At 47.6% G+C, this 141062-nt stretch overlaps 5 protein-coding genes across 7 annotated transcripts; 1 reads left to right on the forward strand and 4 right to left on the reverse strand.

Annotated features, from left to right (window-relative positions):
* Window positions 1-2545: 2545 nt before the first annotated feature.
* On the reverse strand, window positions 2546-11425 carry LOC132780350 (uncharacterized). The gene is made up of 9 exons (XM_067460649.1): window positions 11187-11425; window positions 6908-6975; window positions 6668-6730; window positions 6517-6584; window positions 6254-6364; window positions 5895-6060; window positions 5600-5718; window positions 5383-5478; window positions 2546-3019 (listed from the first exon to the last, which is right to left on the reverse strand). The coding sequence occupies exons 2-9, from the start codon at window positions 6942-6944 to the stop codon at window positions 2762-2764; spliced, it is 918 nt and encodes a 305-aa protein (XP_067316750.1). The 5' UTR covers window positions 6945-6975; window positions 11187-11425; the 3' UTR covers window positions 2546-2761.
* Window positions 11426-11504: 79 nt separating this feature from the next.
* SF3A3 (splicing factor 3a subunit 3) lies at window positions 11505-24617 on the reverse strand. The gene is made up of 17 exons (XM_067460648.1): window positions 24459-24617; window positions 24286-24333; window positions 20041-20093; window positions 19684-19789; window positions 19044-19116; window positions 18747-18838; window positions 17828-17910; window positions 17546-17684; window positions 17335-17403; window positions 17095-17162; window positions 16027-16134; window positions 15808-15877; window positions 15542-15706; window positions 15330-15440; window positions 14629-14719; window positions 14255-14310; window positions 11505-11760 (listed from the first exon to the last, which is right to left on the reverse strand). Exons 1-17 carry the CDS (start codon window positions 24552-24554, stop codon window positions 11683-11685), a joined length of 1506 nt encoding a protein of 501 aa, XP_067316749.1. The 5' UTR covers window positions 24555-24617; the 3' UTR covers window positions 11505-11682.
* A 6398-nt stretch (window positions 24618-31015) lies between these two features.
* Window positions 31016-47669, reverse strand: FHL3 (four and a half LIM domains 3). 3 transcript variants are annotated; one of them, XM_060784000.2, is made up of 6 exons: window positions 47513-47669; window positions 33392-33560; window positions 32288-32462; window positions 31994-32163; window positions 31675-31861; window positions 31016-31553 (listed from the first exon to the last, which is right to left on the reverse strand). In XM_060784000.2, the coding sequence occupies exons 2-6, from the start codon at window positions 33545-33547 to the stop codon at window positions 31402-31404; spliced, it is 840 nt and encodes a 279-aa protein (XP_060639983.1). In that variant the 5' UTR covers window positions 33548-33560; window positions 47513-47669; the 3' UTR covers window positions 31016-31401. The 3 variants fall into 3 exon arrangements, with proteins under 3 accessions (XP_060639983.1, XP_060639985.1, XP_060639984.1); XM_060784002.2 differs by lacking the exon at window positions 47513-47669 and adding an exon at window positions 44710-44769; XM_060784001.2 differs by lacking the exon at window positions 47513-47669 and adding an exon at window positions 36877-37096.
* A 7166-nt stretch (window positions 47670-54835) lies between these two features.
* Window positions 54836-67626, forward strand: UTP11 (UTP11 small subunit processome component). Its single transcript, XM_060783999.2, has 8 exons — window positions 54836-54956; window positions 55078-55139; window positions 58082-58184; window positions 58686-58799; window positions 59913-60006; window positions 61655-61785; window positions 66120-66230; window positions 67446-67626. The coding sequence occupies exons 1-8, from the start codon at window positions 54894-54896 to the stop codon at window positions 67527-67529; spliced, it is 762 nt and encodes a 253-aa protein (XP_060639982.2). The 5' UTR covers window positions 54836-54893; the 3' UTR covers window positions 67530-67626.
* An 8023-nt stretch (window positions 67627-75649) lies between these two features.
* Window positions 75650-77224, reverse strand: POU3F1 (POU class 3 homeobox 1). Its single transcript, XM_060783998.2, has one exon. It carries the CDS (start codon window positions 77094-77096, stop codon window positions 75750-75752), a length of 1347 nt encoding a protein of 448 aa, XP_060639981.2. The 5' UTR covers window positions 77097-77224; the 3' UTR covers window positions 75650-75749.
* Window positions 77225-141062: the final 63838 nt, after the last annotated feature.

The following is a 141062-nucleotide window of genomic DNA, read 5'->3' on the forward strand; positions in this document are numbered from 1 at the left end:
TGGACCGGAACCGTAAAGGGTTGTAGTGTTGTAGTGTAATGTTTACTGTTGTAGTGTTAGAGTTTTTTTTTTAAACTGGTAGCCAGATTGTAATATTATTTGTAATATACAAATATAATTATAATATCATGTTATTAAAATTAGCATTATATTGGCACAGTGGGTTAAAGCCCTGTGCCAGCAGGACTGAAGACCAACAGGTCGCAGGTTCGAATCCAGGGAGAGGTGGATGAGCTCTCTCTATCAGCTCCAGCTCCTCATGCGGGGACATGAGAGAAGCCTCCCACAAGGATGATAAAAACATCAAATCATCTAGCCGTCCCCTGGGCAATGTCCTTGCAGACGGCCAATTCTCTCACACCAGGAGTCACTCCTGACATGACAAAATATATATATAATATTGTAAATATTATATGTATATATATTATATTAAATTATACTAGCCATCCCCTGCTACACGTTGCCGTGACCCTCATGGGGGTTCTGTGTGGGAGGTTTGGCCCAATTCTAACGTTGGTGGGGTTCAGAATGCTTTTCGATTGTAGGTGAACTATAAATCCCAGAACTACAACTCCCAAATGTCAAGATTCTATTTTCCCCAAACTCCACCAGTGTTCACATTTGGGCATATTGAGTAATTGTGCCAAGTTTGGGCCAGATCCATCATTGTTTGAGTCCACAGTGCTCTCTGGATGTAGGTGAACTACAACTCCAAAACCAAAGGACACTGCCCACTAAACCCTTCCAGTATTTTTTGTTGGTCATGGGAGTCCTGTGTGCCAAGTTTGGTTCAATTCCATTGTTGGTGGAGTTCAGAATGCTTTTTGATTGTAGGTGAACTATAAATCCCAGCAACTACAACTCCCAAATGACAAAATCTTATTTTTTTGAGTGATGGTCACTCCTTGTGTTGTGAGACATTTTGTTGCCAAATTTGGTGTGATTTCGTTCTTTGGTTCTTTTGTTTTTAAGGCAGTCATTATGCACAGAGCATTTATATATTATATTATATTATATTATATTATATTATATTATATTATATTATATTACTAGCATAGCACAGGAGACAAGATGGAATTGTCTTCTGGCCCCTTCTCTCTTCACTCTGGCCCACAGCAGCATTTGATGGCATTTGATGGCCTGACAGTTTCAAGATCCTGTTTCTAACTGCCTGGGGGGATCCTTTGTTGGGAGGTGATTAGCTGTCCCTGATTGTTTCTTGCCTGGAGTTCCCCTGTGTTTAAGTTCTGTTCTTTATTTACTGTTATAATTTTAGAGTTTTTTAGTACTGGTAGCCAGATTTTGTTCATTTTCATGGTTTCCTCCTTTCTATTAAAATGGTCCACACACTTGTGGATTTCAATGGCTTCTCTGTGTAGTCTGACATGGTGGTTGTTTTAGTGGTCCAGCATTTCTGTGTTCTCAAATAATATGCTGTGTCCAGGCTGGTTCATCAGGTGCTCTGCTATGGCTGACTTCTCTGGTTGAAGTAATCTGCAGTGCCTTTCATGTTCCTTGATTTGTGTTTGGGCAATGCTGCGTTTGGTGATCCCTGTTACAGTAAGTTATAAAAAGGACCAACACCAAGTGTGTGTGTTAAAGAAAACCTTATGCTGTTAAGTATTATGTGCAGCTGCTAATCTAGGTCAGCTAGTAAGTTTGAACCACAACCGGTGGGGTATAATTGTATGTGGTTTAGAATACAGTTCAGTCTCCAGGAGGCCTCTGCCTCCCTCTCTTGCTCGTCCAACCTCCATAACAATCCCTGCAAGCCCTGGGGCCACAGAGAGGGTCCCCAGAAACCTCTTCCCTTAGACCAGTCCTCCCTTCGGGGCCCTTCCACTCCTTTCAAACACAACAGAAGCTAGGTTCTTGTGGGTTTTTTCGGGCTATATGGTCATGTTCTAGAGGCATTTCCACAGATATATAAACCCATTTTCCTAACTCCAACAGACCTCATTACCTCTGAGGATGCTTGCCATAGATGCAGGCGAAACGTCAGGAGAAAATGCCTCTAGAACATGGCCATATAGCCCGAAAAAACCCACAAGAACCGAGTGATTCCAGCCATTAAAGCCTTCAACAATACATCAGAAGCTACCACTTCTTTCAAACACATCAGTTACCTAACAGATGCCATAAGGTAAAGATAAAGGTTTTCCTCTTGACATTAAGTCCAGTCGTGTCCGACTCTGGGGGTTGGTGCTCATCTCCATTTCTAAGCCAAAGAGCCAGCGTTGTCCATAGACACCTCCAAAGTCATGTGGCCAACATTACTTCATGGAGCACTGTTACCTTCCCGCTGGAGCGGTACCTATTGATCTACTCACATTTGCATGTTTTCAAACTGCTAGGTTGGCAGAAGCTGAGGCTAACGGCTGGAGCTCATGCCACTCCCTGGATTCAAACCTGTGACCTTTCGGTCAGCAAGTTCAGCAGCTCAGCGCTTTAACTCACTGCACCACCGGGGGCTCCTAACAGATTCCATAGTTTATTGAATAAAGGACCCATACAGGAGTTAATAAGTGACTAATATTTTAGCATTTTAATTCATCGTATATATCTATTACTCAGTACATTCAGTAACAACTTAAAATCCAACCTGTCCCAAAACATTTCAAGGAGTTATACTGGAGCAACTGGAGGCCTGGCCCAACACTCATTGAGTGCAGGCAGGCAGGGTGGGTGGGGCTGCTTTGTGGACATCTTCCCATAGAGAGCGGATAGTTAGGGGCAAGAGCCTTCCTTGGCCAGTGCTGCCTCAGTTGTTCACAGGGAGAGAGGGAGAGAGGGCAAAGGTCAGGCTGAGGAGGGCCAGGAGTGGGGGTAGGACTCCTATGCCCAGTTGTCCGGCCCCATTGAGGTGAACCTTGCCATCCAGCCGCAGGCAGCTGACTCTGGGTTTGGCTGGGCAGCACTCCTGGTAGCAAGGGCCCTTGGACCCCGCAGTGCAGGCTGCACCCGTCCCCTGGCAAACTCTGCTGCAGCCGGCCACAAAGGTGGCCCCGGATTTCTTCATCTGGAAGGAGGAGAGGAAAGAGGGGTTGGGTGCCAGAAATATTAAAAACCAACTAGGTATTTTTAATTACAAAAAAATGTGAGTAAATGTTTTTGGGCTATATGGCCATGTTCTAGAGGCATTCTCTCCTGACGTTTCACCTGCATCTATGGCAAGCATCCTCAGGGGTTGTGAGGTGATGCAGTGGATGCAATGACACCTCACTACCTCTGAGGATGCTTGCCATAGATCCAGGCGAAACGTCAGGAGAGAATGCCTCTAGAACATGACCATATAGCCCAAAAAACACCTACAACAACCCAGTGATTCTGGCCATGAAAGCCTTCGACAATGTGAGTAAAGTACTGAAAGGGTTAAATGGATGCAATGACTCAGCAAAAGCTGAAGTTCTATATAAGTAGGTGTGCCTGTAGCTTAGTAGCCTTCAGTCTGAGGTAAACTTCAGTGGGAGAAAGGTCTCAGACTATGAAAAGGCCTCACAGTGTGAGGTAGGCCTTAATTTGTGAGAGAAGGCCTCACAGTGTGAAGTAGGGTTTAGTCTGTCAGAGAAACCTCTGTGTGAGGTAGGCCTCACAGTGTGAGGTAGGCCTTAGTAAATGAGAAAGCCGAGTGAGAGAAGCTTCAGTGAAAGAAACCCCAGGTTAAAGGTCTAGTGTGTAAAGCTGTGTGTAAAGCTACTCTGTGAAGCTCCTGTGTAATCTCGGTGTGAGAGGAGGCTCTGTGACAACGCAGCTGTTTATCTGCATGAGGAAGAAGCCCAGCATGGAAGCAAAGAAGGAAATATAAATGACTTTGTGTTGTGGAAAACCTTGTTATTGCAAATAGTGCAACTATATTAGTTCACTGTAAAGAAAAGCTGCCTATGGAAGAGATAACATTGGTTTTTGTTCTTTTTATCATTTTGGGCTACTGGTGCTGGGTCACGCTGCTGCTAGTAAGCAACATTGGGGCCCCCTTTGTGCCCCAAAAGAGAAAGGGCCAGGGCTTGGTCCAAGGGATGCTGGTGGGGAGGGAGGGAGTCAGCCCCCATTTGCAAGGCAGGGCAGAATGGGGTCACGGAGCGGGATCCATAGGCTTCGCTTCAGAGGAAGAAGGGCCGACCTCTCTCCCAGTCCAGAATGCTGCCCCAAATCCTTTGACTGGGAAAGAGGGTTAGTACGTGAAGCCACAGGGGCCTCCAGAAACCCAGGATGCAAGGGGCCCCTGTGCCCCAAGCATGTGGGGTGGGTGAGGGAGAGTGAGGGAATCCCAAGAAGAAGAATCCAGGCAAAGTACCCCACTGTTCAGCACAGAGTGGAGTCGGCATGGAGGCCTCAGAAGTGTTGGGTTTCATCCCTGACTGAACAAGTCTCCAGACCTCAATGAGTAGTTAGCCTGGTAGATTAGAATGAGGGATTGCTTCCCCCTATTGCTCAATCATGCTTATCTTAAGAAGGGGCTTAGGAGGATGTTGTCTTACTCACCCTGCATGCCACTACTTCCTCCCCCTTTGAATACTTAGCAATGTGATCTCTTCAGAGAAAACTGAACTTCCTATTTATAGATATTTTTATTGCCCTGGTGAGGCCATGTGGTTAATTCCCCATTTTGGTCTCTCTTCTTTGTTCTTCTAGAATGAGGAGGCATCTTGCCATTATCCAGGCAACATGTAGTAGATATAGCTATTTTTGTTATTTTTCCTTTTTCCTTTCCTTATAAGATAGCTGAGTGAAGCTAGATAGCTCCAATAACGTTTTCTATCCAGAATTGATTTCTTTTGACTTTAATAAACATATTATTTTTGATCCTATAAAGTTGTGGATCTGCAGTCATGTTCCATCCTGCTGAATGGAAACCAATCCTTGCTCTTTACATGTAAGCTTCTGCTGGTTATGAACTGTGCTTCTGGCACTCTGCTATATTTTTGTGGAATCACCCAAATGAGGGTTATTTTGAGCGCAACATCTCCTGATTCTCAACAAGAAGGAACACTGGGTATAGCTTCTTTGTCCTGTGGTCCCAGCCACCCTGGCCTCCTTACTGAGGCCCAAAAGGGGAGAAGATGTATTTGGAGCAGGGCATTATCTTGCACATTTGGCCCACCCTTGGTAATTGATTTTATTATGTTATTTTGCATTGTCTATTTTATTTTGTTACACTATGTATTTTGTTAAGTTTAAGTTTCTGTTGTTTTGTATATTATTTTGTTGTACTATTTTTGGACTCTGCCTCATGTTAGCTGCCCCGAGTCCCCATTGGGGAGATGGTGGCAGGGTATAAATAAAGATGATGCTGATGATGATAATGATGAAGATGGTGATTATTATTATTATGACAATCCCAGCCAGGGTCAAAGGATGGTTTGGTGGCAAATATTTCATTACCTCACAGAAGTCGTAGCTGATATGACAGTTCATGGAGGATCTCTGGCTTCGGTAGCAGCCTTCTCCATGGCAGGTGAAGTGGCCACACACTTTGCCCTAGGAAACCAAAGAGAGGGACACAGGAATCGTTGGTGGCAATGCTTGTGATTCCTACTGTGGCAGCCATTCGGGCCATTGTGGAGCCCACCTCTCTCCTCCCCAGGAAAGAAACACCTACATTTTGGGGGGCTGATGTGGTGGTGGTGGTGGTAGAGGTAGTGGTGGTGGTAGCGGTGGTGGTGGTGGTAGTGGTGGTGGTTGTGAGAACCGGGGTGGTGGTGATGGGTGGTGGGTCACCTAGAAGTGAAGAGAGAGAAAGAGTCTAGCTGAAGCCTTGGAGGGCTGTGGGTGCCCTTGGATCATCAGGGGACTGGTGCAAGGGGCCACAGTGCATAGAATGGGAGAGGCCTTTCCCCCACCAAAACAACACCCAGAAGGGGAGGAGGGCTGTGCCCACTTGGCAACTATAGTACCGTATGCCGTAGCATTGAGGTGCAGGCAGTTTGGAGTGCTGCAGCACTCCATGGTGCAGGGCTCCATGCTCACGCTGCTGTTGGCTCCACACATCGGGGTGGCGCTGCCGTTCCCACACTCACTGCTGCACCCGGCTGCGTAACTGGTACTGTTCACACGGAGCAACTGGTGTGGGGCAGGGCATAGAAGTATTAATGGAAGATCAACCAGTAGCCCTCCATTTTAAAGACAGGGTGCAGAGAGCTGTATGTGTCCCTTCATGGCCCACCTCTGATTCCAGGGTGCAGTTCAGGGATGTATGGGGAGCCCCCCGGCAAAAAAGACCTATCCCCCAAAAGGTGAAGGCCCAGGCTCTTACCTCACAGTGGGAGGCATTGTGGCAGGACTCCCAAGAGCCATTCCTATGGACCTCTGCTGCTGCCTCTTGGTAGCATCTCTCCCCAAAACACTGGAAGTATTGGCAGGTCAGCTGGAAGGAGAGCAGGAGAAGCTGGCCTTCCATCTGGTCTTTTCAGGCCAAGAGTGACTGACCTGCCAAGCCACTGAGCCCTGACTCAAAGCCTCACCCCCTTTGACAGAGCCCCTTCCCTCCCCCCTTTGTTCAGGGTTGGTATTCCTTACAGGCACCACAGGGTCTGAGCCGTTCCCAGAGCTGCTGGAGAGAAGAGGGGTGATGTTGGTGAAGGGCTCTGAAAGAGAAGGGGGTGAGTTGGGGGCAGAAGGAAGAGACCTTCCCCACTCCACCCCCTGTTCACCCCCCTCCTCTCCTCACCCGCAGAGGCATTGGGGCTCCAAGAGTCCGACCGCAGCACAAGGCAGAGCAGGAGGAGAAGGCCTGAAGAAGGAAGAGGCCGGAAGGACTTGTCTCGGGATGGGGATCCTAGCAGGTAGCCACTCTGCCAGGAAAAGGTGGGGCAGGGGGATTCTCTCTGAACCCTAGACCTGAGCCCCAAAGGGATGGTCTTTCTTGCCCTCCCTCCCTCTCTGATATGTTAAAAAGAGTGTCTCTTACCTTGCGCTGGAAGGATCCAAGACATTGGCCGCACCATCGTGAACCAGGAGAACTCTTCCTCTCAGGCCCTGCAGAGAGGGCCGGCGGGGTGGGGGGCAAACACACAGAGCGAGCACTTTATAGCCTCTCCTTTCTGGGGAAGGCAACTTGAGAAACTGTAAGTCTGAGAGAATTGTAGTGTGAGAGAATTGGGTGTCTGCAAGGATGTTGCCCAGGGGATGCCCAGATGTTTTGATGTTTTACCACCCTTGTGGGAGGCTTCTCTCATGTCCCCGCATGGGAAGCTAGAGCTGAGACAGGAGCTCACCCTGCTCCTCAAATTTGAACCACCATCCTGTCAGTCAGCAGTCCTGCTGGCACAAAAGCTTAACCCATTGAGCCACCAGGCCAAAGCCCCACAAGGCTTAGGCTGTGAGGGAGCTTTCCAAGGTGCTGAAGCCATCTGAGGTCATCTCAAACGTGGCTTCCCCTTATTTATTTATTTATTTATTTACTACATTTATATGCCACCCTTCTCACCCCGAAGCGGATTCAGAGCGGCTTACAAGTTATATGTACATACAATATATTATATTATTAGAACAGCACAATATTAATATTATATTACTATATTGTACTATACCACTATACTGTAATATTATTAGTAATACTAGCTGTCCCCTGTCACGCATTGCTGTGGCCCAATGTGGTGATCTGGAAAATAAAGTAATGAGAAAGATTTGGTTTCTAATATATGTAATTTCTTTAGCCTTGTAGGTAAACAGTATTTCTTGCTGTTTCTTTGTCAGTGTTGATGTGGAGATTGCTTGGTTGCCTACTCTGAAACATGCAACATGTAGTTGTAGTTCTTTAGGGGTCCCTTTCAAATCTAAGATACTATATCTCTCTGTGTGTAAATCATATATATCTATCTATATCTATGGCTGGATGGCTCTTTGTCAGGAGGGCTTTGGTTACGTTTTCTTGCCCTGGTGAAGGGATTTGGACTGGATGGCCTTAAGTATTTTCTGTTGGTCATGGGGGTTCTGTGTGGGAAGTTTGCCCCAATTCTGTTGTTTGTGTGGTTCAGGTGTACTATAAATCCCAGTAACTACAACTCCCAAATGTCAAGGTCTATTTCCCCCAAACTCCATGTGTGTTCATATTTGGGCATATGAAATATTTGTGCCAAGTTTGGTCCAGATACATTGTTGTTTGAGTCCACAATGCTCTCTGGATGTAGGTGAACTACAACTCCCAACGCCCACCAAACCCTTCCAATATTTTCTGTTGGTCATGGGAGTTCTGTGTAGGTGAACTATAAATCCCAGCAACTACAACTCCCAAATGACAAAATCATAATTTTTTGAGTGATTGTCACTCCTTGTGTTGTGAGATGTTTTGTTGCCAAATTTGGTGTGATTTTGTTCATTAGTTCTTTTGTTTTTAAGGTACTCATCATGCACAGATCATTTTTATAAATATAGATTACATGTTATATGAAATATAAAATTATTATATTGTATTATTAGTATTATATTATATTATTATCAATATTATATGTGTATACAATATATTATATTATTAGCATAGTACAATGTAAGTATAATATATTACTGTATTGTACTATATCACAATACTGTAATATTATTAATATTACATGTAATATAAAATATAGAACTATTTTATTGTATTATTAGTGTTATATTGTATTACATTATAACATTATCAATATTATATGTGTATACAATATATTATGTTAGCACAGCACAATATTAGTATTATATATTACTATATTATACTACCACTATACTGTATTTTATTAGTAATATTATATGTAATATAACATATATAATTATTATATTGTATTATTATTAGTATTATTATATATTGTATTACATATAACAATATCAATATTATATGTGTATACAATATATTATAATATTAGCACAGCACAATATTATTATTATATATTACTATATTGTTGCTGGGGGGAGGGGCTCCCAACTGATGACCCTTGACTTGCCGGGATGGAAGAGTGGCATATGCCAGATGGCTAGCAAGAGTACCTTGCTTCAATACTATTGTTATCTCCCAACCTGCCTTAGTTATGGGCCAAACTTTGAAAGCACATAAAACACAGAAGCATTTCTCCTTTGAAGGAGTAATGTTTTTTTAATTATATTTTATGTTGTTAGGGGCATTGATTGCTGACTGTAAACCACCTTGAGTCACCTTCGGGCTGAGAAAGACGTTATATAAATATGGTAAATAAATAATAGAAGGCTCTCTTCTTTGGGAAGCCCTCCATGGAAGACTATTGCTCAATCGGCTTTCTCACAATTACTTTATGATCTCATTAATAGGATACTTAACGTTAACAGCTTACATCCGCCTTCCCTGTTTATCGTTCCCTCTTAAAGATTTGTAGACAGGCCATCTGTGTTTTTGTTCTTGGATGGCTGCCTCAATTAAAAAAATGTTTTCATTATGAAACAATTAAAAAGGGAAGCACAAAACAGGGCCACTAATTACAGCCATGCTATAAAATTTAACAAGCAGAGACAGTTATTTATAAGCCTGCCAAGGTAAGGTTGTATTTCAGACCACAATAGTGCTTTCACAGCAAGGCCACGGCTGCTGCTTCCCATCCCCAGAAATGGCAAGGGGTGCAGAGGGCAGGAGGAGAGGCTTCAGCAGATAGGTTGGCAGACGGACCAATTCAGGAAGGCTGCCAGTGGGTCCCAGGCTCCCTCACAAGACCCCATGGGACTAGTGGCTGTCATGGAGCCTGGAAAGTGATAAGCCAGTGGCGCAGAGCAGTTCCCTCAAGGACTCCAGTGTTGGCCCAGCAACAGTGCATTTGGTGGAGACTCCAGGGAAAGCCGGAGCAGCCTCCTTCCTGCCTCTTGGCAACTCCGGACCAACAAAGCCTTCTGCAGCTTTCATCAGCAAGGGGTCCTCCCGCTCAGCATTCGCCCTTCCCCTGCATCAGCCACTGCTTTTAAGATATGGGGAAAGACAAGGCAAGCCACATGCTGAAAAGAGATGCCCAAGAAGCCTCTGATTCTTCCAGGTGCAACTCCTTCAAGGGCACTCACTGCTCAAGTCAGGATCAAACCTGAGAGAGGACTGGATTCAAGTATAGCCAGGCACAGAATATACATACACACCCGACTGAGAGAAAGGGAGGAAGGAAATAAAGACAAGGAGGGTGTATTTTTTAATTTTAATTGTGTTTTTAGTTTTTAATGGATTGTTTTGATGTTCTGTGGATATTTTGTCCCATTTGTAAGCTGCCCCATGTCCCTTCGGAAAGAAGAAGGAGGGGTATAAAAATAAAGTTGTTGTTATTATTAGTATTATTACGCAACAAGATTTTGTTATTCATTCGTTCAGTCGTTTCTGACTCTTCGTGACCTCATGGACCAGCACCGCAAACAAGATCACTATGCTGGCTTTTTTATTTGACCACATGTCAGACACTTCCCAAAAGTCTAGGACTATGTGATGTGTCGGCGAATAATGGGTGCAGAGCCGAGTAGGGTGGCCTTTTGCAGCTGACAGATGGTAATTTTGTCAGCACTGATTGTTTTGAAGTGCAGGCCAAAGTCTTTAGGCATTATTTGAAACACAAGATGAGTCCACAGCAGACACTGCTGGCTGTTGTAGTGGATCACACGTCAAACACTTCCTAAGTGTCTAGGACTGTGTGATGTATCGGTGAATAGTGCATGCAGGCATTATTATTATTATTATTATTATTATTATTATTTTATTATTATTATTATTCAGTGAAGGCCAAACACAGTGAGCACTACGTTGCTGTAAGTTTTTCGGGCTGTATAGCCATGCTCCAGAAGCATTCTCTCCTGACGTTTCACCTGCATCTATGGCAGGCATCCTCAGAGGTTCTGAGGTCTGTTGGAAACTAGGAAATGTCAGGAGAGAATGCTTCTGGAACATGGCCATACAGCCCAAATAATTTACAGCAACCCAGATTCTGGCCATGAAAGCCTTTGACAATAAAGTGAGCATTTTCTCAAAAAAATCCTCCTTGCAAAAAGCAGAAACTGGGGGGTCTTTATGGCTCATCTTCACATCCAAAGGCAGCCACCCCCCAAGTAAGGAATGTTCAGGAGGCAAAAAGGGCTGGGACTGAGCCCTTTGGGTTGTTCATGGTTCATGCCTGAGGTTTCCCACTGCAGCCTGACCTGACCACCCGCTCCATGCTGGGCCTCTCCCTCTCCCCATTTCCTCAGTCTGTTCCCCAAAAGACCCTCACTCCCTGGGTACTTACCTGGCTTGCTTCTCACTTGCAAGGAGCCCTGGATGCCTGAGCAACACCAGCCTTCAGCACTGGCACAGAGGATGCCTCCCGCCCAGGAAGAGGTGGCACCAACTAGAAGATACAGCTGAAGGCAGGTGAGGAGGCAGAGGAGGAGCCTACTTCCTTGGTTCTCTGGGCAGCAAGTCTCTCCCTTTCTACCGCCTCCCCAATTCACCAATGCCCTGCATTTCACCCATCTGTGCATACAACAGACCTGAAGAGAGGAGGAGGTCCTCAACTGCACCGATCACTGCCTGATGGAACACAAACCATGCTGAAGACACTTCCTTTCTGCCTTTAAAACAAGTGTTTATTTCTATGAATTTGTTACATACAAAGAAATGTCTGAGACCCCGCCCTGCTCTCTGGATGGCTGACAGCTCAGCTCAGGTGGATGCAGGAAAGCCAGGACAGAAAGGGGAGGAATGAGGAAGGGGGAGGGGCGCCCACAATTGCCCACCCTTTTTCAGAGCAGGCCTTGGCGCTTCAGGTCTTCGTAGGTCTTCTTGTTGACCACATTCCCGCTGGAATCTTCATATTCCTCCTGCGGAGAAAAAAGTGTCAGGATCACCGTATCAGCTGGGACTGGCTGCTTCGGCTCTCTGCCATAAAGAAGGGAGGCTGGGTACAGGCGGGGAAAGTAGTGTAGATAAGAAATTGAAACTGCAGTTAACAGATTGAGTGTTTGGCCACTAGTGGGCAGATGGGAGTTGGGGCTGATATATACAGGAGGTTTGAGCAGGAAAACTTTAGAATTGTCTTTTTAGGACTTTGGAAAAAAGGAATAAACTTCTTGTCTCCAGCGTTTTGTTGTTGTAAGCTTGATTTTAACTCCAAGGTCTTCCAGAGTCTGACAGAGTGAGGGAAAGAAGGAAGGAGAGATCTATTGAATGTCTGTGCATGGAAATCATTGAGGGTGGGAGAAGGATTCCCAGGTAGGGCAGCAGGGATGGATCACGCCAAGACTCACACGGCCAAAGAGCAATCAGATGTCCCCAGCAAACCTACTGGGAGAGCCCCCAACAGCCATCCCTTTGCTTCCGGGGGACCCTGAGGCTTGTCCTCAGAGCCATCCTTCAGCTACTGCTTCAGATTGTCAGGCACATGTGCTAATCCTGCCTCCCACTGGAGGACCTTCATGCCATGACAAGGGACTGACAGACACCCCATTTATAGAGGGTTCATCAGATTCTCCCAGCTGTGATTGTTGGAAATGGCAACCTTCCAAGCCTTCGCTATTTGTTTGTTAATGTATATATTTGCTAACTTAAATCAAGAAATAGTTTTCTAAGATCTACAGAGGCACTCACTGGAACACCCCAGCAATCAAGAGTCCAAAAGTGGCAGACTCAAACCCAGAACCTCAATCAATGGCTGATACTAAATGAGAGACTCCCTCCTGGGCACACAGAAAACTGGGTGACTTGGCAGGCGCTGAACAGACTGCGCTCTGGCACCATGAGATGTAGAGCCAACCTTAAGAAACGGAGCTACAATTGAGTTCACAACATGCGAGGGAGGAGAAGAGCAAACCACAGACCACCTATTTCAATGCAGTCGGAGCCCTGCCACATGCACAATGGAGGACCTTCTTATAGCAACATCAGAATCAGAGGCACTCCAAGTGGCCAGCTACTGTCAAAAGGCATTTAATAGAATGCCAAGTTTTCAAACTTTGTGGGGTTTTTTTGTTTTTTGTTTTAAATACGTACAATATAACTCTTTTGTTCACTCCTGATACGATAAATCAATACCTGTTATGTAGATATTGATTTGCCAGTATGACTGACCTCTTTGGTGTGGGAGGGGCTATAGGCATGTGATTGTACTGATTATGTACAGACTCAAGACTCCATTTTGTTCTTCAGTATGCTTTTGGACTTCAATGTTAGCAGTTTGCATCAGACCTCAGTGGAGGTGGATGCATAGATGTATGTGTTTGGTCTTCAATGAAAGTGGTTGCTGTTTAGAGACTTCAATAGAGAACTATGACTTATGGACTTCAGTGAGTACAGCTATACTTAAAGACTATGGACAATGATAAAGAATGGTATCTTGTGTAAACACACAGAGAAACCTACATCCTATCTACTACTGAACTTTAATAAGAAATGTGCCTGTATGGTGAATCAATACAAGATAGTTATGATTAAACAAGATATGTCATTTTTCAAAGACTTTTTTATATCTGAGTGCATATTTTATTTTATTTATTTTATTTTTATTTATTATTTATTAATCAATTTTGTATACCGCCACTCCCCGAAGGCTTGGAGCGGTTCACAATATACACATGTAATACATAACATTTAAAATCAAGGAAGAATCAATCAGCAAGGTTCAAATGCCAGCCTGAATAAATAAGTTTTACAAGCTCTACGAAAAGATAGTAAATTTCGGAGAGCTCGTGTCCCAGCTGGCAAGGCATTCCACAAGTAAGGAGCCACCACCGTAAATGCTCTACGCCTAGTAGACATCAGGTGAAAGGTCCTAAAATTGGGAACTTCAAGTAAATTCTGGTCGTCTGAACAGAGTGATCTCTGGGGTTTGTAGGGGATGAGGCAATCCCTCAGGTATTCTGGCCCCAGGCCATATAAGGCCTTGAAGGTATTTTAACTAAGAGGTTTCAAGAGAGGGTATACCTTTTGGGCAACTGCAATTTCAACTTCAAAGAATCAACCATCTGCTAACCAAATATATTTTTGTAATGATATGTCTTTATCCTTGGTAGTTTAAAGACAGGGTTCTTCAGTTTAACAGCTGAGTGACCTGTGTGCCAGGACATGAATGCTTACGAATATCACTTGTTCAAAGCATTGACTTCTAACAAAGTCATGCCTTCTCTTGACTACATGGAGATTCACATTTGCCAAACGGACGTGACATCATTTTTACCTTTTCAATAAGGTTATGGTGCAGTTATTCCCAATAAGTTATGGAATTTCCAATAGTGATGACCTCAGGGGATTTTGGGATACAGGGGCGCAGGCACTCCTACACCCCACCCACTCACAATCACCATCCCTGCCCCAACTGACCTCTGTATCTGGCTGCCACCGCTCTGAAGCCTTCTGCTGTTTCAGCTTTGACCAGACTGCAAGAGACACAGGCAGAGGGTCAGGGCCACTGCTCCCCGACATAAACGCAGCTGCCTCCATCACTAGCAGAAGAAGGGCCGTGTGCCCCCCTACCACCACCACATCCCAATCATGGCTCCTGTCTTGTCCAGATGATTGACCCAAACTACCCCCACCCCAATGGCACCTGGGGATCAAGAGAAGCCAGATACACAGTGGTTGACCTCAGAGAATCTCTCATAGCTGCTGCAATTGAATACAGGCATATGGCAGTGATGGCAGCATTCTGCCCCTGGACTCCCAAGCAGCTAGAAGAGGGGGGCGCTTGCACTTACGGGAGACAGCATCCTCAATCTGTGTGACGTTGGCAAAGTGAGCCGTGTTGGGGATGCCCAGGCACCGCATCCCGTGAGCATGGCGCCACTCCTGCAGAGCAGAGAAAGGCATAAAAGAGAGGGTCAGGAAGGAAGGGCGCACCCAGGCTGCTTCCAGGTAGCCACAAGGGGCACAGAGGGCCTGAGGAAGAGCGGCCCCACACTCCTCTCTTCTGCATGGCATCCAAGCCCACAATCCAGGCCCACAGACAATATGGCAAGGACAATATGGAAAGACCCCCGAGCTCCTGAGATGCATCTCCCCCACCCCACACTGCTTTGGCCCAACCCCTTGGCCCTGCATCCATTGTAAACAGAGCTCCCCTGACTCTTCTGGCCCATAGACAATATGGCAAGGACAATATGGAAAGACCCCCGAGCTCCTGAGATGCATCTCCCCCACCCCACACTGCTTTGGCCCAACCCCTTGGCCCTGCATCCATTGTAAACAGAGCTCCCCTGACTCTTCTGGCCCATAGACAATATGGCAAGGACAATATGGAAAGACCCCCGAGCTCCTGAGATGCATCTCCCCCACCCCACACTGCTTTGGCCCAACCCCTTGGCCCTGCATCCATCATAAACAGAGCTCCCCTGACTCTTCTGGTTCCCCTTGGGCCTCTTCTCAACCCAACACAATGCCTCTCCCGGCTGCCACTCACTGCAAAGTGCCGCTGGAAGGCCTTGGGACCCCGGTACGTGTAGTTCCCACAGATCTCACAGTTATAGTTGATGTTCAGGCCGTGGAGCTTGTACAGCCAGTAGGGGATGGGCTGCAAGAGGGCAAAGAGAAAGGAAATTACTCTGTGCTGCCCCCAGAGAGACCCACTCAGCCCCTCCCCAAAATCCCTTCAATGACCAGCAGGGGACGCACCTTGCCATCCCATCCCAGGGGCAGGTTCTTGGGGTTGTAGATGATCTCGTTCTCCTCATCCTCGCTCTCACTCTCGCTGATCTGCTCCTCCTCCTCCTCCTCCCGCTCCTCCCCAGTCCGGGCCTGTTTGCGCTGGACGTTCTCGTGGGTCAGCTGCCGTTGCTCCTACAAAAGAGGACAAAGGCTGCAGGCATCAGCAAGGCAGTCCTGTCCCAGCCATGAGGCCCCAAACAGGGTGGGGGCTGAGGGAAGGGAGGGGCACTCACTCCCAGGGTCTCCACGTATTCATAGATCTGAGCTTCCAGAAAAGCCAGGTCCCTGTTGCGCTCTGTGTCCCTGCAAAGACAACAGCACTGTGATGTATGGACCTGCTCTGGCAAGGTGCCAGGGCTGCCCCCCCCCCCCCAAGAGCCCAGGAAGAGCTGGTCACAGCCATTATGGGCAGTTAGGAATGTGATCAGCAAAAGGCCATGGAGCCTACTCACCGCTTGCTTCCCTTTGTCTTGGGGTTCTTGGCAAAGAGGGAAGGGTCAAGGGCCTCCAGAGACTTCCCCTTGGTGCTGAACAGCCTCTGGGCACGTTCCTCTAAAGTCCTGCTCAGGAGGGAAAGACAAGGTAAGACCACAGAGCTAAGTCTCTGTTCTTTCCCGGGGGGGGGGGGGTGCACTCTAGTATTTACAGCATTTATATCCTGCCCTTCTCACCCCAAAGGGGACTCAGGGCGGCTTACATAATTGGCATTATTCCATGCCCAAATAACAACAACAATTAAAAGCAATTAAACAGCAATTTAAAACAACATTAAAACAACATATGTAAACCTAAGACGACTATTGTGCATAGATCCAAAGCCAATAGTCAAATAATCATATTTATCAATCCAGGGTCAATTCCAACTGTATTGCACAGATAATTATGCTGAGCCAAATGCTTGCTCCCAAAGTCAAGTTTTCACTTGTTTGCAAAATGACAGGAGGGACGGGGCCAATCGAATCCCACTACGGGGGGAGTTCCACAGCCAAGGAGCCACCACTGAGAAGGCCCTGTCTCTCATCCCTATCAGCCGTGCCTGCAAAGGTGGTTGGACCAAAAGCAGGGCCTCCCCAGAAGATCTTAACCTACATGATGGTTCATAGAGGGAGATACATTCGGACAAGGAAGTTGGGACGGGGTCATTCAGGGCTTTATAGGCCAAAGTCAGCACTATGAATTGTGCTCTGTAGCAAACCAGCAACCAGTGGAGCTGACACAACAGGGGGTTGTGTGATCCCTATACGCCACTTCCATTAGTAATCTGGCTGCCACACATTGGACTAGTTGAAGCTTACAACAGTCTTCAAAGCCAACCCCACGTAGAGCGTGTTACCGTAGTCTATACGAGATGTAACCAGCCCATGGATCACCATGGCCAAACCTGACTTCCCAAGGTATGGGTGAAACTGGCACTTAAGTTTTAATTGTGCAAAAGCCCTTACCCAGCCACTTCCCTAAAGCCCAGCTAAACTGTCCCAAAGCCTCCCATTGGGCTGATGGAAATCCAGCCGCTAACTTACCCCCCACACTTCAGACCCAACGCCAACAGGGCAGACTTCAGCCGATCCAATCCAAGGGAAGCCAGTTCCTGAGACATAAAAGCTCAGTTAGTGGGAGTCAGACTGGTGCATAGCACCTCCTCTGCAGGGCAGCCATGTCCTCAGCAGAACCAAGGGATGGGGGGAAAGGGGAGACTGCAGGACTATCGCTGCCACCCTGCCCCGCTCTGTGACAAGAAAAACTCAAGGATGCAAACCCACCTCCCAGGAAGAGAAGGCCGAGAGATCCAGGTGGGCCCCTGCGTGGGTGAGGGCGCTGCTGGTCTCTTTCTGTCAAAACAACACAAGAGACAACGGTTACTGTCCAAAGGCCTTTGGTACACCTTGGCCCAGCAAGCACCAAACAAGCCTGGAAAAGGGTCTGCCCCAAGCCTAAATGGCCAAAATGGCCCCTCTGTCCATCTCTGCTCACCGGCCACCCAGGGAATGTGCCATTATCCCATTTCTTCTCAAACTCTAATTGGATTTTGCCAAAGAGCTCATTCTGGTCTAGTAGCGGCTTCACCCGGTCTGTGTAATCCTGAAGGTATTCCAGAAGCATCTCCAAGTACCTGTAATGGGAAAACATAAAGCATGGTGACTCACAGAAAGACAAGCAAAGCTCCTGGCAGCACCAGAGGGGCCACATAAACCAAAGGCCAAGGCCACTTCTGCGCTTTTCCTCTCATTCCTCAAAATGCCCGATTACACTCACCTTCTGTATTCTGCATTTTTTCTATCCTTGGGAATGTCAAAGAGTTGGTCAAAAGTAGACAAGTATGTGATGTAGTCCAGTTTCTGCAAAACAGATCATGGGTAAAGTTCAAGATTTCCCCTGACATTAAGTCTAGTCGTGTCTGACTCTGGGGGTTGGTGCTCATCTCCATTTCTAAGTCGAAGAGGCGGCGTTGTCCATAGACACCTCCAAGGTCATGTGGCTGGCATGACTGCATGGAGTGCCGTTACCTTCCCGCCAGAGCAGTACCTATCGATCTACTCACATTTGCAAGTTTTCGAACTGCTAGGTTGGCAGAAGCTGGGGCTAACAGCAGAAGCTCACCCCACTCCCCGGGTTCGAACTGTCAACCTTTTGGTCAGCAAGTTCAGCAGCTCAGCGGTTTAACCCGCTGTGCCACCAGGTGGCCCTCACCACTATTACTACTACACTAGTGTCTCGCTTATCCAACCTTCACTCATCCAACAGTCTGTCTCCCGCCCAAATCCACAACTTTTTCAATACATTGCAATGTTTTGGTGCTAAATTTGTAAATACAGTAATTACTATATAATGTTGCTGTGTTTTCAACTGCTTTTTGTGTCGATTTGTTGTATAACATGATGTTTTGGTGATTAATTTGTAAAATCATAATGTAATTTGATGTTTAATAAGCTTTTTCTTAATCCTTCCTTATTATCCAATGTTCTGCCAGCGCGCTTATTTTGGATAAGCGAGACTCTACTGTAGCATAATTACTATTACTACTATAATAATAATAATTATTGACAAGGCAGAAATTCTTTGTCTTTCTATACAGCACTAGACTGTTAGTTGAAGGTGAGGGATAGTGTAGGGTCCAGAAAGAAAATAATAACAACCAAGAAATGCCCTGCTCCCTGCAGGCATCTTATCTCACCTCTGAGGCCTTAAGGTTAATGTACTTGAGATAACAGTCGTGCAGGTCCAAATAGCGGCCGTATCCTTCTTCATCGGTAAACTCTACAAGGTCTGCCAAAAACAAAGAAATGCATCTGGAAAACTGCCAATGAAGGGAGTGCCCCTTCTTTCCACTCTGTCTGCACTTTCTTGGGTTTGCTGCACCCCCAAAATATGCAGCCCATCCGCTCCAGCTTCTCTTGAGAAGAGAGGTAGGCATCAGGGCACGGAGGGAAACCAAGGGGTGATTCCAAAGGCTTTCAGGTCTCAAACATACTCTGGGCTTCTTCACTGGGGTTCTCCCGGGCCTTGAGGAACTCCTCAAACTCCACTGACATTGGCACACAGATCTATAAAAGAGCACAAAAAACATTATTGTTGTACCCCTTGGAAGAATTAGGGGCAACTGGGAGCAGCCAGGTTTTTGTTGTTTCCTAGATTCCTGGCCGACCTCTCTGAGCCCTGGCACAAGAATGAGAACTGCTACATCACCACACAGTTGGTCCCAAACCACTCAGAGAACACTCCCAAATGTAACAAAAAATAAATAAAAATGGCTCTGATTTTACTATGTAACAAAATTTGATTTTTTTTCTGTTCCTGGCTTGAAAGCGTTATTTCCTGTTTGGTCCTTACTTTGAAAGAAGTTGTTCAACTCCAAAAACAACTTTGTTTTTGCGGCTGCTACAAACGAGGTTGAATTGGTTGAGACTTGATGAGATATTCATTGAAAAACTAGAGCAAAATGTGCTACTGCCGTTTAATAAACTTTTTCCATATTTTTATGATGGAACCAATTAGGAAATGACATTTATAACCCAGGAACAAAAATCGTGTTGCACAATGTTTTGTTTCAGGCCATTATCAGGTGCCTTTTGGTGGAGCCATAAGCAGCTACCCGCCCTGCAGGCCCTCACCTCATTGGGATGCTTCCGGTGGAACTCCTTGATCTGTTTGAGGCGGTTGTAAAATTCGGCAAACTCGTTGGGTCCCGAGATGGCGCTGAGCTCCTCCTTCCGCAGCCTGAGGGGCCACAAGAAGGTGAAGAAATTGAATGGGTTGTCTACTGAGCAGACAGAAGAGAGTCGACTTGCCTGCTCAATAGCACATTCAAGGATTGTGGGTGGGGGGAGCCCTCCCAGGTGCCCCTGGAGAGCATCAAGAAGTGGCAAAGGCTCAGGGGGAACTCCAAGGAGCCGCCTCTCCCTCCCTCCCTCCAAAGGCCACAATGCCCCTGCCCCCCTGGAACTGGCAGTCAACCCCTCCCTTCTCACCCGTCTTTATCGTCGTATAAGTCACGAAGATTGCCGCTCACTTCCATGTAGCGCTGCAAGAGAAGGAAGGCTCCGCCATCAGTGGGGCACAAGTTGGGGCTGTGTGGGGTCAAAAGCCCACCTTTCCCATAAAACTGGTTCTCAAAATATTTGTGGTATTCTCTAAATCTGGTGCTTGGGCCACATTTATGTATTTATTTATTAACTTATGACATTAATATGCCGCCCTTCTCACCCCGAAGAAGACTCAGAGCAGCTTACAAGATACATATACATACAATATATATTATTAGCATAGTACAATATCAGTACTAAATATTATTATATTGTACTATACTGTTATTTATTTATTTAAAACATTTACATTCCGCCCTTCTCACTCCGCAGGGGACTCAGGGCGGAGCACAACATATATACGGCAAACCTTCAATGCCGGGACATAAAACCATAAATATATACAAACATTAAAATAACTTATATTCAGATTAAAAGTTGCTTAAAAACCATCTCAGGACACCATTTTGCCTCACTGCACTGCCCCAAAGGCTTGGTCCCACAGCCAGGTCTTCACCATCTTTCTGAAGGACAGGTGGGAGGGGGCTAATCTAATATTGCCAGGAAGGGAGTTCCATAACTGGGGGGCAATCACTGAGAAGGCCCTATCTCTTGACCCCGCCAAACGGGCCTGTGATGGGTGGCAGGGCAGAGAGCAGGGCCTCCCCAGAAGATCTCAGTTTCCGCAGTGGTTCATAAAGGGAGATGCATTCAGACAGGTAAACTGGGCCGGGGCCATTTAGGGCTTTATAGGCCAAAGCCAGCACTTTGAATTGTGCTTGGTACTGTAATGCACTCTACGTAAGGCTGCCCTTGAAGACGGTTCAGAAACTACAGCTGGTGCAAAGATTGGTGGCCAGATTGTTAACTGGAGCAAGTTACAGAGAGCGGTCAACCCCCCCTGTTTAAACAGCTCCACTGGCTGCCGATAACGGTTCAGGACCTGCCTATCTGCGTGACCGCCTCCTCCCTTACGAGCCCACACGGTCCTTAAGATCTTCCGGGGATGACCTTCTCTCGCTCCCGTCTCAGGCACGGTTAGTGGGGACGAGAGAGAGGTGGCCCCCCGTCTCTGGAACTCCCTCCCCAGGGAGATTAGGCTGGCACCCTTCCTAGCCACATTCCGTAAGGAATTAAAGATATGGATGTTTCGTCATGCTTTTGATTGACAACTCCTATGACAAATGGCCTGTATCATGACTTGAATTGTCATTCAATTTGATGTCCTATATTATATTAACTGATCCTGTTAATTTGCTCTGTTTCCATGATTTTTCCTATGCCATTATACATTGTCATCTACCTTACTAAATCACTTTATCCTTTGACTAGTTCACGTAATGATTTTGCTTCCCCCCCCCCTTCCAAAATTAGTCTGCTGTTATTGTTGTTGCTAGCTATTTTTGTTATGTTGTTTTATGCTGTTTTAATTGTTATTGCTTTATTTTAATTGTATCTGCCTGGGCTTGGGCCCCGTGTAAGCCGCCCCGAGTCCCTTCGGGGAGATGGAGGCGGGGTAGAAAAATAAAGTTCTTCTTCTTCTTCTTGGTAGCAAACAGGCAGCTACTCATTATATTAGTAATATTACATGTAATATGAATATATTATTATACTACAGAGAAGGCCCTGTCCCTCGTCCCCACCAAACGCACTTCCGACGCAGGTGGGATCGTGAGCAGGGCCTCTCCAGATGACCGAAGGGAACGCGTGGGTTCGTATATGGAGATGCGGTCACGCAGGTAGGCGGGTCCCAAACCGTTTAGGGCTTTGTAGGTGAGCACCTGCACCTTGAATTGGGACCGGAAGATGAACGGCAGCCAATGGTGCTCCTTAAACAGGAGGGTTGACCTCTCCCTGTAAGGAGCACCAGTTAACAGCCTGGCCGCCGCCCGTTGGACCAATTGGAATTTCCGAGCCGTTTTCAAGGGCAGCCCCATGTAGAGCGCATTACAGTAGTCCAATCTAGAGGTGACCAAGGCATGGACCACCCTGGCCAGATCAGCCTTTACGAGGTATGGTCGCAGTTGGTGAACGAGTCTCAATTGTGCAAAAGCCCTCCCGGCCACCGCCAACGCCTGAGCCTCAAGTGTAAGTGATGAGTCCAGGAGGACACCCAAACTGCGGACCTGTGACTTCAGGTCATATTATTACTAGTAGTAGTATATTGCATTACATTATAATATTATAACTATTATATGCATATACAATACTAGCAGTCCCCTGCCACGCGTTGCTGTGGCCCAGTCTGGTGATATGGAAAATAAAGTAATTAGAAAGTGCTGGCTTCTGATATATGTAATTTCTTTATGCTTGCGGGTAAACAGTATTTCTTGATGTTTCTTTGACAGTGTTGACGTAGAGATTGTCTGGTTTGCCTACTCTGGAACATGCAACATATAATTGTCCATCTTTAGGAGTCCCTTTCAAATCTACTTTATCTCTGTGTGTGTGAATCATATATATCTATATGGCTGGATGGCTCTCTGTCAGGAGGGCTTTGATTACGTTTTCTTGCCCTGGTGAAGGGAGTTGAACTAGAGGGCCTTAAGTATTTTCTGTTGGTCATGGGGGTTCTGTGTGGGAAGTTTGTCCCAGTTCTGTCATTCATGGGGTTCATTCAGAATAGAATTGTAGGTGACTATAAATCCCAGTAACTACAACTCCCAAATGCCAAGGTCTATTTTCCCCAAACTCCATCTGTGTTCATATTTTGGGCATATGGAATATTTGTGCCAAGTTTGGTCCAGATCCATCATTGTTTGAGTCCACAGTGCTCTCTGGATGTAGGTGAATGACAACTCCCAAACACAAGGTCAATGCTCACCAAACCCTTCTAGTGTTTTCTGTTTGTCATGGGAGTCCTGTGTCCCAAGTTCGGTTCAATTTCATCGTTGGTGGAGTTCAGAATGCTCTTTGATTGTAGGTGAACTATAAATCCCAGCAACTACAACTCCCAAATGAAAAATTAAATTTTTTGAGTGATGGTCACTCCTTGTGTAGTGAGATGTTTTGTTGCCAAATTTGGTGTGATTTCGCTCATTGGTTCTTTTGTTTTTAAGGTACTCATTATGCACAGAGCCTTTTTATATATATAGATACTAGCGGTCCCCTGCCACGCGTTGCTGTGGCCCAGTCTGGTGATCTGGAAAATAAATTAATGATAAAGTGTTGGTTTCTAATATATGTAATGTCTTTCTGCTTGTGGGTAAACAGTATTTCTTGCTGTTTCTTTGCCAGTGTTGATGTGGAGATTGTCTGGTTTGCCTACTCTGGAACATGCAACATATCATTGCCCTTCTTTAGGGGTCCCTTTCAAATCTTTGATACTGCATCTGTCATATACATATATGTGTGTGTGTGTGTGTGTGTGTGTGTGAATGGCTGGATGGGCCTTTGTCAGGAGGGCTTTGATTATGTTTTCTTTCCCTGGTGAAGGAAGTTGGACTGGATGGCCTTAAGGCAGCATTTCTCAACCTGGGGTTTGAGACCCCTGGGAGGGAGTTGCGAGGAGGTGTCAGAAGGGTTGCCAAAGACCACCAGAAAACACAGTATTTTCTGTTGGTCATGAGGGTTCTGTGTGGGAAGTTTGGCCCAATTCTGTCATTGGTGGGGTTGAGAATGCTCCTTGATTGTAGGGTAACTATAAATCCCAGTAACTACAGTTCCAAAATGTCAAGGTCTATTTCTCCCAAACTCCATCTGTGTTTCTATTTGGGTGTATTGAGTATCCGTGCCAAGTTTGGTCCAGATCCATCATTGTTTGAGTCCACAGTGCTCTCTAGATGTTGGTGAACTACAACTCCAAAACTCAAGGTCAATGCCCACCAAACCCTTCCAGGGTTTTCTGTTGGTCAGGGGAGTCCTGTGTGCCAAGTTTGGTTCAATTCCATCGTTGGTGGAATCCAGAATGCTCTTTGATTATAGGTGAACTATAAATCCCACCAACTACATCTCCCAAATGACAAAATCATAATTTTTTGAGTGATGGTCACTCCTTGTGTTGTGAGACGTTTTGTTGCCAAATTTGGTGTGATTTCGTTCATTGGTTCTTTTGTTTTTAAGGTAATCATTACGCACAGAGCATTTATATATATATAGATTACATTATATTATTAGAATCGTATCTTCCTGCTTGGCAGAAAGGAAGAAAGGAGGAAGGGAGGGGGCTGGGCTGGCGGCGCCTCCACTCACGTCCTGCATGGCGCGGGTCCGGTGGTCCGAGTTGATTTGGTCCCGAAGCTGCAAAAGGGGAGAAGAAGAGAAGACAGAGGAGGAAGGGAGTGAGGGCGCGGGAGGAGGAGAAGGCGGGAGCGGGGAGTGGGCCTCCCCCGCCAAAGCCCCCTCCGCTCGGCCCCTCCTCGCACCGTGGTTTTCCGGGTCAGCATCTCCTTCACCATGACGTCCATCAGCCGCTCCCGCTCTTCGTGGTAGCGCCGCTGCTGCTCCAGGATGGTCTCCATGGTGGAGGTGGCGGCCAAAGGAAAGAGAAGCCCGGCCGGAAGTTGCGCGCGCGCACGCCCGGAAGGAACACCCCTTCTTTCTTTCCGGCTGAGGTCCGACTGTAAGCGCTTCCTCCCGCCCCTGGAGCCCAAGAAGAAAGGTTCCGCTGCCTCTTCCTTCCGCCGGGACCCGTCTTTAAGACGGCACGTTTCTCGAAGGCCCCTCCAACACTCAGCCCCGCTTCCCAGCATTTGTTGTTCAGCCTTGATACTGTTTTATGATGTTGTCTGCTTCTGTGGGCCAGAGTGACGAGAGAGAGGACCAGAAAGATATTTCCACCTTGTCTCCTGTGCTATGCTAATAATATAATATAATATAATATAATATAATATAATATAATATAATATAATATAATATAATATAATATAATATAATATAACATATAATATAATATATATAATATATAATATAATATGATATGATATGATATAATGGAGCCCCCAGTTGCGCAGTGGGTTAAAGCACTGAGCTGCTGAGCTTATTGATCGAAAGGTCGCAGGTTCGATTCCGGGGAGCGGCGTGAGCTTCCGCTGTCAGCCCTAGCTTCTGCCAACCTAGCAGTTCGAAAACATGCAAATGTGAGTAGATCAGTGGTTCTCAACCTTGGGTCCCCAGATGTTTTTGGCCTACAACTCCCAGAAATCCCAGCCAGTTTACCAGCTGTTAGGATTTCTGAGAATTGTAGGCCAAAAACATCTAGGGACCCCAGGTTGAGAACCACTGGAATAGATCAATAGGTACCGCTCCAGCGGGAAGGTAACGGCGCTCCATGCAGTCATGCCGGCCACATGACCTTGGAGGTGTCTACAGACAACACTGGCTCTTCGGCTTAGAAATTGAGATGAGCACCACACCCCAGAGTCGGACATGACTGGACTTAATGTCAGGGGACTACCTTTACCTAACATAATATAATATAATATAATATAATATAATATAATATAATATATATTGTGTGTATATATATCAATAGACTCTCCAATCCCTGCATCTGCTATTAAGAAAAGAGCAGATTTCCTGAAAGGAGAACCAGGAAAATAAGATTCTGACTATAAATAGAAGGTCGGCTGCTGTCTTCACCTTGTTGCCTTGTTTTTTACTCGTGTTCTATTTTGAAATGGTCATATGACTGATCAAATAAATAATAATAATAATTATTATTATTATTATTATTATATATGCTGTCACACGCTGGGCCTGTGCATAAGACTGTAGACAGGACATAAATTCTGTGTGCCCAACAGGACGCCGGGGCTGCCTCATGTTAAAGGCCCTTGGATTTCCTTAAAACAGTGTCTTTAGATTGCTTAAAGCAGGAGTCCTCAAACTTTTTAAACAGAGGGCCAGGTCACAGTCCCTCAAACTGTTGGAGGGCCGGATTATAATTGGAAAAAAAACATGAATGAATTCCTATGCACACTGCACATATATTATTTGTAGTGCAAAAAACACTTAAAAACAATACAATAATTAAAATGAAGAACAATTTCAACAAAAATAAAATTATTAGTATTTCAATGGGAAAGTGTGGGTCTACTTTTGGCTGATGAGAGGATTGTTGTTATTGTTGTGTGCTTTCAAGTCATTTCAGACTTAGGTTGACCCTGAGTGAGGGCCGGGTAAATGACCTTGGAGGGCCACATCCGGCCCCCGGGCCTTAGTTTGAGGACCCCTGGCTTAAAGGTTCAACAATGTTCTTTATTGATGAAAACAAACAGGTACTTTAAAACTTTCTTAACAGTCTATTGGCTCTCTCAATCTTGTCCACAGGGAACAGGCACTATCTTCATAAACTGTATTTTAACTAATGGGGAAATCCTTAACCTCTAATCTGGACAGTCTGTCTTTGCCCCAGTTGGTGTGGAGCCCCACCAACTGCTTCTGGCTTCCGCGAGTGACCCTTACCAAGGAGAGCTTTGTAGACTTCTAGGGAAAAAGGAGTTCAGGTTTCAGTGATGGCTGACTGAAGGAGCTGTAAGGCTGTATATTTTCCGGCCAAGCTGTGGGGCTGTATAACCCCGGCCAAGCCATAGAAGACGAAGCTTTCTACAGGAGCTCTTGGTATTATGTCCTGCATGAAAAGCTTGGACTGTGTGGACTGAACCCAAAACTGGCTCCTATTCCCTCCCAAAAACCCAAAAAGGTGGCAGGACCAGGGAACCTAACTATAATTGACAGGTGGCTTGCCCTATGATTGCAGCCAAAAGAAGCCACCTATCTGCAGAGTCCCTGAAACTTAGGACTATAAAAACATTCAAAGCAAACAAAATTGGAGCTTCTGGTACAGCTGTACCTCCACTATATATATATATATATATATATATATATATAATTTATAATATTACTAGCCGTCCCCTGCCCGCGTTGCTGTGGCTCAGTCTGTGTATATGTGTTTTGTGTGTATATATATGTGTGTATATATTTGTGCATATACACAAATATATTTGTGTTTGCCTATATATGTGTGTTTTTTTTACATGTGTTGTATTTTTTTGCGGGGGGGGGGGGTTGGCTTTTAAGTCTCTTTTGCTGTGTTTTTCCATGTTTTTATGAGTGATGGTCACTCATTGGGTTCTTAGGCATATTCTGTCCAAATTTGGTGTCAATTCGTCCAGTGGTTTTTTAGTTATGTTAATCCCACAAACGAACATTACATTTTTATTTATATAGATAATGTAATACAATATAAAACTATAATAATAATAATACAATAATTAAATATTTATATTACATGTAATAATATTACAATATAATGGTATAGTACAATATAGTAATATATAATACTGATATTGTACTATGCTTTTCTTCCTCTTCCTCTTCTTCTTTTTTTGGTTGTGTCAGGAGCGACTTGAGAAACTGCAAGTCGCTTTTGTTGTGAGATAATTGGCCGTCTGCAAGGAGGATGCCCAGAAAACGCCCAGATGTTTTTGATGTGTTTTTGATCCTTGTGGGAGGCTTCTCTCATGTCCCTGCATGAGGAGCTGAAACTGATAGAGGGAGCTCATCCACGCTCTCCCCGGATTTGAACCTGTGACCTGTTAGTCTTCAGTCCTGCCGCCACAAGGGTTTAACCCACTGCCCCCAGTGGCGCAGTGGGTTAAACCCCTGTGCCGGCAGGACTGAAGACCGACAGGTTGCAGGTTCGAATCTGGGGAGAGGCAGATGAGCTCCCTCTATCAGCTCCAGCTCCTCATGCGGGGACATGAGAGAAGCCTCCCACAAGGATGATAAAACATCAAAAAATCATCCGTGCGTCCCCTGGGCAACGTCCTTGCAGATGGCCAATTCTCTCACACCAGAAGCGACTTGAAGTTTCTCAGGTCACTCCTGACACACACACAAAAAAAAAAAACACCTGGGGCTCCCAGTGCTATGCTAATAATATAATATATTGTATGTATATATATATATATATATATATATATATATATATATATATATATATATATATATATATTGTAATCTGCTCCGGGTCCCCTTTGGGGTGAGAAAGGCAGCATATAAATGCCGTAAATAGTCTGATTATGGTGTTTTATTGATTTTTGTTGTTGACTGTATTTTCTGTGCTTGTTATTAATCTGTATTCCTTGGGCTTGTCCCTTTATAAGCTGTCCTGAGTCCCTTTGGGGAGATGGAGGCAACATATATAAAAAAGTTATTTTTATTATTGCCCTTCCTGGGCTGCAAGAGGATCCAGTGATGTCAAACCGCATCCATAATGCAGTGTAGGGCCCCCTAGTGGCGCAGCGGGTTAAACCAATGAGCTGCTGAACTTGCTGGTGCTTCAAATCCAGGGAGCAGGGTGAGCTCCCGCTGTTAGACCCAGCTCCAGCGAACTTAGCAGTTTGAAAACATGCAAATGTGAGTAGATCAGTAAGTACTGCTTATGTGGGAAAGTAACAGCGCCCCATACAGTCATGCTGGCCACATCACCTAGAAGGTGTCTGCAGATAATGCTGGCTCTTCAGCTTAGAAATGGAGATGAGCACCACCACCCCTCCAGAGTCAGACACGACTGTACTTAATGTTAAGGGGAAACTTTTACTTTAGTGCAGTGTAGGCACAGCCCGTCCAAGGCCCTGGGTCTAAAGGGGCCCTGATCCAAAGTTTGGGGGTGCCCTCCTCTTGGTGGCCCCTTTGCAAGAGACTGTGCTTGTGGCTAGCTTCCTTCCTGGTTCAGATGGCCCCAAGATGAACCTGTCATGGCTTTCTTGGCAAGAGTGGCGTTTGCCTCCCTCTGAGGCTGAGAGGATGCGACTTAAGGGCACCCAGTGGGATTCAGATTCTGTTCCACAGCCCAGTTCTCAAACCACTCTGGTCTGGGACTCATTGGGTCCTTGGGGAAAAATACGGAGGTTGCCTGACTGAGCCCACCTTCAGCACCGAGTGAGTGGCGTCCACCCCATAAATACCAGGATATAGGGAAGGGGGGCCAAAGGGTGTGCATCGCAGCCTTTGCAGGAGCAGCACAAGGGAGATGACAAGTTATTAGAATATGTATAAATGGCCAAGCTGTCTAATGATCTTGAAGGTAAAAATAAAAAGGAAGGCAAAAGTGGATTTTTAGGGAAGCTGCAAGGGGAATGATTTAAGGAACTTACAAGGGTAGGTATTATAGGGCATAGGTATCACAGTGCAGGGCGACAGAAGCCCTAGGTGGTGTGGGGAAGGAGGAAAAGTTCTAGGTTGCCGTGAGTTTTCTGGGCTGTATGGCCATGTTCCAGAAGCATTCTCTCTTGACATTTCACCCACATCTATGGCAGGCATCCTCAGAGATTGTGAGGTTTGTCAGAGACTAGGCAAGTGAGGTTATATATCTGTGAAGGGATAGTCCTGTTTCTTGTGTTTGTCACAGTCATTGTTGTATTTTGTTTTCTTCGTTTGTTACTGTTTTTATATTGAAGTAGAATTTTGCGTATCCAACCTTCACTCATCCAACGTTCTGTATTATCCAACACAGTCTGCCTTCTGCCTGAATCCACAGCTATTTCAATACATTGCAATGTTTTGGTGCTAAATTCGTAAATATAGTAATTACTACATAACATTACCATATGCTGAACTGATTTTTCTGTCAATTTGTTGTAAAACATGAAGTTCTAGTGCTTAGTTTTTAAAATCATAATGCAATTTGATGTTTAATAGGCATTCCCTTAATCCCTCATTATCCAACATTTTTGCTTATCCAACAGTTTGTTGGATAAGCGAGACTCTACTGTAGTTGTAATTGTTATATCATTTTAAAATAATTTTTCAAAAATAATTTTAATAATAATAAAAAAAGAAAAGGTAACAAGGGACAATTTCCTCCTTGTGCCTCCCATGAACATGTTTGGGGAGTGAATGAAATGGTGTCCAAGCGCTTGGCTGTCACTTATGGGGACAGAGAAACCACTCTCACAGGGCTGCTGGAAGCCAAGCCCATAGGTAACTGCAGCATCCTTGGCCTCTCCCATCCCTGCACTCCCGCTTCTCCCCTCCCAAACCATTTTTGAATCAGAGCTCGAGGACCTCCTCTCCTCTGCATGCTTACATACAGATCCCCTCCCACGTGCACACATGCACACACGGGCGCACACACACATACACACACAACATAGGCCTCCCAGCCGTGCAACATTACCTCACAGCCCTCCCCTTCCTCCCAGGCAGCAGAGTAAGTCACAGCCCACTCATGTTGGGATGGGATCCAGATGTTGGCCAGCTGCCACGGGGCCATTTTTCCCTTTTTTGGAGAAGAACTCCACTGATGGCAGGGGAGGGAAGGAGAGGGCAGCCTCCCAGAGGCACCAAGGGTTTGGGAAATGGGGAGGGAGAAAGCGGGGGGGGGGGGGGGGATGTTTCAGCAAAAAAAAAAAACCCTCCCAGAACCCAGACAAACCCATAAATCTTCTCTTCCTTCCCTTGCAATTTTGCGACAGTGTGAACCAATCCACTGGAAATAAAGAGAACACCTCCCACCACCAACAGCAGAGAAACGGTTCATTGGTCAAACAGGCAAAAAAAGCTGCTGTGCAAGTGGGGGGCCCCTTCACAGCACCAAGGAAAATGGTCATTAGAAGGGAGCCCTTTGCAGGAGATTCAAGCTTTCCTCTCTACATCTCTGCCTCTGGGAGGCAGAGAAGCTGAAGCCCCAGAGCACAACAGTGGTGTGTTGTCTACAAAAGGCATGTCCTGCTTTTCTGGGCCCATCCTCCCACTTTGAACCAGGGAAGAGAAACACAAATGTCTGTTCACTTACTATGGAGAAAAGCCCACAAGCAGGCAAAAGTGTCAGAAGCCCTATTGGGCTCAGAAAGGCACAAGTGGGGTGAAATGGAAAAGACTGGTCTTTGGGGTACAGCTTTTCAGAGGGTAACTTGCAGGCTCCAGGTGATGCGGAGAACCCCATGTCCAACTTGAAAAGTGAAGAATCACAGTGGGTCATTAATGTTGTTTATTATACAAAGCCAGAAAGGACACACACACACTTTTCTTCTTGCTTTCTCTCTCGCTCCTTCACGCATACACAGACTGCACAGAAGCATATAAAAGGGGGAGGAGAAAAAAGAGAGAGGCGGAGAGAGACTCCCCCATGTATAGGTTTCGCAAGAAGCCACATGCATAACATTCTGCCCAGGAAGAAAGGCTGCTGTGAACATCCAGGGCAAAGAGACAGGACCTGGAGCAGGAAAGGCACAGGTGGCCCTGGGGCAAAGGGGCCCCTCCCACTTGTGGAGGAGAGACCCAGCTCCGAGGGACGGGTGGGAGGGGGCTGCTGCTCCAGGAGGGCTTTGGCACACTGAGGGGCGGCTCAGCCGGGGCCTTTCAGAGGCTGGTGGCACAGTCGCGGCACAGGACCTGGTCGTTCTCGGGGATGAAGCCCTTGCCCACCAGGGAGGTGGCACAGCGGGAGCAGCTGAAGCAGTGCTGGTGCCAGTGGCGCTCCTCAAAGGAGACGTACTTGCCCCCACCGAAGCCTGGAAGGAGAGCAACAGAGAAAGGATGAGGATGCAGTTCCCTCTGCACAAGAGAGCTGACCCACTCTCTGTCCCAAGGACCCCCTGGGCTTTGGTTGCCCAGCCTTCTCCTGCCGCTCACCAGTAATGGGCTTGGTGCATCCGCTGCACTTCTTGGCATAGAGGCTTCCGAAGCATTTGAGGCAGTAGGGCTGCTCTTCCTGGGAGGTGAACTGCTGCCCGGCCAGAGGGGCCCGGCAACCGGTGCACACAAAGCACTCCTTGTGCCAGGGCTCATCCCGGTAGGTCACCCCGCCCTTGGTCAGCGACTGTGGGAATGGGAGAAAGGTTAGAGATGCTACTGCCAGCAGGGCCTCCCCTTCCCTTTGCCTGAAGGGCTAAGAAGCCTTCGTCTCCTTGCCCCTTTCTCCTCTGCCCCCCCCCCCCAAAGGATACCTCACCTTCTTACAGCTCGTGCAGCGGGGAGCAAACTTGCTCTCATAGCAGGGGACGCAGTAGTAGTCCTTCTGGTCAGGGATGAAAGACCGGGACCCGATGGGTTGCTGACAGCTACTGCAGAGGAAGCAGTGCTCGTGCCATGTCTGACCGCCGTACTCCAGCTTCCGAGAGCCTGTAGGATGGAGGGAGACCATGAAGGGGGTGGGTGGGCAAGGCCCACTGGGGTCTTTCCTCTTCCAAACACTGTGAGGTGGGCATGAGTCCACTTGCATTGGGGGGAGTGAGTGGGGTCCCACCTGGCATGACCACCTGCTGGCAGGCAACACACTGGGAGGAGAACTCGCGGCAGTAGCAGGCATTGCAGAGCAGCTCCTCAGCCTGGCAGGTGAAGGGCTCCTCGGCCAGGGAGCAGCCGCACCGGAAGCACCGGAAGCAGCCCTCGTGGTAGTGCCGGTCCTCATAGTACAGCTCCTGGGGGGAGAGCATCAGGGGAGGGAGGGAGGGAGGCACGGCGGGAGGTCAGGGACTGGCTGCTGCTACCCTCTCCCCGCCCCACACTTTGGAACCATCAGCCTGGTTTGCAGCACCAGTTGATGCACACTGAGAGACAACAGGAGCAGAGGACTGTGGTCCTGACGCAGTGTCTTGAGGGAAGGGAGCTCAGAGAGAAAAGGGACTTTGCTGTGCAGCCTGGCACATGCCTCCACTTAGCCACAACCAGCAGGAGCCCTGCAGGGTGAGCAATGCTTTTGGGGGCAGGGGCTTTTGGGGCCGGCCAGCCAGCCAGCCAGAGGGCCACAGTCCTCCCCACCCCCCGGAGCAGTGGTTCCCAACCTTTTTTTTGACCAGGCACCACATGACAAGGGACCACTTTACTAGGGACCACTCTCCAACATTAGTTCCAAAAGGATTATGAATCAGTTTTACATAAACTTTAGATTCAGTTTGGTTATTTGGGGTGCTGATTCAGAAAATTGCATTGGATAGACCACATCAGCTCTAGTTTCTGAAACAGAACATTTGCCATCCAGTAATCGCCATCTGCTTGCCCACAGAAAACCATATTTAATAATCTAGAGTTGATGTGGTAGTTGTAATCTTTTGTGAGTAGTCAGCCTCTCCCCTCCCAACATCTCCATTGCCTAGGCACTATAAGAGGGTTTCACGAGACCAGTTGCTCTAGTTGCCACGTGGTTTTGAGGCAACAGTACAGTAATTGTAAGGCCGCGGACCATATTTTGATTCTTGCAGACCACTGGTGATCCATGGGTTGGGAACCACTGCCCTGGAGGGAGAGTTGGGCTACGCATCTACCATGCAGGGGAAAGAGGACAGCATTTCCCATCCCACCCTCCCCATCCATATATATGTGTATGTATGTGTGTCCCCGCCTGCCTCACCCGGCTGTCATGGCCAATGAGCTCCTTGCACTCATCGCAGGTGTTGGCGAAGTGGGCGTCGTAGCAGGGGATGCAGAAGGGGCCCTCCTCCGCCTGGATGTACTTGCGCCCGTAAAGGGACTCCTTGCAGCCGGCGCAGTCAAAGCCCTCTGTCATCCTGGCGTCTTCTCTGGAAGGAAAGAAAGGAAGAACGGGGGAACTCAGTGTCATGGACTCATGGGCAGGATCAGTCTCAGCTTCCAGCCAAAGGGACACACATGCACCCATGCACACAAGGCGCTGGGAGTGACTGCAGGGAAAGAGGGCATTGTTTCCAGAGGCCCACTAAACAAAGTTTTGTTTTGTTTTTTTCATGTCAGGAGCGACTTGAGAAACTGCAAGTCGCTTCTGGTGTGAGAGAATTGGCTGTCTGCAAGGACGTTGCCCAGGGGACGTCTGGATGTTTTGATGTTTTACCATCCTTGTGGGAGGCTTCTCTCATGTCCCCGTATGGAGAGTTGGAACTGACAGAAGGAGCTCATCCACGCTCTCCCTGGATTTGAACCTGCGACCTGTTGGTCTTTTATCCTGCTGGCACAAGGGTTTAACCCACTGCGCCATTCCAGTGAAATTGTATAACTGTGAATGTTCTAAGACTGAATTTTTGAGAAGGTTAAAAAGGAAGAGAGAAGCTCACTCTGCCAGCCTCTGCTAGACAAAACAGAGCACAGCAGGAGCCTTAGATAGGCAACTGAAAAAGGTGAAAGTAGGTAAAAGGGTTCAAAGGGGCTTTATGACCTGAAGAGAAGGGAGGGGGAGAGCAGGAAGAGAGGGGGAAGTTGTTGTGGTTAAGAGGCTGTGAAGCCAAGAGAAGTGTGAATGAGGAAAAGGCTTACACACACATGTTTTCGAAAGTTTAAGAAACCTCTTAAAGTTAAAAGGGCTAAGTTGCAGTTCAGCCCTGTGGCACATTTTTTTTCTTTGCTGGTCATGCTCAGTTTTGCTCTGGCCAGAAATAAAGCTGTAGTTTGGATCTCCTGTCTCTAGTGTCACTCTAGGGACTTACCAAGCCCCAGCACCATCCCACAGCCCTCCTTAGGTTCAGGGACTGGGACCTATGTCTCATGGTCTCCCCTTGCAAGGGCAGCATACCATGCCTGCGGGGAGGGGGAAGAGGGCCTCCTACACTCCTTTGCAATCAGAGGATGAGGGGGCGGGGTGGTTTCAGGCTCAGTGAGGGGGGCCCTTCAACTCTGGGCAGATGAGCAACAAAGGGGCCAAAGCCCAGCGCAGCAGCCCCCCTCCCTCTCTTTTCCCTTCCTCTTCCCTTCCTGCAGCTGTGGCAAGACCGGACCCGCCGTCCTGGGGTGGACTGGAGACGCAAGGGAGCTGCCTCTGCCCTCGTGATGCCTTCCAGGAAATTCCAACCTTTCAAGCCTTTCTGAAGGGCGGTGGGTTGGTGTGAGGGGAGAGGCATGCAAGGCTTCTACACAGGGAAGGGGCCTGTGTCTGTCTTGCCCCCATCACTCCCCCCTCCCAACTGGAGGTCTGAAGGGGGGAAACCCTCCTGGACTGGGAGCCCTGGAGACCCCTTTCCGGGGTAATTGGGGGAAGAGGGAGCCACGGAGACATCCAGACTCGTGCCCAGTTTGTGGGAGGCTCCCCAAATCAGGGAAAGAGGTGCTTTGGGACCCCTTCGGGCTTCTCCTCCTCCAAATCCGGAGCGGCACCAGATGGCACTCACAAAAAAACCATCCCAGTCTTGTCCCTGTGGCATTCAAGCAGTAACTATAGCAGTGCAATACTTGAGATCTCTTAAAGTGACGGACAAATGGACTGATTCTGGACCACAATTTTGAACTTGCGTGATTTCAATTGCTGTTTTAACCATTTATGTCTTACTAGCCAGCCCTGCCACGCGTTGCTGTGGCCCAGTCTGTGCATATGTGTTTTGTGTGTGTATATATATTTGTGTATATGTGTATTTATGTGGTTATGTGCATACATTGTAATGCATTTTTTTTATTTTTAGGGGTTTTAAAGTCTCTTCTTCTCTGTTTTAGTGCTTTATGAGTGATGATCACTTGTTGGTCTGTTAGGGGTATAGTGTCCAAATTTGGTGTCAGTTCGCCCAGTGGTTTTTGAGTTATGTTAATCCCACAAACGAACATTACATATTTATTTATATAGATTGCTCGTTTTAATTGTAATTGTTATCATTTGCAATCTGTTTGTTTTTTGGGCATCGAATTGTTGCCGGTTGTGAGGCCACCCTGAGTCCCCTTCATGGTGAAAAGAGCAGGGTGCAAGTATGGGGAATAAATCAATAAACAATAAATGGAGGGACAAACGGATAGATGGATGGGCCATGCAATGGCTCACTGACCCTGCCCCCCCCCCTTTCTCCCTCTGTTCCTCTCCCAAGGGCTGCTCTGTGGCAAGGAGGGGGACTTGAAGCCCTTTTTCAGCCCCTTCCCCATTGAACCAGAGTACAAAGTCAGATTCTCCTCCTTCTGCACAGCTGTCCAGATGAGCAAGAACTTTTGGGAAGGGGGCCTCCTCGCTCATCTGGGTCCAATCGCAGCCCCTCCCTAGCCCTGTTGCAACTACACCTCCCACCCCACTTTGGGACCTGCTGACAGCCCTTGTGAAAGCACCTGGGCCCCAGGCCAGGCTGCGGGTGGCATTCTCAGGGCAGCACAAGAAGTAAAGGACTGTTCCTGGGAGGAATGTCCCTGGCGCAGGCGGCCATGGCCTCTGGAGCTACTACACATATCCCTCCCTGTTCCCTCCATCCTGGGCTGGGTCCAAAGGGTGTCACACTGAACGGCAGCTGTGGAGTGAGAAGAAAAAGGTAGAGACAGCCCCTGAGGGACACAATGATTTTGCATGCTCAATCCGAAGCCATGGGAGGCAGGGAGCCTTCGCCAGCAGGCCTGGGATCTTTCTTTGCTGCCACAGGAAATGGGGAGAGGGTGGGTTGCAGGGAGCTCCTGCAGCAAGAGGCCAAGGGCCTGGAAAGGGCTGAGGGGCTTTAGAGCAGGCATGGGCAAACTTTGGCCCTCTCTCCAGGTGTTTTGGACTTCCTAACAGCCTCAGGCCCTTTCCTTTCCCCCCTCAGCCACTTAAGCAGCTGAGGGGGGAAAGGAAGGGGCCTGAGGATATTAGGAATTGTGGGAATTGAAGTCCAAAACATCTGGAGGGAGGGCCAAAGTTTGCCCGTGCCTGCACAAGAAACTGAATTTAGGCTTTGGCTTATGCTCCAGAAACCCAGTGAACCCAGCAGAATTGGGGAATCAGACACACGGACGGCGAGCCTTCTTCCCCAGGACCCGAGAGGAGCACAAACAACACCCACAGATGCACAGTGGCTTCCTTGAAACTCTCAGTTTGCACCAACCACAACACAAACACACACAGAAAGGTATCAAGATCTCCTCTGCTGTGCACAGGATCTGAAAGCCAAGGTTTATAAACTGCCGGCACGCTTTCTGCAGAAACCCTACCTCTCCTTCAGCCATAGCAGGGAGGACAGGGGGCCCTATGCAGCCCAGAGAAGGGAGGGAGACCATTGAGCCTCATGGCTGCAAAGGAGAGGTTCTTCCCTCTTTGGCTCCATGATTCCATGAAGCAGGGAAGGAGACACAGCCAGGCTCTCCAATGGTCCAGATTTCTCTGCTCAACGACAACAACGTCCGAAGGCATGCCGGTCTCCTGCCTTTTGAGCCTCCTGCTGGAAATCCCTGAGCCTCCAAGCTCCCACACAAGGCTCTTGGGCCAATCCCAATGGGCTGGCGTGCCTGGGATTCAACAGGGTCAAACCCGGATCAGTCCCATGTTTGGGCAGTTGGTGAGTCAAGCCCAGTCCCATCCCCAGAGGCCCTGGGATTGAGCAAGAGGGGCCTCTGGGGGAATCGCCTGGCCTCCCTCTGCTCTGTCTCTTGCTGCTGCTGCGGTTCAAGGAGAGAGACACCAGCAATTCCTTCCAGACCATTTCCTGCGCCACGGAGCATTTTTGCAGGATGAGATCAACCTCCCTGGGGCTGCCAGGCGGCTCACCGCAAGAGGAGCAGCAGAGTAGGGGGAGGGCAGGCCATGGCCCCAGCAGCAGAAACAGCACCTCCACTGCAAGCAACTCCCCAGCCCCAAATTCTGAAAGGGACGCCGGAAGGAAGGGACAAACTGTACTGTATGGAGTATAACACCCCCTCCCCCAATCCTGCACTCTTGTTTCTGCAAGCAAAAAGAAGTGTATTGGAGGAACATGGCACACAACGGCACATTCCTGCCTGCACAAGGGTCATTTTTTTTCCATGGCGTAACCTTTACAAAGGCAGGCTGAGCAATGCACCCAGTCACCAGCATCCATGTGGCTTTCCCCACAGAAAAGAACACTCAGCTGCACCTCACTCTGATTCCCTTAGGCCAGTGGTTCTCAACCTTCCTAATGCCGCGACCCCTTAATACAGTTCCTCATGTTGTGGTGACCCCCAACCATAAAATTATTTTCGTTGCTACTTCACAATTGTCATTTTGCTACTGTAATGAATCGTAATGTAAATATCTGATATGCAGGATGCATTTTCATTCACTGGACCAAATTTGGCACAAATACCCCATACACCCAAATCTGAATAACGGTGGGGTTGGGGTGGGTTGATTTTGTCATTTCAGAGTTGTAGTTGCTGGGATTTATAGTTCACCTACAATCAAAGAGCATTCTGAACTCCACCAATGATGGAATTGAACCAAACTTGGCACACAGAACTCCCACGACCAACAGAAACTACTGGAAGGGTTTGGTGGGCTTTGACTTTGAATCTGGGAGTTGTAGTTCACCTACATCCAGAAAGCACTGTGGACTCAAACAATGGTGCATCTGGACCAAACCTGGCACGAAACCTCAATATGCCCAAATGTGAACACTGGTGGAGTTTGGAGAAAATAGACCTTGACATTTGGGAGTTGTAGTTACTGGGATTTATAAAGGTAAAGGTTTCCCCTGACATTAAGTACAGTGGTGTCCTACTCTAGGGGGGGGGGGGGGTGTTCGTCTCCATTTCTAAGCAGAAGAGCCAGTGTAGTTTGTAAATGCCTCCAAGGTCATGTGGCCAACGTGACTGCATGGAGCGCTGTTACCTTCCCGCTGGAGCAGGATTTATAGTTCATCTACAATCAAATAGCATTCTGAACCACACCAATGAGAGAATTGAGCCAAACTTCACACACAGAATCCCTATGAACAACAGAAAATACTAAAAATCCCAGGTTGATAAACACTGCCTTAGGCACATTTTTCCCCCTGAAACTCCTGGTCCACAACACAAAAAGGGTTAGAGGAGTGGGCAAGGCAGCGGCAGCAGCAAGAGGGGAGGGCAGTGACCCCCCAGAAAGTCAGGAAGGGAGGCAGCCACAGCCAAGTGGGTCTGGTGATGGAGGGCAGGGAAGACCCCATTTATGCGAAACCTCTCCCCACTCCTTCATTTCCAAGTTTTGCTCCCTCTTCCTCCTCTTCCTCCAGATACTGCTGCTCTGAAGTGAAGTGGCACCGAGGTCCGGGTTGCAAAGGCTGAAGGCCAAGCAAAGGAAGAGGAATCATAATCCCCCCCCCCCCCCCATACACACACTCACACACCCTGCAGACCTATTTTGGTCCCTGCACAATCCAAGCCCAAAAATGAACAGGACGATGGCATCCCACCAAGACAATGAGAGGGAAAGGGCAGCCAAGCACTTGCATGGCACAGCGCCTGGAGGGAGAAGTTGGGGGCAGTAGGCCAGCTGCCTGGGACATTATCTAGAAACCCCACCCCCCACCCCAAATGACAGACACAGCACACCAGGGGGACCCCCGGCTGAGGAGCCTCTAATCCGGGAGAGTATTTTTAGGCCAGAAATGCCACACATTCATCGGGGTCCCAGTGAGCTCCCAGCAGCTGCTGCTGCCCTTTACCAAAGAGGGACACAGACAAGGAGGGGGGAGGTTCATTGCCCCCCAGAGGCAGCAGGGACAGCGCTGTCAACAGGGAAGGGGCCCTTTGCCCTCCTCCTCCTCCCTGCCGCCTGCATTACTTTGACACCAAGAACCCTCTCCTCCCTTCAAGCTGGATTTGGGTGGGTGGGTGGCCCGCCTTGAACTAATTGACACAGTCATGAAGATCCTGGACTGCAATTCCCAGCCACCCCAGGCACTGGTGAGGAATGTTGGAAGGTGCAACCCAACCACATATGGAAGACCACAAGACAGGCATCCATCTGCAACCCCTTGCAAAGGAAAGAGGTGGAGATGCAATAATATAATATATTGTATATACATATAATATTGAGGATATTATAATGCAATACAATATAATACTAAGAATACAACATAATAATTGTATATTATATATTACATGTAGTATTACAAATAATATTGTGGTGTAGTACAAAATAATAATATATAATACTAATATTGTGCTATGCTAATTATATATTGTATGTACATATAACTTGTAAGCCACTCTGAGTCATAAATAAATAAACAAATAAGAAAGAAACCCATGCTCAGCAACCATGCGGTGAACTGCTGAGAACCCATGGCATTTAGGAAAAATGGGAGCAAGGGGTCTACAGAGGAAGGAAAATCCCCAGAACAGGGCCTGGCCTTTCTCCTTTACCCCCCCCCCCCCCAAAGTGGCCAAGCTCCCTGGGTGTTTATGGGGTTGTGAAAGAGCCTTCTGTGGTCAGGAAGTCCTGCAGCAGGTCGGAGGGCAAGGGACTGAGCTCAAGGCCAGACAGTGCAAGCAAGGCAAAGCAAATGACGCTCTCAAAAGAAAGTGAAGCAGGCTCTAGCTGCAAACTTCACACACACACACCTAAAGACCCCAGTACGGCCCCTTTGGAGGCTCCCGGCCACGTCAGGATCAGAAAGAGGCCCCTAGTGACATTTAACACTCAGGCGATTGGGGGATGTCCCTGGAATGCACGTCATCAGAAGAAACCTTTGATTTTAAGTCATGTCCCACATGTTCCTCAGAGCCTCTCCACCAACTGCAAAATTTCTCCCCCTGCTTTCAGGCTGAGCCCTTGCACTGAACACAAGCCAAAGGCTCGGACCCCAGCATTGGGTGGGGGTGACACATAGGCTTCCAGTCCCTTTGAGAGTGGAGCCAGAAGACTGTGCCACCCATCTGCTGCACTGCTTCTCGGCCTCCAGAGCCATTCCAGCTCAGTTATCGTTGTGATCTTTATTAGTTCCTGTTTGCTTTGGCTTGGCACTTATACCAAGAGGAAAAATTGGACTGATCAGGAAGGAAGGCAAGCCGGATGGCATCTGTTCTCAGTGTGAGAGAAGGGGGGAAACAGCTGCTCACTTGGCTCTGGGGCTCTGCCAACCCTGCAAAGGCCGTGCATGACAGGGACGGGTGCCAGGCTCGTTCCACAGGTCTCCTTTCCAGGGGTTTGCATGGCTCCCCTGATCCCTGAGGCAAAGGGGGAGCCAAAGCTTGGAGAATCTTTGGTGGAGTGGTGCCCAAGGGGGCCCTTGGCCTTTGAAAGGGTTTGGCCCCACAGGAGGAGAAGCGGAGGAGGAGGAAAGCAAGAGGCTGAGCTCAGTGATCCCAGGCATACCTTGCAGGGATCCTGGGGTCTGGGTGGGAGGCATCCAGAGAAGAGAGGAGGGTCCTTGCAAAGGTCAATAAGGCCACAGCTCAGTCCTCTGTGATGGCAAAGCCCACCTGTGCCCCCCCCCCCCTTGCCTTGGCAAAAAGAACTTTATCTAGACATCCTCAAAGGTGGAGGTTGTGGACCTTCACGCTTGGCTTCTCCACCACGCATTCTGCCCGCTTTGCTAGGGTGAACTCTAGTGCCCCCCACTGAGTGCCCACACAGCCCCTGCCCGAAATGAATGGCCCTGAAGGCTCACGTACTCCTCCAGTGAGGCACCTTCATTCTCTTTCCCATATTTGGGGGAAGACCAGGCAAAGACTTATTATAGTAAGTATTATACTACATTATACTATGTAACAAAAGTTGAAAATATTCTGTTCCTGGTTTGAAAGTGTTATTTCCTGTTTTAACTGTGAGGTCCTTATTTCAAAAGTAGTTGTTCTACTCCAGAAACTTCGTTTTTGTGGCTGCCACAAACTAGGTTGAATTGGTTGAGACTATTGAAAAGCTAGAGCAAAATATGCTGCAGGATGTCCCACAAAAACAAAGTTTTTGCAGTGTAATAAACTTTGCCCGTGTTTTTATGATAGAACCAATTAGGAAATGACATTTATTAGAATCCAGGAACAAAAACTTGTGTTGCATAGTGCTATTAGCAGGGGAAAAGCCCCCCATAAGCACACACAGCCTCCAGACTCCCTCCTTTGCCTCTGAGGAAGCCTTGCAAGCCGCAGCCCCAAATATGCCGCCCAAGGCAGCAAAGCGTGGCTTTGGCAGCGAGATGAGCATCAGCCACCGGGCACAGAGCCAGGCCGGCACCTTCGCCGAAAGAGGGAGAGGCTGGCACTGTTCCAAAGAGATCAGTCGGGCAGGATGCCGTCCGTCTGGGTAAGACAACGGGTGCCAAAGCAAAGGGAGGCAGCCGTAACAAGGGGAACCACAGAGGACAGGCTCCAGCAAGGAATCCCTGGGTTTGCAAGGCCCCAGTGCTTCCGGACGGGTCTGAGGAGCTCTTGGGAACACCAGGACTCACTGGGGAGGAAGAGGAAGAGGCAAAGCAGAGGGGCCAGGTCTGGCCCTTGCCCCTTTGCAGTGCCAAGGAGGCTTCCTTCCTCTGTTGACTTGACATTATGTCTCAGAGTAAGCCCCGGGGTCACCAAGACTTCCTCTCTGTGGGGATGCAGAACAAAATAGGTGGCAGTGATAGATAAGAAACCAGGACAGAGGGAAGGAGGTGCTATAGAGAGAGAAAGGAGCAGAGAAAAGGGGTGAAAGAAGCTTCCAGTGTGCAATGGGGTGATAGGAGAACTAGAGGGAGACATCCAGCCAGTGTCAAGAGAAAATGCTGCAAAGGGTACTAGGAAAAAGGAGGCCATTTCCACACCGACAGTTGATACCCCGGTGGTGCAATGGGTTAAACCCTTGTGCTGGCAGGACTGCTGACCAAAAGGTTCGAATCCAGGTAGGGGGTGAGCTCCTGTCTGTCAGCTCCAGCTTCTTGTGAAGAGACATGAGAGAAGCCTCCTACAGGATGATAAAACATCCAGGCATCCCCTGGGCAACATCCTTGCAGACAGCCAATTCTCTCACACCAGAAGTGACTTGCAGTTTCTTAAGTCACTCCTGACATGAAAAAAAAGCACCAAAAGCGCTGAGATGTGCTGAAATAAATACCCCGAGGATCCAATCGGATTTTGGGCATGAGGCAGGGTCAGGGCTGTCAGGACCTGGCTGGGAGGCCCTGGCAAAACCGCCTCCAGGTCTTCCTCACCCTACAAGAAACCCTACAAAATCCATGGGATGACTTGAAGGGAAACAAGGAAGCATGGCCAGGACTACCACCACCCCACCCCCTCTCAGGGCCAAGGCCTGTTGTTATGAACCCCAAGAGGTTCATAACACTCTGCACAAAAGAACAGGAACCTCTTGGGGTTCATAACACTGTTCTTAGCAGGATCTTGAAGACTATGAAAGCCATCCACTGTATAACTATCAGTCCCCTCTCAGTAGACTCAAATCAAGGAAAAGCCTCATGAGAACCACCACTCCTCTTAATGTTCCCCCAGCAACAGCAAGGGTATCCCTCTGGGCAGCTAAACCAGGAAATCTCAAATGGATGGCCCCCCACGAGGGTCTTCCTCCAGGCAAACCAAGAATGGGCATCTTGGAAGTCCTTGAACAGACTCAGAAGTGGAGTGGGCAGATCAAAAGACAACCTGGCAAAATGGCACTACCTAAAAGAATCCTCCACCTTGTGTGACTGTGGCGCAGAACAGACAACTCCACATCTGTATGCTTGTCCACAATGTCCTGGCTCATGTACCGAGAAAGAATTGTTTAAAGTGACAGACAATGTGGTCACTGTTGCCCGTTTTGGGTCAAAAAATGTTTAGCCGCTTCTGTTTTGATCAGTTTTATACTGATTTATGCAATGCTTTTGATACAAAATAAATAAATAAGCAGGAGGAAAGCGGTACTAGGAAACCCCTGGCCACAGGAGCAAAGAAGGACTGCTCTGGCAAACGCTGCCCTGCCCTTTCCAAATAGGGAAAAGGCTTTGGCTCGAAACTCTTACTCGTGTGAAAACCATCTCTAGGCCTAGCCAACTTCCCCTTGAAGCAGTGTTTCTCAACCTGGGGGTCTGGACCCCTGGAGGGTTGCGAGGGAGTGCCAGAGGGCTCGCCAAAGACCATCAAGAAACAGTATTTTCTATTGGTCCAGGGGGTTCTGTGTGGGAAGTTAGGCCCAGTTCTCTCGTTGGTGGGGTTCAGAATGCTTTTTGATAGTTGGTGAACTATAAATCACAGTAACTACAACTCCCAAATGTCAAGGTCTATTTCCCCCTATTTCCATTAGTGTTCACATTTGGGCATATTGAGTATTCATGCCAAATCTGGTCCAAATCCATAATTATTTTAGTCCACAGTGCTCCATGTTTGTAGGTGAATTACAACTCCAGAATTCAATGCCAATGCCCACCAAACCTTTCCAGTATTTTCTGTTAGTTATGGGAGTTCTGTGTGCTAAGTTTGGGTCAATTCAATTGCTGGTGGAGTTCAGAATGCTCTTTGATTGTAGGTGAACTATAAATCCCAGCAACTACAACTCCCAAATGGCAAGGTCCATTTTCCCCAAACTCCACCAGTGTTCACACTTGGCCATATTGAGCATTCATGCCAAGTTTGGTCCAGATCCATCATTGTTTGAGTCCACGGTCCTCTCTGGATGTGGGTGAACTACAACTCCAGAATTCAAGGTCAATGCCCATCAAACCTTTCTAGTCTTTTCCGTTGGTCAAGTTTGGTTCAATTCCATCATTGGTGGAGTTCTGAATGCTCTTTTGATTGCAGGTGAACTATAAATCCCAGTAACTACAACTCCCAAATGACAAAATCAAGCCACCCCCACCTGTATTCAAATTTGGGCATGTGGGATATTTGTGCCAAATTTGGATGAATGAAAATACATCCTGCATATCAGATATTTACATTACAATTCATAACAGTAGCAAAATTACAGTTATGGAGTAGCAACGAAAATAATGTTATGGTTGGGGGTCACCACAACATAAAGAACTGTATTAAGGGGTTGCAGCATTAGGAAGGTTGAGAAGCACTGCCTTTAAGAGAAAGTAAGGGTGCCCCCCCCCCCCAAAATCCTTGCTGACTCAGGAGGAGGATGGTATTGCTCACCTTTGGCCTGAGCTGCCTCTCCACTGAGTCACCGGGACAGACGGAGGCGAAGGCAGACAAAGGAAGGAAGGAAAAGGGGAAGGAAGAAAAAAAAGGAAGGGAGAAAGGAAGGGTCTGCTTCAGTCAGCTGCCTCCTCCCTTCTAGACATCTGGAAACTTGGGTGGTGGAGGGGGGAGAGGCCCTCCTTGTAAGAGCCCCTCTGGACTAAAGGCCCAGCCATTGTGGGGAGGGATGTGGGGAAGTGGGACAGGAGCCCCCCCCCCCTTTCACCCCCTAGTCTCCTGTTTCATTGCAAGCCAGAGTCATTCCCCGGCACCCACCCCGCCCTGGGTTTAGCACTGCTTTGTGCCTGGGCTGCATCCCATTCGGGGAGGACAGATAGCCTAGGGCAGTGGTTCTCAATTTTCCTAATGCCATGACCCCTTAATATAGTTCCTGATGTTGTGGTGACCGCCCAACCATAAAATTATTTGTGTTGCGACTTCATAACTGTAATTTTGCTACTGTTATGAATCGTCATGTAAATATCTGATATTAAGGATGTATTTTCATTCACTGGACCAAATTTGGCACAAATATCTGATATATCCAAATTTGAATACTGGTGGGGTTGCAGGCAGGCCCGTAGCCAGGATTTCGTTTCGGGGGGGGCTGAATTTTTTTTTCAGGGGGGGTTTCGGGGGGGGCTGAGTTTCGGGGGGGGGGGGGGCTGAGTCTGAGTGAAAGAGGGGCTAGCCTAGCAAACCTTTTGTATCGTTACCCCAATACCCCCATGCATATGGGATATATTGATTATGGTGATCAGATCATGATATGAATAAACATAACAGTTTAAATAATGCACCATTAAGGCCTTTTCGCGAACCACCATGAAAATTTCGGGGGGGGCTGAAGCCCCCCAAGCCCCCCCCCTGGCTACATGCCTGGTTGCAGGGGGATTGATTTTGTCATTTTGGAGTTATAGTTGCTGAGATTTATAGTTCACCTACCATCAAATAGTATTCTGAAGTCCACGAACGATGGAATTGAACCAATCTTGGCCCACATAACTCCCATGAACAACAGAAAATACTGGAAGGGTTTGATGGGCATCGACCTTGAGTTTTGGAGTTGTAGTTCACCTACGTCCAGAGAGCACTATGGACTCAAGCAAGGATGCATCTGGACCCAACTTGGCACAAATGCTCAATATACCCAAATGTGAACACTGGTGGAGTTTGGAGAAAATAGACCTTGACATTTGGGAGTTGTAGTTGCTGGGATTTATAGTTCACCTACAATCAGAGAGCATTCTGAACTCCACCAAGAATGGAATTGAACCAATCTTGGTACACAGAACCTCCATGACCTAGAGAAAATACTGGAAGGGTTTGGTGGCCATCGACCTTGAGTTTTGGAGTTGTAGTTCACCTCCATCCAGAGAGCACTGCGGACTCCAGCAAGGATGGATCTGGACCAAACTTGGCACAAGTGTTCGATATGCCCAAATGTGAATACTGGTGGAGTTTGGGGGAAATGGACCTTGACTTTTGGGAGTTGCAGTTGCTGATATGTATAGTTCACCTACAATCAAAGAGCATTCTGAACTCCGCCAATGATGAAATTGAACCAATCTTACACAGAACTCCCATGAACAACAGAAAATACTGGAAGGGTTTGGTGGGCACTGACCTTGAGTTTTGGAGTTGTAGTTCACCTCCATCCAGAGAGCACTGTGGACTCCAGCAAGGATGGATCTGGACCAAACTTGGCACAAGTGTTCGATATGCCCAAATGTGAACACTGGTAGAGTTTGGGGAAAATAGACCTTGACATTTGGGAGTTGCAGTTGCTGGGATTTATAGTTCACCTACAATCAAAGCATGGATATGGACCAAAGTTGGCACAAAAACTCAATATGCCCAAACGTGAACACTGGCGGAGTTTGCGGAAAATAGACCTTGACGTTTGGGAGTTGCAGTTGCTGGGATTTATAGTTCACCTACAATCAAAGCATGGATATGGACCAAAGTTGGCACGAAAACTCAATATGCCCAAACGTGACCACTGGCGGAGTTTGGGGAAAATAGACCTTGACATTTGGGAGCTGTAGTTGCTGGGATTGATAGTTCACCTACAATCAAAGCATGGATATGGACCAAAGTTGGCACGAAAACTCAATATGCCCAAACGTGAACACTGGCGGAGTTTGGGGAAGATAGACCTTGACGTTTGGGAGCTGTAGTTGCTGGGATTTACAGTTCAACAACAATCAAGGTGCATTCTGAACCTCACCAATGAGAGAATTGGGCCAAACTTTCGACCCAGAACCCCCGGGCCAACAAATACAAATACTGTGTTTCTTGATGGTCTTGGGCGACCCATCTGACACCCCCCTCACGACCCTCCCCGCAGGGGTCCCAACCCTCAGATTGAGAAAGGCTGGCCTTGGGACACCCTAGTCCTGTTGGGAGCCCCTCAGCCTCACAAGGGAAGTAGAGTTCATTATTATGATTAGGGGTGATGTTGATTTTTCTCCCTGGACGACTTCCTGAGGGGATGGGGGGGGGGGGCAAGGGCATTACGACCCCCAATGAAGCACCACATGCCTCTTTTAAAGGAAGGAAGGAAGGAAGGAAGGAAGGAAGGAAGGGAAAAGGAAAAGGAGGGAGGGAGCTGGCCCGCTCTCCCTCCGCCTGTTTCTCAATGAATGTCCTTTGTGGGGCGCTGGACTGAGACCCCCACCCACCCAGGACAAAGAGCCTCCCTTCCTCAAGGCTCCCCCCTTCCTGGACCCCTCTTCTTTCCCTCGCTTGGCCTCACCTGCTCCTCCTTCGGGGCTCCTTCTTCCCTTCCTTCTTTCGCTGCCTTCCTCCTCCCGTCCAGCGCCGGAGGACCGGGCCCGTCCTGCCCGCGCCTCTCCCTCCGTCCCTCCAAGGTGGAGCTCTTCCCCGCCCGGCTGGAAGGGAGGAGGTGGGAGGGGCGGAACCCCCAACTGAGCCCCGCCCACTCCTCTGCGGCCCCGCCCCCTTGAAGTCCCCGCCCCTCTCCTTCCCTCACCATCCCCTCTGTGTACAAGCCCCCAAATGAAGAGTTCTGCTTCTCCTCCCCCGAGAATTTCGATAGGCACCAAAGGGCGGTAGTAATTGGTGACTTCAACAGCCATAGCCACGTATGGGGCTATGCCCAAGAGGACAGAAATGGAGAGGCTGTCCTCTCCTGGTCTGAACTGCACAAACTATCACTCATCCATGATAGCAAGCTCCCCCCATCCTACAATAGCGGGAGATGGCACCGAGGCTATAACCCAGACCCAGAGGCAGCCCTAGGTAATTTTCAACGGTAAGCAAACAGTATTTTGGCGCCCCCCCCCACCCCCAACCAATCATTGATATATATTTTCTGTTTGTCGTGGGAGTTCTGTGTGCCATATTTGGTTCAATTCCATCATTGGTGGAGTTCAGAATGCTCTTTGATTGTAAGTGAACTATACATCCCAGTAACTACACTTGCCACACTCGCTCCCTTGCCTGGCCTGCTTTGGGTCCGGAGGCGTGCCTGAAGACCCCGGCGTGTGCACCAAAAGTCACCTCTTCTCCTGACTTTCTTCTCAGCCATTGGGACCGAGAGAGAGAGAGAGAGAGAGAGGTGGAGATGCCCACCTTTCCTGAAGGTAGGCGCAAAAACAAAGGAGGGAGCGGAGGTGGGAGATACTTCCAGCCAGAGGGGCTCTCTCTCTCTCTCTTGGTCCCAATGGCTGAAGAGAAAGTCAGGAGAAGAGGCGACTTTTGGTGCGCACGCTGGGGTCTTCAGACACCCCTCCGGACCCGAAGCGGGCCAGGTGCAGTGGCTCCGCCCCTTGGCCCACCCATGGATTGGGGAGAGGAGGCGGGTGGAGCGCCGGGGGATCAGGAAAGGGAGCTGGTCATGGGGAAGGGATCAAACGCGGAGAATGACTGAGTGCTGGCTCTGCTTGCGCACCCGGTGGCCGGGTGGAGCAGGAACGAGAGGGGCTAGGCAAGGCTCAAGGGCACGGCCCCTTTGGGAAGAGGATCGCCCGACAGCGAGGCAAGAAAGACGAGGCTCCCCCTGGACTGCTAGGGCTGTTGTGAGCTGAGGGGGCGCTCCTCAAGTGGCGGTCGAGGGGCATTTACAGAGGCACCTCTGCACCCCTGGCAAAAAAAGAGTGTTCTGCGACCGCTTACTTCGCGTAATGGACGAGCCGCCCCTGCCCAGACCTCTTATTTGTGAGCGACAGCATTGTACAGCACTGCACTAAATCAGTGGGACCACCAATTCCAAACACACAGCACCGACCAATAATATGCCAACTGTTCCCAACAATAAGGCCTCAGGAAGTTCGATTTAAACAAAGATACAACTTCAGAAAGGCAGATTGGACTAAATTCTCAGACATGTTAGATGACATGATCACATCGGCCGCGCCAATCCCTGAGGAATACGAGCATTTTATTGAAATCGGGAAAACCTGCTCACGGGCCTCGATACCGAGAGGCTGCAGAACCAACTACCTTCAGGCATTACTCCTGAAACAGCTGCCTTGTTGGAAAACTATTACAGACTCCACTTCGAAGGCCCATTTAGTGAGCAGACTCTTCAGGCAGTGCAGAACATTGTGTCCTCCATCTCTGAAGCCAAGAAAGAACATTGGATCAATCTGATCACAGAGGTCGACATGGGCAGGAGCAGCCAGAAGGCGTGGAGGTTGCTAAGATGGCTGAGCAACGACCCCTCACAAACTAATACCCATGCCAACATAAAGGCAGATCAGATAGCACACCAACTCTTGAAGAACGGGAAACCCAACCTTGCCACCAAAGTAGGAAAGAAACCAATAGCCAGACAACAAGAGATTGAGAACAACAACCTTCACGAACCCTTTACATCTACTGAATTGGACATGGCTCTCAATAAATGTAAGAATGGCAAAGCAGCTGGCTTGGATGATCTACAAATGGAACAAATCAAGAACTTTGGCCCAAAAGCAAAGTGCTGGTTACTGGAGCTGATGAACAACTGCACTGCATCCTGTCAGATCCCCAAAATCTGGAGGAAAGCAAGAGTCATTGCCATCCTGAAGCCAGGCAAAGACCGTAATGATCCAAAAAGCTACAGACCAAACTCCCTGCTGTGCCACCTCTACAAAGTTCTGGAGAGACTTATTCTGCATAGAATTATGGAAAAAATAGACCCCTGTCTGATCCCACAGCAAGCTGGCTTCAGGAAAGGCAAAAGCTGCACATCGCAAGTGCTGAACCTGACTCGGCACATAGAAGATGGCTTGGAAAAGCAGCAGACCACAGGAGCTGTCTTCATAGACCTGTCAGCGGCTTATGATACTGTGAACCACCGCCTCCTCCTGAGAAAAATGTATAATATCACAAAGGACTACCACCTCACCCGCCTCATAGGAAACCTGCTACAAAACAGGAGCTTTTTTGTTGAGTTCCAGGGCCAGAGAAGCAGATGGCGGAAACAGAAGAACGGCCTGCCTCAGGGGAGCGTGCTCGCTCCATCCATGTTCAACATCTACACAAATGACCAGCCACTGCCAGAAGGGACAGAGAATTTCATCTATGATGATGATCGTGCCATCACCGCCCATGCAGTGCGCTTTGAAATGGGAGTGTGCTTGCTCCATCAATGTTTAACATTGACACAAATGTCCAGCCTCTGACAGAAGGGACAGGGAGTTTCATCTATGCTGATGATTGTGCCATCACCGCCCAAGCAGGGAGCTTTGTAATGGGAGTGTGCTTCCTCCATCAATGTTTAACATTTACACAAATGAGGAGCCCCCGGTGGTGCAGTGGATTAAACCCCTGTGCCAGCAGGACTGAAGACCAACAGATCGCAGGTTTGAATCCAGGGAGAGCGTGGATGAGCTCCCTCTATCAGCTCCAGCTCCTCATGCAGAGACATAAGAAAAGCCTCCCACAAGTATGGTAAAAACATCACAATATCCGGGCGTCCCCTGGGCAACGTCCTTACAGACGGCCAATTCTCTCACACTAGAAGTGACTTGCAGTTTCTCAAATCACTCCTGACACGACAAAAAAAATTACACAAATGTCCAGCCTCTTCCAGAAGGGACAGCGAGTTTCATCTATGCTGATGATCGTGCCATCACTGCCCAAGCAGGGAGCTTTGAAATGGGAGTGTGCTTACTCCATCAATGTTTAACATTGACACAAATGATCAGCCATTGCCAGAATGGACAGTTAGTTTCATCTACATTGTCAGCAGCTTGTGACACTGTAAATCATCGTCTTCTCCTGAGAAAAACTTACACTATCACAAAGGACTACCACCTCACCCGCTTCATAGGAAATCTGCTACAAAACATGAACTTTTTTCTTGAATTCCAGGGCCAGAGAAGCAGATGGCGAAAACAGAAGAACGGCCTGCCTCAGGGAAGCGTGCTCACTCCATCAATGTTTAACATTGACACAAATGATCAGTCATTGCCAGAAGGGACAGAGAGTTTCATCTATGCTGACAATCATGCCATCACCACCCAAGCAGGGAGCTTGGAAATGCTTGAACAGAAGCTCTCTGAAGCTTTAGGTGCTCTTACTGCCTATTACAGGGGGAAATGGCTGATTCCTAATCCATCTAAAACACAGACATGTGCTTTTCACCTTAAGAACAGACAAGCATCTTGAATTCTGAGGATGATCTGGGAAGGAATCCCACTGGAGCATTGCAGCACACCAAAATACCTGGGAGTTACCCCGGATCGTTTCCCGACCTACAAGAAGCACTGCTTAAATATGAGGGTTAGATGCCTCCATCTTCATAATTCCTCAACAGATGGCAGTACTGGTATGTGGCAGGTCCTGGCTTGTTCAGTAGACTCTCCTCCACAGTTCCATTTTGGCGGGAAGCCTTAGCATTGAACGTTTGTGTTGTTAAAGTGCAAAGTATGGAACCCTGCACAGATGATTGGTCAATGCAACTTAAGCAACGTGCAGTCATTGAATTCTTGACAGCAGAAGATGTCACCCCAAAGGAGATTCATCAGAGAATGCAAGCTGTTCATGGTGATTGTGTTGATGTGAGTACTGTGTGTCATTGGGCGAGTAAGTTTAAAGATGTTGAGAGGAACATCTGACTTGCGTGACAAAGAGCTGGACGTCCTGTGACAGCAACCACCGAGTTTCCCAAGCAAAAGGTTGACAGATTGATTCAGGACGATTCACTCAGAGAGAAATTTCAAGCATAATCGACATTTCACAAGAATGTGTGGGTCACATTATTGCTTTGCTTGGCTATCGGAAGATCTGTGCACGATGGGTACCCAGGATGACAGAACTGTGAGACACTGGTTCCGAAAACAGAGTGTCGACTTCTTCTGTGATGGCTTCAGAAAACTTGTTCATCGTTGGCAGAAATGTATCCAATTGTTTGGTGATTATGTGGAAACTGAATAGTGGGAGTTAAAGAGCACATTCTAAGGATTATTTCTGTGTTTATTAAAATATTCTCATCCAAACCCAAGTAACGAAGGTGAAGGTATTACTTTTCATTCAACCCTCGTACCAAGCAAAAAGTGGGTGCTAAAAATTATATATGAAAGCTGACAGGCAAAACCTGGCGATCACAACCAGACAGTGAAGATATCTGCCCTTGCACTTTGCTACTCTGCTGCTGAATATGCCTACCCACTGTGGAATACCTCTCCGGGTATTCCAGGGATGTGTTATTGCCCCAACTTTATTCTCCATCTCCATTGCTATGATACTTCACCTTGTTGATGGGAAGCTTCCCACCGGAGTGGAAATCATCTATCGGACAGATGGCAAGCTGTTTAACCTCAGCAGACTGAAAGCCAAAACCGAGGTTACAACAACATCTGTTATAGAACTCCAGTATGCTGATGACAATGTTGTCTCTGCGCATTCAGAAGAAGATCTAAAAGCCACTCTAAACACCTTCGCAGAAGAATACACGAAGCTTGGCCTGTCACTGAACATCGAGAAAACCAAAGTGCTGTTCCAGCAGACACCAGCCATCCCCTCCCCAAAGCCAGAGATACAGCTTAATGGTGTAACATTAGAAAATGTTGACCATTTCCGCTACCTTGGCAGCCACCTCTCCACCAAAGTCAACATCGACACCAAAATACAACACCGCCTGAGCTCTGCGAGTGCAGCATTTTCCCGAATGAAGCAGAGAGTGTTTGAGGACCAGGACATCCGTAGGGATACCAAGGTGCTTGTCTATAAAGCTATTGTCCTCCCAACCCTGCTCTATGCCTGCGAAACATGGACTGTCTACAGACGTGACATGCAACTCCTGGAACGATTCCATCAGCGCTGCCTCCGGAAAATCCTGAAAATCTCCTGGGAAAACAAGCGGACAAACGTCAGTGTGCTGGAAGAAGCAAAGACCACCAGCATTGAAGTGATGGTCCTCTGCCATCAACTCCGCTGGGCCGGCCACGTTGTCCGGATGCCTGACCACCGTCTCCCAAAGCAGCTGCTCTACTCTGAACTTAAGAACGGAAAACAGAACGTTGGTGGACAGGAAAAGAGATTTAAAGATGGCCTCAAAGCCAACCTTAAAAACTCTGGCATAGACACTGAGAACTGGGAAGCCCTGGCCCTTGACCGCTCCAGCTGGAGGTCAGCTGTGACCAGCAGTGCTACAGAATTCGAGGAGGCACGAGTGGAGGGCGAAAGAGAGAAACATGCCAGGAGGAAGGCGCGTCAAGCCAACCGCGACCGGGACGCCTTCCACCTGGAAACCAATGCAGAGGGAGGGAGCGAGGGAGGGAGGGGTCTTCTTCCACCAGGGAAGCACCCGCCAAGACCTCTACTGGGCAACAACCCCCTCCCTTCACACACACACACAGACATCATCTGGGTTGTAGATTTTGGGCTGTATGGCTGTGTTCCAGAAGCATTATCTCCTGATGTTCTCTCTTTGGTTCCATCCTTCCTTGTCTCTTTCCTTCCTCCCCTCCCTCTTTCTCTTTTTCGTTCCCTCTTCTTCTTTCCCTCTTTCACTTTTTTATTTCCTTCTCTCCTTCCTTCTCTACCTTTCTTTCTTTCCTTTTCTCCTCCCCTCCTTCTTTCGCTCTTTCTCTCCCTCCTTCTCTCCTTCCTTCCTTCCGTCTCTACCCTTCTTTCTTTCCTTCTTTCTTTCTTTCCTTCTTTCTCTCCTTCCCTCCTTTCCCCCTTCTTCTTTCCCTTTCTTTCTCTCTTTCTCTCCCTCCTTCTCTCCTTCCTTCCTTCTCTACCCTTCTTTCTTTCCTTCTTTCTCCCCTTCCCTCCTTCTTTCCCTTCTTCTTTCCGTCTTTCTTTCTCTCTTTCCCTCCTTCTCTCCTTCCTTCATTCTCTACCCTTCTTTCTTCCCTTCCCTTCTTCTTTCCCTTTCTTTCTCTCCTTCCTTCCTTCTCTACCCTTCTTTCTTTCCTTCCCCCTTCTTTCTTTTCCTCTTTCCCTTTTTCTTTCTCTCTTTCTCTCCCCCTTCTCTCCTTCCTTCATTCTCTACCCTTCTTTTTTTCCTTCCCTCCTTCTTTCCCTCTTTATTTCTCTCCTTCCTTCCTTCCTTCTCTACCCTTCTTTCTTTCCTTCTTTCTCTCCTTCCCTCCTTCTCTCTTTCCTTCCTTCTTTCCCCCTTTCTGTGTATGCGTTTTGTGTCTGTATACATAGATGTGTGTGTTTGTGTATATATGTGTGTGTGGTTTTGCGCATGCATTGTAATGTATTTGGGGGGGGGTTGCTTTTTAAGTCTCTTCCACTGTGTTTTTCAGTGTTTTTATGAGTGATGGTCACTCGTTGGCCTGATAGATATACAGGGTTAGTCAAAATGCATAGGCCAATAAGCCATTCAATTGAATGGCTTATTGGCCTATGCATTTTGACTAACCCTGTATTTTGTCCAAATTTGGTGTCAATTCGTCCAGTGGTTTTTGAGTTATGTTAATCCCACAAACGAACATGACATTTTTATTTATATAGATTTTCCAAATTAGAATCCGGCCCTCCAACAGTTTGAGGGACTGTGACCCGGCCCTCTGTTTAAAAAGTTTGAGGACCCCTGCTATAAATAAAAATACCAGGAGACTCTGCGGGGGCGGGGCTTCCTCGCCAGTGACGTCACGTAAGGGGCGGGTCCATCCCAGGACCGGAAGAGAGGAGGCGCCGGAAGTCGTGAGTTTCTGCCCGGTCCCAGCATGGCGGCAGCGTTCAGGAAGGCGGCCAAAGCCGGGCAGCGGGAGCACCGCGAGCGGAGCCAGGTGGGTCCAGGTGGGGGTGCGGGAGGGAAGTTGTGTCGTTGTCGGGGAAGAGGAGGGCTGTTGCAAAAGGGTTCCGTTCCTCGCTTCCGGCGTCTGACGCTGCCCTCATGTTCCCTCACAGCTCTCTTCCCGGAAGCAGCTGGGTCTCCTCGAGAAGAAGAAGGACTACAAGCTCCGTGCAGAGTGAGTCCAGGCCACGCCCCCTCCCTATTGGCTCCCCAGGAGGCCTCTCTTGTCTCTCTCTCTCCCTCCTATAGGTGTATCTGTATAGATCTGGCATGTGGCCTCTTCTAACTCTATGATTCTATGACAGGCATGGGCAAACTTATTTATTGTTAGAAATCATGCTACCCCTCTATTCTGCCTTGGTTAGACCACACCTGGAATATTGTGTCCAGTTCTGGGCACCACAATTGAAGAGAGATATTGACAAGCTGGAATGTGTCCAGAGGAGGGCAACTAAAATGATCAAGGGTCTGGAGAACAAGCCCTATGAGGAGCGGCTTAAGGAGCTGGGCATGTTTAGCCTGAAGAAGAGAAGGCTGAGAGGAGACATGATAACCATGTATACATATGTGAGAGGAAGTCATAGGGAGGAGGGAGCAAGCTTGTTTTCCGCTGCCCTGGAGACAAGGATGTGGAACAATGGCTTCAAGCTACAAGAAACATCTGAACATTAGGAAGAACTTCCTGACTGTGAGAGCTGTTCATTAGTGGAACTCTCTGCCCTGGAGTGTGGTGGAGTCTCCTCCTTTGGAAGCTTTGAAACAGAGGCTGGGATGGCCATCTGTATTTGTAATCAAACCCCAGGTTTCAGCGGTGACCAGGGGAGCATTCGCACAGTTAAAACTAGTGCGCCAGCTGCGCCCGTACCTTGGGAAGTCTGACTTGGCCACGGTAGTCCATGCTCTAGTCACATCCCGCTTAGACTACTGCAACGCTCTCTACGTGGGGTTGCCTCTGAGGACTGCTCGGAAGCTTCAAATGGTCCAACGATCGGCAGCCAGGATGCTAACAGGAGCGGCACTCAGGGAGCATACCACTCCTCTGCTGCGCCAGCTCCACTGGCTGCCAATTTGCTACCAGGCACAATTCAAAGTGCTGGCTTTAGCCTTTAAAGCCCTAAACTGTTCTGGCCCGACCTACCTGTCTGAACGCATCTCCTCCTATGAACCAGTTAGGACATTAAGATCGTCTGGGGAGGCCCTGCTCTCGATCCCGCCAGCTTCACAAGCATGCCTGGCGGGGACGAGAGACAGGGCCTTCTCAGTGGTGGCCCCTCGGCTGTGGAACGCCCTTCCTGCAGATATTAGATCGACCCCCTCCTTGCTGGCATTCTGGAGGAATGTAAAGACCTGGCTGTTTGAACAGGCATTCGACTAAGCAGTGTGATTGATTGACTGATTATCGGAACACGGAATAATGGATAACGAGTTTGGATTTTGATTTCATTGATGAGACCTGATGGATTTGTTATATTGATGTAGTGATGTATTGATGCTGATGTTTAATGACTTGTGATGCTATTGCTTTTAAATGCCTAATAATTTTGTATTGTGTATACCTAAACTGTTGTAAACCGCTCTGAGTCGCCTAAAGGCTGAGAAGAGCGGTATACAAATAAAGTAAATAAATAAATAAAAAATAAATAATTATCGGTTAGTCTGCCCGTTGTATGGTGACCCAAGGAAAAGACACCTGAAACCCTTACTGACACAAGACAAAGGGAACTCTATTGCAGAAACAGTGCAGTTTCTGCTGAGCGACACAAATGACTATGTAACTTACAAAGTTGCCCTTTTTGCTCTTTTTGCAAAAAGAATAAAAAAGACAGTTAGATAAAATTGCTATCAACTGCCAAGGAGACGCTAAGGGTTAACTGGACCCTCTCCCAAAGTGTACTTGAATTATTATTAACCTGCATTGTTTTTGCTGTGGGAGCAGATTATGGTCTCTGATCAGCATCTGTGGTACCTATTACTCCGAGGGTACTATTGTGCGCATGTGGTGCTTTTTGTCATGGCCTTGGGCCCGTACAATGAACTATTTTGATGTTGATGATATCCCATCCTTCTCAACCTCACAAGGGGGACTCAGGGCGGCTTACAACTGGCAGCCATTAGATCCCAACAACAAACAGTCACAATACAAAGCAAATTAACATTAAATGGACAATGAATTATAAATATACATTAAAATATCAGAACTTTAAAATATTAAAACATAGTCAAGCCGTATCTCAAAACCAAGTCAGAGTCAAAAGTTCCAGTCTGAGGTCTATCTATTATTTATTTCCATGAGTCATTGCAGTTACTGTTCAGTCAGCTGCCCAAATGCTTGGTCCCAAAGCCATGACTTGACCTTTTTTCTAAAGGAAATGAGAGAGGGTGTCGCCTTGATTTCACTGGGGAGTGTGTTCCATAGATGGGGGTCACCACCAAGAAGGCCCTGTCTCTCTTTGAGTGTGGCAGGATTGAGGGCAGGGCCTCCCCTGATGATCGTAAACTCCGAGGTGAATCGTAGAGGGAGATACATTTGGACAAATAAACTGGGCCAGAACTGTATACGGCTTTATAGGTCATGACCAACACTTTGAATTGTGCTCAGAAATGGACCAGCAGCTGGTGGGGGGTTGTGTGCTCCCTGTATATCTCTCCAGTGAGTAATCTGGATGCTGATCATTGGACTAGTTGGAGTTTCCGAATAGTCTTCAAAGGCAATCCCATGTAGAGTGGGTTGCAGTAATCTATTCGAGATGTAACAAGAGCATGTGGCCAGATCAGACTTCCCAAGGTACAGATGCAGCTGGTGCACACGGTACGGGCGCAGATACACAGCTGGCGCACAAGGTACAGATGTGGCTGAGGGGGGGAAAGGAAAGTGCCTGAGGCTGTTAGGAATTGTGAGAATTGAAGTCCAAAACACCTGGAGGGTCCAAGTTTGCCCAGGCCTGGTATAGTTATATATGTGTATGCATATGTGTCTCTGTAGGTGTCCCATTCACTGAATGCAGGCAGGCTTGAGCCTTTGCTGGGTTATGGCCTGAACCTCCCAGCCCTCTTCGCATGGGGCCTCTGTGGTTGTGCTCAGGCCAGAAGCCAGAATGGCTTTGCCTTTCCTTTCAGGGACTACCACAAAAAGCAGAATGCCCTCCGCGCCCTCCGACGCAAAGCCCAGGAGAGGAACCCAGATGAGTTCTACCACCGGATGACCCGGGTACAGTTGCAGGTGAGAGTGGCCCTAGAACCTGGCCTTCCTTTTGGGGTAGAGGCTCTGTGCTGGGATTGTGTGTGTGTGTGTGTCAGGAGCGACTTAAGAAACTGCAAGTCGCTTCTGGTGTGAGAGAATTGGCCATCTGCAAGGATGTTGCCCAGGAGATGCCTGCATGTTTTGATGTTTTACCATCCTTGTGGGATGCTTCTCCCATGTCCCCACATGGGAAGCTGGAGCTGACAGAGGGAGCTCATCCACGCTTTCTCCAGATTCAAACCTCTGACCTGTCGGTCTTCAGTCCTGCCAGCACAAGGGCTTAACCCACTGCGCCACCATGGAGCAGGATGGAGGAGGGGAGAATGAGTGATCCCTTCCAGGACCCGAGGATATTTTCCATCAGGGCTCTCAGCCCTCTTCTTGCCTGGCAGTGGCCCTTCCAGGCTTTCTCTAGAGAAGCTCCCTTTCCTTCCTTCCTTCCCTCCCTGCACTCACTCATTGCCTCCCCTCTGCTGCCAGGATGGCGTCCATCTAGAAAAGCCACAGGAAGAGGAATGCTCCTTGGAGCAGCAGAAACTGATCAAGACCCAGGACCTGAAGTACATCGAAATGAAGCGAGTGGCGGAAGTCAAGGTAGGAAGTCTCCAGAGGGGCAATGGCTGAGTAATGGTTTGTCAGGTCTCCATTCTCTGTGTCCAGAGGAAGCCCCCTCAGCTGGCTGTGCAGGCAGTGTGTCCCCAATTGGCTTCCAGGGAACGGAGAGATGGGGAGGGGAGGCTTCTTTGCTGCTGGATTTTCCCCTGCTGGAGGGGAACACCCATGAGTCCCCCTCCGCAAATAACCTGCTTCCCCTTTATCTCACCTGAGTTTTTTTAAATCAGTTTTTAATTAGTTTTTTCTTTTAATCATTACATGTAGCCTGCCCATTGTCACTGTGATTGTGTTTACTGTAATTTTATATTCTTACGCATTAATATGTTTTACGTAATTACAATGTTGTTTACTGTTTTCGTTTTCAGTTTTATTTTGCTGTAATTTGTTATTTGGGCTTGGCCTCATGTAAGCCGCCCTGAGTCCCCATTGGGGAGATGGTGGCGGGGTATAAATAAAGATTATTATTATTATTATTATTATTATTATTATTATTCTAAAAGTAAAGGTAAAGGTTTCCCCTGACATTAAGTCTAGTCATGTCTAACCCTCTAACTGAGGGTATGTGCTCATTTCCATTTCTAATCTGAAGAGCTGGCATTGTCTGTAGACGCCTCCAAGGTCATGTGGCCAGCATGACTGCATGGAGTGCCATTACCTTTCCACCGAAGCAGTACCTATTGATCTACTCACATTTTCATGTTTTTGAACTGCTAGTTTGGCAGGAGCTGGGGCTAACAGTGGGAGCTCACCCCACTCCCCAGATTCAACTGCCAACCTTTCAGTCAGCAAGTTTTGCAGTTTAACCGGCTGTGCCACCAGGGGGGCTGAGGTCCCTTCTACACTGCCCTATATCCCAGGATGTCATCCCAGATTATCTGCTTTGAACTGGATTGTATGAGTCTACACTGACAGATAATCTGGGATAAGCAAATAATCTGGGATCCTGGGAATGTAGAAGAGGACTTAGAATGTTGTGCATCCAAAGGTGGGCAACCCACCATTACTCCTCCAGCCCCATTCTCTGCTATTCAAAGGTTCCCAGCAAAGGCTTGGTGCTGAGGGTTTCTTCTTTCAATCTCTCTCTGGTCCTAGAAAATCGAAAGGCTGAAGTCAGAGCTCCACCTGCTGGAGGCGGAAGGAAAGCAGCCCAATAAGCACACCTTCTTCTTCGACACCAAGAGAGAAGGTAAGGCCGTGCACAGGAGGCCCTTTGAGGGAGACCTCTGGAGCTGCTCATTACCTGGGAATGGGGAGGAGGAAAGGGCCCCTCCACCTTGGTCACAGCTGCATATGTCTGGCTGCATTACCTTATTGTGCCTGTTCGTTACACTATGTGGAGCCCCCGGTGGTGCAGTGGGTTGACGGGACTGCTGACCAAAAGGTTTGTAGTTAAAATCCGGGGAGCAGGGTGAGCTCCAGCCTGTCAGCTCCAGCTTCTCATGTGGGGACATGCGATAAGCCTCCCACAGGATGGTAAAACATCCGGGCGCCCCCTGGGCAACATCCCTGCAATTCTCTCACACCAGAGGCGACTTGCAGTTTCTCAAGTGTGAGGAGTTCACACGAAAAAAAAATCACTATGTAGCACAGTTTTTGTTCCTGGGTTATATGTGTCATTTTCTAATTGGTATTATTATTTTTTAAAAATGAGAAAAGTTTATTAAACTGCCAAAATTTTATTTCTGCGTCCTGCACAACAGGTTAAAAATGGCACGTCGAAAGGTTAAAAATGGCAGCCACAGATTATGGATTCTGATTTTAACAGACGTGTTTTAATTCACTGTTTAATTACTCTTTAATTCACTGTTTAACCGGTGGCGCTGTGCGTTAAACCCCTGAGCCGGCAGGACTGAAGACCGACAGGTCACAGGTTCAAATCCGGGGAGAGGCGGATGAGCTCCCTCTATCAGCTCCAGCTCCTCATGCGGGGACATGAGAGAAGCCTCCCACAAGGATGATAAAACATCAAAAATCATCCAGGCGTCCCCTGGGCAACGTCCTTGCAGACGGCCAATTCTCTCACAACAGGAACGGTTGCTCCTGACACGACAAAAAAAATAAAATATTGTTTTTAATATTTTTAATGTATTGCTGATTTTTTTTATGATGCCGGCATCCGATAATGCTTTTGTGAGGCTGCCATGAGCCCCCCCCTACGGGGGTGAGGACGAGGTAAAAGTATAAAAAATAAATAAATAGGGTTTTTTTGTTTTTGTTTTTTTGTCCTGTCAAGAGTGACTTGAGAAACTTCAAGTTGCTTTTGGTGTGAAAGAATTGGCCGTCTGCAAGGACGTTGCCCAGGGGATGCCCGGATGATTTGGTGTTTTTTATCATCCTTGTGGGAGGCTTCTCTCATGTCCCCGCATGAGGAGCTGGAGTTGATAGAGGGAGCTTATCGCCTCTCCCTGGATTCGAACCTGCGACCTGTCGGACTTCAGTCCTGCCGGCACAGGGGTTTAACCCACTGAGCCACCGGGGGCTCCTAATAAATAGTTAAGAAACAAAATTTCTGGAATAGAACAACTCCTTTCCAAGTCAGTACTGCACAACTAAACAGGAAATAACACTTTCAAACCAGGAACAGATTTTTTTCCCCCAAATTATGTTACATAGTGTTATTCCCCTTGATTAAGGCAGCCTTAGTCAAAAGGAGATCCTGGAGGAGTTTTAAAAGTGTTACACACAAAGGAAGAGGCAACTTGGATGCTACTCTGGATTGGCAGCAGAACTCAGTGGTGTTGAGGGGTAGGCTTTTGTCCCTCTGTCACTGATGTTTTTGTGAAAGAAGAAACCTGGAACGTCTTTACCAAATAAGACTTTTCTTTTTGGTCCAGTGCAAGAGTTTGACGTTGCCGCCCATCTGAACACGCCGCCTGAGCTGCTGGGCCGAGTCTACAACCGGCCGACCCTCGAAATGCTGAAGACAGAGCCCATTCGGGGGGCGACTCTTCCAGTCCAGTTGAAGGTCTGTGGGGCTTGTGGTGACTGCGAATGGGCATGCTGGGCTTCTTTCGGGCTGGGAATGTAAACCTGTTTATTTATTTGTTATTTTATATTTTTTGTTATGATGTATTTTTTGTTGTTTCTGTGTCTAATTACTGTATATACTTGAGTATAAGCCTAGTTTTTCAGCTCTTTTTATAGGCTGAAAATGTTCCTCTCGGCTTATCAAAGTCAAAGTTATTTATTATTTTACTCTATTGTTATTATTTTTATTACATGTATTATTTTACTCAATTTATTTTATTATTATTATTATTATTATTACATCTATCATTTTATTCTATTACTATTACATTGTTATTTTACTTTATTATTGTTATTATTACATGTATTATTTTACTCTATTTATTATTGTTATTACATTTTTTTATTTTAATCAACTTATCATTGTTATTATTACATGTATTATTTTACTCTATTATCACTGTTATTATTACATTTATTGTTACTCTCTTTATTGGAAGGATACATAAGCACATTTACATTGAAGAAGCTAAGAATCAGAGTTGGACAGTCATATCTTAAATTACAGTGTAGATATTCAAAAACATTTTATTGGGATCTATTTTTATTTTGAAATTTACCAGTAGCTGCTGCATTTCCCACCTTCGGCTTATACTCGAGTCAATACGTTTTCCCAGTTTTTGTAAAATTAGGTGCCTCGGTTTATATTCGGGTCGGCTTATACACGAGTATATATGGTATGTTTTATTATTTTGGGCTTGGCCTCATGTTAGCTGCCCCGAGTCCTCTTTGGGGAGATGGTGGTGGGTTATAAATAAAGATTATTATTATTATTATTATTAATAATAATAATAATAATAATAAACCGAGCACCTCCTCTATGCAGGATGGGTTTTCCCAGGAGTAGGGAAAGGGGCCGCTCTTATCGCACAAAGCGCCTTGGGCTGGCTAGTCCCCAGTTGGCAATTAAGACCCGCCAACCTCAGAAAAGACCTGTTCCAGATGGAGATAAAAGAGCTACCTGTTGCTCAACCAGACTGTGGGTGGTGGCAAGGCTGTCAGGGACGAGGCTTAGAGTTCAGGGGTTCCATTTGGATATCGCTGCCGGCCCCACTCGCCAGAGCCCCATAGTGCTCTGGGGGACCCACCACACAGTTGGATCAGGAAGCAGAAGGAAGCCTCTGGGGTTGAGTAACCAGGCATGTGGGAGACACCTTTCAAGGAAAGAGAGGGACATGGCGCTATCCCAGGTCTGCCGCTGGGGAGAGGCGGCCCCACCCTCGGCCCGGAGTGAGTCCCAGGCAAGTCGGGGCTGGCGGGTTCCCTCCTCTTTCTCCAGAAGTGTGAGTCAGGCTTGGCTCCTGCCGGTGGGCAAGTCGAGGCCCATCCCAAGGAAGAAGAAGGGTTCTAATGAGCTCACACCTCCCTGCCTCCTCTACTGCTGCGCTTGGCCTCAATGGGACTGGCATCCCAATGCCATGGGAAGAAGAGGAGCCACTCCCCCCAAGACTGCAGTGGAGCTAGGCCTAGCAGGAAAAGCTCCAGCCCCCCTTGCCCTCTTCTGCATCTACTCCAGAGTAAAAGGCAAACCCTTAACAGCCTCTCAGTGCATTTCTATAGCCAGGAAGAGCCAGCACTGCTGGGAGGAGGAGGCCCCTGGGAAATGCAGGAGTGGGTCTGGCAGTTGGGGAAACCCCTCCCAAGGAAGCCCTGTGGAGCAAGTGCATTCAGCTAGGAACACTGTTGTTGATTTATTTCCTCTCCCCAGAGACCTCATGGTGGCCCAGATAAATTAAATATAGGTTCTGTGAGTTTTCCAGGCTGTATGGCCATATTCCAGAAGCATTCTCTCCTGACATTTCACCCACATCTATGCCAGGAATCCTCAGAGGTTGTGAGGTATATTGGAAACTAAGCAAGGGAAGGTTTATATATCTGCAGAAGGTCCAGGGTGGGAGAAAGAACTCTTGTCTGTTGGAGAGAAGTGTGAATGTTGCAGTTAATCACCTTGATTAGCATTGCAAAGCCTTGCAACTTCAAAGCTTGGTTGCTTACTACCTGGAGGAATCTTTTGTTGGGAGGTGTTAGCTGGCCGATTGTTTCATGTCTGGAATTCCCCACTTTTCTGAGTGCTGCTTTTTATTTATTGTTCTGATTTTAGATTTTTTTTTTCATACTGGTAGCCAGATTTTGTTCATTTTCATGGTTTCCTCCTTTCTGTTGAAATTGTCCCCATGTTTGTGGATTTCAATGGCTTCTCTGTGTAGCCTGACATAGTGGTTGTTAAAGTGGTCCACCATTTCTGTTTTCTAAAATAATATGCTTTGTCCAGGTTGGTTCATCAAGTATCTCCAACAGACAAGAGTTGTTTCTCCCACCCTGAACCCTCCACAGATATATATGCCTCCCTTGCTTAGTTTCCAATAGCCTTACAACCTTTGAGGATTTGTGTGTGTGTGTATGTATGTATGTCAGGAGCAACTTGAGAAACTACAAGTTGCTTCTGGTGTGAGAGAATTGGCCATCTGCAAGGACGTTGCCCAGGGAACACCCTGATGTTTTGATGTTTTACCATCCTTGTGGGAGGCTTCTCATGTCCCTGCATGGAGAGCTGGAGCTGACAGAGGGAGCTCATCTGCACTCTCCCCAGATTCAAACCTCCCACCTGTCAGTCTTCAGTCCTACTGGCACAAGGTTTTAACCCATTGTACCATCCTCCTCTGAGGATGCCTGCCATAGATGTGGGCGAAACATCAGGAGAGAATGCTTCTGGAACACAGCCATACAGCCCAGAAAACTCACAGCAACCCAGGGAATCCAGCCATGAAAACCTTCGACAACAATATTATTAGCTACTAGCTGTCCCCTGCCACACATTGCTGTGTCTCAATGTGTGTATATATTTGTGTATATGTGTATACATTTGTGTTTGCATATATATATGTGGCTTTGCGCATGTGTTGTAATTTTTTTTAATTTTTTGGCTTTTTAAGTCTCTTCTGCTGTGTTTTTCAGGTTTTTTATGAGTGATGGTCACCCACTGGCTTGATAGGTGCATTGTGTCCAAATTTGGTGTCAATTTGGCCAGTGGTTTTTGAATTATATTAATCCCACAAACGAATATTACATTTTTAATTTATATAGATGACTAGCCGTCCCCTGCCACGTGTTGCTGTGGCCCAGTCTGTGTATATGTGTTTTGTGTGTGTATATATGTGTGTTTGCATAAATATATGTGGGTGTATATATGTGTGTGTGTATTTGTGTGTTTATATGTGTACATGCATATTGTGTATATGTGTGTGTGTATTTGTGTATATATGTGTGTTTGCTTATATATATGTGTGTGTGTGAATGTATATGTGTGTGTTTATGTGTGTACATGCTTACTGTGTATGTGTGTATATATTTGTGTATATATGTGTGTATATATTTGTGTGTTTATATGTGTACATGCATATTGTGTATATGTGTGTGCTTGTCTATATGCACATTTGTGTGTATATATGTTTGTATGTAGATATGTATATGTGTGTGCATGTATATATGTATGTGATTATATGTGTGTATTTGTGTGTGTGTGTATGAATGTGTACATGTGCATATGCATATGAGTGTATGTGTTTATGCATATATGGTGTATTGTTTGGGGGGTTTTAAGTCTGTTCCACTGAGGCTTTGTGTGTGTGTGCGTGTGTTTATGGGTGATGGACACTCATTGAACTGTTAGGTGTGTTGTGTCCAAATTTCGTGTCAATTCGGCCAATGGTTTTTGAGTTATGTTAATCCCACAAACGAACATTACATTTTTATTTGTATAGATAATAGCTAATAATAGGTATTATTAATAGAGCTATTAATAATAGCTATTATCAATAGAACTATTAATAATAGCTATTATTAATAGAGCTATCAATAATAGCTATATTATTTGGCTATTAATATAGCCAATAATAATAATAATTCAGCCTTTAAAGAATTATATTAAAACATCGCTGAGTTAGAAGAGTCTAGGAGGGTTTCAAATACAATAGTGGGGTAAACGCACAGCATATTGTGAGCTTCCTCCCATCCAGGGGCCCTTCTGCAGCTCTTATCCAGGGTCCCTTCCTTCCACTTCAAGGAAAACAGCCTCTATCAAGAAGGAAGGCAGAAGAGGGGAAGTGGGGGGAGGCCCAGCCCTTGGGAGCCATCTCCCAGAAAGAAGGCCCTGTCTCTCTCCTCTCTGGACAGGCCTGGGGTCATCCTCTCCTGGTCCCAGGGTGGCTGCAGTCTACCTCTTCTCTGCAGGAGCCAAAATCAATCCATCCATCTCTTCGTATCTTTCCCTAGAAATTGGCCCGCCAGAGGAAGAGTCAGTACAACTTGCTGAAGCAGCGCATTGAGCGGGAGCGGAAGATGTTTGTCGTTGCGCAGAAGCTTCAGACCCGGAAGGATCTCTTGGTGAGGAGGGGTTATTATAGGGTGGGCCTTGCTGACCCCCTTTGAACTACCCAGGCTTTGCTGCTGCTTTTGGGCAGCGACCAGAGGGGATTGATTTTGTCATTTGGGAATTGTAGTTGCTGGGATTTATAGTTCGCCTACAATCAAAGAGCATTCTGTACTCCACCGACGATGGAATTGGGTCAAACTTGACACACAGACCTCCTATGAGCAACAGAAAACCCTGGAAGGGTTTGGTGGGCATTGGCCTTGAGTTTGGGAGTTGTAGTTCACCTATATCCAGAGAGCACTGTGAAATCAAACAATGATGGATCTGGACCAAACTTGGCACAGATACTCGATATGCCCGATGTGAACACTGGTGGAGTTTGTGGAAAATAGACCTTGACATTTGGGAGTTGTAGTTGCTGGGATTTATAGCTCACCTACAATCAAAGAGCAGTCTGAACTCCACCAATGATGGAATTGGGCCAAACCTGACACATAGACCTCCCATGACCAATAAAAATACTGGAAGGGTTTGGTGGGCATTGACCTTGAGTTTGGGAGTTGTAGTTCACCTATATCCAGAGAGCACTGTGAAATCAAACAATGATGGATCTGGACCAAACTTGGCACAGATACTCGATATGCCCAGATGTGAACACTGGTGGAGTTTCTGGAAAATAGACCGTGATATTTGGGAGTTGTAGTTGCTGGGATTTATAGCTCACCTACAATCAAAGAGCATTCTGAACTCCACCAATGATGGAATTAGACCAAACTTGACACATAGACCTCCCATGACCAATAAAAATACTGGAAGGGTTTGGTGGGCATTGTCCTTGAGTTTGGGAGTTGTAGTTCACCTATATCCAGAGAGCACTGTGAAATCAAACAATGATGGATCTGGACCAAACTTGGCACAGATACTCGATATGCCCAGATGTGAACACTGGTGGAGTTTCTGGAAAATAGACCGTGACATTTGGGAGCTGTAGTTGCTGGGATTTATAGCTCACCTACAATCAAAGAGGAGTCTGAACTCCACCAACGATGGAACTGGGCCAAACTTGACACACAGACCTCCTAATCAGGCGGCATCATGAGAGGGGTATGTCCAAGGAATGGGGCGAACCCTCCTTGCTGAAGTGAAAGCCTTGGAGATCCTTCTCCAAATGCAGTGACGGGAGAGCGCCTTGCTTTTCTAACCCCTCCTATGGCCTTTCCTTTCAGGACAAGACGCGGAAAGTGAAGGTGAAGAAGGAAACCGTCAACCGTCCGGCTATTTACAAATTCAATCTCCAGAGGAAACGCTGAGGGTGTTCTTGGGCCCCGTGTGGAATTGGGGGGCTGTGGGTTGAAGCTCTCTGTGACCCCCCTCCCTCCCTTTTCAGAATAAACACCTGGTACTAAAGCCTTCTCAGACTCTTCAGTGGGAAAGGATGTGGGCTGGGGGGGAAGGAAGGAGGGAGGTCTGACAGGACCCTTGTGGGACAAGTCTCTTGAGAGGAAGCCCATCAACTCCCCCCCCCACCCCAATGGCCAATCGGGAGGGGGATGTGTGGGTTATCCACTGGATCGCTAGATCGCTCTGTGTCTTTGGAGAGAATGTGACTTGGCTCAGCGGAGGACCCTTTCCATGGGATGGGCAGCAGAGGGCGCCAATGCTCTGTGGACATGAGCTGATGCTGAGTTGCTGAGTTTTCCCTCCTGTATGGCCATGTTCCAGAAGCATTCTCTCCTGACGTTTCTCCCACATCTATGGCAGACATCCTCAGAGGTTGTGCGATTTGCTAGAAACTAAGCAAGTGTTTTAACCTTGAATCATATTTATTATGTTGTAATTTTAATCCAAACCATTTTTAGGTGAATTATGTATGTTTTGAGGCACTGTGTAGGTTCCATTTGTAAGCTGCCTTGAGGTCCCATCCCCCTCTCCCCGGAGTAGAGAAAGGCGGGGTATAAATAAGATAAATAATTTGGGGAGGCTGTATGGCCATGTTCTAGATCAGGGGTCCTCAAACTAAGGCCCAGGGGCCGGATGCGGCCCTCCAAGGTAATTTACCCGGCCCTCACTCAGGATCAACCTAAGTCTGAAATGATTTGAAAGCACACAACAACAACAATCCTATCTCATCAGCCATAAGTAGGCCATTGAAATACTAATAATTTTATATTTGTTAAAATTGCTCTTCATTTTAATTATTGTATTTTTTGCACTACACATAAGATATGTGCAGTGTGCATAGGGATTCGTTCATTTTTTTTTTCAAATTATAATCCGGCCCTCCAACAGTTTGAGGGACTGTGACCAGGCCCTCTGTTTAAAAAGTTTGTGGACCCCTGCTCTAGAGGCATTCTCTCCTGACATTTCGCCTGCATCTATGGCAAGCATCCTCAGAGACCTCACAACCTCTGAGGATGCTTGCAATAGATGCAGGCAAAACGTTAGGAGAGAATGCCTCTAGAACAGACTACACAACATATAGCCTGAAAAAACCTATAGCAACCCAGGGATTCCAGCCATGAAAGCCTTCAGCAATAAATTATATATATATCTGTGGAATGTCCAGCATGAAAGACAGAATTTTTAAAGGTGAATGTACATGCTGCAATTAATCACTTTGATTAGTATTGAATAGCTTTGCAGCTTCAAGGCTTGGCTGCTTCCTTCCCAGGGGAATTATTTGTTGGGAGATGATTAGCTGGCCCTAATCTGGCTACTAGTATTTTTAAAAAAACTCTGAAATCAGGACAGTAAAGAAAGAACAACACACAAAAATGGGAATTCAAGACAAGAAACCATCAGGGCCCGCTAATCACTTCCCAACAAAGGATTCCCCGGGAAGGAAGCTGCCAAGCCTTGGAGCTGCAAAGCTATTCAGTACTAATAAAGGTGTTCAATTGCAGCATTCACACTTGCATCAAACAGAAAAGAGTTCTTTCTCCCACCCTGGACATTATTTCACAGATATATAAACCCCACTTGCCTTGTTTCCAACAGACTACACAACCTCTGAGGATGTCTGCCATAGATGTGGGCCAAACGTCAGGAGAGAATGCTTCTGGAACATGGCCATACAGCCTGGAAAACTCACAGCAACACAGCGATTCCGGCCATGCAAGCCTTCGATAACACATGGGCTGTTGCTGCTGCTGGGGAGACTTGGACTTTGGGGCTGCTGAAGCCTCCCCCTCTCAAACACCTTGAATTGGGGGCCGGCCAGCTTCTCTGCAGAGGGAGAGGCTCTTCTTGGGGGGGGGATGCATGTTGGCACCTTGTTTTCCTTCTGGGGAAGGGGCAACTTCTGTCTCCCCCTAGCACACATTTGTTTGGGGAGGGGGGGGGTGTCGTGTCAGGATTGACTTGAGAAACTGCAAGTCACAGTGTGAGAGAATTGGCCATCTGCAAGAATGTTGTCCAAGGAATACCCGGATGTTTTGGTATTTTACCATCCTTGTGGGAGGTTTTTCTCATGCCCCCGCATGGGGAGCTGGAGCTGACAGAGGGAGCTCAACTTGCTCTCCCCGCTCTGCCCCTAGCTTCAAGCATCCAAGGCCAAGCGGTGGCTCTCTGCTCCCGTCTGGCGGCTCCTCGGTGCCAAGGAACGGGAGTCCCTGCGAGGAGGAGGTCTGATACAGTTTAATTAACCTCATTAAACGCTCCGATTGCAGCACCGATTGGCCCGCAGCCAGGCACAGGAGCAGCCAGCCAAGGCCTTGCCCTCCAGCCGGGAGTTTGTGTGTAGTTGGGGGGTCCTCCTGAGCCAAGCAACTCCTGCTACTCCCCTTCCTGGCCCTTTGGCTTGAAAGGGGCCCTGAACTTTTGCCCCGGCCCCTTACTCACTCACTCTCCTGGGGGGAGGGGGGCACCTGCAGGTAGCCGTGGTTCACCCTTGCCCTGTGAACCCGCAACAATCCCAAATACAAGACACACCAGGATCAATGTATTGTTGAAGGCTTTCATGGCCGGAATCATTAGGTTGTTGTGTGTTTTCCGGGCTGTATGGCCATGTTCCAGAAGCATTCTCTCCTCATGTTTTGCCTACATCTCTTGCAGGCATCCTCAAAAATGTGAAATCTGTCTGTGTGTCTTGGAACAGTTTCTCTCCATAGAGATGTTCAATGTATTGTCGAAGGCTTTCATGGACGGAATCACTGGGTTGTATGTTTTCCGGGGTATATGGCCATGTTCCAGAAGCAGTCTCTCCTGACATTTCACCTGCATCCAGGAGGATTTCTTTTTTTGTCCTGTCAGGAGTGACTTGAGAAACTGCAAGTCGTTTCTGATGCGAGAGAATTGCCTGTCTGCAAGGACGTTGCCCAGGGGTCGCCTGGATGTTTTGATGTTTTACCACCATTGTGTGAGGCTTCTCTCATGTACCCCCATGGAGAGCTGGAGCTGATATAGGGAGCTCATCCACGCTCTCTCCAGATTTGAACCTCCGACCTGTCGGTCTTCAGTCCTGCCGGCACAAGGGTTTAACCCACTGCGCCACCTATGAGGATGCCTGCCATAGATGTGGGCAAAACATCAGGAGAGAATGCTTCTGGAACATGGCCATACAGCCTGGAAAACTCACAACAACCTACAGCAGGATCTGGCTCTCTTTTATTGCCCCCCCCCCCAACACACACACACACTATTGTACCCCTCGTCTTCTGGACCCCTGCTGTCCCTCAATGGGGAAACCTTGGGGGAGATGGCAGCAATGCCAGGAGGGATTGGATCCCTGAGGTGCCCCTCCCTCGGTTGTCCAGCAACTGAACTGGGATGGAAGTAGCAACGTGTTTCCTTGGCCTCCTCCTCCATCCCAAAGGTCTCGCTCTCTCTCTCTATGTTGAGGACTGTAAACAAGGCCTGGATTCTTCCCTTCCTTCCCTTCCAGAGGGCTCACAGGGACGCACTTGTGTTGCCGCCCTCGTTGCCGGAGGAAGAGGGTCAATGGAGAAGGGCTTCTGGGCACATGCAGAGCGACCCCAAGCCCAGCTTTTTCCTTTCCCGGCCCTGCCGCCATCGCAGGTCATTCTGAAGGCCGCTATTCCAAAGGTCGCCCCGAGGAAGGCGCATGCTGCCCCCACCACACTCCAGGACGTCCCTCTTCCTCTCTCTTTGGGCCCCCAAGGGGACAAAGGCATCTGTGTCACTTTTCTGGGGGCGACTCCTCCAGGCAGGCGAGCAAGGGCAAAGCTAACAACACATGTCTAACTAGCTAGTGGCATCTCTCTTCCCCCCCCCCTTCCCACATCTATAATCTATCATAGGCCTGGGCAAACTTGGGCCCTCCCTCCAGGTGTTTTGGACTTCAACTCCCACCATTCCTAAGAGCCCCAGGCCCTTTACTTTTCCCCCTCAGCCACTTAAGCGAAAGGAAAGGTAAGTTGGCCCAAGTCTGATCTATCTATCATCTATCTATACTCTTGTCTATTTATCTATCTATTATCTCTCGTTCTAGTATCTATCCTCTATCTGAGTATCTATCTATTACACCATGTAGCACGATTTTTGTTCCTGGGTAATAAATGTCATTTCCCTAATTAGTTCTGTTACAAAAACTTGGAGAAAGTTTATTAAACTGCAAAGACTTTTGTTGTTGTTTTTTTCCAGGGCCTAAGTTGGCCCATGCCTGGTCTGTCTGTCTGTCTGTCTATCTGTCTGTCTGTCTGTCTGTCTGTCTGTCTGTCTGTCTGTCTGTCTATCCATCCATCCATCCATCCATTTATAATATTATCTATCTATACTATCATCTATCTATACTCTTGTCTATTTATCTATCTATTATCTCTCGTTCTAGTATCTATCCTCTATCTGAGTATCTCTCTATTACACCACGTAGCACGATTTTTGTTCCTGGGTAATAAATGTCATTTCCCTAATTAGTTCTGTCACAAAAACATGGAGAAAGTTTATTAAACTGCAAAGACTTTTGTTGTTGTTTTTTTTCCAGAGGCCTAAGTTGGCCCATGCCTGATCTATCTATCTATCTATCTATCTATCTATCTATCTATCTATCTATCCATCTATTATCTCTCATTCTAGTATCTATCCTCTATCTGAGTATCTATCTATGTATTACACTACGTAGCATGATATTTGTTCCTGGGTTATAAATGTCATTTTCCTAATTAGTTCTGTTACAAAAACATGGAGAAAGTTTATTAAACAGCAAAAACTTTTGTTGTTTTTCCCCGGGGCCTAAGTTGGTCCATGCCCTATCTATCTATCTATCTATCTATCTATCTATCTATCTATCTATCTATCATCTCTCATTCTAGTATCTATCCCCTATCTGAGTATCTAATCCATCTATTACACTATGTAGCATGATTCTTGTTCCTGGGTTACAAATATAATTTCCCTAATTCTGTCTTAAAAACATGGGGAAAGTTTATTAAACTGTAAATACTTTTTTCCCCCCGGTGTTCCGGGACATCCTTCTATAGTGCATTTTCCTCTAGTTTTCTCTCAACCAATTCAACGTGGTTTGTGGCAGCCACCAAAACAAAGTTTCTGGAGTAGAACAACTACTTGCAAAGTCAGGACGGCACAACGAAACAGGAAATAACATTTTCAAACCAGGAACAGACAATATTTCAAATTTTGTTACATACAGTTATGTCTCTCTCTCTATCTATCTATCTATCTATCTATCCTCTCTCATTCTTCTCTACCTACTTCTATTCACCTATCACAGGTATGGGCCAACTTGGGCCCTTTGGGTGTTTTGGACTTCAACTCCCACCATTCCTAACAGCCTCAGGCCCCTTTCTTTTCCCCCTCAGCCGCTTAAGCGGCTGAGGGGGAAAAGGAAAGGGCCTGAGGCTGTTAGGAATGGTGGGAGTTGAAGTTCAAAACACCCAAAGGGCCCAAGTTTGCCTATGCCTGGCCTAAAGTCTAAGGCAATTGCTTGTCTCCCCCGGGCCATATCTGAGCACATTCTTGGATTTCAAATAGGATCTTACCGCCTAGCATTACAATTTGGCATCTGAGACTGGCCTCAGGGGGCTCTTCTTGGCCTCTGTGCCCTTTGACCTGCAGGAACCGAAGGGCAGGAATTGGGAACCCATCCAAGCCTCCACCCCTCCTGTTGTTGTCGTTGCTTGTTGTCACCTCCAGTTGAAACATTACACTGCTATGCATGTATGACTTGTGACTGACTCCAGCTTTCCGCCTCAGTTCCGCTCAAGATCCTTGTTGCTGCTGTGAGCCTCCCAGCCGTTTCTGAGCTTCAGAGGCATGGATTTTCTTACCTTCCTCTGAGGCTGAGAGGGTGTGACCTGTCCCCAGGGCATCCCGAGGGTCTTCCTTGGGAAAGCCACACTCTCTCGGCCTCGGAAGGAGGCAGGCACATGCACAGCCCATCAAGAGAAGCCAGGGTGGGCGGGGGTCTGGGTCAGGGATGCTTTAAAGGTGAAAAGCAGCAGCAACAACAACGAAGACAGGAATAAGGAACGCTACAGCACGTTTTGGAGGAAACGTCCCACATGAGAGAGTAGTAGTTGGGGTGAAAAAAGAAGGCATTTGTTGAATTCACAGTGCAGCAAGAAGGTCAGGTTGTGCTGCGGTTGGAGAAACCAATCCATCTCACTTCTAAAACTAAAGCATTCAAGAGTGAGGGGAGTGTTACATTTTGGAGAAGAGCCTCCTTACTTCCCTTCCTCCTTTCTTCCTTCTCATTTCTTCCTTCCCTCTGTCTTTCCCTCCTTCTTTCCTTCCTTCTCTCGTTCCCTTCCTTCACTCCTTTCTTTCTTTCCTTCTGTCTCTCATTCCTTCCTTTTATCCTTTTCTTTCCTTCCTTCCTTTCCTCCTTCCTTCTCGCATTCCTTCCTTCCTACCTTCTTTCCTTCTTAGTCCTTCCTTCCCTCCATCTTTCCTTCCCTCATTCCTTCCTACTTTCTTTCCTTCCCTCACTCTTTCCTTCCTTCTCTCGTTCCTTCTTCCTTTCCTTCCTTCCCTCCTTTGTTCCTTTTTATTTTCTTCCTTCTTTCTTTCCTTCTATCATTCCTTCATCCTCTTCCCTCTCATTCCTTCCTTCCTCCGTCTTTCCTTCCTTCTCTCATTTCCTCCTTCTTTCCTTCTTTCCCTCCTTCTTTCCTTCTTCCTTTCCTTCCTTCTCTTCTTCGTTCCTTCTTTCTTTCCACCCTTCTCTCATTCCATCCTTCCCTCCGTCTTTCCTTCCTTCTCTCATTCATTCTTCCTTTTCTTCTTTCTTTCCTTCTCATTCCTTCTTTCCTTCCTTCCTTCCTTCCCTCTTTCTTCTTTCATTCCTTTTTCCTTTCCTTCCTTCCCTCCTTCTTTCCTTCCTTCTCATTCCTTTTCTTTCTTTCCTTCCTTCCCACCTTCTTTCTTTCTTTTCTTCCCTCCTTTCTTTCCTTACCTCATTCTTCTTTCTCTTCTTCCTTCCTTCCTTCCCTCTTTTCCTACCTCTGTCCCATCCTTTCGAGGGAAGCGCGCAAAAGCCTCAGGGCTCACGCTGGGGCTCCGTGGCCTCCCTCATTCTCGGGGCTCCTTTTGCTTGGTACTTTGGGAGAGGAGGAGGAAGAAAGGAACGAAGAAAGGAAGGAACGAAAGAAAGAAGAAGGAAGGAATGAAGGAAAGAATGAAGAAAGGAAGGAATGAAAGAAGAAAGGAAGGAATGAAGAAAGGAAAGAATGAAGAGAGGAAGGAACAAAAGAAGGAAGAAAGGAACGAAGAAAGGAAGGAACAAAAGAAAGAAAAAAGGAAGGAACGAAAGAAGAAAGGAATGAAGAAAGGAAGGATGAAAGAAGAAAAGAAGGAATGAAGAAAGGAAAGAAGGAAGGAATGAAGGAAAGAATGAAGAAAGGAACGAAAGGAAGGAGTGAAGGAAAGAATGAAGAAAGGAACGAAAGGAAGGAGTGAAGGAAGGAATGAAGGAGTGAAGGAAAGAGTGAAGAAAGGAAGGAATGAAAGAAGGAATGAAGAAATGAAGGAATGTAAGAAAGAAGGAAGGAAAGAACGAAGGAGCAAAGGAAAGAATGAAGAAAGGAAGGAACGAAAGAAGAAAGAAAGGAATGAAGAAAGGAAGGACGAAAGAAGAAAAGAAGGAATGAAGAAAGAAAAGAAGGAAGGAAGGAAAGAAAGAAAGAATGAAGAAAGGAACGAAAAAAAGTAGGAAGGAAGGAAGGAGTGAAGGAAGGAATGAAGGAGCGAAGGAAAGAATGAAGAAAAGAAGGAAGGAAGGACTGAAGTAAGGAAGGAAGGCTGGAAGATTGCGGGGGCTCTTTTGGAGGGTTGGTGGGGGCGAAGAAAAGACGCCAGGCGAGTGAGTGAGCAAGGAAGCGAGCCATCTCCGTCTGGATAATAAATGTTTCTTTTTATGCGAGTAATAAAATAGTGGCTGTCACATAAATAGAGGGCGGGGGGAGAGGGGGGGGGGGCGTGGGTCCATCCGGGGGGGGGGTCTTTGGCTGGAGGCGGGAAGGTCCGGGCCCCGGAGGGAGGGAGGGAGGGAAGGAGAGAGAGGCTCTGTCTCGGGTCCTTTCCCGAATAAATAGTATGCTCGAGGGTGGGGTCTCTCACTGCCCGGGGGGGCCTTGGAGCGCGTGGAGGGCGGGGCGGAGGGCGTGCGGGGGCGGCGAGGGGGTCCCGGGCCCCGCGCTTGGCTGCTGCTGCTGCTGCTGCTGCGAGGGGTTGAGGCCATAGTCGTCCATGGGGAGCGGGGCGGGCGGCGCCGGGGTCATGCGCTTCTCCTTCTGCCTCCGGTTGCAGAACCAGACGCGGACGACCTCCTTCTCGAGCTGGAGGGCTTCGGCGAGGGCGCCGATCTCGTGGGCGGAGGGCTTGGGGCAGCGGAGGAAGTGTCCCTCCAGCGCGCCCTTGACGCCGACCTCGATGGAGGTGCGCTTCTTGCGCTTCCGTCCCTGCGCGCCCGCCCCGCCGAGCCTCTCTCCGCCGCCTCCCGAGGGGCTCCCGCTCCCGGCCGCGTCGCTCTCCTCCAGCCACTTGCCCAGCAGCGGCTTCAGCTTGCACATGTTCTTGAAGCTGAGCTGGAGGGCCTCGAAGCGGCAGATGGTGGTCTGCGAGAAGACGTTGCCGTAGAGCGTGCCCAGGGCCAGGCCCACGTCGGCCTGCGTGAAGCCCAGCTTGATGCGCCGCTGCTTGAACTGCTTGGCGAAGGCTTCCAAGTCGTCGGAGCTGGGCGCGGACTCTTCCTCCTCCTCCAAAGCCGGCGCTTGCTGCAGGGGGTGGTGGTGCTGCTGCTGCGGCGGCTGGGGATGATGGTGGTGGTTGTGCTGGTGGTGCTGATGGTGCTGGGGGTGGTGCGGGTGGTGGTGGTGCGGCTGGAGACTCTCCAAAAGCTCGGCTTCGTGCCCGTGCGGAGGGAGCTGCAGCATGCCATTCAGCGCGCCCGGGAAGGCTGCCGCTTGCGAGTAGAGCAACCCCGAGTGTTGGTGTTGTTGTTGTGGGTGCTGCTGAGGCGAAGGGCAACCTCCCAAAGAGGGGTGATGGTGGTGGGGGTGGTGGTGGTGGTGGTGCCCCACCGAAGCCCCCGATCCAGGGCTGCTGCTCTGCCCCCAGGCGCCGCCCCCGAGCCCCCGCGAAGGGAAGCCCCCCAACTCCGCGCGGGGAGGGGGCACCCCTTTGGCGGCCTCCAGCAAGGCGCCCCCTCCTCCTCCTCCTCCCGCGCCTGCGCCGTGGCCCCAATCCGCCGCTCCGGGCGCCGGGCCCCACTGATTCGGCGGCAAGGCTCCCAACGGGGGTCCCGGAGCGGCGGCCAGGCCTTGGAGGAACTCGTGGTGCATCATCTTCTGCACCTCGCGGAAGGCCGCCGCGCCCGGGGGGAGCCGCTCCGAAGGCGGATCCGGACCCAGCAGCATGGGGCTCCCGCGCGGGAGGAAAGACGCCGCCGTCGTCGAAGCCATCGCCCGGGAAAGAAGCGAGAAACTGACTCCGAGGAAACTCGTCCCGCTCCTGCTCCTTTCGCGCTCTGCGTGTCTCTGGGGCCCTGGCTGGGCGCGCTTTAGAGAGAGACGGGGAGGGAGAGAGACGCCTCGCCTCGCCCCCCACCACACCCCCCGCGCGGCCACTCCCACTGGAGGAGGAGGAGGAGGAGGAGGAGGAGGAGGCGGGGGGGGAGGGAGGGAGGGAGGAAGGAAGGGGGAGGCCCCGTCGGTCACGCGCGGCGCGGCGGAGACGGAGCCCCGGACCGGGCGGGCAGCCGCGCTCTTCGCCTGCTCGAGGGGAGCCCCGTCGTCGCGGAGCAGGGACACCCAGGGAAGAAGGAGCGGCGCCGAAGGTCTCTCTCGGACCCCTCCTCTCCTCAGGTGAGCTTCCCTTCGCCTCCCACGAGAATCGCTCCACGGGACCATGAAGGGAAGGGAAGATGGGACGGGAAGGGATGAAGGGAAACTGAGATGAGAAGGGGAGAGAAGAGAAGGAAAGAGAAGATGGGAAGGGAAAGGAAGATGGGAAGAGATGATGAAGGGAAAGGAAGATGAGATGGGAAGGGAAGAGAAGAGAAGAAAAGAGAAGAGAAGAAAAGAGAAGATGGGAAGGGAAAGGAAAGAAGAAGGGAAGAGAGGGAAGGGAAGATGGGAAGGGAGAGAAGATGGGATGGGAAGGGAAGAGAAGGGAAGAGAAGATGGGAAGGAAAGGAAGATGGGAAGGGAAGAGATGATGAAGGGAAAGGAAGATGAGATGGGAAGAGAAGAGAAGAGAAGAGAAGATGGGAAGGGAAAGGAAGATGGGAAGGGAAGAGATGATGAAGGGAAAGGAAGATGGGATGGGAAGGGAAGAGAAGGGAAGAGAAGATGGGAAGGGAAGGGAAGGGAAAGGGAGAGAAGATGGGATAGGAAGGGAAGAGAAGGAAAGAGAAGATGGGAAGGGAAGAGAAAGGAAGAGAAGATGGGATGGGAAGGGAAGAGAAGGAAAGAGAAGATGGGAAGGGAAGGGAAGGAAAGGGAGAGAAGATGGGATGGGAAGGGAAGAGTAGAGAAGGGAAGATGGGAAGGGAAGGGAAGGGAAAGGGAGAGAAGATGGGATGGGAAGGGAAGAGAAGGAAAGAGAAGATGGGAAGGGAAGGGAAAGGGAGAGAAGATGGGATGGGAAGGGAAAGGGAGAGAAGATGGGATAGGAAGGGAAGAGAATGAAAGAGAAGATGGGAAGGGAAGGGAAAGGGAGAGAAGACGGGATGGGAAGGGAAGAGTAGAGAAGGGAAGATGAAAAGGGAAGGGAAGGGAAAGGGAGAGAAGATGGGATGGGAAGGGAAGAGTAGAGAAGGGAAGATGGGAAGGGAAGGGAAGGGAAGGGAAAGGGAGAGAAGATGGGATAGGAAGGGAAGAGAAGGAAAGAGAAGATGGGAAGGGAAGGGAAAGGGAGAGAAGATGGGATGGGAAGGGAAGAGTAGAGAAGGGAAGATGGGAAGGGAAGGGAAGGGAAAGGGAGAGATGGGATAAGAAGGGAAGAGAATGAAAGAGAAGATGGGAAGGGAAGAGTAGAGAAGGGAAGATGGATGGGAAGGAAGATGGGATGGGAAGGGAAGAGAAGGAAAGAGAAGATGGGAAGGGAAGAGAAAGGAAGAGAAGATGGGATGGGAAGGGAAGTAGGGAAGAGAAGGAAAGAGAATATGGGAAGGGAAGGGAAAGGGAGAGAAGATGGGATGGGAAGGGAAGGGAAGGGAAAGGAAAGGGAGAGAAGATGGGATAGGAAGGGAAGAGAAGGAAAGAGAAGATGGGAAGGGAAGGGAAGGAGAGAAGATGGATGGAAGGGAAGAGTAGAGAAGGGAAGATGGGAAGGGAAGGGAAAGGGAGATAAGATGGGATAGGAAGGGAAGAGAATGAAAGAGAAGATGGGAAGGGAAGGGAAGGGAAGGGAAAGGGAGAGAAGACGGGATGGGAAGGGAAGATGGAAAGGGAAGGGAAGGGAAAGGGAGAGAAGATGGGATGGGAAGGGAAGAGTAGAGAAGGGAAGATGGGAAGGGAAGGGAAGGGAAGGAAAGGGAGAGAAGATGGGATAGGAAGGGAAGAGAGTGAAAGAGATGGGAAGGAAGGGAAAGGGAAAGAAGATGGGATGGGAAGGGAAGAGTAGAGAAGGGAAGATGGGAAGGGAAGGGAAGGGAAAGGGAGAGAAGATGGGATAGGAAGGGAAGAGAATGAAAGAGAAGATGGGAAGGGAAGGGAAAGGGAGAGAAGATGGGATGGGAAGGGAAGAGTAGAGAAGGGAAGATGGGAAGGGAAGGGAAGGAAAGGGAGAGAAGATGGGATGGGAAGGGAAGAGTAGAGAAGGGAAGATGGGAAGGGAAGGGAAGGGAAGGGAAGGAAGGGAAGGGAAGGGAAGGGAAGGGAAGGGAAGGGAAGAAGGAAAGGGAGAGAAGATGGGATGGAAGGGAAGAGTAGAGAAGGGAAGATGGAAGGAAGGGAAGGGAAGGAAGGGAAAGGGAGAGAAGATGGGATAGGAAGGGAGAGAAGGGAAGATGGGAAGGGAAGGGAAGGGAGAGAAGATGGGATAGGAAGGGAAAGAGAATGAAAGAGAAGATGGGAAGGGAAGGGAAGGGAAAGGGAGAGAAGATGGGATGGGAAGGGAAGGAAAGGGAAAGGGAAAGAAGATGGGATGGGAAGGAAAGGGAAGGGAAAGAGAAGATGGGAAGGGAAGGGAAGGGAAAGGGAGAGAAGATGGGATGGGAAGGGAAGAGTAGAGAAGGGAAGATGGAAGGGAAGGGAAAGGGAGAGAAGATGGGATGGGAAGGGAAGAGAAGGAAAGAGAAGATGGGAAGGAAGGGAAGGAAAGGCAAAGAAGATGGGATGGGAAGGGAAGAGTAGAGAAGGGAAGATGGGAAGGGAAGGGAAAGGGAGAGAAGATGGGATAGGAGGGAAGAGAATGAAAGAGAAGATGGGAAGGGAAGGGAAGGGAAAGGGAGAGAAGATGGGATGGGAAGGGAAGAGTAGAGAAGGGAAGATGGGAAGAGAAGGGAAGAGAAGGAAAGAGAAGAAGGGAAGGGAAGGGAAGGAAAGGCAAAGAAGATGGGATGGGAAGGGAAGAGTAGAGAAGGGAAGATGGGATGGGAAGGGAAGGGAAAGGGAGAGAAGATGGGATGGGAAGGGAAGAGTAGAGAAGGGAAGATGGGAAGGGAAGGAAGATGGGAAGGGAAGGAAGGGAAGGGAGAGAAGATGGGATAGGAGGGAAGAGAATGAAAGAGAAGATGGGAAGGGAAGGAAAGGGAGAGAAGATGGGATGGGAAGGAAGAGTAGAGAAGGAAGATGGAAAGGGAAGGAAGAAAAGGAAAGAGAAGATGGGAAGGGAAGGGAAGGGAAGGGAAGAGAAGGGAAACGGGAGAGAAGATGGGATGGGAAGGGAAGAGAATGAAAGAGAAGAAGGGAAGGGAAGGAAAGGGAAAGGGAAAGAAGATGGATGGGAAGGGAAGGGAAGGGAAAGGAGAAGATGGGATGGGAAGGGAAGAGTAGAGAAGGGAAGATGGGAAGGAAGGGAAAGGGAGAGAAGATGGATGGGAAGGGAAGGGAAGGGAAAGGGAGAGAAGATGGGATGGAAGGGAAGAGTAGAGAAGGGAAGATGGGAAGGAAGGGAAAGGGAGAGAAGATGGGATGGGAAGGGAAGAGAAGGAAGAGAAGATGGGAAGGAAGGGAAGGGAAAGCAAGAAGATGGGAAGGGAAGAGTAGAGAAGGAAGATGGAAGGGAAGGGAAAGGGAGAGAAGATGGGATGGGAAGGGAAAGAGAAGGAAAGAGAAGATGGGAAGGAAGGGAAAGGCAAAGAAGATGGGAAGGGAAGGGAAAGAGTAGAGAAGGGAAGATCGGAAGGGAAGGGAAAGAAGATGGGATGGGAAGGGAAGAAAAGGAAAGAGAAGATGGGAAGGGAAGGGAAGGGAAGGAAGGGAAGGAAAGGGAGAGAAGATGGGAAGGGAAGAGTAGAGAAGGAAGATTGGAAGGGAAGGGAAAGGAGAGAACATGGGATGGGAAGGGAAGAAAAGGAAAGAGAAGATGGGAAGGGAAGGGAAAGGGAGAGAACATGGGATGGGAAGGGAAGAGTAGAGAAGGGAAGATTGGAAGGGAAGGGAAGGGAAGGGAAGGGAAAGGGAGAGAAGATGGGATGGGAAGGGAAGAGAATGAAAGAGAAGATGGGAAGGGAAGGGAAAGGGAGAGAAGATGGGATGGGAAGGGAAGAGAAGGAAAGAGAAGATGGGAAGGGAAGAGAAAGGAAGAGAAAATGGATGGGAAGGGAAGAGAAGGAAAGAGAAGATGGGAAGGGAAGAGAAAGGAAGAGAAGATGGGATGGGAAGGGAAGAGAAGGGAAGAAGATGGAAGGGAAGGGAAAGGGAGAAGATGGGATGGGAAGGGAAGAGAAGGGAAGAGAGAAGATGGGAAGGGAAGGGAAAGGGAGAGAAGATGGGATGGGAAGGGAAGAGAAGGAAAGAGAAGATGGGAAGGGAGGGAACGGGAGAGAAGATGGTATGGGAAGGAAGAGTATAGAAGGGAAGATGGGAAGGGAAAGGGAGAGAAGAGAGGATGGGAAGGGAAGAGAAGGAAAAGAGAAGATGGGAAGGGAAGGGAAGGGAAAGGGAGAGAAGATGGGATGGGAAGGAAGAGTAGAGAAAGGGAAGATGGATGGGAAGGGAAGGGAAGAGAAGGAAAGAGAAGATGGGAAGGAAGGAAGGGAAGGGAAGGGAAGGGAAGGGAAAGGGAGAGAAGATGGGATGGGAAGGGAAGAGAATGAAAGAGAAGATGGGAAGGGAAGAGTAGAGAAGGGAAGATGGATGGGAAGGAAGATGGGCTGGGAAGGGAAGAGAAGGAAAGAGAAGATGGGAAGGGAAGGAAAGAGAAGACGGGAAGGGAAGAGAAAGGAAAAGAGATGGGATGGAAGGGAAGAGAAGATGGGAAGGGAAGGGAAAGGAGAGAAGATGGGATGGGAAGGGAAGGGAAGAGAAGGAAGAGAAGATGGGATGGGAAGGGAAAGGGAGAGAAGATGGGATGGGAAGGGAAGGGAAGGGAAAGGAGAGAAGATGGGATGGGAAGGAAGAGAAGGAAAGAGAAGATGGGAAGGGAAAGGAAAGGGAGAGAAGATGGGATGGGAAGGGAAGAGTAGAGAAGGGAAGATGGGAAGGGAAGGGAAAGGGAGAGAAGATGGGATGGGAAGGGAAGAGAAGATGGAAGGGAAGGGAAGAGTAAGAGAAGGGAAGATGGATGGGAAGGAAGATGGGATGGGAAAGAGAGAAGGAAAGAGAAGATGGGAAGGGAAGGGAAGAGTAGAGAAGATGGCTGGAAGGAAGATGGGATGGGAAGGGAAGAGAATGAAAGAGAAGATGGGAAGGGAAGGGAAAGGGAGAGAAGATGGGATGGGAAGGGAAGAGAAGGAAAGAGAAGATGGGAAGGGAAGAGAAAGGAAGAGAAAAATGGGATGGGAAGGGAAAGAGAAGGAAAGAGAAGATGGGAAGGGAAGAGAAAGGAAGAGAAGATGGGATGGGAAGGAAGAGAAGGAAAGAGAAGATGGGAAGGGAAGGGAAAGGGAGAGAAGATGGGATGGGAAGGGAAGAGAAGGGAAGAGAAGATGGGAAGGGAAGGGAAAGGGAGAGAAGATGGGATGGGAAGGGAAGAGAAGGAAAGAAGATGGGAAGGGAAGGGAACGGGAGAGAAGATGGTAAGGGAAGGGAAGAGTATAGAAGGGAAGATGGGAAGGGAAGGGAGAGAAGATGGGATGGAAGGGAAGAGTAGAGAAGGGAAGATGGATGGAAGGGAAGGGAAGAGAAGGAAAGAGAAGATGGGAAGGGAAGGGAAGGGAAGGGAAGGGAAGGGAAGGGAAGGGAAGGGAAGGGAAGGGAAGGAAGGGAAGGGAAAGGGAGAGAAGATGGGAAGGGAAGAGTAGAGAAGGGAAGATGGATGGGAAGGAAGATGGGATGGGAAGGGAAAGAGAAGGAAAGAGAAGATGGGAAGGGAAGGAAGAGAAGACGGGAAGGGAAGAGAAAGGAAAAGAAGATGGGATGGGAAGGGAAGAGAAGATGGGAAGGGAAGGGAAAGGGAGAGAAGATGGGATGGGAAGGGAAGGAAGAGAAGGAAAGAGAAGATGGGATGGGAAGGGAAAGGGAGAGAAGATGGGAAGGGAAGGGAAGGGAAAGGGAGAGAAGATGGGATGGGAAGGGAAGAGAAGGAAAGAGAAGATGGGAAGGGAAAGGAAAGGGAAGAGAAGATGGGATGGGAAGGGAAGAGTAGAGAAGGGAAGATGGGAAGGGAAGGGAAAGGGACGAGAAGATGGGATGGGAAGGGAAGAGAAGGAAAGAGAAGATGGAAGGGAAGGGAAGAGTAGAGAAGGGACCGATGGATGGGAAGGAAGATGGGATGGGAAAGGAAGAGAAGGAAAGAGAAGATGGGAAGGGAAGGGAAGAGTAGAGAAGATGGATGGGAAGGAAGATGGGATGGAAGGAAGAGAATGAAAGAGAAGATGGGAAGGGAAGGGAAAGGGAGAGAAGATGGGATGGGAAGGGAAGAGAAGGAAAGAGAAGATGGGAAGGAAGAGAAAAGGAAGAGAAAATGGGATGGGAAGGGAAGAGAAGGAAAGAGAAGATGGGAAGGGAAGAGAAAGGAAGAGAAGATGGATGGGAAGGGAAGAGAAGAAAGAGAAGATGGGAGGGAAGGGAAAGGGAGAGAAGATGGGATGGGAAGGGAAGAGAAGGGAAGAGAAGATGGGAAGGGAAGGGAAAGGGAGAGAAGATGGGATGGGAAGGGAAGAGAAGGAAAGAAGATGGGAAGGAAGGGAACGGGAGAGAAGATGGTATGGGAAGGGAAGAGTATAGAAGGGAAGATGGGAAGGGAAGGGAGAGAAGAGAGGATGGGAAGGGAAGAGAAGGAAAGAGAAGATGGGAAGGGAAGGGAAGGGAAAGGGAGAGAAGATGGGATGGGAAGGGAAGAGTAGAGAAGGGAAGATGGATGGGAAGGGAAGGGAAGAGAAGGAAGAGAAGATGGGAAGGGAAGGGAAGGGAAAGGGAGAGAAGATGGGATGGGAAGGGAAGAGAATGAAAGAGAAGATGGGAAGGGAAGAGTAGAGAAGGGAAGATGGATGGGAAGGAAGATGGGATGGGAAGGGAAGAGAAGGAAAGAGAAGATGGGAAGGGAAGGAAAGAGAAGACGGGAAGGGAAGAGAAAGGAAAGAAGATGGGATGGGAAGGGAAAGAGAAGATGGGAAGGGAAGGGAAAGGGAGAGAAGATGGGATGGAAGGGAAGGAAGAGAAGGAAAGAGAAGATGGGATTGGAAGGGAAAGGGAGAGAAGATGGGATGGGAAGGGAAGGGAAGGGAAAGGGAGAGAAGATGGGATGGGAAGGGAAGAGAAGGAAAGAGAAGATGGGAAGGGAAAGGAAAGGAGAGAAGATGGGATGGGAAGGAAAGAGTAGAGAAGGGAAGATGGGAAGGGAAGGGAAAGGGAGAGAAGATGGGATGGGAAGGGAAGAGAAGGAAAGAGAAGATGGGAAGGGAAGGGAAGAGTAGAGAAGGGAAGATGGATGGGAAGGAAGATGGGATGGGAAAGGAAGAGAAGGAAAGAGAAGATGGGAAGGGAAGGGAAGAGTAGAGAAGATGGATGGGAAGGAAGATGGGATGGGAAGGAAAGAGAAGGAAAGAGAAGATGGGATGGGAAGGGACGGGAAGAGAAGAGAAGGAAAAGATGGGAAGGGAAGGGAAAGGGACGAGAAGATAGGATGGGAAGGAAGAGAAGGAAAGAGAAGATGGGAAGGGAAGGGAAAGGGTGAGAAGATGAGATGGGAAGGGAAGAGAAGGAAAGAGAAGATGGGAAGGGAAAGGAAGAGAAGATGGGATGGGAAGGGAAGAGTAGAGAAGGGAAGATAGATGGGAAAGAAGATGGGATGGGAAGGAAGAGAAGGAAAAAGATGGGAAGGGAAGGGAAGAGTAGAGAAGGGAAGATGGATGGGAAGGAAGATGGGATGGGAAAGGAAGAGAAGGAAAGAGAAGATGTGAAGGAAGGGAACTGTAGAGAAGATGGATGGGAAGGAAGATGGGATGGAAGGGAAGAGAAGGAAAGAGAAGATGGGATGGGAAGGGAACGGAAGAGAAGAGAAGGAAAAAGAAGATGGGAAGGGAAGGGAAAGGGAGAGAAGATGGGATGGGAAGGGAAGAGAAGGAAAGAGAAGATGGGAAGGGAAAGGAAGAGAAGATGGGATGGGAAGGGAAGAGTAGAGAAGGGAAGATGGATGGGAAAGAAGATGGGATGGGAAGGGAAGAGAAGGAAAAGATGGGAAGGGAAGCGAAGAGTAGAGAAGGGAAGATGGATGGGTAGGAAGATGGGATGGGAAAGGAAGAGAAGGAAAGAGAAGATGGGAAGGGAAGGGAAGAGTAGAGAAGGGAAGATGGATGGGAAAGAAGATGGGATGGGAAGGGAAGAGAAGGAATAAGATGGGAAGGGAAGGGCAAGGAAGAGAAGATGGGATGGGACGGGAAGAGATGGTGGGAAGAGAAGAGAAGGGAAGGGAAGATGAGATGGAAAAGGAAGATGGGAAGGGAAGGGAAGAGGGGATGGGAAGGGAAGATGGAAAGGGAAGGAAAGAAAAAGTAGGTACGAAGGATGAATGAGAAGGAAGGAAGGAGACAGAATTTTTTTTCCATGTCAGGAGTGACTTGAGAAATTGCATGTCACTTCTGGTGTGAGAGAATCGGCCGTCTGCAAGGACATTGTCCAGGGGACACCTGAGTGTTTGATGTTTTATCATCCTTGTGGGAGGTTTCTCTCATGGGGAACTGGAGCTAACAGAGGGAGCTCAACTTGCTCTCCCCGGATTCAAACCTCTGACCTGTTGGTCAGCAGCCCTGCCGGCACAAGGGTTTTATCCATTGCAATGGGAAAGATTATTTATTTATCATGTCAGAAGCAAGTTGAGGGTACAGTTAAAATGAGTTTAAATACACAAAAAATTTTTTAAAAAGAACTTTGCATTATGCTCAACTTCCTTTGACCAGAAGCTGGCTTCTTGGAGTGCCTCTGGTGTCGCTGTGAGAAGGTCCTCCATTGTGCATGTGGCAGGGCTCAGGTTGCATTGTAGTCGGTGGTCTGTGGTTTGCCCTTCTACACACTCACATATTGTGGACTCCACTTTGTGGCACCATTTCTTAAGGTTGGCTCTGCATCTCATGGCCTGTTCCCAGGGATGCCATTTGAGGGCCCTCGCTATCTACTGGGCTTGGTTCCCAGGATCCCCAAATCCATGAGTGCTTTTTTTTTTTTTTTTGGTCGTGTCAGGAGCATCCTGTTGTGAGAGAATTGGCCGTCTGCAAGGACGTTGCCCAGGGGACGCCCAGATGATTTTGATGTTTTATCATCCTTGTGGGAGGCTTCTCGCTGATATTTATTTATTTATTTATTTTATTTACTTTACTTGTATACCGCAGTTTCTCAGCCCAACAGGCGACTCAACGCGGTTTACAACAAGGATAAGAATCAATCAACGATATACAATTTAAAACCATAAAAGCATAATATACAATATTGACACAACAATAGACAACACAATGCATCTCATAACTAGAGTCGTGATCCAATCTGTCGTCCAAATTTCCATTCCTGTAATCATCACATTCATTGCACTGTTTAACCGAATGCCCGTTCAAACATCCAAGTTTTTAATCTTCTTCGGAACACCATTAGCGAGGGGGCTGATCTTACCTCCATAGGAAGGGCGTTCCACAGCCGGGGGGCCACCACAGAAAAGGCCCTGTCTCTCGTCCCCGCCAGCCGCACCTGTGAAGCAGGCGGGATAGAGAGCAGGGCCTCCCCAGAAGATCTTAGGGTCCTGGCGGGCTGATAGGCAGAGATACGTTCGGATAGGTAACTTGGGCCAGAACCGTTTAGGGCTTTATAGGCCAACGCCAGCACTTTGAATTGAGCCCGGTAGCAAATCGGCAGCCAGTGGAGCTGGTGCAGCAGAGGAGTTGTATGCTCCCTGCGCTCCGCTCCTGTTAGTATCATGGCTGCTGAGCGTTGGACTAGCTGGAGCTTCCGAGCCGTCTTCAAAGGCAACCCCACGTAGAGAGCGTTGCAGTAGTCTAGACGGGATGTAACCAAGATAGATAGATGTAACCAAGATGTAACCAATGATAGAGGGAGCTCATCCGCCTCTCCCCGGATTCAAACCTGCGACCTGTCGGTCTTCAGTCCTGCCAGCACAGGGCTTTAACCCACTGCGCCACCGGGGGCTCCTTCCATGAGTGCTTACATCTCATGATATGCAACAGCGGCATCCCATCTATGGAAACGGCATGACTAAAGTCTGCTTTAGGAACAAAAATGGGAGTATTTTCAATCCCTAGATCAGGCCTGGGCAAACTTGGGCCCTCCAGGTGTTTTGGACTTCAACCCCCACCATTCCTAACAACCTCAGGCCCTTTTCTTAAGTGGTTGAGGGGAAAAGGAAGGGGCCTTTTGGAGTCCAAAATACCTGGAGGGCCCAAGTTTGCCCAGGCCTGCCTTAGATGGAGGTATCCATGGTGGCCTGTGAGTCTGATTGATTTTCTTCCACAGGGAGGACGACATCCCTTTCCAGAGCGAAGGCACCCCAACAAGGGTGGGCTTGCGACACCTCCTTCCTCTGGGCCCCTCCCTCCCTCTCACTCTCCATTCTGCCTCTTCACAACACATGGCAACCAAAGTTGGTCACAGCTGAGCCCAAGGGCCAGGGCTTCCCAGGTCTCTCTCCATGTTTTTGTCATATTTTAAAGGTTTCCAAGTACAGGTATAATTAATGGTTAAAATATTCTGCAAAGAAGCCATGTTATATAAATAACACTTTATGAATTTATTAATAAGTACACCTTTATTAACTTATTAATAAGTATACCTTTATTAATTACATCTACATTATTAATTCCACTTACAGAGCCTGGGTGGCCATCTGTCGGGAGTGCTTTGGCTGTGTGTTCCTGCCTGGCGGAAGGGGGTTGGACTAGATGGCCCCTGGGATCCCTTCCAACTCTTGGAGCCTGTGATTCAAGAACTGGCTAAGGCTCCGGTTGATGATCCCTATGCCTTGGGCCTCCAGAAACCGAAGCCAGCTTAATGCCATCCAATGATGGGATTGCAGTTTGGTAAGGTACCTGCGCCCTTTGTCAGAGGAAGCTCAAGCCGTTATTACACAATTACAACTTCTACAACTAGTGGTGAGAGTAACAGCCTCTTTGGGCCACCCAAAATCCTTTGGAGGGCCGCCTGTGGCTTGCGGGCCATATGTTGTGTGGGTCTGGCCTACAGATTAGCACCTACACGCACATACACACATCCATGTGCATAAGCCACACTTCCACAGACATCTGCATGTAAGAAGCCTGGCCAAAGGGATGGCGTTGACTGCACACCAGCCAGGCTACTGTGTTGTGAAAGGCACACAAGGCATGTTTTCCACTACAGACAGATGTGGCTGAGCCCCATCCATCAGGAAGATCCAGGACAAGATGCGCTGCCCTATGCCTTCAGGTCCGGACACTGAGCTGAGTCTTCGTGCCAAAGGAGGGGACCCAGAGGCTGCAGCAGTGCATGGACGTACCTGCCAGAGGGCCTTCCAGGTGTGCTTCCCTGGCAGGTGGGTGCCGGCAGCCTCTTGCTCTCTCTCTCTCTCTCTGTCTCTCTCCTTCTCTGTCTCTCCCTCCTTCCATCACTCTCACAGTGTGTCGCAAGCCCTCTCTGGCAAAGGACCAGGACTCCTCAAACCCGTCTGGCTGGAGCCAGGATCTGCTCTGTGAGCCGTCTTTCTCAGGCAGCGTTTCCCCAGCAAAAACTCCCACTGGTGTCAGGGAGGCCCCGGGGCAGATCGGCTGCCTCTTCCAGCCCAAACTCGTCCCTCCATCATCATCATTGGGGGGAGGGAGAAGAAAAGGGGGTGCCGGAGATGCCTGGCTGGGTTGCTCTTCTTCTTCTTCCTCCGATGCTGCAAGAGGACCGGCTGAGCAGCACCACAGCGCCTCCAACAGCAGCCTTTCCCCAAATCCAGGAAAAGGGGTGCGGGGTGGGGTAGCCTTGCATCACCAGGATTGCCTGGGAAAGTGGGGAGAGGCCTTTTCGGGCCCAAAGGGAAGATGGGAACATCTTTCCTTCTCTCCTTCCTTCAGGGGAAGGTTCTGGGAGGGCAAATGAAGGGGGGGGGGTCTTGATGTGGAGCCAACCTGGAGAAGGCTGGGATTTCCCTAGCCCCCTCCCAAACATCCCACACACCATCCAAGGTCTGATGGGAGATTCTTCTTAGCCGCTCATCCTGCTATGATGATGATGATTATTATTATTATTTTTCATGTCAGGAGCAACTTGAGAAACTGCAAGTCACTTCTGGTGTGAGAGAATTGGCCGTCTGCAAAAACGTTGCCCAGGAAATGCCCAAATGTATTATCATCCAGGGGGAGGCTTCTCTCATGTCCCCATGTGGGAAGCTGGAGCTGACAGACAGGAGTTCACCTCTCTCCCCAGATTCCAATTGCCAACCTTTCGGTCAGCAGTCCTGCCAGCTCAAGGGTTTAATGCATTGCCACCAGGGGCTCCTGTGATGATGATTATTTTTAATAATAATAAAATAATAATACTTTATTTATACCCTGCCATCATCTCCTCAAGGGGACTCGGGGCGGCTTACATGAGGCCAACCCCAACAATACAGCAATACAAATATACAGTATACATATAGGAATACAACAGTACAATATACAGAATAAATAAATAAATAACCAATATAAATAAGCACAACAAACAATGTAAAATAACAATAATTGAACACAAAAAAAGAAAATTTGAACCCTTTTATCGGTGTGTTGTAGGTATTTCGGGCTGTATAGCCATGTTCTAGAAGCATTCTCTCCTGACGTTTCACCTGCATCTTTTAACCTGTGTGGCAGACTTTTAATATGCATAATAAATACATGTGGATTTCAAAAACTGTTTTGACTATATTCAGTGTGTATTCCATATGGATGCTTTGTTGTGGCTTTACTTGAGTGTCTGTTCCCCCCATTTCTAGTTATTCGGAACACAAATCAAATGGTCTTCAATGCTGTGTCCTGATACCCCTATGGGCATCATCTGCCCTCCAGTTCCCATTTGGGAAGGACCTTCTGGCCTTCTCCCCAAAGCAGGGTGATTCAGGGATATCCATCAGCCCCATAAAAGATGGTTCCTTCCCCTCAGTTCCCATTTGTCTTCCTAGAAGAGGTCTATGGTTTCATTGAGGACATCTAAACCCTCCCCCAAAACATATAAAAATCAGGAACATAATGTTCTACAACAGTGTTTCTCAACCTTCCTAATGCTGCAACCCCTTAATACAGTTCTTTATGTTGTGGTGACCCCCAACCATAACATTATTTTCGTTGCTACTTCATAACTGTAATTTTGCTACTGTTATGAATCATAATGTAAATATCTGTTATGCAGGGTGTATTTTCATTCACTGGACCAAATTGGGCACAAATACTCAGTACACCCACATTTGAATGCTGGTGGGGTGGGGTGATTGGTTTTGTCGTTTGGGAGTTATAGTTGCTGGGATTTATAGTTCACCTACAACCTACACCAGCAATGGAATTGGACCACCGTTAGCACATAGACCTCCCCTGACCAACAGAAAATACTGGAAAGGTTTTGTGGGCATTGAACTTGAGTTTGGGAGTTATAGTTCACCTACATCAAGAGAGCAGCATGGTCTCAAACAGTGATGGATCTGGACCAAACGTGGCACGAATGCTCAATATGCTCAAATGTGAACACTTGTGGAGTTTGTGGAAAATAGACCTTGACATTTGGGAGTTGTAGTTTCTGGGATTTATCGTTCACCTACATCCTACACCAATGATGGAATTGGACCAAAATTAGCACACAGAACTCCCCTGACCAACAGAAAATACTGGAAAGGTTTGGTGGGCATTGACCTTGAGTTTGGGAGTCATAGTTCACTTACATCAAGAGAGCACCATGGACTGAAACAGTGATGGATCCGGTCCGGACCAAACTTGGCACGAATACTCAATATGCTCAAATGTGAACACTGGTGGGGTTTGTGGAAAATAGACCTTGACATTTAGGAGTCATATTTGCTGGGATTTATAGTTCCTACACCCTACACCAGGGGTCCTCAAACTAAGGCCCGGGGCCCGGATGCAACCCTCCAAGGTCATTTACCCGGTCCTCGCTCAGGGTCAACCTAAGTATGAAACTATTTGAAAGCACACAATAACAACAACATTCCTATCTCATCAGCCAAAAGCAGGCCCACACTTTCCATTGAAATACTAATAAGTTAATATTTGTTAAAATTGTTCTTAATTTTAATTATTGTATTGTTTTTAAATGTTTTTGGACTACAAATAAGCTATGTGCGGTGTGCATAGGAATTCATTAATGTTTTTTTCGAACTATAATCCAGCCTGCCAACAGTTTGAGGGACTGTGACCTGGCCCTCTGTTTAAAAAGTTTGAGGACGTTTGCCCTACACCAACGATAGAATTGGACCAAAATTAGCACACAGAACTCCCCTGACCAGAAAATACTGGAAAGGTTTGGTGGGCATTGAACTTGAGTTGAGAGTTGTAGTTCACCTACATTCAGAGAGCACCGTAGACTCAAACAGTGATAGATCTGGACCAAACTTGGCACGAATACTCAATATGCCCAAATGTGAACACTGGTGGAGTTTGGGGGAAATAGACCTTGACTTTTAGGAGTTGTAGTTGCTGGGATTTATAGTTTACCTACAACCAAAGAGCATTCTGAAACCCACTAATGATAGAATTGGGCCGAACTTCCCACACAGAACCCACATGACCACCAGAAAATACTGTATTTTCTTATGGTCTTTGGTGACCCCTTTGACACCCCCTCACGACCCCCTCAGGGGTCCCAATCCCCAGGCTGAGAATCGCTGTTCTACAGATTCATATGCAGAAAAGCATACACTCACACATCACTGAAGAAGAAAAAGGAAATAAAATATTGTAGGTGAATATTCATCTTCCTTTGACCATTCTACACCATCTTTCATATTTGCAAGACCTTTTCAAAAGACGAGTGCAAATAAACAAACGTGAAGACTTCAAATGCATGGAAAGTGCCTCCTCTTCCTTCTGGTTATTCAGCTTATTGAAGAGCCATGTTGCACCTTTGCATATATTATATCCTTTCCACCTAAATCAATAAAATAGATCCATTTTTTATATGAGAGAATTCCATTTTCATCTGTCTCTTTCTGGGAGGGAGGAACAATGACCCTGTTGACTTTGTTCTTGGAGCAGAATGCCTCCTTAGCTTTCCTTCTGGCTGCAGGTGGGTGGGTGGGGGGGGGGTAAGGTGTGTGGATGCATTTGGAGGGGATGGACCCCTTCTTAATCCTCCTTTCACACACATACACTCGAGAGCACTTTTCTGTGCTGGCAAATGTGGGAGAAGAGTGCCAAGTGTATTGGGACCATTCTTATCAGACCTGCCCTGCTGCCTATACAATTTCAGAGCAAATCAAGGCAGAGATCCTTGACCTTAAGCCTCTCCTGGCTCAGGACTGGGGCCTTTCTCCAGAGGGCGCTGCATCCCCTTTCTTGTCTGTGCCGAATAAGCAGAATGATGGGAATCTCAGCCTTGGTCAGGATGAGATGATGGACCGGAGACCCTGTATTGCCTAGTCCTGATATAGAATCCTAGAGCTGGAAGAGACCCCCAAGGCCATCCAGTCCAACCCCCTGTCATGCAGGAAGGCAGAATCAAAGCACTCCCGATAGCCTCTGAGGAAAAACCTCCAGAGAAGGAGACTCCACCACACTCTGAGGCAACCTATGCCACTCGCCAGGAAGTTCTTCCTAATCTTTTCAGTCAAATATCTTTCCCTGCCATTTGAATCCATTGCTTCCTTGTGTCCTGGTCTCTAGAGCAGCAGAAAGCCAGTCCCCCACCACCCCTATGGGACACCCTTTCAAATCTTTGAAAGATGGTTCTTGTGTCCCATCTCTACCTTCTCTTCTCCCAGCTAAACATCCCCCAGGAGAAAAGGAGGAAGGGGGGGGGGGAAGGGAGGGAGGAAGGAAGAGAAGGAAGGAAGGAAGGAAGAAAAGAGAGGGAAGAAGGGAGGAAAAAGGGTAGGAAGGAAGGATAAAAGGGTAGAAGGGAAGGAAGAGGGAAGGAAGAATAAAATGGAAGGAAAGAAGGAAGGAGAAAAAGAGAGAGAGGGCAGGAAAGGGTGGAAGGGAATGGAGGGAGGGAGGGAGGGAGGGGAGAGACGGAAGGAAGGAAGGAAGGAAGGAAGGAAGGAAGGAAGGAAGGAAGGAAGGAAGGAGAGGGGGAAGAAGGGAGGAAAGAGGGTAGGAAGAAAGGACGAAAGGGTATAAGGGAAGGAAGGGAGGGAAGAAAGAGGGAAGGAAGAATGAAATGGAAAGAAGGAAGGAGAAAAAGAGGGGGGGAGGGAGGAACGAGGGATGAAAGAACAAATGGGTAGAAGGGAAGAAAGGGGAGAGGGGAGAGGGAAGGAAGGACGAAAGGGTGGAAGGGAAAGAGTGAGGGAAGAAGGAAGAGGGAGGGTAGAAGGAAGGAAGGAAAGAAAGAAAGAGAGAAGGAAGGAAGGAAGGATAGGATGGTGAGAGAGAGGAGAGCCTGAAAAAAGAGCCCAAGGGGCTGCATCTGCCCCCCAGGCCTGGGTTTGCCCATACCTGCAGTAAAATGAACCCACTTTAATTGTCTTGGTTCAGTGATATGGAATCATGGGTGGGGGTGTAGTTTTACAGGGTCTTGAGCCTTCTCTGCCGAAGGATCCTGGACTCCTGGTACCTCATCAAACTACAAATCCCAGGATTGCATAGCATCAAACTATGGCCATTAAATTACAGATAATGTTCCTCAAATAGGAGCTCTTAAGTGTTCCTGAAGCAGCTTCCCTTTTGCTTTGGCTCAGCCCCCAGTGGCGCAATGGGTTAAACCCCTGTGCCAGCAGGACCGAAGACCGAAAGGTTGCAGGTTCGAATCCAGGGAGAGCACGGATGAGCCCCCTCAATCAGCTCCAGCTACTCATGCAGGGACACGAGAGAAGCCTCCCACAAGGATGATAAAACATCAAAAACATCCGGCCGGCCCCTTGGCAACATCCTTGCAGACAGCCAATACTCTCACACCAGAAGCAACTTGGAGTTTCTCAAGTCACTCCTGACACGACAAAAAAAAAAAGTGCGGTGCACTAAGATGACCATATGTTGCAAATCTAATGGGCACCCTAATTTTGGCAAGGTCATGTAGCCATAAAGGGTGAGTATTAGATTTAAATAAATAGGGTAAACTCTGAATTGTCACACACATCCTGTAACTTCCAAGCAATTGATGTAGCGTGTCTCTGTGTGTAATAAAAGTTGTGTCTGTTATTTAGTCAATTTCTAGAGGGACTTTCAAAGGATTGTCCCTCTTATGTTCAGTTCATCTTTGGTGTATTGGAGCCTTAAATTGCATGTGACCAAGAGACCATCTATGCTGGGAAGCCTGCTTTGGGTGCAGCTCCAGTGGCACATCCCTCCGGTTTCACCTGCCCTAGCGCATCCCACGCCCAGGTCGGTCTCGCCAGGTAACCTGCTCCCGTCATCAGTTTGGGCCCCTTTCACAACCAGCAGCTGGGTCTGGATCCATCCATGTGCCTCTGGCACAAGAGTGGGGAGGAGGAGGGGGACCTTCCCCGGGGCCAGTGGCTCCTCCATATCTGCTTACATGGACTTTTGTGCAGGTAGCTGTGTGAGAAAGGAGTCCATGAATCAAATGCTTCAATCAACCAAGCACTCAAGCCCAATCTGCAAGGAGGCTCCATTGCTCCTGGCCCTGAACAGGGTGGCCTTTGGAAGAAAAGCCGACTGCTAAGTGGTGTGGTTGATGCCACTTAGCAGAATCTTTCCCCTTCTCTCTGTGGGCTCAACCAGAAGAGGAAAACTCTCTGGAGGCATCAAGACTTTCCTGTTCTTTTTGCTGTATCATCATGGTTTTCCATCCAGACCTTTCGTGAAATGTCCCGGGCTCCCCAAACCTGCATTTTTGTATGTAGATTCCCTCCTCCTCCCATGGAACTTGTGTAATACAACTTTTTTGAAACTGATTTTCAGCTATAGTATTTCCTCAGAGCTGTCTTTATTATTGTTATTTAGAAATGATAACCATAGTGCTAAGGAACTCTAGCAATATTAAACCAGTTAAACGTTAGGCTGCTTTTGTTTCTTGCCCTCGCTCGACCTCTGCTGAATCCGTGTCCTGAGACCTCATCACACTAGAGAATGAATCCACTTTAGATCCAGTTTCTGCCTCCTGCAGAATTCTGGGGTTTGCAGTTTAGGGAGGAACCTTTAACAGCCTCATTAAACTACAAACCCCAGAATTCTGCAAGAGGCAGAAACCAGGTTTAAAGTGGATTCATTCTCTAGTGTGATGAAGTAGTATATGAAACAACAGCAGCGCTCACTTGGTGGCAGCCACTTTCCCTAATTTTAGGACATGAGAAATACATATCATTTTGGAAAATACTCGGTTAATTAAAACTGGATCTGGGGTGTAGGAATGAAAGTCCTTGGTGGTAATATCAGGAATTTCCAGGAAATAAAAGGGTTATCTGGAAAGTAATGTTACAAGATTTTTTTTAAATGCAAAGAATGAATTTATTTTAATATATAGATTGTAGCATAGGCATTACATTATTTTTTTTCACATAATCACCATTAATTTTAATATATTTTGTCATCTGTGGGATGCCAGCGTCATAGAAGTGTCCCTCTGCCTTTTTCAGCCAGTTCATCACTTCAATTTTTACCTCCTCTTCGTCAAAAAACTGTTTTCCACCCAGGTGTTCCTTCAATTTAGTGAACAGTTGATAGTCCCTGGGTGTGAGATCGGGGCTGTGAAATGGATGGCTTAAAACATCCCAACTAAATGAAGTCAACAACTCTTGTGTAGCATGAGCGGTGTGCGGACGCACATTGTCATAAAGGAGACCGACTCCCGCCGTCAGCACCCCACAATATTGTTTTGGATGGCTCTGCAAAGTTTCTTCATGGTCTCACAATATATTCCATACCCATGTTATCACATGCTGTCTTAACATTAAGTCTTCTCCGTAAACCGAAACAATTTCTCGATGAATAGCAGGAGCGTTCATGCCCTTAGCATTTAGGTAGTATATTACAGTGCAAACTTCGCACTTGGGGGGAAATGGAATGAGGACGCTCATCTCTAATCTTCACCACAACGCCAGTCGATGAGCAACTGACAACTGGCACTGCTTATTCTCTTTCGCGAATAAGAGAAATTGATTGTGTTTATTGTAATGTTATATTGCTATTGTATTCATATGTTTTATGTAATTATGATGCTGTTGTTTGTTGCTTATGCTTTTGATTTTCTTTGCTGTAATATGTTGTCTGGGCTTGGCCTCATGTAAGCCGCCCCGAGTCCCCGTTGGGGAGATGGTGACGGGTTATAAATAAAGATTATTATTATTATTATTATTATTATTATTATTATTATTATTTAGCTGGCTTCCCTCTACACGGCAGTGATACCAACTTCTCCCAAGAAAATTCCCTACGAGAGCTATGTGCCTTGTAACCTTACTTTACCTTACTTACCTTACTTGGGAGCCCCCGGTGGCACAGTGGGTTAAACCGCTAAGCTTGTTGACCGAAAGGTCGCAGGTTCGAATCCGGGAAGCAGCATGAGCTTCCACTGTCAGCCCCAGCTTCTGCCAACCTAGCAGTTTAAAAACATGCAAATGTGAGTAGATCAATAGGTACTGCTCTGGCAGAAAGGTAACAGCGCTCCATGCAGTTATACCAGCCACATGACCTGGGAGGTGTCTACAGACAATGCCAGCTCTTTGGTTTAGAAATGGAGATGAGCACCAACCCCCAGAAGCGGACACGACTGGACTTAATGTCAGGAGAAAACTTTTACCTTTACTTACCTTACTTTCCAGGCAATCCTTGTACTAGCAGCAGTGGCCTCATCAGGCCTTCCCTGGGAGGAGTGGTGCTGTTGGTTTTGTAGGCAGATGCCTCCCATTGGCAAAGAGGGCCCCCCTTCTAACCAGGACCCCTCCCTCCCTTCTTTCTCCTGAACCTCTCTTGGGCTACATGGTTTCCTGTCCTCCTTGCAGGGACATTGTGAGGACAAGCCATAAAGCACCTCAGAGCTGCAGGAGTTCCTTTCCCAAGAGCAGGTTTTCTGAATAGCTTGCAGGAAAAATCACCAGCCAGGGGCCTTGTGGCCCCAGAGAAAGGGGACCTCTTCACCACCTTATGCATGTTCCTTATGGCAGAGGTTGCCACAGGAGGCCACTTTGCTCTGGGAGGGGTGGTGAAGGATAGCTGGGAGCAGGTTTGGGGCAGTATCCTGGCCCAGTGGCTGCCTGGCCCTGTCCTTTCTCTTCAGGACCCTTCAAAGCGCCTGGACCCCAAAGGAGACCTTCACCCTTCATTCATGGGTATGCTAGAGTTGAGCTGATTTGGCAGAAGGGAGTCTAAGTGGGGAAAATGAGTGGGAGACATGGGGGGGCTGGGAAAGGTCTTGGGAAGCCCCCCCCCCCCCCGTTTGACCCCCCCCCCCCCCACACACACACATACAGTCCCTCTGGACTTTCTCCGCACATCATCCTTGCGTGTGCCAATCCCTGCGCTCTCAATTATCTGCCCCTTCTCTGTTTACCTCCAGGCAGCAAGTAATTACTTTTAAATATTAATTTACTTGTGTCATGTACAGTTTGTGGTTTTGCCCTGAGATCTGAGTGGCAGAAGGCCATGCGCTCTCCCCAGCCGCCTTTGGCTGGCGATGCTCTCCCTCAGTCTCCAGCAGCTGGTCATCTAGCTCTTCCTTGTGGCGGGAACCCCTCATCCCACAAAGAGAAAAAGGCCACGGTCCATCCAACACATCACACATCAGGCAGTCGTCCAGTGGAAGAGATGCAGAAGGAATGCTGGGAGGAGTTGTGCGCACATGCCTCACTGTACATTTATTTATTTCATAGAATCATAGAATCAAAGAGTTGGAAGAGACCTCATGGGCCATCCAGTCCAACCCCCTGCCAAGAAGCAGGAATATTGCATTCAAATCACCCCTGACAGATGGTCATCCAGCCTCTGTTTAAAAGCTTCCAAAGAAGGAGCCTCCACCACACTCCGGGGCAGAGAGTTCCACTGCTGAACGGCTCTCACAGTCAGGAAGTTCTTCCTCATGTTCAGGTGGAATCTCCTCTCTTGTAGTTTGAAGCCATTGTTCTGCATCCTAGTCTCCAAGGAAGCAGAAAACAAGCTTGTGGCTTCCTCTCACATATTTATACATGACTATCATATCTCCTCTCAGCCTTCTCTTCTTCAGGCTAAACATGCCCAGCTCCTTAAGCCACTCCTCATAGGGCTTGTTCTCCAGACCCTTGATCATTTTGGTCGCCCTCCTCTGGACACATTCCAGTTTGTCAATATCTCTCTTGAATTGTGGTGCCCAGAATTGGACACAATATTCCAGGTGTGGTCTAACCAAAGTGGAATAGAGGGGTAGCATTACTTCCCTAGATCTTGACACTATGCTCCTATTGATGCAGGCCAAAATCCCATTGGCTTTTTTGGCCGCCACATCACATTGTTGGCTCATGTTTAACTTGTTGTCCACGAGGACTCCAAGATCTTTTTCACACGTACTGCTCTCGAGCCAGGCATCCCCCATTTTGTATCTTTGCATTACGTTTTTCCTGCCAAAGTGGAGTATCTTGCATTTGTCACGGTTTTACTTCATTTTGTTAGTTTTGGCCCATCTTTCTAATCTGTCAAGATAATTTTGAATTAAAAAAATAAATAAATATTTATTTGCCTTATTTCTATCCCACCCTATCTCTACCCCAAGGGGGCTCAAGGCGGCTTACAAAGTGCCTCAAAACATGTAAAATTCACTTTAAATTATTTAGATTAAAATTAATAACACAATAACATGATTAAAATACATTCAAGGTTTAAAAAATGCCATCCAAGTCTAAGGTCATTCCATGATCAACTGCACATATTCCATATTGAAAATTGCTGCATTGCCTATTTTCCCAAAAGCCTGCTCCCAGAGAATCACAGAGTTGGAAGAGACCTCATGGAACATGCAGTCTGTTGGGGAATCTGAGCTGTTAGGCTCAAAAATAACCCTCAGTTGGGGTGATTCCACCATAAATATAGCAGAGTACAGAAGCAAACTTCATAACCAGCAAAAACACACATGTGATGAGCTGGGCTAAGCTTCTGTTTTCTCAGTATGGCTCAGGACTGCAGAGTCAGAACTTTAGGTTCAAAAGTATTTATTGAAGTAAAAGAAATACATTTTAGATAGAAAAGGTTTTGGAGCTAACTAGCTTACTTAACTAGCGGTGGCACAGTGGGTTAAACCACTGAGCTGCTGAACATGCTAACCGAATCCGGGGAGCAGCATGAGTTTCCACTGTCAGCCCCAGCTTCTGCCAACCTAGCAGTTCGAAAACATGCAAATAGGTACCACTCCGGCTGGAAGGTAATGGCACTCCATGCAGTCATGCCAGCCACTTGATCTTGAAGGGATCTATGGACAATGCTGGCTCTTTGGCTTAGAAATGAAGATGAGCACCAACCCCCAGAGTCGGGCACGACAGGACTTAATGTCAGGGGAAAACCTTTATCTTTACCTAGCTTACTAAATCTCATCTAAAGAAGTAAAAAGGGTGAAAAGTAAAAAAAAATAAATCCATGCAGCTACATTTTGCCTAAAGAGAGAGGCAAAATGTGTCCTCACGGGAAGGAAGAAAAGGCAGAAGAGACTGGAAAATTGTGAATGTCCACATGGCCAATAAAACTTAAAGAGGAAGTTCCTCCACAGAATTCCATTCCTACATATTCAAAGGTGGAGGAGGCAGTGGCTAGCAGGAGGAAAGACAAAGCCCTTTGGGAAACATGCATAGGAATGTGAGGAAAGGAATCCCTCGGCTTAATCCTATCTCTAGTCTATCTAATCATTGAGGTCTGGAAACTTGATGATACGAGAGACTTGTGCAGTCCAGGGATGAAACCCAACACAGTCCAACTCCCTGCCAAAAAGAAGGAAAATCTCATTCAAAGCACATGGAAAATGCACATGCACTGAGCTGAAGAAGATCACAAGACAGGGTGGCACAATTTACACATTCTTCGGTGAACACACAGTTGTCAGGCTGGCATGCCTGGAAATCATTTCCGAGTTATGGCAACTTGAAACTTGAACCGATCGCTGGGTTTTGTGGGCAGGTTTGTGCAAAGGAGATTTGCCTTTGCCTGACCTTGAGGCTGAGACAGTGTGACCTGCCAAGGGCCACACAATGGGCTTAAATGACTGAGTGGGGATTTGAATCTTGACCCAGCGCTCAGACCATAAAATCAAGCGGACCTTCCTTCAGCCCAGTTTAGTGGTTTGACTCTTGTAGGGTTTCAGAGCAGATACTGAGTTCCTTGCCAAGGGAATGGCCTGAGGGAGAAGGACTCAGACTTTTTTTAGATCAGGCATGGGCAAACTTTGGCTCTCCAGGTGTTTTGGACTTCAACTCCCACAATTCCTGGCCTCAGGCCCTTTCCTTTTCCCCCGGGGAAAAGGAAGGGGCCTGAGGCCAGGAATCGTGGGAGTTGAAGTCCAAAACACCTGGAGTGCCAAAGCTTGCCCATGCTTGTCTTAGATGGTTTCCAAATAGAGGTGGAGGAAGAGGTCAGTCAAAACAGGGCCCTTTGCAAAGACACTCTCTTGTTTTCTGCCAGACTCTTAATTGCTGACCTTTAGGTCTTTTCAGCAAATCAGGGAATTGCTTTGTGGCTGGAGGACCCCTTTTACTACTCCAATTGTCTCTTTCTAAAGAGATATGTAATTTGACCCAGACAGGCACTTTTTTCACCTTTTGGATGTGTATTGCGGCACAAAAGGTGAGGCATGCCTTAGGAAATATAGGAAAGGGTGATGGGAGAGGCAGTGGGCAGGGTCATGCAAATTCCACACCAATGGGGAGAGTCAGAAACACTGGGATCCCTGTGGTGGAGGAAACACATACAATCTAGGATGAAATCGTCCCCGTATGAAAACAGTATGGTGTTTATGGAGAACAGTGGCAGGGCTCTTGGACATGTTCATGGTGCTCACTATAACCTGTAATGTAAGTGGGGGCAAGGCCATTGGTGTGAGTAGTAGGAGCTAGAGCTGACTGTGTAGGTAGGAGCTTCTCTGTGTAAGTGGACACCCCAGCCACACACTCATACATATTTTCACTTTTATTATGTGTATAGATTTATCAGCGTTTATTATACTCTTCTGTAAATTTGTGGCCTTTTATTGTTGCTCTTAATAGCTGTTAGCTCAGCGTTTCTCAGCATGGGAGTTGGGGCCCTTGGGAGAGTCATGAAGGTGGTGTCAGAGGGGTTGCCAAAGATCGTGAGAAAGCACAGTATTTTCTGGTGGTCATGGGGGGTTCTGCGTGGGCAGTTTGGCCCAGTTCTATCATTGGTGGGGTTCAAGGACTCTTTGATTGAAGGTGAACTATAAATCCAGCAACTACATCTCCCAAATGACAAAGTATATTTTCCCCAAACTCCACCAGTGTTCGCATTTGGGTGTATTGTGTATTTGTGCCAAGTTTGGTCCAGATCCATCATTGTTTGAGTCCACAGTGCTCTCTGGATGTAGGTGAACTACAACTCCAGAACTCAAGGTCAATGCCCACCAAACCCCTCCAGTATTTTCTGTTGGTCATGGGAGTTCTGTGTGCCAAGTTTGGTTCAATTCCATCATTGGTGGAGTTCAGAATGCTCTTTGATTGTAGGTGAACTATAAATCCCTATAAACTTCAACTCCCAAATGACAAAATCAACCCCCCCCCCCCAAACCCCACCAGTATTTGAATTTGGGCACATTGAGTATTTGTGCCAAATTTGGTCCAGTGAATGAAAATACATCCTGCATATCAGATTATTTACATAACATTTACGATTCTTAACAGTAGCAAAATTACAGTTATGAAGTAGCCATGAAAATAATTTTATGGTTGGGGGTCACCACGACATGAGGAACTGTATTATGTTTTATTGTTGTTGTTATGATTTTATTGATTCTCATGTTTTTATATAGTAATTGTGTTTTTTGTGGCATTGAATTTTGGCTTGTAAACCACCTTGAGTCACCGGAAGGCTGAGAGGGGCGGTATACAAATACAGTAAATAAATAGATTAATAAATATTAAGGGGTCCCAGTATTAGGAAGGTTGAGGAACACAGTACGTTAGCTGCCCTTGAGTGGTATGTAAACCCCAAATACATACAGAGTCTTTAGGGGGCACTGAGGGGCCACCTCGTCATCCAGGGGTGAGGCTTCCGAGGAGGCTCCTCACTCAGGTGTTTGGGGACCACCTTGTCCTCTTCCTCCTCAGTCCTCAGGCCATCCTTTCCCTTCCCAGTCTCATAGACCCTTCACTCTCTTGGTGGTTCTTTAGGGGAACAGTAGAGGAAGGCAAAGGGTCGTAGGGTTCAGAGTATCAATATTAGAAGGCTATCCAGTCTGAATGGGGGCCCCCAAGGGTAGGTAAGTAGGCAGATAAAGGTAGGTAGGTAGATGGATAAGGTAAGTCGGTAGATAATGTAGGTAGGAAGATAGATTAGGTAGGTAGGTAGATAAGGTGCATAGGTAGATAGACAGATAAAGGTAGATAGATCAAGTAGATAAATAAATAAATAGATAAAGGTAGATAGATAAGGTAGAGAGGTAGATTCGGTAGGTAGGTAGATAGATAAAGTTAGGTAGGTAAATAGATAAGGTAGGTAGGTAAATAGATAAAGGTAGGTAGGTAGATTAGGTAGGTAGATAGATAAGGTAGGAAGGTAGATAGATAAAGGTGGATAGATAGATAGATAGATAGATAGATAGATAGATAGATAGATAAGGTAGGTAGGTCATTAGATAGATAGATAAAGTTAGGTAGGTAAATAGATAAAGGTAGGTAGATAGTTAGATTGATAAAGTTAGGTAGGCAAATAGATAAGGTAGGTAGATAGATAAATAGATAAAAGTAGATAGGCAGGTAGATAAGGTAGTTAGGTAGACAGATAAATAGATAAAAGTAGGTAGGCAGGTAGATAGGTTAGGCAGGTAGATAAGGTAGGTAGGTAGATAAGGTAGGTAGGTAGATAAGGTAGGTAGGTAGGTAAATAAGGTAGGTAAATAAAGGTAAGTAGGTAGATAGGTAGACAGACAGACAGGTAGGTAGGTAGATAAGGTAGGTAACTTTGGTAGGTAGGTAGATAGATAAAGTTAGGTAGGTAAATAGATAAGGTAGGTAGGTAAATAGATAAAGGTAGGTAGGTAGATTAGGTAAGTAGATAGATAAGGTAGGAAGGTAGATAGATAAAGGTGGATAGATAGATAGATAGATAGATAGATAGATAGATAGATAGATAGATAAGGTAGGTAGGTCATTAGGTAGATAGATAAAGTTAGGTAGGTAAATAGATAAAGTTAGGTAGGTAAATAGATAAAGGTAGGTAGGTAGGTAGGTAGTTAGATTGATAAAGTTAGGTAGGCAAATAGATAAGGTAATTAGGTAGATAGATAAATATATAAAAGTAGGTAGGCAGGTAGAGAGGCTAGGCAGGTAGATAAGGTAGTTAGGTAGACAGATAAATAGATAAAAGTAGGTAGGCAGGTAGATAGGTTAGGCAGGTAGATAAGGTAGGTAGGTAGATAAGGTAGGTCGGTAGGTAGTTAAATAAGGTAGGTAAATAAAGGTAAGTAGGTAGATAGGTAGATAGACAGGTAGGTAGGTAGATAAGGTAGGTAACTAGGTAGGTAGGTAGATAAAGGTAGGTAGGTAAATTTATTTATTTCTCGTGTCAGGGCAGCCAGTCAGTTATATTACATTTCTAACAGAACAAAGCAAACAAACAGAGAAAACACAAAATGTGTGAGTTTGGTAGTTGATTAAATGTCCTTTGACCAGTATCTGGCCACTTGGAGTGCCTCTGGTGTTGCCGCAAGAAGGTCCTCCATCGTACATGTGGCTCAGGTTGCATTGCAGCAGGTGGTCAGTGGTTTGCTCCTCTCCGCACTCGCATGTCGAGGATTCCACTTTGTAGCCCCATTTCCGAAGGTTGGCTCTGCATCTCGTGGTGCCAGAGCGCAGTCTGTTCAGTGCCTTCCAAGTCGCCCAGTTTTCTGTGTGCCCAGGGGGGAGTCTCTCATTTGGTATCTGTTTTAATCTGTTGCTGTTTTAATGTTTTACTGTAATATGTATTATGATGTTTTATTGATTGTATGTGATATTATGGTTGGCAACCGGTCTGACTCCCTCAAGAGAGGTGAGAAGGTCGGTATACAAAACTTTTAAATAAATAAATAAATAATATCAGCCATTGGTTGAGGTTCTGGGTTTGAGCCTGCCACTTTTGGACTCTCGCTTGCTGAGGTGTTCCAGCAAGTGTCTCTGTAGATCTTAGAAAACTATGTCTGGATTTAAGTCGTTGACGTGCTGGCTGATACCCAAACGGGATGAGCTGGAGATGTCTCTGCCTTGGTCCTTTCACTATTGGCTGCTACTTCCCGGCGGATGTCAGGTGGTGCGATACCGGCTAAACAGTGTAATTTCTCCAGTGGTGTAGGGCACAGACACCCTGTGATAATGTGGCATGTCTCATTAAGAGCTACATCCACTGTTTTAGCGTGGTGAGATGTGTTCCACACTGGGCATGCATACTCAGCAGCAGAGTAGCATAGCGCAAGGGCAGATGTCTTCACTGTATCTGGTTGTGATCCCCAGGTTGTGCCAGTCAGCTTTCGTATGATGTTGTTTCTAGCACCCACTTTTTGCTTGATGTTCAGGCAATGCTTCTTGTAGGTAGGTAAATAAGGCAGGTAGGTAACTAGGTAGGTAGGTAGTTAGACGCGCACCGATGGTTTCATGTGCGTCGAAGCCGCCTTTCTGCCCGAAGATAATACTTTCCGGGGGACTTTCCGGGGGCGCGAGTCAAAGGTTGACCCCAATACCCCCCTCCCTCCGCGCAGGAAAGTGTCCTTGCCCGCCTTGCCCTCCCTGCCTCCTTTCCTCCGGGACTCCTTGGCAGAAGAGGGCGCGGGCCGGGAACACACGCAGGCCGCCTCGGGGCAGGGAGGCTCCTCCGGATCGGGTCCAAATGCCCCGCGGCGCAAAGCAGCGAGGAGAGAAGGAAGGAAAGGAGGGAGGGAGGGATGGGCACCCAGGAGGGCAGGAAGGAGGGCGCTCTCTGGGCTGCCCGCAGCAGGTGCAGCGAGAGGGCAGGAGGAGAAGGGCAGGGCCCGCCCCCGGGAGACTCCAGGTGAGCCTCCGCCTTAGATGGAAGCTCCGCCTCTCATCTGGGGGGCGAGGGAGGGGCCGCCACAGGGCTCTGGCCTGCAGGCCGACCCCCCCAGGGCTGCCAGAAGTCAGGGAGCCCACCATGGCCTCTTCACAACCTTGCAACATTAATGGTTTGATGTATTGTCGAAGGCTTTCATGGCTGGAATCACTAGGTTCTTGTGGGTTTTTTCGGGCCATGTTCTAGAGGCATTTCTCCTGACGTTTCGCCTGCATCTATGGCAAGCATCCTCAGAGGTAGTGAGGTCTGTTGGAATTCGGACAATGGGTTTATATATCTGTGGAATGGCTGGGGTGGGGCAAAGAGCTCTTCTCTGCTGGAGCTAGGTGTGAATGTTTCAACTGACCACCTTCATTAGCATTTGAAGGCCTGGCTGAGCCTGGGAAAACCTTTTGTTGAGAGGTGTTAAGATGTGCCTGGTTGTTTCCTCTCTGCTGTTTTGCTGTTGTAATTTTAGAGTTTTTTAATACTGGTAGCCAGATTTTGTTCATTTTCATGGTCTCTTCCTTTCTGTTGAAATTGTCCACATGCTTGTGGATTTCAATGGCTTCTCTGTGTAGTATGACATGGTGGTTGTTGGTGTGGTCCAGCATTTCTGTGTTCTCAAATAATATGCTGTGTCCAGGCTGGTTCATCAGGTGCTCTGCTATGGCTGACTTCTCTGGTTGAAGTAGTCTGCAGTGCCTTTCATGTTCCTTGATGCGTGTTTGGGCAATGCTGCGTTTGGTGGTCCCTATGTAGACTTGTCCACAGCTGCATGGCATACGGAAGACTCCTGCAGAAGTGAGAGGATCCCTCTTGTCCTTTGCTGAACGTAGCATTTGTTGGATTTTCTTGGTGGGTCTGTAGATTGTTTGTATGTTGTGTTTCCTCATCAGCTTCCCGATGCGGTCAGTGGTTCCCTTGATGTATGGCAGGAACACTTTTCCTCTGGGTGGATCTTCATCTTGACTCTCGTGGCTTGTTCTTGGTCTTGCAGCTCTTCTGATGTCTGAGGTGGAGTCTCCATTGGCCTGGAGAGCCCAGTTGAGGTGGTTCCGTTCATCTTGGAGGAGGTGGGATTTGCTAAATGTGCAGAGGCTTTCATGGCCGGAATCCTTGGGTTGTTGTGAGTTTTCCGGGCTGTATGGCCATGAAATGCTGGACCACTCTAATCACAGCGTCAGACTACACAGAGAAGCCACTGAAATCCACAAGCATGTGGACAATTTCGACAGAAAGGATGAAATTATAAAAATGAACAAAATCTGGCTGGCGGTATTTAAAAAAAACTCTAAAATCAGGACAGTAAAGAAAGAACAATACTCAAAAATTTCAGACAGGAAACAATCAGGGCCAGATAACACCTCCCGACAAAGGATTCATCCAGGCAGGGAGCACCCAGGCTTTGAAGCTGTAAGGCCATTCAATGCTAAGGTAGCAAATTGCAGCATTCACATACACCCCTAACAGGCAAGAGTTCTTTCTCCCACCCTGGACATTTCACAGATATATAAACCTCACTTACTTAGTAGGAGCCCCCGGTGGCACAGTGGGTTAAACTCCTGTGCCAGCAGGACTGAAGACCGACAGGTCGCAGGTTCGAATCCAGGGAGAGGCGGATGAGCTCCCTCTATCAGCTCCAGCTCCTCATGCAGGGACATGAGAGAAGCCTCCCACAAGGATAATAAAACATCAAATCATCTGGGCGTCCCCTGGGCAACGTCCTTGCAGACAGCCAATTCTCTCACAACAGAAGCGACTTGAGCTCCTGACACGACCAAAACTTACTTAGTTTCCAACAGACCCTTCAACTTCTGAAGATGCGCGCCATAGATGTGGGTGGAACGTCAGGAGAGAATGCTTCTGGAACATGGCCATACAGCCCGGAAAACTCACAACCTACAGCAGGACCTGCCTCTCTTTTACAGCAACCCAAGGACAAATAGGCTGAGCTTTTATCCCAGAGCTATGTACCCCGAAAGGCGGATTTGGCCATGGTGGTCCATGACTTAGTTACATCAAGATTGGATTACTGTAATGCACTCTACATGGAGCTGCCTTTGAAGATGGCTCGTAAACTCAAATTGGTGCAAAGGCTACTAACTGGAGCTGGCTATAAGGAGCACACAATGCCCCTATTAAAGTTACTATATTGAAATCTATGATTTCCATCCAGTGGTATATATATATATACCATCCAGTGGTTTTTGAGTTATGTTAATCCCACAAACAAACATTACATACACACACACACACACACACACACCATCCAGTGGTGTGTGTGTGTGTGTGTATATATATATACACACCATCCAGTGGTGTATGTGTGTGTGTGTGTGTATATATATATATATATATATATATACACACACACACCATCCAGTGGTTTTTGAGTTATGTTAATCCCACAAACAAACATAACACACACACACACACATGTGTATGTGTGTGTGTAATGTTTGTTTGTGGGATTAACATAACTCAAAAACCACTGGATGAATTGAGACCAATTTGGACAAAATACACCTATCTGGCCAATGAGTGACCATCACTCAAAAAAACACTGAAAAACACAGCGGAAGGGACTTTAAAAGTCAAAAAATAAAAAATAAAAAATACATTACAACGTATGCGCAAAACCACATATATATACGCAAACACACATATACACAAATATATACAAAACACATATACACAGACTGGGCCACAGCAATGCATAGCAGGGGATGGCTTGTGTGTGTGTGTGTGTATAGTGTATTGGGGATGGCCAGTGGCAGCATCCTATAGGATCCTGGAGTTTGTCCTTTAGGAGGCCCTAGAGAATTCCCCAACTGAAGTAACTTCTCAGGTTTCCTGGGGTGAAGGGCCATGGCCCTCAAAGGGGGGGGGGGGGCATCAGGAGCCTGCAGAAGGGAAAGCAGGAGAGGCCAGGCCAAGGGGGTTGGAATAGATGGCCCATGTGGTCTCTTCCAACTCTACGATTCTGTGATTCAAGGGCTCCCCTCTTCCTGGGAAGAAGCTGCCTGCCCCTTTCTGAGGGCCTCCCCATGGCTGGGTCCAACAAGGCAGGAGACTTGGTTGCAAAGCTATTTATTTATTGGGTTGTTGTAGGTTTTTTGGGATATATGGTTGTGTTCTAGAAGCATTCCCTCCTGAGGTTTCACCTGCATCTATGACAAGCATTCTCTGAGGATGCTTGCCAGAGATGCAGGCAAAACGTCAGGAGAGAATGCTTCTAGAACATGGCCATATAGCCCAAAAAACGTACCACAACGTAGTGATTCCAGCCACGAAAGCCTTCAACAACATATTTATTTATCGTATCAGAAGCAAACCAAACAGTTGTATTTAAAAATAAAATAAAACACACACACACACACAAAGTTTGCAAACTTGGCATTCTATTAAATGTCCTTTGACCAGTAGCTGGCCTCTTGGAGTGCCTCTGGTGTTGCTATAAAGAAGGTCCTCCATTGTGCATGTGGCAGGGCTCAGGTTGCGTTGTAGCAGGTGGTCTGTGGTTTGCTCTTCTCCACACTCGCATGTCGTGGATTCCCCTTTGTAGCCCCATTTCTTAAGGTTGGCTCTGCATCTCGTGGTGCCAGAGCGCAGTCTGTTCAGCAGCGTCCAAGTCTCCCAGTTTCCTGTGTGCCCAAGAGGGAGTCTCTCATTTGATATCAGCCATTGATTGAGGTTCTGGGTTTGAGCCTGCCACTTTTGGACTCTCACTTGCTGAGGTGTTCCAGCGAGTGTCTCTGTAGATCTTAGAAAACTATTTCTTGATTTAAGTCTTTGGTGTGCTGGCTGATATCCAAAGAGGGGATGGGCTGGAGATGTAACTGCCTTGGTCCTTTCATTAAAGCTATTGATCAATATCCATAAATACATACAGGCACCAACATGCAAGCATCCACGCACAGACCTAGCAAATAGGGCACACTGCTGGGAAGGTAGTGGATAGGATTTTCTTGGCGGGAGGTAGGTGTTTTGAAATAGATTTTAGTTGTATTGATTATGTTTTAATTGTATTTTATATTGTGCTCACTTTTACGTTTGTTTTTAGGCACTTTGTGCCATTTGTAAGCCGTCTGAGTCCCTTCAGAGAGTTGATGGTGGGATATAAGAATAAATTCATTATTATTATTATTATTATTATTATTAATGAGGATAATGATGATAAGACCCACAATACTGTTTTTTATTTTTATTTTTGGCATTCACTTTGCTTAAATTGATCAAAGTGTGCGATTGTTAGCCGCCTTGAGTCCATCGGGAGAGAAAAGCAGGATATATATATATATATATATATGTATATATATAAGTCCTGCCAAGCCCCCTACCCCATGCCAAAATGCCCCCACTTCCACCCACCTTGGAGCCTGGGAGTGCCCCTCTTTCAATCTGAGGGAGAGTGTGTGTATTGTGGAGGGGTCCTTCCTCCTTTTCCTCCTCCTCCTCCTCCTCTGCCCCCTCCCCACCCCCCAGTCCCTATAGCACTTAAGGGGAGCCATACTGCAAGATTAATGCCATCATGCCCCCCCTTCTCCGATGTAACAAAATAATGTAAATGATCAATTATTTAAAGCACAAGTGCATCTTTATGTTGAAAAATGCTTCTCCTCCCTCCCTCCCTCCCACCGCACTCCGATCAGTTCGTCTGCTTTCTGTCCTGGATGTCAAAGCCCCCCCACCAGAAAGAGACCCCCCCCCCCTTCAGCTCCAGTGTCCAAACACAATTGTGGCGGCAGAGCAGGGATGTGTTTGACTTCATTAATGAAGAGGCCTATTTGTCTCCTAAATCAGATGTGACTCTGGACCCCACAACAGCAGTAATTAAATTAAATATTGATGGCTGATGGTTGGATGCCCGGCCTGGCCAGGTAACGGGCTTTGCCACCTCCAATTAGTGTCTCCCCCAAGAGGGTCCATTGGGGAAGTGCCTCCCGCCTCAAATGGGGGGGGGGGGCAGGCTAATGCAGGGCTGGCTGGCTTTCGGAGGGGGGGGGGTGTTGTTATTGTGGTGGGGAAGGGGCTGTTGGGGAGTGATATATATATATAGAGAGAGAGGGAGAGTATGCAAAGAGCTCCCTTAGCTTTCTTTTGGGGGCAGAGCAAAATGGACGGCAGCCCAATTGAGGTGCTGGTCAAGATCTGACCTTGTGAAACCTTCCGCTTGGCCTGATTGCCGAGAGAAGCCTTTGGGAGTCCTCAGGTGAGCCAGCAAGGCCTTCCTGACCTTCTGGTAATGCAGTGACGAGGACACCTGGCACTTCTGCATTGGAAGGTCTCTTATAACCATTTACAAAGGTAGCCAAGAGAAAAGCACATCTCAGTCAGGCCTTAAACCCTTGTGCTGGCAGGACTGAAGACCGACAGGTTGGAGGTTCGAATCCAAAGAGAGCATGGATGAGCTCCCCTTGTCAGCTCCAGCTCCCCATGCAGGGTCATGAGAGAAGCTTCCCACAAGGATGGTAAAACATCAAAGCATCCGGACATCCCCTGAGCAATGTCTTTGCAGACAGCCAGTTCTCTCACACCAGAAGCAACTTGCAGTTTCTCAAGTCACCCCTGACATGAAAAAAACAAAAACAAAACCCAGGCCTGATCCCAGCGGACCTGATTCTAGCACAGCGGTGGGGACCCTTTGGCCCTCCCATCTGCACTGGTGGTCTCCATGTTACGCAGGCAGTGAGCCCATTCCGGATATTTCTCTGAACTTTCTCTGAGCTTCCCAAGGCACTTCACCTATTCTTGGGGCAGAGGTCGGTCAGTCAGTCCTTCAGAGAGCTCCTTTAAAGTTCAGACTCAAACTTGGCACTGAGTCCTGCACTGAGATGCCCCATTGATAGACAGGGAACCAGATTGGTGTTTCTGGCCCGTGCTGCCTCCCCTCCCGCCACGCTGGAGCCAAAGCCCCAAACATCTGGGAGGCCAGGACCCCCTGGCTTTGGGAAGAGCAGCTGTGCTCAGAGGCAGCTGTGGGGCCGCTTCCAGCTGCCTTCCTGCCTGGACTTGCGGAGCGCAAGGAACAGCATCCCGGCCAGAGAGAGGAAGGCAAGGCAGCTGCAGATGAGAGAGGAGAAGGAGGAGATAGAGGTCGAGTTCAGGATCTGGGCAAGAGCTTTGCCAAATAGGAAGGGACAGAGAGGCTGGTGTGAAAAAAAACTAGTGTACAAAGCAATGAGCAGCTCCCGGTGATGCAGTGGGTTAAAGCGCTGAGCTGTTGAACTTGCTGACTGAAAGGTCGCAGGTTCAACTCCGGGGAGCAGCGTGAGCTCCTGCTGTTAGGCCCAGCTTCTCCCAACCTAACAGTTCGAAAACATGCAAATGTGAGTAGATCAACAGGTACCACTCCAGCGGGAAGGTAACGACACTCCATGCAGTCATGTCGGCCACATGATCTTGGAGGTGTCTACGGACGATGCTGGCTCTTTGGCTTAGAAATGGAGATGAGCACCACCCCCCAGAGTCGGACACAAGTAGACTTAATGTCAGGGGGAAACCTTTACCCTTACCTACAAAGCAATGCAGTCATGCCGGCCACATGACCTTGGAGGTGTCTACGGACAACGCTGGCTCTTCGGCTTATAAATGGAGATGAGCACCACACCCCAGAGTCAGACATGACTGGACTTAATGTCAGGGGACTACCTTTACCTTACAAAGCAATGAAGCTGTCAAAATCTTCAACATAAAAAGCATCACCAATGTCAGATGAAAATTCAGTGTATTATTCAAGACCAATTCCCCAAAGACCTGCTAGAGCAGGAGGGTCTTTGTTGGGTTTCATCTCTGAACTGCACAAGTCTCTTGTGTCATCAAGTCTCCAGTCCTCAACGAGTAGCTAGACTAGAGATAGGATTGGGCTGAGGGATTCCTCCACATTCCTATGCATATTTACCAAAAAGGGCTTTGTCTTTCCTCCTCCCCCTTGCCACCGTCTCCTCCCCCTTTGAAGATGTAGCAATGGAATCTCTGTGACGGAACTACCTTTTAAAAGGTATTTTTATTGCCCTGGACTTGTCTATATGGCCATTCACTATTTTTCAGCCCTTCTTCCTTTTTCTTCCTTCCACCGAGGACCCACCTTTTGCTTCTCTCTTTAGGCAAAATGTAGCTGCATAGATTTTTGACTTTTGACCCTTTTACCTTTCTTAGAAGATGAGATTTAGCAAGCTAGTTAGTTCCAAGAACATTTCCATGTAGTATGTATTTCTTTTAATTCAATAAATATTTTTGAACCCATTTCAAAAATATCCTGTGCCATCCAATGAAGGAAAAACCTATCCTAATTCATCACACATAAGTTTCTGCTGGTTATGAAATTTGCTGTATTTATGGTGGAATCACCCCAACTGAGGGTTATTTTTGAGCCTAACAGCTCAGATTCCCCAACAAGAGGGCAAGGTCAAGGGGCACCCAAAGGTCAGCCAGCAGAGCCTGGAGGAAGGGCAGGAGGATTTGGCTGGAACCCTCTCTTTTGAATGGAGGTGTCTGGTATATTTATAGTGGAATCACCCCATGTGAGGGTTATTTTGAGCCTAACAGCTCAACGCGCTTCCAGCCAGCACTAAATCACGGGTGTGAAACAGGGACAAAAAATCCCAGAACTTCAGAAGAGGTCCACATACAGACCTGTTGGTCCTGGGATTCCTGCCTCCGTTGTCCAGCTTTGATGCTTTGTTGCGAGATTAAGAGGCTCACAAGATGGCTGCCGGGGACTTCCACCAGAAACTTCGGCCTTTAAAAAAACCCAAAAAAAACACACCTCTGGATGCAGATATGTGGATATGCAGAGAATCACTGCAGTGAATCACTGCAAAAGTTCCATTCTTTGTCTTGGCCAGAGAAACTGTGCTTTCCAGATGTTTCATGAAGTATCTGCCATACAAACAAAGTTCTTGCCTTCTATTCAAGTGTCACCTTCTTTTTAGGAGCTGACCAATCAGGAACAAACATCTAAAACCCAGGAACAAACCCAGAGAAAAAAATCCTGTGATTTCCGATTGCAGGGACATACAGACATGCAAAGATCCGCTCAAAACTGCTCAAAACTGTGATGTTCCCACGCCTGGAAATCTTGTGTTTTTAGCATTTTGTAGTGATTGCTTCTGCGTTTACAGGGAGCCACTACCGAGAAGGCCCTGCCTCTCCCCAGAATCATAGAGTTGGAAGAGACCATATGGGCCGTCTAGTCCAATCCCATTCTGCCATGCAGAAAAAGTACAATCAAAGCCCACATGACAGATGGCCTCAAAAGAAGATGTCAAAAGGTGGTCAGGCTCCAGTGGAAGAGAGCTGGCCCTTCCAGTGGTCTGGAACTGGGCCACGGGGGCCTTTACAAGCTACAACCAGTGCTTTCCAACTGCTCCAGAAACAAAGCACCGCCAGCTTTAATCCCGCTAAGTGCTGCACTCTCTGGCGGTGAAGAGCTGCCACCTGATCTGAGAGGATCCAGGAACATCTGTTTGAATGAAATGTGTTGACAACTGCTGAAGCAAAGTTTTTCCTCAGTCTCAGGAGTTTAGCCATGACGAGCGTTATTAATGAATTGAGTTAATTAAAAAGCATTTTGAGATGAAACGGGCTCTCCTCCCCGTAAGCCACTCTCGTGCATTAGACAGGCATTATGGAAATCTCGGCTTGGTGGAAATCTACCTCCTAATGCAGCCATTTCCAAAAGCTCCCCCACTTCCACGGGTTGCGCCGATTGAGGCATCCTCTGCCTGCCTTTGAAATCTATGCGCTGGGCCCTGTCTGCCATTTGGAGGCATGAAATTGGAACCGTTCCATCCTCCGTGCCTTTCCTCCTTTGATTTCCTTGGATTAGCAAGGAGCTTCCAGAGCTTCTGGGATGGCATTGAGGCATGTGCCACAAATGGCCACAGAGAGGCATCTCTGCAGTGGATCTCAACCCGTGGGTTCCCAGGTGTTTTGGCCCACAACTCCCAGAAATCCCAGCCAGTTTACCAGATGTTAGGATTTCTGACATCTGGGGACCCACATGTTGAGAACCACTGCAGGGAGAAACACTGGGGAAGTTGCTGGTCCTTAAGGAATGGTCTGGCATTCAAAGACACAGAGGCTAGATGGCCATCTGTTGTTAGGACTTGGATTGTGTCTTGCTTTATGGCAGAAGGAGGTTGGACTCAATGGCCCTTTTGGTCTTTTCCAAGTCTATGATTCTATGATATTATTAGTAGTATTAGTATTAGTATTGTTATTAAGCAAAGGCTGGCTGGCCATCTACTGGGAGAGCTTGAATAATGTCCTCTGAATAGCCTAAGCATGGGACAACTTTTGGTCTCTTCCAAGTCTATGATTCTATATTATTATTATTATTATTATTATTATTATTATTATTAAGCAGAGGCTGGGTGGCCATCTGCTGGGAGGGCTTGAATTGTGTCCTCCGGATAGCCCAGGCATGGGCAAACCTTTGATCTCTTCCAAGTCTATGATTCTATATTATTATTATTATTATTATTATTATTATTATTATTAAGCAGCGGCTGGGTGGTCATCTGCTGGGAGGGCTTGTCCTCCAGATAGCCCAGGGATGGGCAAACCTTTGATCTCTTCCAAGTCTATGATTCTATATTATTATTATTATTATTATTATTATTATTATTATTATTATTAAGCAGCGGCTGGGTGGTCATCTGCTGGGAGGGCTTGTCCTCCGGATAGCCCAGGGATGGGCAAACCTTTGATCTCTTCCAAGTCTATGATTCTATATTATTATTATTATTATTAAGCAGAGGCTGGGTGGCCATCTGCTGGGAGGGCTTGAATGGTATCCTCCAGATAGCCTAGGCATGAGCAAACTTGAGCCCTCCAGGTGTTTTGGACTTCCACCAGTGCTAACAGCTTCAGCTTTAGAGAGTGAGGGGGAAAAGGAAGGGACCTGAGGCTGTTAGAAATGATGGGAGTTGAAGTCCAAAACACCGGGAGTGCCCAAGTTGGCCCAGGCCTCCTTTACAGCTTCGTTTAAACTCTGGCCCTGGCAAGCAACACGGCTTCCCATGTTTACTGAGAAAATCAGTCCCTCCAGGACCAGCTTCAAAGAATTACACTATTAAAAAAACGGATATGAATTATGGATAGAACGTGTGTGCGCTAAGAATATTGTATCTGTAAATAAGCCATGGGTAAATGGAGCAAAGAGAGGTGCATGCAGCTATTCCGCCGCTGCTTTCAGGCCAGTGGCCCCTGCCCCCAAATGCAACACTCTGGGGCTCGGTCATTCCCTCCATTTCCTTTCTATTTTTTCCCCTACAAAATGTTTTTTTTGATGGGCCAATGACTGAGCATCTAAGGAGGAGAAATATATATATCTCTTTTTAGTTCTAGATAATTGTCCCTACAAAAGAAAACAACAAACCTTTAATTACAGCTCGCATGGAAGAAAGCTTGATTTGTGCTCTCTGCCGAAATGCTGAGGAGTCGGATGTAAAATATTTGTAATATTTAGGGAACCCAGAGTTTTACATAAAAGTAAACAGCATTGCCTGAAGGCACAATTTCCAGCAACACAATAAAATGTGCAGTGAATTTATGGCGGCCATCCATTAGCTCTTACCAAGGCAACATCGGCCATATCTGTCGTCCATCATTATAATAGAGGGTTAATGCACTGAATTTACATAAAAAAGTCATATTGTCGGCATGAATTATTTACACCCTCAGCTGTTTTTACAGCTTGGTTTCAAGCTGGATTCTGGGAGAGATTCTGCCAGTAAATTACTCTGCGGAGACCTGGCAGCAGAGCAGCAAATAAAGCTGGCAAAGGAAAGGAAAGGGAAGCCCAGAAAAATGCCAGAGAGAGAGAGAGAGAGAGAAAGGGAAAGGAAAGAGAAAGAGAAAGAAAGTGAGATTTCCTGAAATGCCAGGAGGGGGAGAGGAAGTGCTTCCTCTGTGAGGGAATGCTGGGGTGGGAACAGTAAAGAAAGAAAAGGGAAAGAAGGAAGGTAGGGTAGGAAAAGAAAGAAGAAAGAGAGGGAGGAGGATATGTGTGTGTGTGTGCGAGAGAGAGAGAGAGAGAGAGAGAGAGAGAGAGAGAGAGAGAGAGCATGTAGGACAGTGTTTCTCAATCTGGGGGTCGGGAGGGGCTCTCAGAGGGGTCGCCAAAGGGCATCGGAAAACACAATATTTTCTGTAGGTCATTGGGATTCAGAATGCTCTTTGATTGTAGGCAAACTATAAATCCCAGCAACTACAAGTCCCAAATGTCAAGGTCTATTTTCCCCAAACCCCACCACTATTCACATTTGGTCATATTGAGTATCTGTGCCAAATTTGGTCCAGATCTGTTATTGTTTGAGTCCACAGTCGTCTTTGGATGTAGATGCACTACAACTCTAAAACTCAAGGTTAATGCCCACCAAACCCTTCCAGTATTTTCTGTTGGTCGTGGGAGTTATGTGTGCCAAGTTTGGTTCAATTCCATTGTTGGTGGAGTTCCAAATACTCTTTGATTGTAGGTAAACTATAAATCCCAACAACTACAACTCCCAAATGATAAAATCAACCCCCCCCCCCAACCCCACTAGTATTCAAATTTGGGCCTATCAGGAATATGTGCCAAATTTGGCCCAGTAAATGAAAATACTTCCTGCAAATCAGATATTAAATTATTATTCATAAGAGTAGCAAAATTACAGTTGTGAAGTAGCAACGAAAATAATTTTATGGTTGGGGGTCACCACAACATGAGGAACTGTAATAAGGGGTCACAACATTAGGAAGCTTGAAAGAGGCGGCCCTAGGTAATTTTCAACGGTAAGCAAACAGTATTTTAGTGCCCCCCACCCAACCAATCACTGATATATATTTTCTGTTCATCGTGGGAGTTCTGTGTGCCATATTTGGTTCAATTCCATCATTGGTTGAGTTCAGAATGCTCTTTGATTTTAGATAAACTATACATCCCAGTAACTACAACTTGCATATGTCAAGGTCTATTTCCCCCCAAGAGCGCCTCAAAAGCGCCCCTGGGCAAAATGAACTATACTGCGAATGCTTACTTTGCGTAATGGGTTGAGCCGCCCCTGTGTAGGAGATGTGATGGCTGCTGAGCTCAGCCCAGGTCTACCTGCTCATATGGTCTGGGCTTTAGCTGCGGATGGTCTTCTGCCCTATTGCTCTTCTTCAGATCTGCTGTCATCCAAAGGACAAGACAGACTCTGAGCCCGTCCAGACAGTACAATTATCCCAGGAGATACTGCAGCAAAAAGGAGGGTGGCCAGACGCCTTCCCTGTAAACATGGAAGCAATAGCTACAAAAGGCAAAAAACATGAGATTTCCAGGTGCGACAAGTCATAGGTTGGAATCTGGGGAGAGTGTGGATGACCTCCCTCTGTCAACTCCAGCTCCCTATGCGGGGACATGAGAGAAGCCTCCCACAAGGATGGTAAAACATCAAAAACATCTGGGCGTTCCCTGAGCAACGTCCTTGCAGACGGCCAATTCTCTCACACCAAAAGCGACTTGCAGTTTCTCAAGTCACTCCTGACACAAAAAAAGGGAAAACTTTGCTCTTGCAATTACTCCCCCCTCCCAGCATGCAGCCCTCCCCCAGTTCAAGGTGCTGCCCCTCTTTTTCCTAGCTCTAGCCTTCGGCAGCACTGGGGAGAGTGTGGATGGAGTCCGCCCAAGGCCACAGGGGCCTCTCCTCCCAAAACCTCCAAAAGAGGCCTTGGGGTGGTGGAGGTGTGGGGGGAGGATGGGCCAGGCAGGCAGGGAGGCCCTTGTTGCCCCAAGGAGGGGAGAGGCCGCAGCTGCTGCCTCCAGAGCAGCAGCAGCCACAGAGTCAGCCAAGGGTGAGTGCGCACAGGGAGGGCGGCTGGCCAGCCTGCCCTTGGTGCCGCTGAGAGGGCAGAAGCAAGGCTCTGTGGGCACCAGGACCTTCTTCCGCACATGGAATGTGACCCATAGAGCAAGCAGGGAGCCTTTGCCTGTTTCCACTTCAGACAGGTGGCACCAGCAGGCACACCTTCACACCCCAAGCCGATGAAGGCCATTTTCCTCTGTGCAATTATTGGCAACCCTCAATCCCCTTTATGGGTACTCGGCCCTTATTCCATATAATAAGTGGGCATTTGCCACAACCCCCCATTTGCCATGAACCCCAATGGAGCGTCTCAGGCTGGATAACTTCGGGACTCTTGTCTATGTGTGTGTGTGCAGAAATGTCCCCTCTCCCACATTCCAGGATTGGTATCAGAAGCCCATCTCTCTCCCCCCCCCCCCTTCCTTCCTCCTGGTGATCCCATCCAGGCCTGTGTGTTGTGCGTTTGCGTCTCTATTGGTTTTGGCTGGGCTGCCAGCAGAGCTGCGGTGCTGCTCACTCTGTCTCACCTCCCTTTCTTGGCTGATGAATATTCATGAGCCTGAAGCAATCTGCACTAGCCAGACTCTCTCGCCTCCCCCCTCGCACCCTCCCCCCAACGCGAAGCATGAGGTCTGCCTGAGACTATATTTAATGTAGAACCGTTTTAGCAATTTTACTGCAAAATGTGTCTGGAGATGTGTGTGTGTGTGTGTGGTGGGGAGGGGGGGGGAGGTGGTTCAAGAGAGCCAGAAGGCCATGCGGGAAACACACCCGGGTTCCATGTGGGACGGAGGTAGAGAATGCAACACATACAAGCACATACACTCAGATATATATATATACACACATACATACACATCCCTCCCTTCCTCTCACCCAATATTGGGAGAAGGTGTGAATGATGGGAAGTGTGGTAGTTGTTGCCAAAGAAAAGGGCTTGGTGAGGATGGGAGTTCCTCATGCAAACGCCTCCTCCCACGTCACTGGGAAAGCAAGACTACCTCTTGAGCTTTTCTGTTTTCATCCCCTGTAATGTTTCTGTGCCTCTAACTATTTTATTTCTCCTTCCTGGGGCCCACAGTTGCCTGGGGTCCCCATCTTTGACTGCTTGGCTTTGGGGAGATCCTCCAAGGCTGCCAGCAAGGCACCCTCCCATCCATCCTCTGCTGTCTTTGCACAAGTGATCTCAAAGTGCTCTCCTACTTTACAAATATGCAAATGCCTTTCTGTTCTGATATGCAAATAGGGTCAAAAGGAAGATGACTGGCAATGGGTGGAGTCTACATTCACCCTTTCCTCCCTCAGACTCTGGGGGTCCCCTGGGCCGCCCCTTCTTTCTGCTTGACCCGCAGGACCCTTTCCTTCCAAACGCATGGCCTTGACCTTTGCTCAGGAGCGTCCTGGGAAGCGTTTGGGAAGTACAAGTAAACCCGTCCAGATGGGTCGCCTCACCTCAGCTGGTGGAGTCCCTAGAGGTCCATAGGACCGGACTGCCCTTCCTTGCCCTGCCCTATTAGCCAGCCACAGGGCACTTGCCACCCATTTCCCTGGCCCTGCCTGGATACCTTTCAGGGATACCAAGGTGCTTGTTTATAAAGCTATTGTCCTCCCAACCCTGCTATATGCCTGCGAGTTGTGGACTATCCACAGACGTCACATGCAACTCCTAGAACGATTCCATCAGCGTTGCCTCCGAAAAATCCTGCAAATCTCTTGGGAAGACAAGCAGAGAAATGTCAGCGTGCTGGAAGAAGCAAGGACCACCTGCATTGAAGTGATGGTCCTCTGCCATCAACTCCGCTGGACCGGCCACGTTGTCCAGATGCCCGACCATCATCTCCCAAAGCAGTTGCTCTACTCCAAAATCAAGAATGGAAAACGGAATGTTGGAGGACAGGAAAAGAGATTTAAAGATGGGCTCAAAGCCAACCTTAAAAACTCTGGCATAGACACAGAGAACTGGGAAGCCCTGCCCTTGAGCGCTCCAGCTGGAAGTGAGCTGTGATCAGCAGTGCTGTAGAATTTGAAGAGGCACTAATGGAGTGCGAAAGAGAGAAATGTGCCAAGAGAAAGGCACGTCAAGTCAACCTCGACCGGGACCACCTTCCATCTGGAAACCAATGCCCTCACTGCAGGAAAACATGCAGATCAAGAATAGGGCTCCACCGCCAGTGCACCGATCTTGAAAGACAATCCTACTTGGACAACGAGGGATCGCCTAAGAATAAGGAAGACAAAGCCACCTAGCAAGGCCTATTGCCCAAAGGCATCCCAGACAGGGATGGAAAGAAGCTGAGTGTCCCCTTATATATATAAGTGTCCCCTTGAGGCTCCCAAGGGCCTGAGCAAGGGAGTATTTTGGGAAAGTGGAAAGAAGGCTTTGAGGACATTGGCACCAAACCCAGAGCCCTGATTGCCCAGCCTGAACACTTCCTGGTTCATTGAGGAGACAGGGAAAGGGAGACAAGAAGGGGAAAGAGAGAGGAAGCAAGCAACCAAGGATGGAATGGAGTGAAGAAGAGGAAAAACAGTGCCTTCCAGCAGAGAGCAGCACCCCCCCCCCTTCCCCAATTTGGCCTACTGAAGAAAGAGAGAGGACCCTCCTTCACACTAGTTGAATCAGGGAGACATCTATGGAGACTTTCCTTGCCCTGTCTTTGTAGAGACAAAAGGAGGACAACACTGCAAGGGGCATCTCCTCCCCCTCCCAACAAGGAGAGCCAGGCTGATGGCCCCTTCCCTTCCTAAACCAATCTTTGACATCCCTGGCCATGTGGGAGAGAGGGAGGATGGGGCAGCAGGATTCCAGGCTTTGTGTGACTCCGGCCCAAAGAGGCAAAGGCCAACCTGGTTCAGAAGCAATGGCAAGATTCTGAGAGAATGTAGTTTTGGGGTGGTGCGGATTGGACGAAAGTGGTATCACATCAGAGTTGCCTCTGGTTTGTTCTTGTTGATGGCTCTGCAACTGCAGTCTCTTGCCAATGTTTGTTTTTATTGTATTGTCAAAGGCTTTCGTGGCTGGAATCACGGGGTTGTTGTAGGTTTTTTGGGCTATTTGGCCATGTTCCAGAAGCATTCTCTCCTGACATTTCACCTGCATTTATGGCAAGCATCCTCAGAGGTTGTGAGGTTTGTTTTTATTTTCAGACAGGACTGGGTCAGCCCCCAGGAAGAGAGTTTTGAGCAACCTGATGGGACCTCTATGGAAGAACAAGACAAGCATTTTGCAGACAAAGAAGAAGAAAGCAAGCGGATGCCTTCCTTGAGAGACTTTTCAGAAACGTTAAGCACCCCTCCCTTCCAAGTTTGAGGAAGCAGAAAACCTTGCAGATGTGCATCCACTGGCAGAGAAAGCTTCCATGTGTTGGATTTTTGCTTGTCAACAAACGGTAGGTGTGCCAAATTTAATCTCCCAAGTTTTGCCTGAAGAGCGGGGCCACGAAATCACTCGCTTTCACCTGGCAACCTGCCTGCATTCCTCTCCGAGGTGATCCCCCTCCATAGCTCTACCTTTTTGCATGATTTTCTTGGAATTCAGCTATTAATGAACCCTATTTGGTACGCTGAGCTCAGCCCCCCCCCCCCCCCCCGCTCCCAAGGGTCGGGCAGAGCTTTTCACTGGGGGCTTCTTGGTAGAAGCCTTTATTCAGGTCTGAGGTCTGGGAGACGTGCCTCCTTCTGTGCCTCCCTTCTCTTGGCCGGGTGCCCAAACTTTGGGGAGGGGGAGGTCCTGAGATTCCTCTAGAGAGGCAGAATCCCTGGGGTTCTGCAGGCGCCAGTTGAGTTACATGAATGTGAAGGGGCTGGTTAACTCAATTAGTGAGGCCTGTGTACATTGTTGTTGTTATTATTTTCACAGTCTATCAGGTGTTAGCAAGTGGAATTTGGGACTATCATGGATTCTGTCCCAAGACTCTAGGAATAGGGGTGGTCTCTTCCAAGCGTGGCTGCTTTGAGGGAATTGTGCCATCAATTATCCCTTTGGGGTTGCTCTCAGGGGCTTATCGTCAATGAGGCCCCATTGCTTGTGCTTGTGCTATCGCTGTGCTGTCATGCAAAATAGCATGACCCGCAGCAGATTCTGCTCTGTCAGGTTGGGCTCCAAAAGGCTGAGGTCCTGGGACCATTTTTTTTTTTGCCAGCAGTGAGTTCTGGCTTTGCAGCCTAGGAAGTTTTGCCTGGTGAAGGAGACTGCCTTCGGATGTCTTTCAAAAAGCAAAACCCGCCACAGCAATTAATACCATGAATTAAAGATCCCTGTCGCTCGCATTAACGGTGACAGATTGACTTGGAGGCTTTCCAAGCTTCGACTCTGGGCACCTGGAACGCTCTTCTGGGGGAGGAAAGCGCCTCTCGCTGAGTCAGTGAGGTGTGTTTTGTGGGCCCTGGAGGTCTGAGGGGTGGGGTAAATGTGGCCCCCTTAACATGATCCCAGGCCCATAAGAGGGTTGCAGGAACTAGGTGAAACCCTATTCCCCTCCCTGCTCCAGACACAAACATACATTGTGGGAGGGATGCCTCTAGGAGGGTTTGAACCAAGGGCACTCTGCCCATGCTCAGAGGCTCTGGTTACAAAGGGGCCTTGAGCAGGAGCCCCTTCCTCCCACATCTTCTGGGAGGGAGAGGCACCTGCAAGAGGGAAGGAGGGAGTAGGGCAGGGGCCCTCAAACTTTTTAAACCGAGGGCCAGGTCACAGTCCCTCAAAATGTTGGAGGGCCAGATTATAATTTGAAAAAAAAAACATGAATTCCTATGCACACTGAACATATCTTATTTGTAGTGCAAAAACACTTAAAAACAATACAATAATTAAAATGAAGGACACTTTTAACAAATATAAACTTATTAGTATTTCAATGGGAAGTGTGGACCTGCTTTTGGCCAATGAGATAGGATTCTTGTTGTTATTGTGTGCTTTCAAGTCATTTCAGACTTAGGTTGACCCTGAGCGAGGGCCTGATAAATGACCTTGGAGGGCCATATCCGGGCCCCGGGTCTTAGTTTGAGGACCCCTGGAGTAGGGCATAGAACTTGTGCCTGTGTGTCTTTTGCATCACTCCCCCCTCCCATGCATTCTCCCTCTCCCCCCCCCCCACTTCCTCCACCAGTTTCTGGGGGATCTGACTACAGGGATTCTCTCACCACCCTCGCCCTCCCTCAAACCTGGTTGGTGGCGCCTGGGCCTCAGTGGGGCTTCCTGTTCCATCTGTCCCCTGCCAGGATGGAGGAGGAAGAGGAGGAGGGGGGATCAGGGAGAGGAGGAGGAGAAGAGCCCCCCCCCCACCACCACCACTTCCCAGGCCTCTCTTTCCAGCCATGGTGGAGGAAGAGAGTCATGGACACCCTATGACACACATACCCAAATCCCCTGAATCCCCTGGAGGGGAGGTGCTAGGCTGAGGGGGCTCCATCTAACTAGTTGCATCATTGCATAGAGGAGGAAGAGGAGCTGTGAGAGTCATACCTGCTGGAGCCAGGGTTTACCTGCCGCCTTCCCTTTCCTTCCCGCTCAGTACCGCAGGTGCCAAGCTTTTGGATGTGGTCTGCGGCCACCCTGGAAACAGGAGGCTCTGTGGGCAAAACGCAGCTACTCTTCTGATGTCCCCACAGGACTCACTTCTGGGAAAATAGGCAGAGGTTTGGGATAATGTGGGAAAATCTTGGTGTTTATGTGGGGGTGGGATGAGATGTTGGTTAGCTGTTTCTCCCCGATACTGAAAGCGCCTAATGCAAATGACTAAGCACTACCCCGAATTGATTCGAGTCTATTGTGCCATTGAATCTGATGCGCATTTACTTTTTTTAAACTCTGAAAACGCAAAACGTATTTGCTGTCAAACCTAATGCGTAGCAGCAGAAGGTTTACTCTTTGTTATTTGGCTGAAGAAAGTATGCATTACAGCCCATTTTGAATGCCTGCTTTAAAAATAAAAGTGTTAGAACACCAAAGGTCAGGTTCCAGCAATGCAAAGTAAAATCTTGGTGTGCATCAATACTGTAGAATGGATTCACTTTAATTGCCTTGGTTCAGTGTTATGGAGTCTTGAGGGATGTAGTTTGGCAAGGCCTTGAGCCCTCTCTGCCAAAAAAGGCTAATGCCTCAACAAACTACAAATTCCAGGATCCCATAGCATTGAGCCCTGGCCATTAAATGAGAGATGACATCCCTCAAAGAGAAGCTCCAGGTGCAGCTACTGAAGCAGCTTCCCCTTTGGGTTTGGCTTAGCACTGAGATGACCATATGATGCATATCTAATACGCACCATTTTCCCGAATGAAGCAGAGAGTGTTTGAGGACCGGGACATCTGTAGGGATACCAAGGTGCTTGTCTATAAAGCTATTGTCCTCCCAACCCTGCTATATGCCTGCGAAACGTGGACTGTCTACAGACGTCACATGCAACTCCTGGAACGATTCCATCAGCGCTGCCTCCGGAAAATCCTGCAAATCTCTTGGGAAGACAAGTGGACAAACGTCAGCATGCTGGAAGAAGCAAAGACTACCAGCATTGAAGCGATGGTCCTCTGCCATCAACTCCGCTGGATCAGCCACATTGTCCGGATGCCTGACCACCGTCGCCCAAAACAGTTGCTCTACTCTGAACTTAAGAATGGAAAACGGAATGTTGGTGGACAGGAAAAGAGATTCAAAGATGGGCTCAAAGCCAACCTTAAAAACTCTGGCATAGACACTGAGAACTGGGAAGCCCTGGCCCTTGACCGCTCCAGCTGGAGGTCAGCTGTGACCAGCAGTGCTGCAGAATTCGAGGAGGCACGAGTGGAGGGTGAAAGAGAGAAACGTGCCAGGAGGAAGGCGCGTCAAGCCAACCCCGACCGGGACCGCCTTTCACCTGGAAACCAATGCCTTCCCTGTGGGAGAAGATGCGGGTCAAGAATAGGGCTCCACGGCCACCTACAAACCCACAAAAACAGTCATCAAGGAAGACCATCTTACTCGTCCAACGAGGGATCGCCTAAGTAAGTAAGTAAGTAAGTAATACGCACCCTAATTTTGGTCAAGTCGTTTAGCCAAAAAAGATGAGCATTAGATTTGAGTAAAGAGGGCAATTAAGATCTTTCCTGCAGGAAGGCAGCAAAGGCCTGAACACTGCCGAGCGGAAAATGTGAGCATATTTCAAAGCGGGTTGCTATAAGTTTTTTGGGCTGTATGGTCATGTTCCAGAAGCATTCTCTCCTGACGTTTTGCCTGCATCTATGGCAGGCATCCTCACAACCTCTTAGGATGCCTGCCATAGATGTAGGTGAAACATCAGGAGAGAATGCTTCTTCTTTTTTTTGTGTGTGTGGTTTTTTTGGGTGTTTTTTTGGAGCGAGTTGAGATACTGCAAGTTTCAGAATGCTTCTGAAACATGGTCACACAGCCCGAAAAACTTACAGCAATCCAGTGATTCCAGCCATGAAAGCCTTCAACAATATATTTCAAAGCATAATATTGCATTTTTGGAAGGGTTGCACACTTCACTCCTTGGAAGCAAGCAATAATCAAAGTCAAGCCTTTGACACTGTCTCTTCACATTCTCCAAGTTAATTACTTTCTGTGTTCAAGCAAACCAGACTCAGGTCCAGATGAATGGAAATGCTTAGGAAGGAAAGAAGGGGTTATATCCCACCGCCCAGATGAGCTCCAAAGAGTCCCCTCTCCTCCTCCTCCTCCTTCTCCTCCTCACACGCCTTAATCATACCACTCTTCAGGCCCAAAGACTTGAAACTATAAAAATTGTCACAGTCAATAGTGTCATTTCTATTTAGATCATTCTGCATGGAAGTTGGAGGAAATGAACCAAACAGAGGTGGAGGAAGGGGGGGGTATAATATCCCCCTGACTTCTTGCTCAGCAGCAGAACTGGGCTCAAGCTTATCTCGACACAGCCTGGGTCTGGCAAGTGTATGATACTCACTGAAAGGGCATCTCTCTCCAGCCCTGTGGGGCAGGATTAGACCCCCCCTCCTCCTTGGGGGGAAAGAGGCGTCTGGAACCCCAATTCTGTGCAGAAGCCCCTTCTCCCCAACCCCACAAAGGACCTGCCTCCCCTCTTTGGTGGGACCGGACCATTTCTCAAAAGGCAACAGAGCAAACCATGGCTGTGCGTTTCCTTTTATCTTCGGCTCCATGAGGGCAACAGCTTCATTTTTTAACCATTAAAAACATTGAAAGAGAATACTTAGTTGATCCCTCGTAGTCCGAGAATGATGGTCCTCCAAGGTCAGTGTTCTGGTGGTGGGTCCGTAGGTGACTGTGGAGCCCTATTCTTGATCTACATCTTCCACAGTGAGGGCATTGATTTCCAGGTGGAAGGCAATCCCAGTTGGGGTTGGCTTGATGCACCTTCCTCTTGGCACGTTTCTCTCATTTGCCCTCTATTCGTGCCTCTTCAAATTCTACAGCACTGCTGGTCACAGCTGACCTCCAGCTGGAGTGCTCAAGGGCCAGGGCTGAGAATAAGGGGATGGTCCCTGGTAGGCTGGTCCTGGGGCTGCCTTTGTTCCAGACCTCAAATTGTGTGAAATGTTACTGCTGTTACTGCTGCTGGCATGCAAACAGTAAATACACCTGTGCTCCTTGGGGAGGATGTTTAACCTGTGAGCAGCGCAGTTTGCCTTGCTGCCTTTGTTACCAATTGTGGGAGCTCTTTGCACAGTTTGAAGAAGGAAGGAGAGTGGGCTAACAAATAGAAATGCCTTTCAATGCTTTTTCACTAAGTAACCTGATAGAACACTAACATTGTTTTATTTATTGACAAAACACTGAAATAAACATTATAGGCCTAGAGGGAATATTTCTTATGAAAGAAAGACAGACAGACAGACAGGGACATTCCCCTTATGGTATTTATTATGAATCATCTGAAAAACAGCTTAGTCCGATCCCTCTGAAGCCACAAAACTTCCACTTTCAGCTCTCAAAGTTTTGGACCCTTCTCCATCAGACCAAGGGGGTCAAACAATCAAGCCCCTCCTCTTTCCCCTCCTTCCTCTTCTTCCTCTCTCACATATCTCTCTTTTTGTCCAGTGGATGCCTCACGACTAGGTTACAGTCTGAACAGCAAAGAGACTGAACTGATTTGCAGCCAGGGCTCAGCACCTTGGACAGTGTCATTGACATTCAGACTGGTACCCAGACTGCTCTCCTCTTATGTCAGTGCTTCTCAACCTGTGGCTCCCCAGGTGTTTTGGCCTACAACTCCCAGAAACCCCAGCCAGTTTAACAGCTGTTAGGATTTCTGGGAGTTGAAGGCCAAAGACATCTGGGGACCCCAGGCTGAGAACCACTGTCTTATGTAGTAGTTCTCAAACTGTGGGTCCCCAGGTGTTTTGGCTTACAACTCCCAGAAACCCCAGCCAGTTTACCAACTGTTGGGATTTATTATTATTATTATTATTATTATTATTATTATTAAACTTTATTTGTACCCCGCTAGCATCTCCCGAAGGACTCGATGCGGCTTACAAAGGCCAAGGCCTCAACACACAATATAACAATACAAAACCTAAAGCAAATTAAAACAATTAAAGCAAAATAAACAACAGGCAGTAAACAATACACTAAGACACAATAAAACTGGGCCGGGCCAGAGTAATGGGTACAGAATTAAAAGTGCTGATGTGACAAGTGGTATATAAGGCATTATAGGGCAAGTGCAGTGTGCGGTGCGCAGCAATCTTAGTTCTAGTAAAATGCTTCTGGGACTTGGTATTGGAGATTTCCTAATCTGGGAAGGCACATCGGAACAGCTAGGTCTTCAGGTTCTTTCTGAAGACTGCCAATGTAGGGGCCTGTCTAAGATCTTTGGGGAGGGAGTTCCAGAGTCGGGTGGTCGCCACGGAAAAGGCCCTGTCTCGTGTCCCCACCAAGCGCGCTTGCGACGCAGGCGGGAACACGAGCAGGGCTTCTCCAGATGACCGAAGCGAACACGTGGGTTTGTAGATGGAGATGCGGTCACGCAGGTAGGATGGTCCCAAACCGTTCAGGGCTTTGTAGGTAAGCACCTGCACCTTAAATGGGGGTTTAAGGCCAAAACATCTGGGGACCTACAGGTTGAGAATGACTGTCTTATGGGCATGGAAGCCATTCATTGCCTCTGATGAGTGGTCACTAGGCTTCCCCTTCCACTGCGAGTGCCTCTTCGATTGCCCCCTCTCCTGCTTTTCAGTGTCTGGAGTCCCCGGTGATGCAATGGGTTAAACCCTTGTGCCAGCAGGACTGAAGACCGGCAGGTCGCAAGTTCAAATCCAGAGAGAGCACGGATGAGCTCCCTCTGTCAGTTCCAGCTCCCCATGCGGGGACATGAGAGAAGCCTCCCACAAGGATGGTAAAACATCAAAACTTCTGGGCATCCCCTGGGCAATGTCCTTGCAGACAGCCAATTCTCTCACACTAGAAGTGACTTGCAGTTTCTCAAGTTGCTCCTGACATGAAAAAAAAAGTGTCTGGAGTCTTCATTTCATTGGTCTCTTGCCCTTCCTCTCCTGATGCTGCCTCTTTTCTATATAGTTTTTTTTTGGGGGGGGGAGGGTTGTCCGGGGTTGCCCCCTGCTCAAGTATGGCAGTTCTGATCCTTCTGCACTGGAACATTGGTGGGGTGGGTATGCAAAAGCCCCTGAGGTCCCATCTGCACCGTAAGACAGCCCTGGGCCTAGCTGAGCCCTGTTGGATGGTGTCCCACCAGGGGAGAATGAGACTTGCCAGCTACACCTTGCTATTCCAGGCTCTTAGAATCATAGAATCATAGAATCAAAGAGTTGGAAGAGACCTCATGGGCCATCCAGTCCAACCCCCTGCCAAGAAGCAGGAATATTGCATTCAAATCACCCCTGACAGATGGCCATCCAGCCCCTGTTTAAAAGCTTCCAAAGAAGGAGCCTCCACCACACTCCGGGGCAGAGAGTTCCACTGCTGAACGGCTCTCACAGTCAGGAAGTTCTTCCTCATGTTCAGATGGAATCTCCTCTCTTGTAGTTTGACGCCATTGTTCCGTGTCCTAGTCTCCAGGGAAGCAGAAAACAAGCTTGCTCCCTCCTCCCTGTGGCTTCCTCTCACATATTTATACATGACTATCATATCTCCTCTCAGCCTTCTCTTCTTCAGGCTAAACATGCCCAGTTCCCTAAGCCGCTCCTCATAGGGCTTGTTCTCCAGACCCTTGATCATTTTAGTCGCCCTCCTCTGAACACATTCCAGCTTGTCAATATCTCTCTTGAATTGTGGTGCCCAAAATTGGACACAATATTCCAGGTGTGGTCTAACCAGAGCAGAATAGAGGGGTAGCATTACTTCCCTAGATCTAGACACTATGCTCCTATTAATGCAGGCCAAAATCCCATCTTTGTTGTTCTAATCTGCGCCTCACTTTTGTGAATGAGGGAGAGGAGCAAAGAAGGAAGTGAGAAAGAGAAGCTTCACAGGGCTCCTCTGCTCTGAGCTGAAGCACCTCCAGGCTACCTGCCTTGGAAACGAGGGACTGGGAGCAGCACAGGACACACACCCCCTGCTCCCCCCCCCCCCCCCGGGCCCATCCTCCCTACCTTTTCCATTCCAGGTGCACCCAAGCCCCTGCTGACTGCCTAGGGGCCGGGAAGATGGAAAGGAAACTTGCCTGAAATCAGATGGAGGGGCCCCTAGGGGCATTGTCGTGACGGGCCAACATTAGGAGCCAGGAAAGCTCCTTCTTGGGAAGGAAGCCAGGCCTGCTCCAAATGTTCTCAGAGAGAGTTTGGCAAGACTTTGCTCATTGCAAGCAAGGAAGAGCAGACAGGCCCCTGCGTGTGAATCCCTTAATGAGAATGCTGTCGATCAAAGATTGCCGGCTCCAGTGCCTTGGGTGGTAGGGGAGAGGATGGGCCATAGGGGCCCCATAAGTAGGAAGGACAGGGGCCTGGTCAGGAGGGACCCAGGCTCCAAGATCCCATGTGAGGTGTCATTCAGCATCAGCCACAGGTGCCCAGGGCATGCCATTCAAAGGGCACTTACTCTAATGAATGAATGAGGGGAATGTGAAAGCACACTCCGCCAAGCAGTGCCCTCGGTCTGAGATTCCTCTCTGGGACCAGGCCTTGGATGAGGCCTCAAAAGGGCAGCCTTGGTAACTGGCTCTGCAGCCCAGGAGAAAGAGGCCTGAGCGAAGACAGAAGGGAGCAGAAGACATTTCCATCTTGTCTTTACTAATAATATAATATAGTATATTGTATATACCCTAGCTTCTGCCAACCTAGCAGTTCGAAAACATGCAAATGTGAGTAGATCAATAGGTACCGCTCCGGCGGGAAGGTAACGGCGCTCCATGCAGTCATGCCGGCCACATGACCTTGGAGGTGTCTACGGACAACGCTGGCTCTTCGGCTTAGAAATGGAGATGAGCACCACACCCCTGAGTCAGACATGACTGGACTTAGTGTCAGGGGACTACCTTTACCTTTTTATATACATATAACATTTATAATATTATAATGTAATACAATATAATACCATGAAAATGAACAAAATCTGGCTACCAGTATTAAAAAAAACTCTAAAATTAGAACAGCACAACAACAGAGAGGAAACAAACAAGGACATCTAATCACCTCTCAACAAAAGATTGCTCCAGGCACTGCCAGGCCATCAAATGCTAATCAAGGTGGTCAGTTGAAACATTCACACCTAGCTCCAGCAGACAAGAGTCCTTTGTCTCACCCTGGTCATTCCACAGATATATAAACCCTTTTTCCTAGTTCCAACAGACCTCACTACCTCTGAGAATGCTTGCCATAGATGCAGGCGAAATGTCAGAAGAAATGCCTCTAGAACATGGCCATATAACCCAAAAAAACCTACAACAACCCTATAATACTAGTAATAATAATAATAATTCAATATTATAATTATAATTATATATTTGCATTACATGTAATATTACTAATAATATTACAATATAATGGTATAGTGCAGTATAGTAATATATAATACTGATATTGTACTATGCTAATAATATAATATATTGTATGAAAATATATTTTGTAAGCCGCTCTGAGTCCCCTTCGGGGTGAGAAGGGCGGCATATAAATGCCGTAAATAAATGAATAAATAAATAAATAAATTTCTCCCTTTTTCCTGCTTCACCAGGAACATCCTGAAGGTCCAAATGTGTGGCATTGTGCCCTCCCTCCTCTAGCTCCCTGTTGTGACTTTTGAAGGCCTCCAAACAAGGCCACCTCTCTGTCCAGCTGGGCTAATAGGCCAGTGGGGCAGAGCCAGGTCCCTGGTTGGCACATGGGGGAGGTGGGGTGGGGGGCTAAAGTGAGGGAGGTCATGATGTAGGGCCAGGAAAGGAGGGGCAGCCAACAGCTTATGACAAAAAGGGAGGCATAGGGAAAGGTGGAAAGAGAGGAAGAAATCCATTTTTAAAAATAACCTGGAGGCAAATATAATATTTATACTTGCGGCTTCCTCACAAACCCCCAAACATCTCTAATGAGGTGAGCCTGCCAAATGGCTGAGTCCTGCTCCCTGGTCGCTCAACAGAAGTCGGTGCAGGAGATCTTGGCTTCTGGCTGCCATGCAAGTGCTTCAGGAAAATGCCCACCCCTCAGGAGAATGGGGTGGCCCCCCATATCCAGCTCTATAGCTTCTCAGAACCAGGGACCCTTCCAAAGCCTTCTCTCCTGGGTCCAATACCATTTCTTACACACACACCACAATCCCTTTTCCTCTCTCTTGCTCATTTGTCCTCCCAAACCAAACCAAAAGGCCTTCTGCATTATTAGGCTAAGCAAAAGGTGGAAGAGGCCAAAGGACAGAACAACCTTTAAGGGTTTTTTAAAAAAGGATATTTCCTTACCTCCCTGTATGACATATTGCATGAAAATGTCAAAAGGTATGGGATGTCTCCAGGAAAGAAAGATGCAGGATCCCAAGAGGAGCTGCGCTTTTGGAGTGAGAGGGATCTTGAGTGTGTGTCTATGTCTGAGAGAGAGTTACTTGCAAACTTCAGCTCTCTGGGTGTTTTGGACTTCAGTGAGTTGAAGTCTCACCTGGAAGGCTGGAGTTTGGCCTTGCCTAGCCTAGACTCAGCTGCTCTGAGTCCCCTTCGGGTGGGATATAAATGCCGTAAATAAATAGAGACACTGCGCAGGATGATGAAGAAGTAGGCTATGACTTTGCTGAGTAAGAGGTGGCCTTGTGAGATCTCTATGAAGGGCATCATTATAATAAGTTGAGCTCATTTGGGAACAAAAATCCCCAAAAGCAGAACACCACTTGAGATTGGAATGCGGCTTCTCTTAATTAAAAGCCAAAACACAAAAAGCTGTAAAGAAAGCTGGAACGTTCTTCTGGCCAAAAACCTTTTGAAAGAACCCTCTGACCACCACCAAACTTAAAAGCACTGATAAGCCCTTGGCTTACTGGAAGTATCTTAGGCAAGAGCGTGTTAGAGCGGTCAACCCTCCTGTTTAAGGAGCTCCATTGGCTGCCTTTCATTTTCCGGTCCCAATTCAAGGTGCAGGTTCTTACCTACAAAGCCCTAAACGGTTTGGGACCCGCCTACCTGCGTGACCCCATTTCTGTGTACGAACCCACACGATCTCTTCAATCATCTGGAGAGGCCCTGCTCACGCTCCCACCTCCATCGCAGGCGCGATTGGTGGGGACGAGCGAGAGGGCCTTCTCGGTGGTGCCCCCCCCCCCCCCCGACTCTGGAACTCACTCTCCAAGGACATCAAGCATGACCCAACTCAGGCAGGTTTTAGGAGGAGCCTGAAAACGTGGTTGTTCCAGTATGCCTTCCCAGAATAAGGAAACTCCCAGCAATATGTCCCTAAATGCACTTTATTAGTGATCTAGGATTGTCTCCACGCCCCATTCTTCTCCAAAAATTCTATCCTAGTTATATTTCACCTGGTCATGCTCAGCATTATTTTTAAATTTTTAACTATTACATTTGGCCCAGCCATAGGTTTTTTAAACGTTGTTGTGTTATTGTTGATGTTTACTGCTTATTTTCTGTTTATGAGTTTTATTTTATTGTTTTGTATTACTGGTTGCTTTTCGCTGATGTATTGTGGGCTTGGCCTCATGTAAGCCGCACCGAATCCCTTGGGGAGATGGTAGGTAAAGGTAGGTAAAGGTAGTCCCCTGACATTAAGTCCAGTCATGTCTGACTCTGGGGTGTGGTGCTCATCTCCATTTCTAAGCCGAAGAGCCAGCGTTGTCTGTAGACAACTCCAAGGTCATGTGGCCGGCATGACTGCATGGAGCGCCGTTACCTTCCCGCTGGAGCGGTACCTATTGATCTACTCACATTTGCATGTTTTCGAACTGCTAGGTTGGCAGAAGCTAGGGCTGACAGTGTAAGCTCACACCGCTCCCCGGAATCGAACTTGCGACCTTTCGATCGACAAGCTCAGCAGCTCAGTGCTTTAACCCACTGCGCCACCGGGGGCTCCGGGGAGATGGTATCGGGGTACAAATAAAGTTTTATTATTATTATTATTAGCCCTCAGGCTTGTGTTCTGAGGTAACACTAAAAAATTGTTCTTTAAATTATATGCTGCCACCATTAACCGCCTGTTTGCTGCAGGAAACTGCTTTTAAAACTTCACCCATAGAGGCACACGTGAGGCAGATGTTGTGAACAACAAAACAATGATGTTTATTTAAGAGAACTGGAACAATTCAGGTATAACGCTTAACTGTTTCAAAATATTGACTTAAAAGCATGTGGTTACTTTAAGCAGTTCTTAGTTACACAGGAACACTTCTCTCTCCCTCCACACAATTTACTAACAGGATTTATTCTCTGAAAGTAATTCTAAACAACAGTACGGATAGTCCTATCCTGGATCTATCTCTACACTTCTCCACCAGCTATCTCTCTAATAGCTGCAGAAATCTTTTCACTAGCTATCTCTGCTAGCCAACTGACCAATTTTCAGGCCTCTCTCACTAATGCTTCACCACTCCTAACTCCCAGCTCCTTCTTCTTTGACTCCCCCTGACTGGGTTTTAAAACCTTCCCTTAAAGTCAAGATTTTTTTTCCTTTTACCAAGTTAGGCTCCGCCCACTCTAACTCAGCAAATTACAATCTTCCCTCTTTTCCCTCCAAAGCTGCTCTTTCTAAACACACCCCCTTCAGGAAATGAGTAACTAAAATTAATTCCCCTGGCACCCTTTCCAAAATGCTGAACTTCTTGGGCCTACTTTTCTAGTCTTTTCCTAGCCTAACAGGTAGGGAATTCACTACAGCATCATTGCCTGGTCCTCTTTAGATTGTGTGTGTGTGTGTGTGTGTGTGTGTGTGTGTGTCAGGAGCTACTTGAGAAACTGCAAGTCGCTTCTGGTGTGAGAAAATTGGCCATCTGCAAGGACGTTGCTCAGGGGACACCCAGATGTTTTACCATCCTGTGTGAGGCTTCTCTCATATCTCCACATGATAAGCTGGAGCTGACAGACGGGAGCTCACCCGCTCCCCGGATTCAAACCGGTCAGCAGTTGTGCCAGCACAAGGGTTTAACCCATTGCACCACTGCGGGCTCCTTCCTCTTTAGATGTGAGACCTGTTTACAAATAATGTCTGGTTCTCGCACTGTTCCTTCTACTATTTGTTTCTTTCTATGGTTTGAGTGCTAGATATGTTTCTGTTTATTGTATGCATTTATTTACATTGGATACATCTTCAAGTGCAACCGAAACCTTTATGTGTGTCTATATGTTTATAGACACACACACAAAGTGCGGCTTTGTTTCTATAGCTGTTCTTTTGCTCTTTGCCTCTCAAACACAATGTGCCTCCCTTTCCACTCCTCTAATTCATCAAGTGGCATTGTGCATAGTGTGCAGAGATGAGTTTTGCAATGCAAAGGAGCTCCGTTCTCAAGAAACTCTTCATATATATATATACACTAACTTAGGTACCCAGTGGGACCCAGGTTAAGTCTTTTGTAAGGATAAACGTTAGAAATAATCTAATGTTTGCTTTTGGGTTTTATGAATGTTCCCATTGGGAAATGCATAAGAATGTGTGCAAACGACATCTCTCATCATCTGTCATTGCCCCACAACCCCACCAGTACTTAAAGTTTGTCATAATGGGTTTGAGTGCCATGTTGTGTCCAGATCCATTGTTGGTGGGGGGGCACAGGATTCTCCGCATGTGGGAGCCATCTTGAAAAATATATGCAAACATAGGTAGACATATACATAAATATATTGACCTATGTATGTGTTCTTGCATGTGTGATTAAGTTTCTTTTGTTTTTCCTTTTATAATTTTCTTTTTTCTTATTTATTTTTATTTATTACACTGTGCAACAAAATTTGAAAAATGTTTTGTTCCTGGTTCAAAATGTTATTTCCTGATTAATTATCTGGGACTTACTTTGAAAGGATATGTTCTACTCCAGAAACTTTGTTTTTTTGGGACTTTGCCCAGGGGGTTCCCTGATGTTTTAATGCTTTACCATCTCTGTGGGAGACTTCTCTCATATCCCCGCATGGGGAGCTGGAGCTGACAGAGGGAGCTCAACCTGCTCTCCCCAGATTGGAATTGCCGACCTGTCAGTCATCAGTCCTGCTGACACAAGGGTTTAACCCATTGAGCCACTGGGGACTCCATTAACTTTATTTTATACCTTGCCTTTCTCCCCCGCGAGGTCTCAAGACGGCTTACAGTCTCACACTTTAGTAAAGGCAAAGGTTTCCCCTTGACATGAAGTCTAGTTGAGTCCGACTCTTGGGGAGGGGGCAGTGGTGCTCATCTCCATTTCTAAGCCGAAGAGCTGGTGTTGTCCATAGATGCCTCCTAAGTCATGTGGCCGGCATGACTGCATGGAGTGCTGTTACCTTCCCACCAGAGCGGTACCTAGTGATCTACTCACATTTGCATGTTTTCTAACTGCTAGGTTGGCAGAAGCTGGGGCTAACAGCGGGAGTTTTCTCCATCTATTTGTCAGTTATTAATCAGTCTGATTGCCCTCATCTTCAGTTTTTTTATGTTTAACTGCAGCCCAGCTTTTGCAGTTTATATATCTGTGGAATATCCAGGGTGGGAGAAATAATTCTGTCCGCTTGAGGCAAGTATGAATGTTGCAGTTGGCCAACTTGATTAGTATTAAATGGCCTTGCAGCCTCAAAGCCTGGCTGGTTGCTGCCTGGGGAATATTAATTTTGTGGCATCTGTCCCTAAATATGAGAGGAGTGGGAGAGGGACTCTGCCACAGGGTCATTCTTATTGGCCCTGACACAAGAATGCCTTAAATATGTCTTTGATATTAATAAAGGAGATGATATTGATTCACCTGGCGGTCCCTGTACTCCCCATTGATTATAAAAGAGGATTGCTTCAGGCATGACCCCCTCCCCTCAGTTGCCCCACCCTCTGCGATTTCCACCTAGATTATTATTATTATTATTATTATTATTATTTTATAATTCACCCACATCTCGTGTCCGACATAGTTAAAATCAGACTATGTCGGACTATGCACAAAACATTATGTAAAATATGTATATTAATACCTATTTACTGCTCAGGATTTGGAGGAGAGTGCTGCCCCCCCCCCCCCCAGGTCCGGATGACCCCTGAAGTAAAACAACCCTGGGCTGCTCTTTGCTCTGCTAGAACAGGATCCTTCTCTCTGGTCCTCCTGCGTTATTATTTAGTTATTTGAAAAAATGATAATAATATAACAATAACAAAATAATAATAATAATAATAATAGGCTTCTCCAAAAGCTCAGGTTCTGCCCTCCTGAGAAGAAGGCCATTCTTCTCCTATTTGTAAGATGTAAGATGGCAAGATTATGAATTATTAAAAGGGATGAAACACACACTGGAGCTCCCCTTGAAAGAAATGCCTCTTTCTCTTGCGGCCTCTGTCTTAATTAATACAGACGGCTTTTTAGGACCTGGGGGGCTCCAGAGAACACACTTGGCCCCCTGGGAGGAGGCAACTTGTAACCTGGAAATCAGCAACATCCTGCACAAGTTTATAGTCCTCATCAAGGAAATACTGTATTTCATCACAATCGCATAATAGCCACACCCCCATTTTTGACTGATTGTCCCTTCCTTCTTTCTCTGAAGGCTTTAAGGCAATTTAAAAACTACTAAACAGAGGTCTCTAAAGCTCCACTCTTCTTTCTTTTCTCCTTCCTCTGAGGCCTTAAGGCAGTTTTAAAAACCTGAACTGGAGGTCTCTGGAACTTGGATTGTCTCTTCTTCCGCCTTTCTCCAAAGAGCTCCATTCAATGTTTTTAAAAGTCTTAAGCCCTCTGTAGAAGGAGGGAGGAGAGAAAACTGGAGCTCCACAGACTGTTGTAGTTCAGCAACAGTGTTTGAGGATCGAGACATTCATAGGGATACCAAGGTGTTTGTCTACAAAGCTATGGTCCTCCCAACCCTGCTATACGCCTGCAAAACGTGGACTGTCTACAGACGTCACATGCAACTCCTGGAACGATTCCATCAGCGCTGCCTCCGGAAAATCCTGCAAATCTCCTGGGAAGACAAGCGGACAAACGTCAGCGTGCTGGAAGAAGCAAAGACCACCAGCATTGAAGCGATGGTCCTATGCCGTCAACTCCGCTGGACCGGCCACGTTGTCCGGATGCCTGACCACCGCCTCCCAAAGCAGTTGCTCTACTCTGAACTTAAGAACGGAAAACGGAATGTTGGTGGACAGGAAAAGAGATTTAAAGATGGCCTCAAAGCCAACCTTAAAAACTCTGGCATAGACACTGAGAACTGGGAAGCCCTGGCCCTTGAGCGCTCCAACTGGAGGTCAGCTGTGACCAGCAGTGCTACAGAATTCGAGGAGGCACGAGTGGAGGGCAAAAGAGAGAAACGTGCCAGGAGGAAAGCGCATCAAGCCAACCCCGACCGGGACCGCCTTCCACCTGGAAACCAATGCCCTCACTGTGGGAGAAGATGCGGGTCAAGAATAGAGCTCCACAGCCACCTACGAACCCACAAGGAAACGCATAATGGAAGACCATCTTACTTGTCCAACGAGGGATCGCCTAAGTAAGTAAGTAAAGTAAGTAAGTTCAGCCCATTGTTGTGGCTGATACCAATGTAAATGGGGAAGTGGATCATGGGAACTCTGGGCCTGTGAGCCAACATGAGATTTTAAGTCCTGAAAATGATCAGTCTATGTCTCCAGCAGTTAGTGAAGGTCACATTCCAGAGAGGTGCCGAGATGATGCAGAAGAGTTGTTCTCTAGAGAAACGAGTTCAGAGGCTGAAATCCCAGGTGGAGAGAATAATTAGTTGCAAGATTATGAGCTGGTTGATAGGAGACACGGTTTTCGTAAACTTTGTGCAGCTCAATAGAAACTCCAGAGGTCACAGTGCTTGTTAGAGAAGAGATCCGTATCAGGAAGTCATGGGAGAAGGCATGATTTCATGTGTATGTTAGAGAGGCTGGGGGGGGGGGGGGGGGGGGGTGGAGTTCCAGCCACTCTGGTCAACATTGGTAATTGAGGCAACAGCTCTTGCCAAGTCCTAGTCAAGCCGACGGAATTCCAGTTCTATCTCTGCTCTTGTTTCATGCTTCCAAGTGTGAAGAATTGTTGTATTGGATTTTTGTATTGGATTCTATGCTGCCGTGTTTCCTGGTTTTCTTGGATGTCCTGTTGCTTTGGGATTTTGGATTACTCTTATATCTTGAACCTTGTGGACTATTTTATATGTATAGATTTTGAAGTTTTTACTATTTTTGCTACAGTGCTTTTTATATAATCTTTAATAAACTACTTTGCTGATTTAACTCGGACTGGACTGTGGTGGTTAAGTACAGACGTGTTTCTCGGCCTGGAGTGCAACAGAGAAATCCATTGTATAGTTTTACCCTAAAGTTATTTTTAATAAGCACTTTGAAACCGCTGCTCTATTGCTTAAGCCAGGGGTCCTCAAACTAAGGCCTGGGGGCCGAATACGGCCCTCCAAGGTCATTTACCTGGCTCTCACTCAGGGTCAACCTAAGTCTAAAATGACTTGAAAGCACACAAGAACAACAACATCAACAATCCTATCTCATCAGCCAAAAGCAGGTCCACACTTCCCATTGAAACACTAATAAGTTTATATTTGTTAACATTGTTTTTTATTTTAATTATTGTATTGTTTTAAAATGTTTTTGCACTCAAATAAGATATGTACAGTGTGCATGGGAATTCAATCATGTTTTTTTTCTTCAAATTATCCGTCTTTCAACAGTTTGAGGGACTGTGACCTGGCCCTCTGTTTAAAAAGTTTGAGGACCCCTGGCTTAAGTTCAATGCTCCTCCTGCAAACAAGGATCCCTCCTGTTCTTACATCTTTGCTCCTGGTCTTCCTGCCCCGCAAATGGGAATTGGGGGTGGGGGGGGAGGCAGAGCCCCCTCGTGGCTGGGCATGAAATATTCAGACGACGATGTGAGGAAGGTGTGTGTACATTATAAATAATGCAAGGCCAGCGGTGCTCTGGTGGGAGCTGCGAGACCCAAATTGTGTCATCATAATACATTATTCACAACTAGCGCACCTCCTCTTCCCCGTTAAGGACGTGGCAGGCGGGACAGGCAAGGCTCCATCTACACTGACCATTTCATACAGCTTCAAGCTGGCCCTGAAGAAAGCACTCTCTTCCTTAGGCGCTCTGCTGAAGCCGACACGAAGGCCACAAGAGACTCACAATCCCCCTGGGTCTCCTCGGGAGTTGGTCTTTCATGATTTAGATACCAGAGCGATAACTAAGGAGCTCCACAGTCATCATCTCAAATAATGAGACTTTTCAATGCAAAATCAATGTTGGTTATAATGAAAATAGATTCCTGCAGGGCCAGAGGTGCAAATCTTTCTGGCTGTGAAGTGAAACTTGGCTCCTCATTTTCCAACCTTTGGCTCAAGATTTCTTTTAAATAATAATAATAATAATAATAATAATAATAATAATAATCCAGGTGTAAAAATAAAATTCACTCTTGGTAGGGGGCATCTGAGGGACATTCAGTGGACCAGGAAACGATTGCCAGCTCTCAGCCGTGCCGCCATCCAATTCAAGTCTGACTGGTGTTTAACCAAAGCAGGTCCAAGGGTCGGGCAGTGGAGCCCCATCAATAACCCCTTAATGGGATTTCCGAACAAGCCCCCCTAAAGGGCTATTAACATGCAAATGAGCGCCAAAGAGGAAGGAAGGGGGGGGGGGCTTCTAGAGCCAGAGCCGGCAAAGCTCGACAGCTGCTGGACTCTCTCCTCCTTTCCACTCAATTTGGGATAAACATCACACTCGCAACGAAGATCCGCATAGTTAAAGCAATGGTATTCCCGATAGTAACCTATGGATGTGAGAACTGGACCATAAGGAAGGCTGAGCGAAGGAAGCTAGACGCTTTTGAACTGTGGTGCTGGAGGAAAATTCTGAGAGTGCCTTGGATCGCAAGAAGATCAAACCAGTTCAGGAAAGAAAGCCCAGCTGCTCACTGGAGGGAAGAATATTAGAGGCAAAGATAAAGTACTTTGGCCACATAATGAGAAGACAGGAAAACTTGGAGAAGAGAATGGTGCTGGGGAAAATGGAAGGAAAAAGGAAGAGGGGCCGAGTATGGGCAAGATGGATAGATGGTATCCTTGAAGTAACTGGCTTGACTTTGAAGGAGCTGGGGGTGGCCACGGCCGATTGGGAGCTCTGGCCTGGGCTGGTTCATGAGGTCACAAAGAGTGACTGAA

The sequence above is a fragment of the Anolis sagrei genome, chromosome X (assembly GCF_037176765.1).
Source record: "Anolis sagrei isolate rAnoSag1 chromosome X, rAnoSag1.mat, whole genome shotgun sequence".
Lineage (NCBI taxonomy): Eukaryota > Metazoa > Chordata > Lepidosauria > Squamata > Dactyloidae > Anolis > Anolis sagrei.

Bases quoted from the DNA above. Each gene is read 5' to 3' on its own strand.
- LOC132780350 (XM_067460649.1), bottom strand. From the start codon at position 6,944: ATGGTGCGGCCAATGTCTTGGATCCTTCCAGCGCAAG. The intron at 6,731-6,907 runs GTAAGAGACACT...TTCCTTCTTCAG, and splicing joins TTGGATCCTTCCAGCGCAAG to GCCTTCTCCTCCTGCTCTGC. The intron at 3,020-5,382 runs GTAATGAAATAT...TCCTCCTTCCAG, and splicing joins TCAGCTACGACTTCTGTGAG to ATGAAGAAATCCGGGGCCAC.
- SF3A3 (XM_067460648.1), bottom strand. From the start codon at position 24,554: ATGGAGACCATCCTGGAGCAGCAGCGGCGCTACCACGAAGAGCGGGAG. The intron at 24,334-24,458 runs GTGCGAGGAGGG...CCCCTTTTGCAG, and splicing joins TGCTGACCCGGAAAACCACG to CTTCGGGACCAAATCAACTC. The intron at 17,404-17,545 runs GTGAGCAGAGAT...TTGTTTTGACAG, and splicing joins GCACATTCCCTGGGTGGCCG to AAAGAGACCAGCAGCGCCCT.
- FHL3 (XM_060784000.2), bottom strand. From the start codon at position 33,547: ATGACAGAGGGCTTTGACTGCGCCGGCTGCAAGGAGTCCCTTTACGGG. The intron at 32,164-32,287 runs GTGGGACCCCAC...TCCATCCTACAG, and splicing joins CCAGCAGGTGGTCATGCCAG to GCTCTCGGAAGCTGGAGTAC. The intron at 31,554-31,674 runs GTGAGCGGCAGG...CTCTCCTTCCAG, and splicing joins ATGCACCAAGCCCATTACTG to GCTTCGGTGGGGGCAAGTAC.
- UTP11 (XM_060783999.2), top strand. From the start codon at position 54,894: ATGGCGGCAGCGTTCAGGAAGGCGGCCAAAGCCGGGCAGCGGGAGCAC. The intron at 54,957-55,077 runs GTGGGTCCAGGT...GTTCCCTCACAG, and splicing joins AGCACCGCGAGCGGAGCCAG to CTCTCTTCCCGGAAGCAGCT. The intron at 58,800-59,912 runs GTAGGAAGTCTC...CTCTGGTCCTAG, and splicing joins AGCGAGTGGCGGAAGTCAAG to AAAATCGAAAGGCTGAAGTC.
- POU3F1 (XM_060783998.2), bottom strand. From the start codon at position 77,096: ATGGCTTCGACGACGGCGGCGTCTTTCCTCCCGCGCGGGAGCCCCATG.